At 36.6% G+C, this 144,179-nt stretch overlaps 1 long non-coding RNA gene across 1 annotated transcript; it reads left to right on the forward strand.

Moving 5' to 3' along the window:
* The first annotated feature begins 40,662 nt into the window (after window positions 1–40,662).
* LOC131504328 (uncharacterized) lies at window positions 40,663–95,916 on the forward strand. The gene is made up of 5 exons (XR_009257921.1): window positions 40,663–40,752; window positions 46,591–46,698; window positions 77,938–78,018; window positions 85,854–85,928; window positions 95,658–95,916. It is a non-coding gene; the product is annotated as an uncharacterized LOC131504328 (long non-coding RNA).
* Window positions 95,917–144,179: the final 48,263 nt, after the last annotated feature.

Genomic DNA, 144,179 nt, shown 5'->3' on the forward strand with positions numbered 1-144,179 from the left:
AATTACATCCAGAAGACAGATGAAATTTTTTAATTAGTTTGTTTGCATTATATGGGTAAAAGCTAAAGGTAAAACCAAATAGTATTAGGGCAGGGCTGAGTCTTTTCCGTTTACCGAAGAAAAAATAGTCTGTTTAGTCAATTTGCTAAATGCTTACTTTATGTCCAACTGGCAAATTACCTTAACAATTAGGTATTTTCTTACTAATGTAGAGGAGCATTCAGGCAAGAAGTTTCAAGTACAACATACCAATATAGCATTGTGCCATAGTTCTGTAAGGCAGCTGCCATACTGTATCAGGTGAGTCATTTAATCCCAGCAGACAGGAAAAAAATATACTGTGTCCAATCAAAGAGTGATAAATTTGTTCTTACAGTATCACTTTAACATTTTCAAGCCAAATAATATTGTGCAATCAAAGATACCAAATTGGCATAAACCATTCATTTACAGGAACTGAAATAGGAAACTAGAATTAGAGACTTGAAAAACAGAAACTTTATACTTAACAGCCTTAAATATGCCTTTTCCTTCTCTTTCTCTGCAACAAAAAAGCTTTACAACAGCATCCTACCTTAGTGGTATCAAAACAGAGGGCAAGGGGATGGGCAAGGGGGTGCTAATAGTTGCTTAAGCAATAAAAAAATTCACGATACTGTATTGTGGCTTAAAAAAATGACTGTCCATATTTATGCTGATGAAATGCTGAAAGGCCTAACTTTTGGATGTTTTTTAGACTATGAAGTTTTTCCATATTTTTAAATAAAAAATACGGGGAATCATCAAAATTGTGGAGTGTATTACAGTGCCCATTACGTACTTCCAGGATTTGATTTAGAGAAAAATTAAAGCCAAGTGGCTTTGATAAAACAGAAATTTAACTCAGAATGAATGGCCATTTTATGCTTTTTTTTTTTAATGATGAGCTTTTGAAAAGCTCTGTTTTAAAGGAGATATATTTTCTATTTAAATGTGCAAAAAAGATACTAGGAAAATGGCAAAGCTTTGGAAATAAGACAACAGAATCCCCATATATTGCCTTTGTTTTGTCATTTTGTTTGTAAGCCACTATTCATTTAGATTTAAAGGCTGAAATACTGCCCAATAATCTTTCAGCTTCAGATTCCTCCTCCTAATTGCTATACATATACTGACATCTATCTTTTACTGTAATTTAGCTATTTTCTTTTGTTCTTTGCTATCTTAAAAAAATTATCTTAAAATTATTTTTCTTTCTGTAGGCATAAAAAGTTTTCAGTTCCTGTACTATTCTGGAAAAAAATGAATCAAAATGATAGCCTAGATTAGAAATAATTATTTAAATTGCCTCAGTTTCAGGAAATTGAAAAAGACAAAGCATATTTTCATTTAATACTATCTCATTTTAAACAAGCTCCTTTAGGAATCTTGGCTACAACCTGCCTGACCAATGTCCACTAGATGACACTGTTGTATAAGCACAATGAGAGGCCATAGCTTCGACAATAACTAATTTATCATATATATATGTATATATATATATATATATACACACACACACACACACATATATATATATATATATATATATATATATATATATTTAGATATTGTCAGTGTCTCTTTTTCAAGATGAAGCTGGCTTAGCATTTTTAATTGGATGTGGCTGATAATTACAACTTCATATAATTTAGAGTAAAGCTACCTTCAAAGGTTAAAACGTAGGGAAAAAAGAAACATCTATTTCATAGCATGCATTTTTGCAATAAAATCTCTCAAAACCTGTATATTTCACAGTTAAAATAGACTATATTATGAATTGTAAATTGTGCCATTTTAAATCGAGTGACAATGATTGGACTGACAACGTTGGTTTTCAAGTAGTGTTTTGTCAGTAATCTCTCTTTCTCTCTCTCCCTTCCTTCGTGTCTTTTCAATTCTCTTTTTCTTCCCTTCTTGATTCTGGACTGGGAGCCATTCCAGTGCGGTGCCAAAGTCAGGGGAAGAATCAATAGTCTTAAGCTAACAGCCACTATGCCACATTGTTGCCAAGCCAGGAAACTTCAGCCTCAGGAAAAAAAACAAACAAACAAAAAAAAACAAAAAAAACCCCACAATCTTGATGCACTTGTGTAGACAGAGCCACTGAAGGAAACTGCCTGGAATTGTACACGTATTTCAGGACATAGAGGTTTTCCTGTAAAATCCACTCTTTGAAGATAAAATGTAGATGATCGAGATTTTCCCTGATATTAGGATTCCTTTGTAATAACTTATTCTTATAGTGATGCTCAAAATCAGTGTGACATTAAGTTTATTTTCTGTGGCTTTAATTTAATAAGAATGTTGAAGTAGAAAGCATCCATGCTCTCTACTCTACATCACATATACTAATCTCATGCTCTTTACCTGAAAATCTCAGAGGAGGGGCCAGGCCTAAAAGGAAATTACTCCAAGTCTTTTTTCACTTCTCCGATTCACTTCTCTTCTATGATTTCTTTCTTGCTTTTTTTCTCCTTCTGCTTACTCCAAAAGGAAAACTGTTCCCTCTAACCTTAACTGAAAACTATAATATTACAGATAGAGGGACTTTTATAAAACCAGCTCTTCCACCATAGGCACATTATATAATCACAGCCAGCCTCAGATTTGCCCCCACAAAATTCTGCATAGGTTATTGAGAAGACCAAATGAGATTATAATATTTGCGAACTACATGGCAAATTTTGACAGAGAGGAGGTGTGCTGACCTATAGAAAGCTTCCTTAAAAAACAAAGTGCTTTCAGGGGAAGTGGATGTTAAGGAAAGAATCCAATTCAGTGGTAGACTATAAAGTCATGTTGCTTTGGGGCGCCTGGGTGGCGCAGTCGGTTAAGCGTCCGACTTCAGCCAGGTCACGATCTCGTGGTCCATGAGTTCGAGCCCCGCGTCAGGCTCTGGGCTGATGGCTCGGAGCCTGGAGCCTGTTTCCGATTCTGTGTCTCCCTCTCTCTCTCTGCCCCTCCCCCATTCATGCTCTGTCTCTCTCTGTCCCAAAAATAAATAAAAAACGTTGGAAAAAAAAATTAAAAAAAATAAAATAAAATAAAGTCATGTTGCTTCAAGTCTAGATAGAAAGCAAGGATGTAGAGACAGGTGTGGAAGAAACTAGAAAGTATCATCAAGCTGGGGAGAAGAGGATCTGGAAATGGTGTTACAGGAAAACAGAACAAAGAAGGGGTAATACTATGACAAAAGGCATTACCATTTTTTGAGTACATGTTGGATACTAAGGCACATTTCTCATTTAATTCTCACAAAACTCTTATCAAGAGTTTTTATTAGCACCTAGTTTTTTCTAGTGGTGGAACAGAGGCTCATAGACTTCAAGTGTCAAGTCTAAGGTACTCTTGGCTCCTAAATGGTAAAGCCTGTGAAATTTCCAAAGTACCTTACACTGCCATCAGACCACCCCACTCTACCAACACTTTACAGAGAGAGCAGACGGGACTCCAATTTCCACCTTCCTGCAATCCCATACTGATAAATGTGGCATTCGGAAATTTTATATGAACATTCATAATGCATTTTCCTCCAGGAATAAGGCTTGTGATGCTGGGTAGTTATTCAACCTTTTAAATCAAAAGCTTATTTATTTTCAAATGTAGCTGATCTACATGTTCAGAACCTGTATTCTGTAGCAGCACAAGGCAGTCTATAGAAAATTATCCTTTATTAATTAAAATGAGAAATTTAAAAGTATACGACTCTTTAATACTTTTACTACTTTCTACCACTTTAACCACAATGGAGAGAATTCATGTCTCTAATCCTCACCCCATGGATAGATTTAAGATATGTGAAAGTGAAGGTGAGGGATGGACTTCTCAAAATATGTAGGGGATGCTGCAGTACCCATCACCACACACGGCTAATTGCAAGCCATTTGTTAGGTGGGTGACCTTGTGATGGAAAATGAAGGCACGTTTTGGCAGACATATATTCCATGAGACTCAGAAGTTCAATTAAATACACAGATACAATAAATTTAGTTCCCATAATAATGCAATGTCCCTTCTGAGATCTGAGATGTCCCGGCTTGGCCTTTCCCCCTTTCCTAGCCTGCATGAACATGTCTGAAATATGAACTCTGGATTTCTTACCATTGAATTACTGTAACACATTTAGCAAAAGGCAACATGAATTCAGTAGTTGTTTATAAAACTGAACATACTGTCCTCCTCTTCCCCACACATATATCTTGGTGCCAAATGTTAGATCTTAAATGTGTCCACCAGCTTAGTGTACAAGGCTTGGAGATAGGACAAGTATTTTCATTAAGACTTCCTCCATTCTGTGGCTCTTACAGCGATGCCCTGCCATATTCTTTCCTCTTATGATAGACCTGTGCAGTGGTGATGATTGCACCAGTGGCTTGGATTCATCATTTATTCTCAGTCCACTGTTCACTATCATTGCACATGAGAGGAAAGTTAATTGATACTTGCTAGTTAAATTTTTTTCTATCTCCAGCCAAATATCTTTGGTAATGCATCTCGTGCCTCCAGTTTCCAGCCTCCACTAACATTTTCCATTCATTCTGCTGTATCCTTCCTTCTGACATTACCTATAGTCTATGATCATTTACTTTTCTGATTAAAATTTTCACTTATCTCCCTATCTAGAAGGCCACAAGGCCCAACAAAATGTTGGGAATTTAAAATAATAAGGACAGCTATGTAATCCTAAAAGATGTGGCTCTGTTCCCACTTGCCTATTATTTTCTGACTAGGTTACCTAAAGACTTAAAAATTATAATTTAGTATATGTGACAGGATCTCTGGGCTGCTGAACGTAGAGGTGAGATGTTGTCCAGGACATAGAAAGGGTTTAACTACAGTTGCTCCATTGTAAATGTGGGCTTTTAACTACCTTCTGTATTGAACAAGGCATTTCCTAGGACTGGATTCCATGCTTTTGCCTTTGGTTAAGAAACAATGCCCTGTGTTTACAGAGAGACTTTTCTAGGGCCAATTATATCCTAGGACATTAAATAGGTTCTTCCATCTCTTTGTTCAGAATGACATTATTCCATGATCTTTGCAGTCAGAGAATTCAGATTTTACGTGAAAGAGAAATTATTTTCAGCAAAATGCTACCGATTTTAAAGCAGCACAAGTGTCCAAATGAGTAAGTAATCCTACTTAAATACAGAGAGATGAGCATGGACCGGTCTTTGCCTCCAGAACACATGGTGACGTGCTTTTTTAAAAAGTTAAAACATTTTAGAAACTAAAGCTTTATCTTGCTCTTTCATACACATATTGCTAATTTCTTGGTAATGTGTCTAATTTGAACAGGAAGGAAACGATTAAGTAGCTTTTTATCAATTATCAGAAGATGTATACGACTATAAATTGCTCTTATTAAACTAGCAAGACAAGGTCAAGTGTTGGCAGCTTGAACTCACAACCCAGAGACCAAGACACAAGTTGAGATCAAGAGTCAGATGCTCAACCAACTGAGCCACACAGGCAATCCTGGTGGTAGACCTTCTGGTCCAAAAGAAGTAACCCCTTGATATTTCCTAGTCCTTCCCTTAATAATTATTTCTAATTAATCCATTATATATTTTGCTTATTTTTCTGTTTTATTGTTTGTCTCTCTCATTAACATGTAACCTCCATGGGTGCAGAGATTTTACTTTATGTTGTTCATCAGTGTTATTTCCTGTAAAAATGTGCCAGGTACATAGTAGGTATACGATAAATATTTGTAACATGAAAGACTGGATGAGATGCTAAGATTCTTTTCTATTTCCAAGTTCTCAGAAACTATAAAAAAATGTAGTAATCCTATACATTAATAAAAAGGTTACTGATTTTATTAAATAACATGCAAATCTTACACAGAAAAGGAATCTTTAACTATCCTTGCTGGACTTCTTTGATTTAACTTTTGAGCATTTGGGCATCAACAGTGCCATTGCACTCTAGTTCCCAGATTTAAGGTATAAAGAAAAATATCAATTGCTAAAAAAAAAAAAAGAAGAAAAGAAAAGAAAACAAAAGAGCATTTACTTTGTTTCTTTCCTGACTATTCAGATTTCGTGTAAAAAGAAAATGGAGACCCTTTTGTCTACTCCACAAACATTTACTGAGCACTCACTCTCTGTCAGGCACTTGGTAAGCACTGGGAGGAAAATCTGTCCTGGAAGAATTCAGTTACACACGAGAGATACAGACACTATTAAGCCTCTTTATATGTTCTTTTCTCAGAGCTCAGAATGGAAATGACATGTGCATTTAGATGTAGTTGTGTTACGAAGCTCTGCTCCTTCAAAAGGCTTGCTAGCACATTGGTAGGCTGATGAAATAAGCGGTGGCTGAAATATCTTCACAGACTTTAACTGAGTACCTATAATATGCCAAACACTGCAAAGATTTAAGGGTATCTTCAAACTCTGGGAAAGGATGCAGACTTGTAAACAGATCATTATAACGGTGTACGGGCACCTATCCACAAGTTGCAGTGGAAGTGGGATGGAAACAGAGGTCCACTCTGATTCAGAGAGTGGGGTCAGGGACAGCATCCTAGTCAGGATCCTAACAAGAAACCACAGGCACCCTCAGATTGAATAATTATAGAAAAGGCTTTTTAAAGTAACTATTTACTGAAAGGTGAGTAACGGTAGGGAAACAAGATAGGGCAATATGCAAGAGGTCATTATACTCCCAGCCTTCATGGAGTAGGGGGAGACAGAAATTCCTGTGTCCTGGAATTGAAAGAGTTGATTGGAAAAAATCTGCTTAACAGGAGTTGTGGTCTTCAGTTCAGGGATGAAGCCAGCCCTCTCCAACCCCAGCAAGGAAGCTGAGGAGATTAAACCCTCACCTCACTCTCCTCCTTTCCTCTGATCTTCTGCTCGTACTCATACTGGCTGATCCCAAGCAGAAGGCAAAGAGCAAATGAGTCCATTGATGATGTCGATACAGGTTAGTTTTCTGAGCCAGAGATCAAAAAGGAGAAGAACCATGAGTCAATGTAGGGTGAACAAAAAATAGCCAGTGGAGAAGGTTTGGATCATAGGACACACTTGAGCTGGGGCTTGAAGGCTGACGAGGAGTTCACTAGCTAGATTAACTGGGTCACTCTGGAGAAGGAATGATGTTTGAAGAGTGTCTTACTGGTGGTGGTGTGGGGACGGGGGTCTATGAAGATTGGAACATGCAAACTTTCTGTTATTTGGGGAGGATATTCCTTGAATATACTTTTTACTGCCATGAGCTATAGCAAAGAAACTTAACAGAGTCAAAGAGGGTCTTCAAAATTTTGGAACTAAAACCTTTAACTAAAACTAAATACCAGCAGAAGCACTTCTCTGATCTTGAGATTTTAGGAGACTAGTTGAATACCTTTAGTCAGATCTAGGGTGGGGCTGATAGCTGGAAATAATGTTATTTTTATTGTATGATATGAAATCATGAAGTGATGGATGGACACTTAGACATGTGGTCAACAGAAGTCAACAATAGATAGTCAAAAAAACAAACACACAAAAGGCTTCCATCTCAAATTATTTCAGAATATGGTGGATTGTACCTCTCTTGACTGAGAAACTGTTTCTTCATTATACAATTAGCTTGATTCTTTTAGTTCTGATTCTTTTTTTTTAAATTTTTTTTTTCAACGTTTTTTATTTATTTTTGGGACAGAGAGAGACAGAGCATGAACGGGGGAGGTGCAGAGAGAGGGAGACACAGAATCGGAAACAGGCTCCAGGCTCCGAGCCATCAGCCCAGAGCCTGACGCGGGGCTCGAACTCACAGACCGCGAGATCGTGACCTGGCTGAAGTCGGACGCTTAACCGACTGCGCCACCCAGGCGCCCCTTTAGTTCTGATTCTTATGCATGTAGCATTACCATAAAGAGTGGATTTGTGAATATCGTACCCTAGCTTACTTTGGGCAACACAGTGATTTTCAAACTTTAAAAAAAATGAATTCTTACACAGAACTTCAATATATAAATGAGGTAAGAGTTAGAGTTCCCTAGCAGTTTAAATCTTCATTGTTCAGCAGAAAATATTTTATTACTTGTCCCAAATCCTGTAGCACTATCGTGGACCCTTGAGTTTCCTAGAGCAATAGTTGTAGAATCACTGACCTCAAGTTTAGGAAATTATATACAGAGGACGAACTGATGGTTGCCAGAGGGGTGGGGATGGGGGGATGGGCAAAATGGATTCAGGGGAGTGGAGGGTACAAGCTTCCAATTATGGACTGAATAAACCAAGGAGATGAACGTTAAAGCATATGGAATATAGTCAATGGTAATGTGAGAGCATTGTAAGGTAGCAGATGGTAGCTACAGTTGTGGTGAACATAGCACAACACAGAGAGTTGTTGACTCACTATGCTGTACACCCAAATCTAATGTAACATTGTGCATCAACTAGAGTTCAACAACAAAATTTTTCAAAGGAATACAAAGAATATGTAATTACAAGAAGTGATATGACATCCAGGGTTCAAATCTCAGTTTTGAATTAAATTTCCCTCTGGGAAAGCAGGGACACTTCTTGAGGGCAACAGAAATGTTTGTATTGACTTCCCTGCCGCCCTAGCCCCCAGAGGACTGATTCACAAGGTGACTCTGGGCAAGTCACTAAACCTCTTCCTGCTTTAGAATTCTTTTCTGTAAAATGGGGTTGTTAATGGTGACCACGTCCCTCCTTCATCACAGAGATGCTGTGAAGATTAATGAGGTGGTTGTTACTAAAGTCTTTAAAAGATCCTTTGAAGAAAGGCTGTAGATAAGACAAAAAAAACCCACAATATATTTTATTCGATCTTACCCAGTAAATGCTCTGAGAGAGTCCAGAAACAAATACCTAAAACTCTAAGTGGATAGTGTCAGTTCCAATTTACTTCTTTGCTTGGACTGAGGTGGTGCTATTAACACCAACCAGGGATATATACTACTGCTTCCCTGTGCCTGGATGTGCTAAAAGAAGCTGCAGAGATGAGAGCAATGAAGTTAGGAGGCATGTCTAGGCATCTGGGAACTAGTGAGATGAGGTGGAACAGGTGAAGTGGGGAGGGCAGAGGAAAAAAAAAACACTAGCAGGAGCTATCTGAGCACTGCTGGGAAGCAGAGCCATTGACGTATGTGTAAACCAAGAAGGAGCTGGTCACAATATACCAACAGGCTCTGGAAGAATGGCAGTGGTCCCACCCAGGGTGCTGTGAGGGAAGGAAGGCATCCTGATCCCATTTCACAGACGTTGAAACTAGCCAGGGAGGCTCTCTGACCCAGGTGCTTGCGTATCCTGAGCTTTAGCTATCTCACCTACACTGACCTTCATCAGTATGCACAGACAGGATTGTTTTCAGGAGAGGACAACACCATTGTGGCAGTCCCTGCTGATGCACCCTCTTCTTTCCACATCCCAGCCTCGAGGTTGGGTTTCCTTTACTTCCAGCCTGAAATATTTCAGTGGCGTTCTAAGTACAGCAGCCTTTGCCTCCCATGTCTTCCTTTCTTCAGCTTCAAACTGGTGCTGGAAAATCATCCTAAAGCAAATCTGACCTCACCTACCTCTGCTCAGAAGCATTTCATCATGCTTCAACATGCATGTCAGCCTTTTTGTGTGGTTTTCAAGGTCCTTCATTATCTGAACCCAACTTGCATCCAGCCCCGAATCTTACCACATCACTCCACTCTGAACAGCTGTTTCTTGGTACTTTCAGAATTCAATCCACATTCTTCTATTTCAATGCCTTCTCACCTACCAATGTAAATTGCCCTTTCATTTTGGATGTATAAGGAACCAGTGATTATCTTTCAAACCCTAATACAGCTGGCTTTCTAGAGATTCTTCTCAGATTTCCTGGCCCTCTTCTCCTTTAACCTCCCCCACCATACTGCTTCCATAGCAGTCTGTCACTATATTTTCATTTGGGACACTCACTTTGGGGTCCAAAGTCCTGAGTTCATGATTAGCCCTCATCTACTGTGACTTGGGACAAGTAAGTTAATTTTTTTGAGTCTCAATTTCTTAAACTGTATATGGAAATAAAATACTTTTAAATGAAATAAAGTATGTAAAAGCCCTCAGTACTGTCCCTGGCACAGAGGAGATACTCGACAAGCACTTACTGAGTACGTGAATGAATGAAGAAAGAAAATAAATTGATGGATTCTGTAATGATACAGCATTCTGACTGTTTTCTGGGAAAAATGGAATCCTTCATTCTTGCTTTTCAGATACAGAAGGAAAAAACATTCTAACAAGGTGTCTCTTACAAGATCAGTGCCAGTCTGCAAGTTGAATGACAGGCCTGTGAAACTTAGAAGTTGCACATAGGAGGAGCCACATGGTTTGAGTGTCCCTGTCCTCTCTCTCCTGTGATGATGCAACTTTCTATTTCTGTATAAAGTCTTTCAGGTTTGTTTACCTCAAGATCCAGTTTCCAGCATTATGTCTGCTTCATTGTTGTCCTTCTTTAAATTCCCTTTCACCAGACAAAGAGAAAAGTTTGGCTTTGAAGTCGCAGGAAGCCACGTTGTCAGTTACCGCCAGAACCCACGGAAGTACACGTGAAAGCAGGCATTAGAGGTGGTGGAGATCAGAGGGCATTTCAAAAGCTGCAGGAGCTATTCAGATTCTCTTCTTTAAAGGGGCTCTGATGCCAGAAGATGGTTGAGGGACTCTTCTGTGCTACTGGTTTGAAATGTATTTGTAGTTTAATCATAGAGAATCCTGATTTAAAATTCCCAGTTTTGGGGTGGGGAGGGGCAAATGTTTTCTGTGTTAGGGCTCTTAGATAGCAGCCCTTCCTGAGGGTCCATATGCCATACTGTTCCACCAGGTCTGCAATTCCTGGGGAGGATTTAGGAGGCAGGAGATAAAAGGAAAAGGAGAAGACGTTTGCTCTATGTATTTTTCTTGCTCCCAAGATAAAGTCATTGCCTCATTGTTGAACTTTGACACCAACATGTGCTGAAGGTCTGGCAGACATTAAGTAAATATTTGCAGATTGATCTGCTGATTTAAAGAAATGCTTCTTTACCGTGTGAGGCAGTGGTATTCTTTTTTCCACGTTACAAATTTAAAGAAAGAAATAAGGTTAGCTATGGGCAAAGCTGTACGAGAGTTTCTCTGACAACTGAGTTTGACAACTGAGAAAGAAAAGGAAGAGGAGAGGTGAATCTCCTGGTTTATGTTTCACTCTGTGCAAAGTGATAAAGTTGAGGCTGAGGCTTATTGAACTAAAACGTTAAGTTGTATGCACAGGAAAATTGAAGAAAGCGAAATGTGCAGTTGCCTCTCTCTAAAAGCCTTTTATGGGCAGGAAAAAAAAAATGTCCCTGTTGGTCTGTTTCCCTTTCCTCCTAGATGCAGAATTCCCTCCTGCTGCACCCCATGTGACTTTTTCATGTTGTTATTTCAATCATCATAAGTACTTTGCTAGAAGACAGTGATCACTGGGTTAAAAAATGAAAATTGGTATTAAATTTTATTACTTTTGGATGGAATACACTTGAGGAAATAATCCTATAGATCTTTCACACTTGAACTAAGTTTCTCAGTTGGAGAAACAACAACAACAAAACAACATTTTGTCCTTTATTTGCATCACTGTATTATATTCTCTTTTAGGAATTAGGGGGAATATGTCTTGCAGACATAAATCAAAACACACTGGGTTGAAGGGAAACAATGATACGATTCGACTCCAACTTCTTATGTAAACTTATACCATATGATAATGTAGTTGTACTGCATATTCAATTTTGATATGTAACCTTTGAAATAAATTGGAATATTCTTTCCGGATACTCTTGGCACACACCAAGTGATCATAAACAATAATTTCATAAAGGTCACTTGCTCAATAAGTAGTGCTCACGGCAAGAAGTGTTCAGGACTACTCAGATATTTTCCCCTTTCTCTGAGACTCTTAATTTATTCTTTTTTCCTTCTTTGAAGCTCCAAACAACACAAATCTTCTTGTACCATGTAGACTTACAGAATTTCTGGAATGATTACCGTTTTCCTCTTTTTCTTGCACTTCACTCTTTTTTTTTTTTAACTTAAATTGGCTGATAGAAAGTAGGCAAAGCAGTTTGGGGGTGGCGGGGGGGAGGAGGCTAAGTCATTCAGCCAAAAACTAATTGGCTATTTTAAATGAAATTATTATTTGGTTTCAATTTCTCTCTACTCAAATTAATTTATATGAATAGACATGGCTAAAATAAGTAGGCATAGATATACTTGTGATGTCTGCTTTTACACAATTTGTTCATTTACGAAATGTATTTCAGAAACCCTATGACAAACCCCAAAGAAGCTTAATATTTCTTTACCACTATAACTTCGGCTCCTCATACAAAAGCTAAAAATTGTATTTTGTTAAATCTGAGCTCCAATCATGTCAGTTGTGTCTTTTACCAATAAAACAGCCCCAATCAATATTATTCTACTTGCAGATAATAACTTTTCTTACTATATGCCAATTCCATCTGCTGCCAAATAATACAAGTGACTATAGCCCTTATAAGAAATGACCCAGAAAAGGATTTCCTTTCTTCAAACCTATCTAAAGATATTTACATGGGCCATACCCAGGATATTTGGTTCTTGTAAAGGAATCTAGAAGTTGTATGCAAAGGAGAGTCAAGACAGGTCACAGGAAACCTCCTATAGGGAGGATTTGTTTACACCCCATTAAAGCCCATTCATTTCAAGTCTCTTTACAAATTGTAATCAATAATGAGGATAGGACATTTTCAGGATGAAATTAGTAAAATAAAACTTTTCATTATTTTTTGTTCACCTTGTTCTAAGAAGAAGATTTGAAGCTTGAATAAGCTTAATTGTAATTCTAATTTACTGTAATGTGAATTTCTTCTTCTTCTTCTTCTTTTTAATCTGTACATTTAAAGACTGTCTCTTGGATGCTCTAGGGTCATTTAAGCAATGATTCTTATTCTCGCTCAATCTCTTAATCTCTCCCCTGTCTCTGTCTCTGTCTCTCTCTCTCTCTCTCTCTCTCTCAGAATATAAATTGAATACCATAGTTTTCAAATAAGAAGGAACTGATTTGATTCCTAGATAGAGTTATGATGAGAAGAATTATGGAGCTGGTGTCATTTGAAGTGGCCTTGAAGTAGAAGCAGATGGCAAGAGGTGCAGGCAGGGGGGTGTTGGGAAAGGTAGTGATGAAAGGCTTCTTTTTATCTTCTGTCAAACCTCACATCATTACAACATCTACAATTTACTACTGCTGATGCTGTTAGGTGGACTTCTGGAAAACTGTAGAATCTTAGGAGATGTTTCTTTAAGATCTCATCTTCTCTGATAATTAAAAATGGGCAGCTTATTATAGAGGAAACACTGACTTTAGCTAGAGCACACAGTGTTTAGAATTCTTAAAAAAACAGCACTGAATTTGGATAAATCCAACAAATGTTGCTAAAATGTGGACTTTACTGCCCACTGGATCTTTTTTCTCAGCCACTGATGTGACAGAACACAAATCTAACAGAGGCCCAGTTGGAGTTGACTTTGGGATGAAGGTGGCCTCTGGTAGGGAGAGACTGTTTTGGTTGTGGCTGTTTCCTACACACCTTCTTCCTTCGTTAATGAGTGGAAGTCAGAGAATTTAATATATGGTAAAATTTGTAGTTTATTTTTATGAACTCAAGGGTTCAGCTATTTCTTTCTCAGGATAATTTTAATTTGAAACTGACAAGTACAAACACCCACTCAAAACATAATAATCCAAGGTAATGCACTTTGATGTTCAATATTTAGATATAGGAATGCCTATCTTTGAGACATTATGGTGTTAATATATGGTAGGGCAGATGGACCAAATATAAATTCAGAACTGAACAAATTACAGGAGCTATGAATACATTTTACAGCATGTCTTCTATTTGTTCATTTTTTCAGCTGTTTCCCTCTTTATTATGCTACTTTAGTTGTCTAGCACCTATAGGAATGTATCTAGAAAATGTGACTTGAGTTTATAAATCCTGTAAGAATTTGCATTTATCTTTGTCAAGAGGATAACTGAAGGCAGTGAGGTTTCTGTGAAATATTCTAATTAATCCAACTCACCATATTTTTGTATTCTGAAAATCCCATCAACTAAAATTCAGTTCTCGTCTTAAGAAGGAGGAAAAGAGCAGAGGTGTCCCTGAGGAGGAAAAAAGGAGGAATTAAAATAAAAAAAAAGTGAATAGAACTAAATGAAGGAACCTGAACAGGAGATTTTTGCATAAACATCATTCATCTCCCTGCTTTCCTTCCAACAACCCTTGACCTCTACCCTCCTGGAGATCCAATCCCGCTGTCAGGAAACACTTTACTCTTCCAGAAAACCTAGAAACTTTTACCAACTTGTCTTAAACTCAGCCAGCTTGTTAGTCCGTGTCTGCGTTCTGGCTGCCTCATCTGCCATACACAGAAGCAGTCCCTAATGGCTGGAGAATGTGAGTTTTTCTTCCTGCAAAATATGCCTCACAGTACTGAGTAAAGCAAAAGAGGCCTGTTTTCTAAGACTCTGCACTTGAGAATGTGTTCGGACAATCTCTGCCCAGATGCCAGCGTGCAGATGCATATTTCAAACGTTCCTTTTCCTGATTAGCATGCAGCCAGAACACCTGTTTTGCTGCCTGGAGGAATCATATTCAAAATGAAGATACACCTGCACACTCAAATATTTTCATTGCGTTTATAAACAGAGCTCTGAGTATTGGGGTGAATATGCTCCTATCAGTCCAAAGGTGTGGGACTCTGCCCTCTGAAATGACCTCAGTCCCATTTTGTTGATGGGCCATTTTTTAAAAACTGCATTTGTAAGCAGATTTGAAGTGTTGGCACTTTCCACGGAGATTACTCTGTGTGTGTGTATGTGTGTGTGTGTGTGTGTGTGTGTAGAAGAGGTGACTATCCAAATCGAGGGGCAAATACCCCACTTTGGCAATAGGATAAGACAGATTCCACACATGATAGTTTTGAATGTTAAAAAGGACAGGCAGGCCATTGTCAAAATATACACTTTTCTTTGAGCATTTAAAAATATTTTAAATACAGATCTCTGAAAATTAAGCTTAAACTTATAACTATGAATATGAAATAATCATCTCTAAGAGAAAAGTAAAAAAAAGAGGGTAATTGCTTAAAATTACAAATGACTATTCAAAATACAATGACAACTATACTTTTTAAAACCATTATTCACAATGACTTTATTTTAAAGCGTTATATATAAATTTATAAGTGCACATAGGATGTGTTTTATGTACATGGATTAGGTAGCTGTTTAAGCACAACAGTGCCTACCGGAAAATTATTTTCCACAAGAGTAAAGTGTCGACGATTTGAGGTCCTATTAAAATCATCTTTGGGAATGCATCAAATCTATTTAACAATACAGTTATGGGGGAAACGAAAGCCTGACTATCTTGCAGTTTGATTTAAATGATAGAATTGGGTAGCATAATTCAGTATTTGTGATTGATAAGCTTCTAGGAACTGAGCTTTTGAACCTTTTCAAGTTCATCAAACACTGCGCTCATAGGCAATGCATAGATAAATTATAGTCTTCTAAATTCCTTAGAATTCAGAACAGTGGAATTGAACTCTATCAGTTGAGTAATAACTCTACACAAGCCAGATCCCAGTCATTCATAACTAAAGTAGTGACTCTATCAGCCCAGAATAAGAATGGAAACACTCAAATAAGACATTTGGGCTGCTACAAAGAACAAAAATATAGATTGGCCCTATATTATTTTTTTCTTAATCTGTCTAAATCAATTAGACATTTGAATTGTGGTATTGTATTTCCAGGAAGCGTCATTGCTTTCTATTATCCTCATGACAAAAATAAACAATTCCTTTTGAAATCATAGAGAAAAAATGCCTCCCACTGAGTTGATGCTGTGTGCTGTTATATGCAAGAACATATGTGTAATAAAAAATGAGAAATTATGGATCAAATAATGATGTTGGAGCCACTTACACAAACAATAGAGAGCATTTTGGAAGAGCTCCAAATATCATCACTATTGTTTAATTTCAGCTCCAGTTATGCATCTGCCTAGGCTAGTGTCAAAGATAATAATCTCACCAGATAGATATAAAATGCACAACTAAAATTACATGGCCCCATTATTCTGTTTACACATAGTACTCAACCACTCTTTTCCAGCTGACTGACCCAACAGAGCATTTGTCCATTGAGTTCCCTTGCAAATTTGGTGGGCTGATGCCCATTTCTTTGTCTATATTAGGTCATTTTGTACCAATGTAGGAATAAAGTAACTAAGAAGAGGCATGAATATGTTTGCTCTCTAATGAATCTGTTCTTTACATCTTGCTCTCTGCCTTTCACACACAATTATGGGCTTTTAAAGCAAGGGAGAGCCTTAGTGGAAGTCACAAAATGCCAATTAAAAGAAATGGACAGAAGCTGAGCGCCAAATCACTCATTCTGGGAAAAAGAGGAAGACAAAGAGAGCTATGCATTTTAGCCCTCTTCACTGAAATGTCTTCTGCCAGTCAACACATGATAGAACCCTCAACTAGAAGGAGATTTAGAAAGTTACTCAGTCCAGCACTCAGTATTTAATTCAAAACCACTTAACAGAGGAAGTTTTCATGTACAATATTAGTCAAGGAGAAAGAAAGAAAAAGAAGGAAAGAAACAAACAAGGAAAAAGAAACTAAAAACAAATGCTAACGAGAAATTTTCATTGTCCAATTTATACCTTAAAGTAAAGGTAATTTTGAAAACTATGATGTATCAGTGGAGAGAAATATCATATTCTTTTGTTAAGTCATGGACTGAAAAACAAAACTTTTGTCATTTATTTTCTTTGAATGCAAAGCATTGCCCTCTAAGTAAGCCTGAACAGGATCTGCCTCTCCATCACTGACAGTTAATAATTAAATCAAACATTATATTCAGCAATAGAACATATGCATCAGCTTCTTTCAAATTGCATTTCCTTCCTGTTAGGTCCATTAGTGTAAACCAGACTGCCTTTAGAAACCCCCTTATTGCTGCTGTCTTTCAGCACAGTTCCTGAAATGGATAATGTGGTACATATTATGGGCAATTACACAGAACTCCCCAGCGATAGGGTTTTAGAGTTACAGAATGAAACAGCTGGAACTACAGAGCTATAAGCTAATCATAAAAAAAAAGGAAATAGTTAAAAAAATAAATAATCCGGACAAAGAAAAAAAATGGAAAGCACAAGAGGCTCTATAAAATCATTGTTCTTAGAGAAACTGTCTGTACCTAGAAGGATCTCCAGAGTTCACACTGCAAAACTATCTAAATCTAACCATGTTATTTTAAAAAATACATTTCCCCATGTCTTCTACACTCATGGTGTTAAAAAGCACATAACAAACAGCTAGCCAATAGGAGGTATTGGAAACAATGACATTCTTCTCTCTAGCTTTATCAATGTTGTATTTCCATATTAGTCACATTGTGAGAAATCTAGTCTTCCTTTTCAATTTTATTTCCATGAAAACATATATGGTGCTAGAAGATGGGTTTTCTATTCACTAAATGAGCCACCCAGATAATATTTTCATCTTGTTATTTTATGCTTGGTTTGGGTGTATAGTGCCTATGCCACAGAGATAAGAAATTACATAATCTATCTCTCCACTTGGTTTGGGGATTGCAATTGGAGTGTTCTGCTTGAAAAATCAGACACAAACATTAGATATATACCTAAGGGAAAAGTTTCCTATTCAAAAAGGAAAATATATATTCTGATTTCTTCCTCACAGTTTTAGGAAAGAGAGTAATAATGGGTTTTGATGGCAAAAATGTTGCTTCGTTTGGTTGTAAGCAAAATGCAGTTTTAGCTTGTGCCAATGAAGTGTTTTTGAGAATTTTCAGTAAAATTACTTTATAACTTGAGAAATAATGGAACAATCTGCACAGTAACTACTGTGAAATGAAACAAAAGTGGGTGCAATTTCAAACTTTAAATATAGCCACAAAACTATTTTCAAATTTGTTGCTAAAGTATTCTACAAAAATCTGAAGATATTAAAGCAGAATATTTGTACAACTCTTGGAGAACTATTCTTTTTCTCTATAAAGAGATAGATTACATAGTCATAGCCAGATTTATGTGGCTACTTATATACTTTCATAAGGCTTCAGTAGCCAATATTTATTTCGGCAACAATAAAATGCAGCAGGAAGAAGCTGGACATAAAACATGCTATCCAGTTTGATATCCTTAACAGTCATTGTCTCCTATTTCCCTTAAGAGCAGTGATTCTTTGTTGTTGTTAGTTTTTTTTCCCCCTTTCCAGTAAAAGCTTTATTATGATAGAGTGGAAGGAGGGGAAACAGAGATGTTAACAAGACGAAATGTTAAAGTCAAAGGAAGACTATGTCTCCTCATTATAAAAAGTAATGTTCACTTTAACAGTAAAACCCTCATTTGTTTTTATTATCGGAGCTATATTGGTGACTGTACAATATAATAAGTGAATATGTTCTGAATACCCAAACCTATTTGTTATGTAACAAACAAAGTTCAGGAGATTTAATTGGAGGTTATGTTTTTGAATGTCCCTGTTTTTCATAAGGAGGGACACTGAACAGAGGGAGAAAAGACCTAATACAAATTGCATCTGGACGGGGGAGATGGATAACGAAACTAGTAACTGATACTTAAAGAAATTCCTCACATCTTTTTATTTCTATATGAATTTGCCCCAAAAGAAAATAAACTGTTACCTATTAATTTCTAACACAGGAAATTTCTAGAGCAACACCCCTCTTCTTCATATTAAAAATAACTATCTTTGTCTCCATATGGTTTGCATTTCTGTTTAGACAAAATAATAGTCCTTAGCATATACTCATGCCAGTTCCTGAACTAAGGACTTTGTGAGTATTAACTGATTTAATCTTCCTAACAACACTGTGGTGTAGGTACTATTATCTCCATTTTGCAGATGGAGAAAACAAACCAGAAGACTTACATAACTGGCCAGTGCCACTGCTTTATTAAACGGTGAAGCTGAGATTTGAACCCAGGCAGTTGGAGTCCAGAATTTGAGCTCTTACATATTAAAATATATTGCCTTTGAGGATAGGCATATTGCACAGCATTATGGTACATAAAGTATCAGGTCTCAGTTTGCTCAAGAATGATTCAATAGCAATGAATCATGCATCCATATTTGGAACATGCAAATCATGATTCTACCATATCATGGTGGTTACTATTGGTAAGCATATAAAATTGTCACATTTACCTTAGACCTAGTCAACAAAAAAAGACAGAGCCCATCCTGCTAATATCATACTACAACATTTAGTTTGTGGATCTATTAATTTAAAATACTTTGCTTCATTCTAATAGCTCTTCTTCAGATTCTTGGCTGGAAAGCATCTGGAAAAATACCCCCAAATAATCCAGTGAACACGAGGTATAAAAAAGTTGCCTCATTATAAAATAGCCTACCATGTATAATAAATTAAAATTTTTTGATGTTCATTATTTTTGACAGAGAGGCAGAGTGCAAGTGGGGGGGGGGGCAAAGAGAGAGAGACACACAATCTGAAGCAGGCTCTGGGTTCTGAGCTGTCAGTGCAGAGCCCCAGGCAGGGCTTGAACTCACAGACTGCTGGATCGTGACCCGAGCCAAAGTAGGATGTTTAACCAACTGAGCCACCCACGTGCCCCTCAAGTATAATAAATTAAATCCACATTCAGATCTCTTAAAATTTCTTATGTTTTGCTTCTTGTAAAAGAGTTAATTACATGCAGAAGTAGTGGGGTTTTTAAAAATGAAAACATCGAAAGAAAATACAGCAAAATATTTGTATGATTTTGAGTTGGGTAAGCTTCTTCTAAGGGAGCCAAAACTCAGAATTCATAAAGAACAGGATAAGTATTCTTGAATACCTAGCAGGTTTTAAATGTATGACAAAGATACTATGATTAAAAATACACCCAGGGGCACCTGCATGGCTCAGTGGGTTGAGCGTCTGACTTCAGCTCAGGTCATGATCTCACGGTCAGTGAGTTCGAGCCCCGCGTCGGGTTCTGTGCTGACAGCTCAGAGCCTGGAGCCTGCTTCGGATTCTGTGTCTCCCACTCTCTCTGCCCCTCCTCCACTCATTCTCTCTCTCTTTCTCTCTCTCAAGAAGTAAATAAAAATTAAAAAAAAAATACACCCAGATTATGGACTGGAAAAACATTTGCCACCCATATGTCACAGAAAGGGCTAATATATATTAGCAGATATAAGTTACTTATTACATTGGGATTTTATCTTAATGCATTATCTATATTATCATTTCTCAACTTACGTAGAGGTCAGTTGGGATCTTGTTAAAATGAAGATTGTATTTCAGCAGGGTTTGGTCCCAAGATTTTGCATTTCAAAGAAGCACCATATGATGCTGATGTTGCTGGTTTACACATCACACTTTGAGTAGCACTGATCTAGACTTTGCCCAGTTCATGTAACTACATAAATAACCTAACTAATTTCAAACAAAAATTTGAGGACAACTGTCAAATTTTTATTCACGGAAATTGTTTGGAATGATGTCATTTAAAAGGAATACATTTAAGCCTTGGATTAGAGAAAGGATTTCATATCCATATGACCCAAGAGTGAGGTGAGAACTATTTGTTTTCTTCATACCTTCTAAATCTAATTTTCAAAGGAAAAAAAAATAGAGGACACAACCCAATAGAAAATCGAGCAAGCGATAAAAGATAATTGACATGAAAGAAGTTAAAAGGACAATATATTTAAGAAAGCATTCTTCATCTTACTGTTAGTCATAAAATACAAATAAAAGAGTAAGAAAATACTTATATTTACTTATTATTTAGGCAAAAATTAAAAAGAGGGAAAATAAAATGTTTCTGTCTGTGGAGGATGTACTAGATCACAGCAGATCAACGTTCCTGTGATTAAAAAGAAAAACCTATACAAATCACATATAGCACATGAACAAATAGAGGCCCAGGGAAAGTAAGTTATCCAACATTAAGCGATATGTTGGGATAGCTGGGATATTCCCACACCTAGATCTTAATGTTACTATTGCAGTCTACTGACTCTCAACAATGTACTGATTATTTAAGGGATCTAAGTGATTTAATTTATTACTATGTGAGTGCTGCCTTATCCAATTTTTACAATAAGATTTAAATGGAATGCTTAAGGTCTAGGATTATAATGCAGACACTAAAATAAATTCAAAGAGCATTGACTTTCATGCACCTGCTCTAAACTTAAATACTGTGTATTTGATAGCAAAGCACATTGATAATAAGGTCACTGTAATTAAGAAAAAGAAAAGCTTCCACCATATATTTATAAAATCCCACCCCATAATTTATATGCTAGAAAAACTTAATTCCATTTAGATTAAAGGGTTAGTGACAAAAATTAAAGCATAAAATATTAGGATCAAATGTAGATATACTATATGACTTCAGGATGGTGAAGCCTGAAAGTAAAAGAAGAAAACAGAAAAGAATTAAGGATAGATAGATAACGTGAGAAAGAATGAAGGAAAAAATTTGTCTCAATCGTATTTCTCTGTTAAACACTTTAAGTATGTTCATTTGTAAATTGTATTTATTCTTCCAAAAATAGGCTGTTTTTGTCCTTGATGATTTTTCTCCATTAATTTGTGCATCATATTCTTATTAATTGATAAGAATATTTTGTATTAGTGACATTAACCTTTTGTCAAGTATATTGTAAATACCGTTTCTCCATTCTTCCTTTAATTTTGTTAATATTGTGGCATTATTTTAAAAAATATTCTGATAAAAAATATAAATAGGTCCTCTATCAAAGAAGAAATATAAATGTATAAATAACACAAGGGGAAAAGGTTCAACATGATTGCTAAGGAAAGAAAATTTTTAAATGAAATATTAAAGAGCAGAAATGATTGTTCCAAATAATAATAATGCACAATTCTAAAGCAAATTACAGGTTAACTTTTATAGACTTCCAGTTGAAATGTAAATTTCTGTAGTGTTTCTGGAAGTCGATTAGATAATTTGTAACAAGAGTATTAAAGAATTCAATCCTGTAAAACCTCTTCATTCAGGAAGAATGTTCAGGAAACTGTGTTAGCTCTAAGGCTTACAAATAAACATGACATAGTGTCTGCCTTTATTGAGTTTAGGATTCCACAGTAGAACAGAGCTAAGTGCTCAAGCAGATGTGGCAGCTGTTGCTGGCAGAATTGGAGTAATTCTCCTACAAAGACCCAACTATAAATTCTAGATGACATACAATCTAAATATATATAATAAAATAATATAAACACAGATAATAATATAAATATGACATAATATTATATAAATATAACAAATTTGGGTGGGAGGGAGGGCAGGGTGGGTGATGAGTATTGAGGAGGGCACCTTTTGGGATGAGCACTGGGTGTTGTATGGAAACCAATTTGACAGTAAATTTCATATATTAAAAAATAAATTAATTAATTAAAAAAAAATAAAAAAAAAAATAAAATAAAATAAATGTGGTTGCTACCCATGTGGAAAAAAAATTAAGTGATAGAAAAAATAAATAAATAAATAAATAAATATAACAAATTATATATACACTTATAAAGAAGATAGATTTTAAAATTTATTGCTACATACTTGCACATGGTACTTTAAATATATATATGTAGCATATATTTTTATAATACATATATTTAAGAATGAGAAATTATTATTAAAAATTCTAGATCTGAGAAAAAGTTGAACCTAGATAGATAAACAAACATTACAAGCCATGCTTTTTCTGAATATATTTGCCATCTGGACTAAAATTCTGTGAAACTGAGCTGGTAGTTTGTGTCTTTCCGTGAACTGGTCCATTTCATCTAAGTTGTTGAATTAATGTGTGCAGAGTTGTTCATTGTACCCTCTGATTATTCTTTCAATATCTGTGGGATCTATAATGACACCTCCTCTTTCATTCTTGATATTGATGATTTAGATCTTCTCTCATTTTTTTGAAGTATAAACTCTACAAGTTTATTGTTTCACTGATCTTTTAAACAAATACGTGTTTTCATTGATTTTTCTCTATTGTTTTTCTGTTTTCAATTTTATTGATTTCTGATCTTATTTTAATTTTGTTTGCTGTAGGTTTGTTTAGTTTTATTGAGGTGGAAGCTTAGATGACTGATTTAAACCTTTCTTCTTTAATAGAAGCATTTGGTACAAAAATTTCTTTCCAAGCACTGTTTTAACTATCCCCCACAGATTTTGATATGTTATGTTTTCATTTTTCTTTACATCCATCCTTTTGGACTGTTTTTTTTTTTTAATGACATGTACCCACTATGATCTTGTCATTCAGAATAGTTTACTGCCCTAAGAATCCTCTGTGCTCTACCTACTCATCCTTCCTCTTAACTTCTGGCAACCACTGATTTTTTTTTAAATATAATTTTCTTTTTTATTCAGTTTTTATTAAGGTTATGGTAGCTTCATAAAATGAAATTAGGAGTGGGGCACCTGGGTGGCTCAGTCGGTTAAGCATGCTTCTCTTGATAGGGGCTTGTGTCATAATCTTGCTATCATAAGGTCGAGCCCCATTTTGGGCTCTTTGCTGACAGCATGGAGCCTGTTCAGGATTCTCTCTCTCAAGCTCTCTCTGCCTCTCCCCTGCTCTCACTCTCCCAAAATAAACAAATAACCATTTAAAAAAATCAAATTAGGAACTTTCCTTCTTTTGTGCAGGTTTTTTGAATAATATTAGAATTCTTTATTCTTTAAAGGTGATGTAGAATTTAGCTGTGAGTCTATCTGATCCTACTATCTTATATAATGACTGACTTTTAATTACCTTTCCAATCTCTTCAATAGTTAATAGTAAATAACTGATTCAGTTTTTTATGTTTTTCCTTCATTAAATTTTAGGAATTTACATGTTACTAAGGAAACATCTATTTCATCTGGATTTTAAAATTTATTGTTATAAAGGAACATAATACTTTTTGTAATTCTTTTACTTCTTGTAAGCTATAATTACATTTCCTTTCTCCTTGATTATGCATATTATCACTTTAAAAAACACCAAATGCATAAGGACGTTACTTAAAATATTTTTTAATTGAGGTGTAATTCATATACAATTATATTAGTTTCAGGTGGACAACATAATGATTTTATATCTGTATATACTGCAAGATGATCACAAAATAAGCCAACATCCACCTTACATAGTAACAGATTATTTTTCTTTTGATGAGAACTTTCAAGATCTAGTCTCTTAGCAACTTTCAAATATGTAGTAGAGTATTATTAACTATAGTCTCCATACTATACATTATATCTCCATGACTAATTCATTTTACAACAAGAAGTTTGTACCTTTTGACCCCCTTTACCCATTTCTCCCATGCCCCAGCCCCACCTCCATCAATCTTTCCTCTATGTCTATGAACTTGCTTTTTTTTGTTTTCTGTTTTCTTGGGTTTTTTTTTTTCTGTTTTGTTTTAGATTCTACATATGAGTGAAATCATGGAGTATTTGTCTTTCTCTGTCTCATATATTTCACTTAGCATAATACCTTCAAGGTCCATCCATGTTGTTGCAAATGGTAAGATATCAGTTGTTTTTTCCTAATAAATAATACTCTTGTGTGTGTGTGTGTGTGTGTGTGTGTCACATTTTTTTTTATCCATTTATTCATTGATGGACATTTAGATTATTTCCATGTCTTGGCTATTTAAATAATTCTTCAGTGAACATGAGGGTGCACTTACCTTTTAAAAATAAGTGTTTTTGTTTTCTGATAAATACCTAGAAGTGAAATTGCTGGATTATATTATAGTTCTATGTTTAATTTTTTGAGAAAATTCCATTTAAAATCTTAGTTTTTATTAGGGGACCAAATTTTGGATTTACTTATTCCTTCTAGTGATTTTTTTCTTTTATTAATTTTAGCTTTTATTTTAATTTCTTGCATCTTCCACTTTTGGGTTATTTTGATTCTTTTTCTAATTTCTTAGAAAATTACCTTTAGAAATCAAGTTATTTTATTTATTTAAAACATGTTTTTTAGAGTAGTTTTAGGATCACAGCAAAATTGAGTAGAAATACAGACATTTCCCATATTCCCCCAAATATGTGTACTCTCCCCCACTATCAACATCCTGTGTCAGAGTGGTATATTTGTTACAATCAATGAACCTACACTGACAAATCATTATTACCCAAAGTCTACAGTCTACACTAGGGTTCATTCTATGGGATTTGAAAAAAGGTATAATGATACATAACCATTGGTATAGTATCATACATACATACATATATACAGAGTAGTTTCAGAGGTCTAAAGATCCTCTGTGCTCAGCTGATTCATCCCTCCCTCCCTCCACAGTTTATCCATTCACCTGTTGAAGGACATCTTGGTTACTTCTGAGCTGTGGCAATTATGAATAAAACTGCTATAAACATCTGTGTGTAGACGTGGGCATAAGTTTTCAGTTCCTTTGGGTAAATATCAAATAGTGTGCTTGCTGGATTGTATGGCAGGAATATGTTAAGTTTTGTAAGAAACTGTCAAACTTACTTTCAAAGTGGAAATGAATTTGCATTCACTTGTATTCCCACAACCAATGATTAGAGTTCCTGTTGTTCTACATCCTCACGGGCATTTAGTTTCATGTTTTGTATTTTGGCCATTCTAATAGGTGTGTAGTGGTATTTCATTATTGTTTTAACTTATAATTCCCTAATGACATATGATGCTGGGCATCTATCTTGTCATATGCTTATTTCAACATAGTTTGAAATTTCACTTGAAACTTCCTTTTTGAGCCATGGATTATTTTTTTTTAAATGTTTGTTTATTTATTTTGAGAGACAGAGAGATCAGGGGATGGGCAGAGAGAGAGGGAGAGAGAGAATCCCAAGCATGGGATTCAACTCACAAACATGAGATCACAGCCTGAGCCGAAATCAAGATTTGGATAATTAACCGACTGAGCCACCCAGGCTCCCCGACCCATGGATTATTTTGAAGTGTGTTGTCTATTTTCCAAATATATAGAAATTGGCTTAGTATTTTGTTTTGTTTTTGATATCTAGTTCAATTCCATTGTGGCCAGAGATCGTATTTTATATGGTCTTAATTTTATAATATTGTCATTGATTATACACCTGTACTTTATTCAAATTCTAGTGTTTAATCCTCAACAAAATTAAGACATGTATTAAATGTCTTTATAGAGACTCTACAAAGTGCTCTGTGGTTGGTATAAAGAGAAGAATAAGGGGCGCCTGGGTGGCGCAGTCGGTTAAGCGTCCGACTTCAGCCAGGTCACGATCTCGCGGTCCGTGAGTTCGAGCCCCGCGTCAGGCTCTGGGCTGACGGCTCAGAGCCTGGAGCCTGTTTCCGATTCTGTGTCTCCCTCTCTCTCTGCCCCTCCCCCGTTCATGCTCTGTCTCTCTCTGTCCCAAAAATAAATAAAAAACGTTGAAAAAAAAATTAAAAAAAAAAAAAAGAGAAGAATAAAACATAATCCCTTAACTAAAACCAAAGAAACAGATGTGTAAGAGCTACAAACATAGTAGTTTGTAAAGAATTTGAGGAAACAGAATTCAGAAAATAATAAATTCTACCACAGGAATTATAGGGAACTGGGAGTCTGAGATTTCATGGCAGAGAGAATAGGACTGCAGAGTGTTGAGCGTAGAGAGGAAGAAAAGGCCTGCCAGTACTTGACTTTAAATTCTCATTATCTTTTACCTCCTAGAAGTGTTAGGGGAGGTACAGAAGAGGGTTTCAGTATGGGATATAACAAGGACAGAAAGCTAATACAGGTTCAGATTATGATTATATTCCACACATTAATATATGCTTATATAATGTTCATATTAATATATGAGCAAGAAAGTATCAAAGGGGTTTCTTGGTGGGCATTATCTATCCTTCTCTGGTAATACTGCTCCCCAAGATAAAAATTTATGTGAGCCAAAGCAGATTGTTAAGGAAAAGAAGAGCCCATTTTGAAGAAGCTGTTCTGAGATGCCCGTCATGAACCCTTGTGGATATATCCAGTGTGTATAGAGAGCTCAAGTGAGGAGCTGAGTCTTAAGATATAAACTTGGGACTCACTAAGATGAAGTAACCTAGGGGAAGTGTGTAGAGTGAAAAGAGAAAAAGTGAAGGATATCATCTTGGGAAACACCATGGTTTAGTGGAGATGAGAGTGAAAGGAGCAAGAAGGAAACAGAAAAGAGGGATCAAAAAAGTGGGAGGAGAGCCAGTTACAAGCAGCGTCACTGAAGCCAAAGGAGTGAAATGTTAAAGAAAACAGGAACTGTCAGAAGGGTCAAATGCAATGGGGCAATCAAGCAGGATGAGGACTGCCAAAGTCCACCGACTTTGTCAATAGACTCTGTAAAAAAACCCAGACTGCAGCTGCTTGAAGTGTGAATAGGAAGTAAGCAAGTGGACACAGTGTCTATAGACACTTTGATCAAGAATCTTGGCTAAGACAACAAAAAAGGGAGATAGAGAGGGAGATAATATGCAAGCAGCCAGCTAAAAAATAAGGAGAAAGAAGTGCTGAAGAAGGAGCATCGTATTGTAGCATAGATAAAAACACATAAAGAGTGACTAGCTTTGACTAGGATCACACAAGCCTCTGACATCAGAATAAAGAAAGAAATCAGAACTTGTACATAAAGTTAAGTATTGTCTTTTTCAAAGCTGTCTCATCAGATAGTTATAAAATCATTACGATTTGGCTTAGTTGCTTCAAATGTCTTAGGAATGTCCCTCTCTTGAGTTCATCCTCAGAGACAGGTGGATTTACCACACACAGATGCACACACACATTTAAGTTTTCTTGTAAATATAGGTTATGATGTTTAGAAACTGAGAAAAACTATTTTGTACCATATGATGAAAAAGGCAAGATGATAGATAATCCTTTGGTATAAAACAGTGTTTTATTAAGTACACTTATTAACTGAAATGAAAATAAATTCCAAAAAGGGAGTACCCAAATGTTTGTTGATTAAAAAATACTGTAATAAGTGCATGACCTTTTGATCCAATATTTGTACATATTCATTTTACAAAAGTGTATAGAAATTTCGCTGCATGTCAGGCATTAACCTAGAGAGTAATCTGGGACTCAACAGACATGTTCTGATAAATTGATAATAAACTTGATTTTATAACAGTATATACTAACTTGGTATGACCACATATTCTCTCACTAAAATCAGTTAAAGGAAATACTTAGCTCAAATATTTAATTCTTCCAGCAAATGTATTTATATCAATTCTGAAGCATTTGGGCATGACTCTCACTGACTTAATTTGCAATTATATATACTAACAAAAGAATTTAGCTGAATAGAGAAAGTCCTAGAATTCGATAATGTACTGCTAAAGAAAGAATTCTGGGTTCACTGAACTCAACACAGCCTGTATATATCATTAGATGTTTGGAAACATTAACTACCCACATAGAAAAGGGGCTGCCATTAATATTCAGAGTAGATGGTCTCATTGCTTTGTTATGTCTATGACAATGCTTCACTCTACTATATGCTTCAACTTCTATATTGTGGTTTCTCCAAGTGTGGTCAGATGATGAATCTGTATTTTTCATAAATTATCCAGGTAATATTTATGTAGCATATAAGTTGAGAACCACTGCTAAGGTTTGAAATTGCTGAGCAAATGTTGTAAAAGAAAAAATAAAAGGCCAACTACTGTATCTCCCAAAGACCATACGTTTTGATTTTAAAGAGCTATGCCCAGGTGATCAGGTATGAAAGGGAGGCAGGCGGCAGGCAGCACAGTACCACCGAAAATATTGATTTCAGATGCATTAGACTTGAGTTGGACTTCTGTCCAATTCTTTCTGGCCTGTGTGTTCAAAAAGAATGATTTTATTTCTTTGATCCTCAGTTTTCTCCTCTGTAAAATGGTAGTCACACACACCCTTATAAATTTACTTAAAGGGATTAAATGGGACTAGAGGTACAAGTGAATATCCTCTCCATCTCTTTATTGTTCCTATAATCATTTTCCTACTGAGTCTCCATTCCAGAGGTGCAATCTTAAATGCCTTTAAGAACAGGTCCATGGGTAATAAATAATGAACTAAGTAGTCAGAGCAAGGGAATAGAAAATTACAGAAACTATGGTGAGATGCCGAATGTATACTCTGCCTAAAGACATTTTAATAAAAATCAAATAAGTCACTGTGGGCCAAAAAAAAGCCATCCATTCGTCAAATCAGACATATGACAATTTGAATCCCCTACCTTAAACTGATATATTCAGAACCCCACTTTTTTTTTCTTTATTTTATTTCTTTATTTTTGAGAAAGAGAGAGGTGGTGCACGTGCACACAAGGTGAGGAGGGGCAGAGTTTTCTTTCCCTTTTTTTCTCTTTCCTTAGGGAGGGGACCCTACCATAAGGAGGGGCAGAGAGAGAGAGAGAGAGAGAGAGAGAGAGAGAATCCTAAGCAGGCTATGAACTGTCAGCACAGAGACTGATGCAGGGCTCAATCTCATGAACCATGAGATCATGACTTGAGCTGAAACCGAGAGTCGGACGCTTGACCAACTGAGCCACCCAGGTGCCCCAGACACCAAACTGGTCACTTTGATGGTAATGACTGCTCTCAATCATCTTTATATTATACATCCTCAACTCCCTCATCTAAATAACTAAACTTTATTGAACTCAATAACCACAGATTTTATTCCTCTTCTCCTTGTTTCCTCTTAGGTATACTATAGAATAGGACTCAACAGGAGAACACTATTTCCTTTCTATATGATTTTTTTCGGGCTTTATTAAAGTATAATTGACAGAAAATGTATGTATATTTGATTCATAATGTAATGATTTGATACATGTATATGCTGTTAAATGATTACCATAATCAAGCTAATTAACACATCCATAATGGTTATCTTTTGTTTTTTTTTTTTTTAATTTTTTTTTCAACGTTTTTTATTTATTTTTGGGACAGAGAGAGACAGAGCATGAACGGGGGAGGTGCAGAGAGAGGGAGACACAGAATCAGAAACAGGCTCCAGGCTCCGAGCCATCAGCCCAGAGCCAGACGCGGGGCTCAAACCCGCGGACCGCGAGATCGTGACCTGGCTGAAGTCGGACGCTTAACCGACTGCGCCACCCAGGCGCCCCTATCTTTTGTGTGTGTGTGCTGAAAGCACTTAATATCTATATTCTTAGCTACTTTCTTGTATACAATTATTAACTGTAACCACCATGTTGTACATAAGATCTCCAGAACTTAGTCATCTTATAATTGAAACCCTGGATTTTATAGCCAGCTTCACAACTTAGCAGTTTTACAACCTACATTCAACTACTTATTTTCTCTGAGCTTAAATTTTCACACTTGCAAAACAGACATAATAATTCTTATAGTACTGTTACAAGGATTAAATTAAATAATGTGTATAAAACTCTGTACCACAAAAATTCTCATCGTTTATTTTTGAAGTTTTTCTTGGTATTTAGCTGATATATTTACTCTTTAGATTCAATCTTAACCAGGCCAGTTCTAACCAAGTTAGCAAATCCATAATCAATTTCCTTCCTTTAAAAAAAATAGTTTTTAAATCTTTACTTATTTTGAGAGAGAGACAGGGTGTGAGCAGGGGAGGGGCAGAGAGAGAGGGAGACAGAATCCGAAGCAGGCTCCAGGCCCTGAGCTGTCAGCACAGAGCCCGATGCAGGTCTCGAACTCACGAACCGTGAGATCATGACCTGGGCCGAAGTTGGATGCTCAACCGACTGAGCCACCCCGGCGCCCCTCAACTTCCTTTCTTAAATAAAAAACTAGATGGATTATTTACAGTGGCCAAGATGTGGAAGCAACCTAAGTGTCTACTGATAGAAGAATGGATAAGGAGGATGTGGTAGGTATATATATAATGGAATATTACTCAGCTGTAAAAAAAAATAATGAGGGCACCAAGTTGGCTCAGTTGATTAAGTGTCCGACTCTTGATCTTGGCTCAGGTCATGATCTCACAATTCGTCACATAGAGCCCTGTGTCGAGCTCTGTGCTGTTAGCACAGCCTGGGATTCTCTCTCCCTCACTCTCTCTGCCTCCCCGCCCCAATAAAAAATAAATTAGTTAAAAAAAAATAGTGAGATATTGCCATTTGTGACAACTATGGACCTAGGGAATATTATGCTAAGTAAAATAAGGCAGACAGACAATTACCATATGATTTACATATATGTATAAGCTAAAAAACAAAACAAATAAACAAATAAAACTTTTTCAAAAAGCAGAAACAGACTCTTAATACCAAAAAGCAAACTGATAGTTGTCAGATGGGCAAAATGGGTGAGAGAGAGTGGAAGGTACAGGCTTACAGCTGTAGAATGTATAAGTTACAGGGATGAAAGTTACAGCATGGAGAAAACAGACAGTGGTATTGTAATAGTATTGTATGGTGATAGACGGTAGCTGCATTTGTAGTGAGCATAGCACAACATATAGAGTTGTCAAATCACCATGTCCTACACCTGAAACTAATGTAACATTGTATATTTCAACAACAACAAAGAATCTTGGGTGGACTGGTGGTATTCAGTAATAGATCTGAGCATAATGGGTAATACTTTGGTACAGTTTCTTGGCATAGAGTTAGGGACAAGAGAAAGCACCCTCTAGGAATTCTGAGTCAGTGATGAAATAGGCTGGAGCTGAGTAACCAAATCTAAATTAAGGCAAAGCAAAGGAGAAAAATCAAAGGACAAAGCCAAATTCTGATTATCACAGAGTGGGTGTATGGAAAGTTAAGGCAGAGATAAATGCCAAAGCTAGAGAAATACTTTTGGATAACTAGGAACAGCTTTTTACAGGAATCTTGAGCTGAAGGTAGTGTTCACATGTTTAGGAAACTAGCCTGGAAGTAGGGTCAGACATACCTGTCTTGTAGCCTAACTGGTACTTAATTCAGGCCTAGTATCCAATTCTTCATGGCTTTACCCTACAGACTGGCCAGCCAGCCTGCATGGACGTCTACCTATTGTCTGCCTCTGCTCCCAGAGTGGAGCTGAGTAGAAGCTCAAGCTTCTGGGTGTCTATTGTTTTTTATCTGTATTTGCTTCTCTGGATTCCAGTTGACAACCCGGTTGAGTACCACAATGGATTTGTGTTTTAAGAAACCCTGACTTCTTTCCTTGACCCCAGGCTATTGTCCGGGCCCTTTGCATTGCTTCCAGTCTTATTTCTTTCAGTCTATACACACAGGTGTTAATTAAGATGCAAGTGTTAATTACTTATTTATATATTTCTGTTCCTCACTTGGGTAAGCAATCATCCTCAAGAGGATAGATTAACTCAGCCTAAACCACCTCAGGATATTTGGATTTCTTTTCTTTCTTTCTTTCTTTCTTTCTTTCTTTCTTTCTTTCTTTCTTTCTTTCTTTCTTTCTTTTCTTTCTTTTTCTTTCTCTATTTCCTTCTTTTTCTTCCTTCCCTTCCTTCCTTCCTCCCTCCTTCCCTCCCTCCTTTCTTTCTTTCTTTCTTTGTTTCTTTCTTTCTTTCGAGAGGGCAAGGGGCAGAGAGAGAGGGAGAGAGAGAATCCCAAGTAGGCTCCACACTGTTAGCACAGGGCCCTACATGGGGCTCAAACTCATGAACCATGTAATCAGGACCTGAGCTGAAATCAAGAGTTGGACGCTTAACTGACTGAGCCACCCAGGCACGCCAGGATATTTGGATTTCTAACTTGTAATATCTTTCCCATCCCCTCTGCCTGTCCCATAAATTACTTCCTTCCCCTTTCCCCTGAGTTACTGAGAATATTCCTATTAAAGGGGATTCAGTGAAAATTATGGAGGCCTCCTTTTGCCTTCTACTACTAATTCTCTAATTCTGGGCTACATTTGGATGTTGAGAATCCTTTCTGACTAAATTTTCAAATTAATGTTTCCTATATGTTATGAAACATGTCAATAAGATTACATATGGCTTAAACAAATATAATTTTCCTCCAAACCTATGCTAATTATACTACTCTGGCCCTTCCTCCCTGAATACAAGAAACAAATCCAATTTTAGAGGAATAGGAACAAATGTATACAGCAGCTAATGGATATTATTTATTGCTTGGGCAATACGAAAATTACACGGTGTTGCATACCACAATAATACAAATTATAGCTTATTAGACACTATGGAGGAGGGAAGATGTAGAGTTAGCACTCACTTTATAAGAATTTTATAAGAACTCAAGTTTCTAAACTTGATAAATTAGGGAGAAAGAATTTGGATTATAAAAGACTGACATGATTTTTGACAGAATTCGCTGGAGTTCTTTTTTTTTTTAATAAATTTTTTTAAAAATTTATTTATTTTTGAGACAGAGAGAGACAGAGCATGAACAGGGGAGGCGCAGAGAGAGAGGGAGACACAGAATCTGAAACAGGCTCCAGGCTCTGAGCTGTCAGCACAGAGCCCGACGCGGGGCTCGAACTCACGGACCGTGAGATCATGACCTGAGCCAAAGTCGGACGCTTAACTGACCAAGCCACCCAGGCTCCCCTCACTGGAGTTCTTTAACCCACCTAATGAATGTAAAATATGGAAATATGGATTTGATTTCCAAGTATCAATAAGTATCTTTTTCAGCAATACCACAATTGCAGAGAGAACATAAGCCACCTAAAACATTCTATAAACCATGAACAGAATTCCCTGAATATCAGATACACAATGAGAATTCAAACTTATCATTAAATTACATCAATTTCTTAGTCATATTGCATTTACTTTCAGAACAGAGACAACTATTTGATTTTTTTCTCTCCAATTGTCTTTTAGTTCTTTATAATAAGTGAAAATGCGCACACACACACACACACACAATTTTGTTTTATTTGCAGTCAGACTTATGACTATGTTTTAGCTAAAAGATTATCTCTTAGAGTAAAAAAAAACCAAAACAAAAATAGAAACATCTAGAGACATATCTTAAAGAAACAGAAATTATGATAGAGTAAATTTTAACTAGGTGTGTGTGTGTGTGTGTGTGTGTGTATAGTTAAATTCTGAATATAATATAATTAAATCACTTTTGCTATGGTTTTTGTTATTTACATAAACAAAAAAATCTGAAAAACAAGTTTTACCTCCATCTCCTTGTAAAAACAAAATACAGTTCAGAACTGCATCCTAATGCATTTATTAAAAGAATAAACTTTCGGGGCACCTGGGTGGCGCAGTCGGTTAAGCGTCCGACTTCAGCCAGGTCACGATCTCACGGTCCATGAGTTCGAGCCCCGCGTCAGGCTCTGGGCTGATGGCTCAGAGCCTGGAGCCTGTTTCCGATTCTGTGTCTCCCTCTCTCTCTGTCCCTCCCCCGTTCATGCTCTGTCTCTCTCTGTCCCAAAAATAAATAAACGTTGAAAAAAAAATTAAAAAAAAGAATAAACTTTCATAATTTGAAGAACATTGGTGGTAATACTGAAATGATCAAAATGTTAAGTCAAAATTGTGATTGATATAAGGGTCCCTGGGTGGCTCCATCAGTTAAGTGTCTGACTTCAGCTCAGGTCATGATCTTGCACTTCACAAGTTCGAGCCCCGCATCGGGCTCTGTGCTGACAGCTCAGAGCCTGGGGCCTGCTTCAGATTCTGTGTCTCCCTCTCTCTCTGCCCCTCCCCTGCTCATGCTCTGTCTCTCTCAAAAATAAACATTAAAAATTTTTTAAAAATTGTGACTGATATAAATTTGCCTTCAGTAAGTAAATCATCAACATTTTGTCTTCTCATTATTATATTCTTAATTTGTTATATAAGTATAGGAAAAGTATTTAGACAGAATTGTAAGAAGAGGCTTTATTTTAAGATTGATGCTGAAATGTGGATATATGCTTTGCAACAATAACACTGGAAATTTATTAGTATCAACATCTTTTTCCAACCTGTGAAGCAAGTTTGTGTATCATTTTCATGAAAAGATTTTTTTAAATGTTGATTCAGGAGAATGTTACTATTCATATCAAAATAAGCCTTCAATCAGTGACTGTAATTACAGTAAGTGTATTTTTGTATTATTTTTGTTGGTTTGAATGGTCTTCATTATATATATGGTTTGTGTACTAATTACTACAAATTTTCTATAGGCTTTGTTAGTTTGGGAGATGTTTGCTTTTAATTAAATAATCTTGTTTCATTCACCCAAGACCTGTACCTGAAGACCTAATATAATCTTATCATTATATAGGTAGTAAATAATCTTCACAGTTTGTTTTTAAAAGTCTGGCACTATTTGAGACACTTTATATAATTTTGGAGCCTCTCAGTCTTTTAGCTGTCCAGGGATCTATATAGTCAGATGAACGCAGGAATTCTTTACATACGTTGTGTCTAAGGACACCCTTTTTCCTATGCAAACCCAGGATTATGTTTCTTCACATTTGTGCAATTGATTTCTCATCAGTAGATCTCTGAGGGTGATGGTATTTTCATACCCATTATACAGATGATTAGCTGGGACTCAGAAGGGTTGAATGATTCACACAGCTAGCAAACTGCAGAGCGTGGGCTTGGATTTAGACCTTTCATGGTTAAGTTTAGTCTCTTTCTCCTTTACTCTGTGATGAATATCTAGTATTGACTACTCCATTGCCCCACTCAGAGATTTTGTTATGAGTCATAAATATGGATTTCTTTGTGCCTTATGTTACTTGGACAAATCAAGGTACTGAGTAAACCCATTCTGACAGGGCATGAATGGCAGAAAGCACACCTATTGCTAAACTCACTCATAAATATGTCTCAGCTTATATATGGATAAATATTTAACCAAATAAATTTCAAAATCATATTGCATTTTGAAAATGCTAGTTTTCTATTTAATTCAGTGAACATTTTTTATTTTTTTAATGTTTATGTATTTATTTTGAGAGAGAGCAGGTGTGAGCGGGGGAGGGGCAGACAGAGAGGGAGAGAGAGATCATCTTAGTCAGGCTCGATGCTATCAGCACAGAGCCCAATATGGGACTCACCCCATGAACTGTGACCTAAGCCAAAATCTAGAGTCAGATTAGTAAGTGACTGAGCTACCCAGGTACCCCAATTCAGTGAGCATTTATTGAGTACCTCCTGTGTGCTGGAGATACTAAAATGATTTCTCATAGAAGTCTTTTAAAAAATAACTCTACAGTATAAAGAACATATACGAATGGCCAATAAGCACATAAAAACATATTCAACATCATTATCTGTCAGAAAATTGTATATTAAAACCATGATGAGATACACTTCACACTTGCTGGAAATGTTAGAACTGACACTGGAAATATTGGTGAGATTATGGATGAACATGTACTCTAATACATCCAACAACTATGGAAAACTATTTGGCAGTTTCTTCGAAAATTAAACACACAACTACACTCTAAGGAAGAAATTCCATTTCTCGGTTTTTATCTAAGAGCAATAACATATGTTCACAAGAACATTTGGATAAGAATGTTTTTAAAAGTTCTCATCAGAAGAAAAAATTGTGTGGTGATGGCAGTTAACTAAACTTATGTGGTAATCATTTCACAATATAGACAAATATTAAATCATTATGCTGCACATCTGAAACGAATACAATATATGTTGATTATATATCAATAAAGAATAATATTTTAACAAATTTATTTATAATAAACCAAACCAGGAAACAAATGTCCATCAGTGGAAGCTATATTCATACACCAGAATACTACACAATAATAAAAAAGAAGGAAATACTGATAACACTCAGTAAGATTAATGAGCTTCACAAAACTGAAGAACTAAAGAAGCTAGACATGAAAGATTACATGTTGTATGATTTTAATATATGAAGGTCAGAACAGACAGGGATAGAAAACAGAATGGCGACTGCCTGCGGTAGGTGGGGGTGAAGTGACTAAAAAGGGACATGAAGAAACTTTCTGGGATGATGGAAGTGGCTATACAGTAGTCCCCCCTTATCCATGGTTTCGCTTTTTGCAGTTTCAGTTACCCACAGTCTGGAAACAGATGAGCCTCCTTCTGGTAAATCATCACAAGGTCAATAGTAGCCTAATGCTTCATCACAATGTCTACCTCATTCCCCTCACTTCACCTCATCTCATAGACATTTTATCATCTCGCATCATCACAGGAAGGATGAGTATTGTATAAAATTATTTTGAGAGAGAGAGACCACCTTCTCATAACTTTTATTACAGTATATTGTTATAATTGTTTTATTATTACTTACTGTTGCTAATATCTCACTGTACCTAATTTATAAATTAAACTTTATCATAAATAAGTATGCATTGAAAAAAAACAGTATGCACACGGTTCAGTATTATTTGCAGCTTCAGGCATCTACCTGATGTCTTGGAACATATCCCCTAGAGATAAGGGGTTAAGTACTGAATATTGACTTTTGCATTGACTATGTACATATACACACTTGACAAAACTTGTCAAATTGGTCACTTAAGATCTGCATGTTTGCTCTACGTAAATTGAACCTCAATTTTTTTTTTAAAGTAAATTTGTGGTAGATCTCTTGTAAAGACAAACAGAGAGGGAGGAAGGCAAACCACAAGAGACTCTTAAATACAGAAAACAAACTGAGGGTAGACAGGGGATGGGAGAGAAGGAAAATGGGTGATGGGCACTGAGGAGGGCAGCTGTTGGAATGAGCAATGGGTACTGTATATAAGCCAATTTGACAATAAATTACATTAAAAAAATCTCTTGTGAAGAAAACAATCTGTTTGTAAGCAACTTCCACCTTTTTTTGGTTATGTTAATAATTAATTTTAAAATTTAATGTTTTCTTAAAGTAAGGGATACCAAGCAGACAAGTCTGGTTGAGCCCTAATGGACACAGATTTTCAATCTATCCCTCTACACTCTAAAGTTCAAGCTCAGAATAGATTTTACTCATTCATCTACAAATGCATTCATACATTTATTTTGACAAATGAGAAATAACCTATGAGTGGAGACTGCCATTTTCCAGCAAATTGAAAATAACATGTGTTAAAGACTAGCATTTGCTTTAAGCTTTGATTTCTAACCACTCCTTCAGGATATTAAACTTATTTGCCAACTCTTTCCAGGCATGAAAAGTTTGAAAAGAACCCTAGGATTCTGTGTTTATGGAAGTGCCAGATTGTGACAAGTACACAGCTCCCAAGCACTACGCAACATACACCTCAATCATCCAGAGGGGCAAAGCGAGCTTCCTGTGTGGACCCCAGCACCCCCCTGTAGGTGACTTAAGAGGGCCTCAGCCACAGTGTTTGTGGAGAGGGCTGTGCTAGTTTCCAAGAATATTCAATCTGTGGCCTCTGTGCACAGCCTGCCAAAAGCACTGCGATTGGTTGTGCCAATTGTGTTGGTGTTTTATGGCTCTGTTTGTCTTTAATGATCTGTAGCTTCTCTCACCATGAAAGCTTCTGAATCTTGGCTCCTTCCCAACTGCTCTATTGATCTGAAATTTGGCCAGCAAGCAAAATCTTTTGTTTGTTTTTGGGATTATTTTTATTATCTGGCTCCAGACAGGGAGCACAGAATGGGGTGGAGACTTCACAGAAATGAGGACATCTACTCCTTTGGTAGCACTCCTGAGGGCCTAAGACCAGTCCTCTGGTGCTATAAAAGAACACTGTTCAAAGCTGTAAAGAGAATTCACATTTGCATTGTATTGATGGCAACAACAGCTTGTTAGGCCCCCATCTGTCAGAGCAGAAGGTATTCTGCAGTTCAGAGAGTCAGGGCTCTGGGGCACTTCTTTCCAGAGTGATCTACTGCAAAACAACAGACACCAGTTTAGAGAGGACGAGTTTACACATAGGTGGAGTAATAACTCCCTATATGTTATGATTTTAGGGCTGGGAACCAACCCAGATCCTGATTTATTTAAGCTCACTACAGTTTTAAATTCTGCTAAACCCGTGTTTCCAAAACTGGGTGCCCTCAGCACCCTACCAACTCTAAATGAGAAAAGCAAGTCTACAAAAATTTTTGTGGTCAGTTATTTTGGGGGAAAATCAACATATAATATTCATTTCTTAAAGATTTGTAAATCCTATTAACACACTAAAAACTGTGGAAAAAAAATCCCGAGAAAAAGACCTGTTTTTCTTTCTTTCAGCCAGCACTTCCAAAATTTCTTGATCATGGGGCCCCATTTAGAAGAGATTTTATACAATATATCTCAGATTGGAAGATAAGAACTTTCCATGGAAAACCTTTTAGAAGAGACATTGAATGAAACATACATTAAGGTATAAATGATGACTACAGGCCTTCCCTAGAGATAGATTTTGAGGGGACAGGAATGTATGGGTATATGTGTGTGTATTTACGTGTGTGCGTGTGTTTCCATGTATGTGCCAGTGTTAGAGTTAACTGTCCAAGAAATATGTTATCCTCCTCTTTAATTATAGAGTCATAGCTAGGAAGCAGCTTCACAGCTAAGGACGACATTTTCTAGCTTCCCCTACAGCTGGATATGGCCATATGATTAATATTTGCCAACTGGATATGAGCAGAATTGAGGTATATAACTTCTGGCTAAGGCTTCTACCACAGAATACAGATGACACCAAGTCCTCTAGGGCCACAGTGTATTAGTATGACTCGTAAATCAAATCTAGAGGACAACCATTTTGATAAACAGGAACAAAGATTTGCACTACTACACGAATGAGAAATGAACTCTTATATTGAGAAATATTTTAGGATCCATTTGTTATAGTGCTTCAGTCTAACCTCATTAATATTCTATTGGGAGAGGAGATGGTGAGCAATAACATTTGGGAAGATATTGGGAATGAATGAAGAGAATCATTAAGAGCATCACACACCTGAGGGACTTAAGCAGTAAGTATCTGCAGAGAAGAGAGCCAGGGTCTGATGGTCCTACATTTAATTTTGCTTTTCTCACTCTATGTAAGTAACTTAGAGCACCTGCACTGGAAATAAACAAACCCACTTTCAATATTTGGCTCAGCCACTTACTAGTATGTCTTTCTCCTTTGCCAAGTCTCAAGTTTCCACACAGTAAAAAAAATGGATAATGATTTGCAACTTACACAATTATTTTAAGAACTAAATGAGAAGACATATGCAGTACATATGTGTACTGCACACATATACACATGTGTATTTAGAAACATGCACACAAAGTGGTAGTCATTAATGCTAGTCACAAATATTTTATGTGTCTTCCTCCTGGGCACATATTATGATTTCATGTCCCTATGGCCTTGAAATCAGAAGCTGTCATGTGACCTTCTAGGCCAAAGTTTTACAAGCCAGTACACACTTTTCATGTTTCCCGTTTCCTACCTCAGCAATTAAAAAGTGCAGAGGTGAATTGATCCCCTTTCCCCTGGTACTTGGAAGAGAACAAGGACAACTGGAGAGCTGGGGACTCCAGAGTACCCTCATGAGCACACAGCATGAGTAAAAAATAAACCATTGTGGTGTAATGTGGCCTAATGTGGCCTTCACTGAATGGCTTAGATACTGGTTGCCAGCACTACAACTGTGCCATAACATGAACCTAAACCGTACTCAAATACTGTTTTTGCTTACCGTTCAGTTGACAGTCAGTAAGTAAACTATTATTGCAGGCTGGAAAGCTGGAGACCCATGTTATGAAGTCACAAACTATTTATTAAACCTGTTGCTGCAATGATTTAAAAGGTAAACAAGTACCTAATGAACTTGGGAGTTCTGGGAGAAGAGACTGGAAAAGCATGTCAGTGTATGTTAGAGTTAATCATGGTTGCATTTGACAAGGCATTACAAAAACAAGATAAGCACAACAAAGCATTGGCTGGCTTGCAAGCAAGAATGAAAGGGGTTAGAGGGAGCCTAGATGAGTATTTTCATAAGGTTAGAAAGATAAGTGCTTTTCAACCCTCATGGTAACAGATAAAACTGAGGAAGCTTTTGGGTAACAAACGCCTATTAAAATTAAGCCTTGTGAGGAGGATCAAATCAAGGATATGGTTCTCACACCCATGAATTAAATTAATCTCAAAGCAAAGACCCAATTACAATACTGGCAACTGGTAAATCCCTTTAATTGGAGAAAAAAACATTGATTAGAGAAAAGAGATTAAAAATCACTATGTGTTTAAACAGAGTGAGACACATGGTGTGGGGACATGGAGAAAGTAAAAAATACGGAGAAATAATAATAATTAGGTTAAAAAAACAGAACAATGGATGTGATCATTTGCATATACATCTACTGTTATAAATAAGGAGCATTTTTTTTTGAGGAATTCATACTATCAAAAAGACTATCAGGCTATATTAAAAGGGAATCTGACATATGATGACCACTGACTTTCCAACCTCCAAGCTATAATTTTCAACACTTATTTCAGAGGTGACCAAGAGGGTTAACAGAGAAGGCAAAGCATACAAGGCAGGGACAAAGGCCACTGAGAACACTGAGCATCACTCGGATATCCTGGCCTTTAAGTCTGATGTCTTGATTGGATGGAAGAGATATACTGAATTGAGTATCTGTACTCAGTGGTTATCACAAGGATTGCAGTAGTCATTACCACTGTTCACGATTTTTCTATTTCTCTTCCATTTAGACATACGGTAAGTTAAAATATTTCTGACCTCTTCGATCTGAGGGTGTCCACATGATTTGCTTTGGCAAATAAAATGGGAGTGAACACGACTACAGTGCCAACTCCCAGGGGAAACATAGAGAACTGGCTGATGACTTTGCCATATTTCTTTTTCCTACTTGGCAATAGTAGTAACACAGAGACGTAACCTCCCTCAGTTTGGGCCCTTACATGAGGATACCTTAGAAGCCTGCCATGGACATGAAGATTGACAAATAAACCACTGCAGTTTTGAGCCAGTAAGATTTTGGAGTTGTCTGTTACTGCAGCATAGTTATTCAATTTTGACAGAGAGAAATCAAAACCAGTTTTACAGGGATAGTTAATGTTATAGTAGGTTCAATCAGAAAAAGATGCAAAAATGATGTTTAGGAGCAGTGTTTCTTTAACCATGGATTGTGGCTTGTTTATTAGTGAGCTGTAAAATCAATTTGGTGGGTTTAGGGTGTAGCCTTTTCTAGAACAGAATAGAAAATATCATATAGTAAAGATTAAAGCATGATCTGTGTGTGTGTGTGTGTGTGTATAAAAGAGAAGCAGAGGTCGATATAAAGTATATTTCTTAGTGTGACTCGCCATTAAGTTTGAGAGTTACTGATAAAACCTAATTAATTGGAACACTTGAATGACTGAATTTAGATATGAAAGGCCATCCCCAAAGGGTTTGTGGTCTGTTAAAGTCAAAGTGCTCAGTTCTCAAACTTTTCCTGTTCAAACATTTGTTCACAGAATTCAATGAAGAGCTTATCAACTTTTTTATTGAGTTCAGATGAAATTGATAAAACAATATTGATAATATATGAAAAGCTATGTCAAATACCAGCTATAAGGAATAATAAAGATTAGTATATATTGTCCTGATTAAAACAAAACAAAACAAAACAACACAGGATAAAGTCGTTGACACCTATGAGCCAGTGAGTTTGGTATTGTGACAGAAAATATCATAAAATGATATATCTAAAAAGATTTAAAGAAGTGACAGCATGAATATTTTGATTAAGTTATGTCAGGTAAATATATTACTTATAATGGTATTTCTAGATATTGGCTCAGAGTTACATTAAAGACTACATCAGGATGTCAGAAACTCATTTGATAGAACTTCTTAAAATATATTTGAAAAAAATGAAGAAATTTGGGCTTGTAGTTGTACTATTGGGTAGATTCATCATTTCTGTAATGATGATTTATAAAGAGTATTGCTAATAAATTCACTAATTTGGAGGGAGATGCCTAAGGACATGTTAATGACCTCTGTCCTCACCTCTTTCCTACTCAAATATATGTTCACTGTCTTCAGTGAAGAGTTTATCTAATTTTTAGGTGACATAAAACTGAGATGGATTTTGAATAAAGTAGGTTAGAGGCTCAAGGTAAAGAATATCCCCCCAAAGGGTGGGGGCACTTGGGTGGCTCAGTCAGTTAAGCATATGACTTCAGTTTGGGTAATGATCTCATAGTTTGTGTGTTCGAGCCCAGCGTCGGGCTCTGTACTGACAACTCAGAGCCTGGAGACTGCTTCTGATTCTGTCTCCCTCTCTCCCTGCCTCTTCTCCATTCATGATCTGTCTCTTTCTGTCTCAAAAATAAATAAACCTTAAAAAAAAAAGAATGTCCCCAAAAGGGTAGAGTTATGAGTCAAACCTAAAAAAAATCTAATAAGGATAATTATAAACTTAAAAACTTAGAGTTCAAAGGCACAGATGAACCCAGAATAGACAAAATTATAGATACAAAGATATATTTCAAAGATAACATCAAATAGTAAGAGAAAACCCTTATATAGCACTTAGTGAAAAATACTTTTGTAACTAGTTTACTTATATTTACTCATCAAAACCATCCTATAATGTGTCATTTTTGTCCCCAGTTACTGATGGAAAAACTGAAGCACCTAAATTTAAAATAACTGACCAGTACCACAGAGCTGATAAACCACAGAGACTGGATAAGAAAATAAGTAGTCCGGCTCCAGAATATATTCTATCCATCTATTGGATTCAACAGTGTGGTAAAACCACTTAGACCATGTAATGTGCTTTTGGGTTGATCTTATTCTACAGATCCAAACCAAGGCAGAGGCTATGCAATGATTAGTCTCTGAAATATTGTTCTCAATTATGGCCCACACTCCTTAAGAGAACAGTGGCAAACAAGTATGTTCAGAGAAGGACTGGGACTAGATAGAGTGTGTAATCAGAGGAAATAATCAATAGTCAAAAGAACTGTTAACATACCAATGATACTGAATCTGAAAATGAGAAAATATGGGGACTATAATAGCTATCTTAAAAGAGTGGAATCTATGTCACATAGAAAAGAGATTTGTTTCATTGTGCATGAATATAAGAACAAAGCCTTGATAGAGTTAATGAATGGTAAATTGTGGTTCAATATGTAAGTAATAATTTCCTAATAATTATAGTTATTTATGTAATGATACATGAAGAGAATCCCTTGTGAAATATGTTTTTAATGGCAGAGATGTTTATTAAAGGATACATAATAAGATACCAAGGATGTTATAAAATTTTTACATACATAATTGAATTCAGACTATATGGCCTCAAATTTTTATGAGTCTACACTTCTATGAATTAAAAAAAAAAAAGAAGTTGGGGCGCCTGGGTGGCGCAGTCGGTTAAGCGTCCGACTTCAGCCAGGTCACGATCTCGCGGTCCGTGAGTTCGAGCCCCGCGTCAGGCTCTGGGCTGATGGCTCGGAGCCTGGAGCCTGTTTCCGATTCTGTGTCTCCCTCTCTCTCTGCCCCTCCCCCGTTCATGCTCTGTCTCTCTCTGTCCCAAAAATAAATAAAAAACGTTGAAAAAAAAAAAAAAAGAAGCAAAGTGGTGTCATTTTCCTTTAGCCAGAGACACACTGCATTTGACCTGAGTAGGGTTTATTGACTTGTTGCATTATTGACTCAATAAGACAGAGTTAGAAATGATTTGTTTTAGGATTTGTCTGAAGTTAGGTGATTTGGGGGAGGCTTTGAGGAACTGGGCTTTATCCTGCATCGGACGCTAAGAGGAAGCAGAGGCAATTCTATGATTAGGTATCTTAACACCTCTTATCTAGAAGGTGAGAAGAATGGAATGAAGCTAAAATTTTGATTGGTAGTAAAGCTGTAGACACTCATGTTAGCCAGGATAGGATATTTGGTGTATTTCTGTGGTGGGGATAATATTTTGTTTTGTCTGTGAATATACAAGATTAGACAATGGTCTTGTTTTTGTATTGATTTATTACAATCACAGAATGGTCTGATTCTGGTACTCTGTAAAACTGTTTATGTTGAACAGGAGAAGAGAAGCCTAACATGAATACTAGGACATTTCATCCCCAGCTGCCACACTGCCTGTGACAGCATGTCCTTCATGACTTGAACTCCTGCCTGAGAGGCCTACTTTGGTTCCAACTTCCATTGGGTAACTTTTCTCCAATAACATTCTCAAGAGCAGGGGCTATGCCTTATTTACCTGTATATGCCAAGAATAGAGCCTAAATACAGTAGGTGCACTATTATGATGATGATATTATACAGTATTTATTATTATGTACCTTAGAGTATATATGTTATAGAATATACATACACACTTTTTATTATATACTATTATATTATATTGTTACATTAAAATGTGGAAGTAATCTGAAGTCAGTGTTTGTATTCTGTAGCTTCCTTGACTGAATTAAGTAGAGCACTACTCCATTTAGGTGGAAGCAATGTGAATCTGAGAGGCTGAAATGGCTCTTTTTTGGTCGAATGATTTCCAAAAACTTTAGACATTATATAAGTCTATACAGATAAGTCTCTTGATGTCAAATTCAGATTATTTCACTGACACATATGCAAAACATGACTGAAAAAAGCATAGAAGGTATTGGGCTGTTTAAAATGCAAACCACACAATCAGATAGCAGCCCAGCAGGCATGTGAAAATCTGAAATTTTAACTATTCCCACTTCCTTTAATGAAAACCCTTAGATGGACTTTTCATATTGGTTGGTTGCTCTCTCATTTTTTAAATATATCAATGTCCCTATACAGAGTGAGGGCTGTGAATGAGGCTTCTTACGCTATGCTCAAAATTTACTATCCATTCATGGAAGCCCTTTTATGTTTGTTTGTTTGTTTGTTTTACTACTGTTCGTTTACTTGTTGACAATCTAGGAAAAAGTACATGAAAAGGACAGGAATTTTCAATATTCCTAAAGAGGAGAGTAGTTAGAAACATCAAGAATGATATTTGAAAGTCTTCATGGATTGCTTAGCTTATTTGTCTGGCTTCCCTACAGTTCTAGTTGGCTCAGCTGGTTAGTACCCAGTGCTAAGAAAACCAAGCTTGTGGCTTTGATCCACTTTGAACTAGAAAGATTTTTGGAGATTGTTGAGATTAAAAAACTATTCTACTTCCAAAGGCTATGAAAGGACAAATTCTAAACATGTGGTAGACACCAGTGTGAGTGAAAGAGAGGGTTCTCAATGCAAACCAATCATTATTTCTGAATACTGCACTCAGAGGTGGGCTGGTTAAAGGGTGTAGGGGGTATCAATGACCCTAGCTAGAGTTGTAGGAATAATAATAATAATAATAATAGTAGTAGTAGTAATAGAATGGGGCCACAGATTTCCTTACACTACAACCTAGAAGTATAGAAAAAAAATGCACCTTAATTTTAGGACTCATTAATTTGAATTTCTTCCTAAGCCCCAACATATTGGATATTGAAGGAGAAAAAAACCCCAAAATATTTGGTTATATCTGTTTTAAAATTTAGTCTGATCTAGAGAATTAAGATGTTCTTTTAGATAATGCTCAGTTTAACTTAGAAAAAAAAAAAGCCTTTGCTTCTCATGTTTCTATGTGTTCTGCCCTTCTACTAGCTCCTGTTCCAGAAGGCATCCAGGTTCCAAGTGGAGAATGTTGAGGCTCAGGCTACATGAGGCAGAGGAAGACTTCAAGGGCAGTATCACTGGATCTTCATGTCTCAGGTATGATGTCTCTCTGGTCTACCTGGTTGCTGATTATTTTATGGATACTAATAACAAAAGTCTGTCATTTCTGATGCTGTGATACCTCTTACCTCAGTTGGGTGCACTAATTCAGCCCTTCTGCAGCTCTTGGACCACCTGAATCTTTATGTCTCATCTCCCATTGAGCCCCCTAATCAGGTACAATAATCTCAGACTCTGCTTCAGGGTCATCTGGCCTCTTCCCAGGCTATACTCATTAACTTTCAACTCAGAAGAGGCAGTGGCATGGACTTCCAGCTGTATTACAAAGCTGTAATCATCAAGATAGTATGGTACTGGCACAAGAACAGATACTCAGATCAATGGAATAGAATAGAGAACCCAGAAATGGTCCCACAAACATATGGCCAACTAATCTTTGACAAAGCAGGAAAGAATATCCAATGGAATAAAGAGTCTCTTCAGCAAGTGGTGCGGGAAAACTGGACAGTGACATGCAGAAGAATGAACCTGGACCACTTTCTTACACCTTACACAAAAATAAACTCAAAATGGATGAAAGACCTAAATGTAAGACAGGAAGCCATCAAAATCTTCGAGGAGAAAGCAGGCAAAAACCTCTTTGATTTTGGCTGCAGCAACTTCCTACTCAACATGTCTCCAGAGGCAAAGGAAACAAAAGCAAAAATGAACTACTGGGACCTCATCAAAATAAAAAGCTTCTGCACAGCGAAGGAAACAATGAGCAAAACTAAAAGGCTGCCGATGGAATGGGAGAAGATATTTGCAAACGACATATCAGATAAAGGGTTAGTATCCAAAATCTAGAAATAACTTACCAGACTCAACACCCAAAAAACAAATAATCCAGTGAAGAAATGGGAAAAAGACATGAATAGACACTTCTCCAAAGAAGACATCCAGATGGCCAACCGACCCAAGAAAAAATGCTCAATGTCACTCATCATGAGGGAAATACAAAGCGAAACCACAATGAGATACCACCTCAGACCTGTCAGAATGACTAACATTAACAATGAAGGCAACAACAGATGTTGGAAAGGATGCAGAGAAAGAGGATCTCTTTTACACTGCTGGTGGGAATGCAAACTGGTGCGGCTACTCTGGAAAACAGTATGGAGGTTCCTCAAACAATTAAAAATAGAACTACCCTACGACCCAGCAATTGCACTACTAGGTATTTATCCAAGGGATACAGGTATGCTGTTTCGAAGGGGCACATGCACCCAATGTTTATAGCAGCACTATCAACAATAGCCACAGTATGGAAAGAGGCCAAATGTCCATCGATTGATGAATGGCTAAAGAAGATGTGGTATATATATATATACCATATATATATATATATATATGGTATATATATATATATATATGCCACTTATGTGTGTGTGTATATATATATCTATATCTATACCTATATATCTATATATCTATATATACACACCACTATGTGTGTGTATGTGTGTGTATATATATATCTATATATACACCACTATGTGTGTATATCTCTATCTCTATCTCTATCTATCTATATATATAGTGGCACACACACATATACACAAAATGGAGTATTACTCGGCAATTAAAAAAATTAAATCTTGCCATTTGCAACTACGTGGATGGAACTAGAGGGTATTATGCTAAGCTAAATTTGTCAGTCAGAGAAAGACAAATATCATATGACTTCACTCATATGAGGACTTTAAGATACAAAACAGATGAATATAGGGAAAGGAAGCAAAAATAATATATAAACAGGGAGGGGGACAAAACAGAAGAGACTCATAAATGTGGAGAATAAACTGAGGGTTACTGGAGGGGCTGTGGGAGGGGGGAGGGGCTAAATAGGTAAGGGGCACTAAGGAATCTACTCCTGAAATCTGTTGCACTATATGCAAACTAACTTGGATGTAAATTAAAAAAATAAATTAAATTAAAATAATAATAATAATAATAATAATAAAAGAAGAGGCAGTGATGACCTTCTAAGTCTTATCTATACTGAGTAGTCCATGTCAGCTCAAAAAAGCTGAGCAGGAAGTTGTTCTTCAGGCTTTGTACCAGATTTGTTTACATGTGTCTGTTCCTAAGCAGTTGGGCCTTCTCAGAGTCCCAACTGGGAGTGAAAGAAAACTACCCCCACCCGTAATTCCCACTATTTCTTCTTCTTATCACTTCCAAGGTCCCAAGTGAGTAGATTCTCTCTTACTTTTTTTCATATCTGTGACACGTTAAATTCAATATTCTGGATAACTGAGCATGTTATGTTAAATGAGAGTTGAAAAAATTTAGTAAGAAATCACTTCTATACAATTCCTGACTTCCACATCCATTTTTTCCCCATTGGGAAAAATAGAGTGATCTCAAAGGTGAGTAGTTTATGGAAAACATTGTCTGCAGAGAAGTTAAAATTAAATTCAAAATTTGTCTAACGTTTGCAAAATTACTATACTGGTTTTCTCACACCACCAATCATTTATTAATCACTTACTATATGCTCAGAACTGGCCCTTTGATGTAATTCTTATGACAACCTGGAGAGGTATTATTCTTCCTATTATGCAGATGATAAAACTGAGGCTCAGAGAAGTTATGTAATTTGTTCAAAGTCAAACAACTAACAAACAGAATTCTAAGACTGTCAGCAGGTCTGTCTGACACATAGGCTGAAACTTCTAACCATAAAGATACACTAATGATCATTATACTCTACTATTATTACATTTTTCAAAGGGTATATTATTTGTAGTATGTGATGAGTACACTTTTTATTTGAAATAGACACAACATAACATCTTTGCAGATGGTGGCCTAAAATTTGTAAATATGTTCAGCCATGCTAAAGCAGTAATGAGTGTATGGAGGAAGCCATCAGTGGTGTGGGAACATTTTCAGTACATCTGGGGCCCATCAGCATCAAATCATTTAACAGAGTGCAAACAATTTAACACCGAGAGCCTCTCAATTATCTACTTGCAAATAAATAAATGATAAAGTATAAATCTTTATCCTGTAAGCAAGTGAGTACACTTCTGGGTTGCCTTCTCCAATTTGGCATAATTAGTTGAAGAATGTTCAAAAATGCACATAAAATTTAACATTTATCTGTATGAAATATAAATTAGATAAATATGTCACAAACATGGATATCCTAAAAACACCGCATTACCAGTCCAGGAGAAATGTATTGTAGATGATACACCAGACTAGATTACTCACACTCTTGCTCTGTGAATGCTGACATCATGCATCTGACTCATATCTGGGGCCCTAATACTTTACACTTTTATGGACTTTCTAGTATCATGAAAAGTGCTCAGATTTGGAAGCCAGACAGATCTCATTTGGCTCTGCATTTGCTAACTGTGTGACTTTGGTATTTTATAAACATAAGTTCTGCCATCAAAACATGGGAATAGTAACACCTACCATTCTCACAAGGAAACTTATGAGAATAAAAGGAAGGAATACATGTAATATGACAGCATATAATACGTATTTATGTAATAGCAGTGGCTCCTGCTAATGTTATAATCATTACTATTTACTTCAGTGCCTTATTAGTACTATTTAAGTTGACTCACTCATTAGTCCTTTGACATAAAGACTATGGTGCCAAGAAATCTCAGGCCCATGAAATGACACTTCTTATACAAAGTCATAGGGATAATCTTTGTTACAGCTAGATCACAAATTCCAAACTCCAGTCAATACAGTTTTCAGTATACTATTTCTAATTCTTACACTTTATCTTGATATTCTCTTTCTTTTCTTATGCTTAATGTCATCCTGCAGCTACCCTTCTTTCCTTTCTCTATTCTACATGGTGAATACCTAGAAAAGTTCAGCTATAGACCTTTTATTACATGTAAACCACCATTCTGAAATATTTTTTCCTTTATTCTCCTGTAAAAAAAACCCTAGGATATTAAAATTTTCTTTTTTTTATTATTTGATCATTCTAGATTTCAAAATAATAAATGATTTAAAAGTTCTGGAAATATTGGTTAAATTTAAATAAAAGTTTTTCTTTTATAACAGTTTTAGATTTAAAAAATTGTTGTAAGAATACTATGGAGAGATCCCCTATACTCCATACTCAGTTTCCTGTTATTAATCCTTAAATTTGTATGCTATATTTATCACAATTAATATTGTATAATTTTCATTATTTCATTATTCGATACTGGTAAATTTTCATTAATTAAAGTCAATGCTTTATTCAGTTTCCTTGATCTTTCTCTTAACTCCTTTTTCTGTCCCAGAATCCCATCCAGGGCCACACATGACATTTAGTCATCATGTCTACTGATGTAACTTTTGGTTGTGATAGTTTCTTAGACATTCCTTGTTTTTGATGACTTTGACAGTTTTCAGGATTACCTGTTAGGTATTTTGGAGACTGTCTCTCAATTGTGATTTGTCTGATGTTTTTCTCATGATTAGACTGGGTAATGTGTTTTAGGGAAGAAGAACACAGAGGTGTTCACACAGAGGTGAAGTGCCATTCTTATCACATCATATCAAGGATACATACTATCAATTTGACTTATCACTGTTAATATTAATCTTGATTGCTTGGCCTAAGGTAGTGTTTGTCAGGTTTCTCCACTGCCAAGGCACTTTTTTTCCCTTTTCCACCCTGCCTTTTTTTGGAAGCAAGTGACAGTGTGAAGCACACACTTAAGGAGTGGAGAGTTATATTCTATTTTCTACAGGGCAGAGAATCTACATACATTATTTGGGACTCCTCTGTATGAGAGAGTTGTCTGTTTTCCCACTATTTATTAATTTATCTAACTTTTTATTTTTAGTGTATGGACACATAGATATTTATTTTATACTTTGGGATATAATCCAATACTATGTATTCAATTGTGTATTTTTAACACATAGACTCATGGGTATTTATTTTATACTTTGGGATATAATCTGATTTATTTATTTATTTATTTATTTATTTAACTCAACTTTTTCCTGCTTTGGCCATTGATAACTCTTTCATTGGCTCCTTTATCCCTTTGATATATCCTCACTGTTGTGAATTTATTTGTTCATTTGTTTTCAATACTTTCTGCCACTACCAGATGCACCAGATGAATTTTATATATTTCCTACACCAGCCTTAGAATCAACTATTTCTCCAAGAACCTTGATTCCTTTTCATGGAAATTAGGCATGGGCCTGGTTTTTTTTCAGCATAGCTGAAAAAAAACAAGGAGATATATTTGTTTATACATGTTAATGTATATGTTGTGTATATTTTATGTATAAGTGTTCATGTATATGGTGTAGAAACCATATACAGTAACAAATCTACAAACAGTTCTATATGTAACCATCTGTATCTACAGTAAGCTAAATATGAGTTCACACTGATGTTTACAACTCTAACCCATCACAGCATGAAATACCCACCTTGAAATAACACTGTTTCACTTCATGTGTAGTGTAGGTATCTTTTAACACGGTATACCCAATCTGTCCCCCCGTATCTTATAACATTGCTGTCATTCATTTACTTTATCCATATCCTATAGTTATCCAACATACTGTTATTATTATTAGTTTCAACTTTTTGCCAGTTAAGAATAAGAAAAATACTGTGCCCTCCTGCTGACTTATTAAAACCAGCAGGCACACCTGTCCCTGTACTCTACCTTACCTTACTAAGTTGGTAGGGGCACCCTGGCACTGCACTCTCCTGTTGTGTGTCTAAAATTATTGGCCAGTATGCCCTGGCCCTGTGTTCCCAATTTCCTTTGCTAAAGCTGGAGGACACATGCAAGCTTCCCTTGAGTCTTTGCTATGGTGGCCAGTGGGGTCTGTGTTTCTGGACCCACAGAACTAAAACAATCTGAGAGATATTTCTTAGCAGGCTATCACCCCCCAGAACACAGCACAGACAGCACACTGAAACATGACCCCAGTTTTACTGGGAATAAGGCCTATTTACTTGTCTTCCAGCTTCAGCCTGAGGGACAGGCTTCAAGTCTGACAAACACCTAGAAGCTATGGAGGAGTACTCAGAGAATATAGGCCAAGAGATGCCATCTTAGTTCTCTCCATTGTCTTCGCTACAGTTTGATAAGACTTCCCAGAAAGGAGCTTATACACTTGTCTAGAACCCCAATATTTGTAACTATCACCAGTGGGACATCTTCAGATCACTTGGTCTGGAGCCAGCAGGGTTCATAATGGAAATAAAATAGCACTGTACAGTTTTATTTACTTTAAAAACTACTGTTTAAGGATCTGGCTTCCAATCAGCCTGAAACTAGTTCCTGTCTAAGATCCCTCCCTTTGGATCACTGACAGGTCTTGGCACACACTCAACAACTTGGATCTATCAAGAATAAATCAGGCTGCTCAGGCAATAATAAAGGTTTGAGAGAAAAACCAAGAGCTAGGGCAAGGTGGAAGGAGAAGTTTCATCTCCTACAAAAGGCCACTCCATCAAGCCTAAAAGATGCAGCTGTTTTACCTAAAACATAGAAACAAACACCACAAGTTGAGCAAAATGAGGAAACAAAGAAATATTTTCCAACTGAAATAACAAAACAAAACCTCAAAAACAAAAAAAAGACCTTAATGGTATAGAGATAAGTAATCTACCTGATAAAGAGTAAACAGTAAGGGTGAGCTTCTTAGCTCACCAAACTCAGGAGAAGAATGGATGAACTCAGTGAGAACTTCAACAAAGACACAAAAATATTTTAAAATTTCTAAACAGGAGTCACAGAGCTAAAGAATACAACTGAAATGAAAAATACACTAGAGAGGTTCAACAGAAGACTTGATGAAGCAGAAGAAAAGATCAGTGACTAGAAGACAGGGCAGTGGAACTTATGCAAACAGAGCAGCAATAAGAAAAAAAGTAATTAAAAAAACTGAATATAGCTTACAGGACTTATGAGACAACATCTAGTGGATTAATACTTGCATTAGAGGAGGACCAGAAGAGAAAAGAGAGAAAAAAAGGCAGAAAAATTATTTGAAGATATAATGTCTGACAACTTTCCTAACCTTGGGAAGGAAACATATCCAGATCCAGGAAGTTCAGAAAGTTACAAAAAGGATGAACTCAAAGACAGCCACACCAAACACATTATAATTAAAATGCCAAAAGTTAAAAGATAAAGACAGAATCTTAAAAGTAGTGAGAAAACAAACAAACAAACAAACAAAAAACAAGAGAAACCCCATAAGACTATAAGTAGATTTTTCAGCAGAAACTTTGCAGGCCAGAATGAAGTAGCCATGACAGTCAAAGCCCTGAAAGAAAAACAAACAAACAAACAAACAAAAACAACAAGAATATTCTACCTGGCAAGATTATCATTCAGAATTGAAGGAGAGATTAAGAGTTTTTTTGAAAACAAACCTAAAGCTAATCACCACTAAACTGTCCTTACAAGAAATGTTAAAGGGAATTATTTGAGCTGAACAGAAAGGGCAATAATCAGTAACAAGAAAACATGAAATTAAAAATCTCACTGGCAAAGGTAAATATACAGTAAAGGTAGTGGAGTAATCACTTATAAAGCTAATATAAAAGTTAAAAACAAAAGTAGTAATAAGAACTACAGCTACAATAGTTAGTTAAGTGATATACAAAATAGATGTAAAATGTGACATTAAAAATATAAGATGTGGGGCAGGGGGGAGTAAAAATGTGGAGTTCTAGAATGCCATCAAACTTAACTTGCTAGCAACTTAAAATATACACATGGATACATTCATACATATATACATACGTATACATACCTATATATGCAAATACATATATACACATAAATAAGCTGTTATGTATAAGCCTCATGGCAACCATACACCCAAGATAATGAGAAAGGAGTCACAGAATAACACTAAAGAAAGCTATCAAATCTCAAGTGAAGAGAGCAAAAGAAAGGAACAGAGAAAAACTCTTAAAACAGCCAGAAAGCAATCAACAAAATGACAATAAGTACATACCTATCAAAAATTACTCTAAATGTAAATGGATTAAATTTTCCAATCAAAAGACATTAAGTGGCCTAGTCAATTAAAAAACCCACTCATCTATATGCTACCTACACAAAACGATGTAAGGACTCACAGACTGAAAGTGAAGTAATGGAAAAAAAGAAAGAGGTTTCATGCAAATAGAAATCGAAACAAAGTGAATTAGCTATACTTTAATCAGGCAAAATACACTTTAAAACAAAGACCATAATAAAAGACAACAATGGACATTACATAATGATAAAAAAAGTCAATCCAACAAGAAAGTAGAACATTTGTAAATATTTATGCACTCAACATAGAAGTACCTGAATATATTAGGCAAATATTAATAGACCTAAATTAAGAAATTGACAACAAAACTCATACATATCAGCAGATAGATCATTCAGATAGAAAATCAAAAAGGAAACATAAGTCTTAAACAACTCATTAGGTAAGGTGGACTTAAATACATACAAAGCATTCAATATTCAAATATCTCTCCCTCTCAAACCCTCCCAAAAACTAAAGGCAATGAAAAGCTTCCAAACTCATTTTACAAGTTCAGCATTATTTTGATACCAAAACCAGACAAAGACATGACAAAAAGAAAAAGAAAGAAAGAATGAAAGAAAGAAAGAAAGAAAGAAAGAAAGAAAGAAAGAAAGAAAGAAAATTACAGACCAATGTCCTTGAGGCACTTTGATGCAAAAATCCTCAAGAAAATATTAGCAAACCAAATTCAACAACACATTAAAAGGATCACAGATTATACAATGATCCAATGTGATTTATTCCAGGGATGCAAGGATGGTTCAACATCTACCAAGCAATAAACATGGTACACCATATGACTACATAAAGAATAAAATTCATACAATCATTTCAACAGATGCAGAGATAGCATTTGGCAAAATTTAACATCCATTTATGATAAAAATTCTCAATAGAATGGGTATAGAAAGAATTTGCCTCAACATATAAAGGTCATCTATGACAAGCTCACAGCTAACCTCATACTCAACAGCGAAAAGCTTAAAGTCCTTCCTCTAAGATTGGAATAAGACAAGGATGCCCAAGTTCGCCACTTTTATTCAACACAGTACTGTAAATCCTCACCAGAGCAAGTAGGCAACAAAAATAAATAAAAGGCATGCAATTGGAAAGGAAAAGTAAACTGTCACTATTTGTGGATGGAATGAGTTTATAAATAGAAAACTCTAAAGACTCCATCAAAAAAACTGTTACACTAATAAATGAATTCAATGAAATTGCAGGGTAGAAAATCAATATACAGAAGCTGTTGTTTGTCTATGCACTAAGGATGAACTATCAGAAAGAAAAATTAAGGAAACAATCTCATTTACAAAGGCATCAAAAAGAATAAAGTACCTATAAATAGAGGTGCCTGGGTGGCTTAGTCGGTTAAGTGTCTGACTCTTGATTTTGGCTCAGGTCATGGTCTCACGGTGGTGAGATCGAGCCATACATTGGGCCCCATGCTGGGCATGAATCCTGCTTAAGATTCTCTCTTCCCCTCCCCTTGCCCCTCCCCCACTCACTCATGTACTTGCTCTCTCTCTCAAAAAAAAAAAGAAAAAAGAAAAACCCTACAAATGAATTTTATCAAGGAGGTAAAAATCCTGTACATTGAAAACTATGGATATTGATAAAAAAATTGAAGACACAAATAAATATAAAGACATTACATGTTGATGGATTAAAAGTTAATATTGTGAAAATGTCCATACTACTCAAAGCCATCATCAGATTAATAAAATTCCTATCAAAATTCCAAAGGAATTTTTCACACAGAACAAACAATCCTAAAATTTATATGGAACCACAAAAATCAATCTTAAGAAAGAAGAAAAAAGGTAGGTGCATCATATTCTCTAATTTCAAACTATTTTGAGGAGCTATGGTAATAAAAATAGTATGGTAGTGGTATGATGACAGATATATAGATCAATGAAACAGAACAGAGAGCCCAGAAATATACCTATGCATATATGGTCAATTAATTTATGACAAATGAGGCAGAATATACAATAGTAAAGAACAGTGTCTTCAATAAATGGTGTTGGGAAAAGTGGACATGCAAGAGAATTAAATTAGACTAATACCTTCTATCACACACAAAACTCAAAATTGATTAAAGACTTGAATGTAATACTTGAAACCATAAAATTCCTAGAAGAAAATATAAGCAGTAAACTCCTAGACATCACTCTTGGCAATGACTTTTTGGACCTGACTCCAAAGGCAAAGGAAACAAACAAAAATAAACAAGTGAGACTTCATCAAACTAAAGAGCTTTTTCATAGTGAAGGAAACCATGAACAAAATGAAAAGGCAACCTAGGGAATGGGAGAAAATATTTACAAATTATGTATCTGATAAGGGGTTTATATATGAAATATATAAAGAACACACACAACTCAACCACCACCACCACCACAACAACAACCACCTAATTAAAAAATGCTCAGATATGGAGTGCCTGGGTGGCTCAGTTGACTAAGTGTCCAACTCTTGATATCGTCTCAGGTCACAGTACTGCAGTTGTGAGATCAAGTCCTGCATCAGGCTCTGCACTGAGCATGGAGCCTACTTGAAATTCTCTGTCTTCCTCTCTCTTTGTGTGTCTCTCTCTCTCAAAATAAATAAATATTTTAAAAATAACATAAGATAAAAAAATGGGCAGAGAATCTGAATAGACATTTTTCCAAAGAAGATATTCAGATGACCAACAGGCACATAAAAAGATGCTCAACATCAGTAATCATCATGGAAACATAAGTAAAAAATCATAATGAAACATTACCCCATATGTCAGAATGGCTATTACCAAAAAGACAAGAGATAACAAATTTTGGTGAGGATGTGGAGAAAAGGGAAGCCTCATACATTGTTGGAAGAAATGTAAATTGGTGCAGCCACTAGGGAAAACGTACAAAGATTGTGCAAAAAATTAAAAAGAGAACCACTGTATCATTCCACAATTCCGATTCTGGGTATCTATCTAAAGAAAACTAAAAAACTAATTCAAAAAGATATATACACCTCAGTGTTAACTGCAGTATTATTTACATTAGACAACATATGTAAATTACCTAAATGTCCAGAGATGGATAATAAATAAAGAAGAGGTTGTATATATACACTATGGAGTACTACTCGTTCATAAAAAAGAAGGAAATCTTGACCTTTATAACAATACTGATGAACATTAATGGTATGACGTTAAGTGAAATAAGTCCTACAGAGAAAGATAAATACCATATGATTTCACTTATATGTGGAATCTGAAAAAAGAAAACAAAAAATAAAACAAAAAAAAGCTCATGATCATAGATACACAGAATAGATCGGTGGATGCCAGAGAGAGGGAGGTTGAGGGATGGGTAAAATGCGTAAAGGGGGTTAAAAGGTACAAAATTTCAGGTATTAAATAAATAAGTACTGGGATATAATGTACAGCATTATGTAAAATGATTGTATTGCATATTTGAAAGTTGCTAATAGAGTAAATCTTAAAATTTCTCATCACAGACACAAAAAAATTATAATTTTGTGTAGAAATAGATGGTAAAACTAGACTTATTGTGATCATTTCACAGTATATGCAAATATAAAATCATTATGTTGTACAACTGAAAGTGGCATAATTTTATGTCAGTTATAACCTCAATAAAAAATAAAAGTAAGTAAATAAGCAAAAATTATAACAAAAAATAAATGTATAACTACTGCTAAAAAATAAAAATCATGGAAAGTTTTTTTTCTGAATGAAAATAAACAACTTTAATTATCCATAATAATTTGAAATGCTGGTTTTTATTATTAATGGGGATATCAAGAAAAGAAGGGTAAGAAAAATATTGTATTTTACCTTCATAGAATTTTTCTCTCATACTTTTCCTTTTTCAAAATATAAATCCATGTTTCTGACCTATATAATTTTTCTTCTGCCTAAAAAAATCTTTTAACTTTTCTTGTAAAGAAAATCTACTGGTAGTGAATTCTCTTAGGTTTTCTTTGTCTGAGAAAGTATTTCTCTTTCACTCATGAAGGATAATTTTGCTGGATGCTGAATTCTAGGTTGTTGAGATTTTTCTTCTTTCAACGCTTTACATACTTTATCCCATGTCTTATTTTATTCATGATTTCTGACAATAAGTCTTCTGTAATTCTTATCAATGTTTATCTTTTCGTGTTCCTTTTTTCTCTATCTTACAAGATGTGCTATTTTTCTTTTGTTTTCTGTAGTTTGAATGTGAAATACTTTGATGAACTTCTTTTTCTTTTTGGTATTTTCTATTTTGTATTCTTCAAGCTTCCTGTATCCGTGGTTTGGTGTCTGCCTTTAATTTTGAAAACTCATGATTACTTCAAACATTTCTTCTATTCTCTTTTCTCTTTCTTCTTCTTATATTCCAATTATGAATTACACCTTTTGTGTAATCATTCCACAATTCCTGAACATTTTGTTTCTCCTTCTTTTTTCCACTTTACATTTCTGTTTGGGAACTTTCTAGTAAACTGTTTTTAAGTTCACTGATTCTTACCTCAGCCACACTGAGTGTACTAATAAGCCTATAAAAGCCTTTTTTTTTCATTTCTCTTATGGCATTATTTTTTATTTCTAGCATTTCCTTTTGATTCTTTCTTAGATTTCCACTGCTATACTTACACTACCCATCAGTTCTTATATGTTATTTACTTTTCCTTTAAAGTCCTTACCATATGACTTAATTATTATTAATTATTTAAAATTCCCTATTTGATAATTCCAAAATCTGTGTCATACATGAATCTAGTCATAATTTTCGGTCACCATTTCAGATTGTGTTTTTTCTTTCTTTTAGGCATAACTGGTAGTTTGTTGTTGTTGCAAGATTCATAAGTTGAACTGCATAATAGGAATTGAAGAAAACAGGTTTCTAGTGTGAGGATTTATATCAGGCTAAAAGTTGGGTTTTAATGATTGCTATAAGTGTCAGAGGGCTCAAATTCCTATATTATCTTTGATTTTATCTCCCCTCTTAGCTTTTGGTTTCACTAAACACTCCCCATCTAAGAATCTTTTTCCTGCATCTCTTCCAAGAGTAATCCTCTGTTATTGTACTGGAGCCCTTTTAATAGGATAGTAAGGTGTGGAAGAGAGGAATAATCTTATGATTGATTAAATCTCAACCTTTTGTGTTTCTGGGCTGTGACCTTCACGGTGTTTCTACTTATATGGCTCTTCTCACCCTCTGAGGGGAGACATGAAAGCTCCAGGGAACTGAAGTGAGAGGGATGTTCTTCTCCCGTGGCTTTGTTATGGAGAAGGCTCTGGACATATTTGACAAGGATTGTTCCTTCCCTCCCTCTGATAGAGCCATAAAAGGGGGTCTTTCCTCAGATGTTCATTATGAGAATCTGGTATGGTAACTGGAGGTAAAGCCCATGAAAGTGAGAGATTCTTTAAAAGGACACTTGGAATGATTGTGAGTTATTTCTCCTCACTGCTATTCACTGTATACCACATTGCAACCTATTTTACTTCCCACTCTCTATCAGCACAAATAACATTGGGTGAACATTCTCATACACGTCCATTTCCATACTTGGTGAGAGTATCTCTGAAATACATCACCAGGAATGAGGTGTCTGGAGTAAAGAGCATATACATTCTTCCAGAAATGTTACTAAATACTGACATTTCCCCTTCCAGAAGGGCTGAAATAATTTACAACCACATTAGCTGTTTATAAGAGCTCTTTTTGTGCCACTTCCTTGTCATTATGTAGTACCACCTGAGTTACTAACTTTTGCCATCCTAGTGCATGTAAAATGATATTTGTTTGGTTTAATTTGCATTCCTCAGATGACTAATAAGTTTGACCACTTCTTCACATACCTATAAGTCATGTGGACTTTCTCTTCTAAAATGACTGCTCATTTTCGAAACCCTTTTTCCTTGTGTTTTCCTTTTCGTTGGTTAAAAAAAATACCTCCACAAATCATTGTATACTCTTCCCCTCAAGAAGTGTTGCTTACTTCTCCTCTTGAGTGTGGGCTGGACTTCTAAAGAATAGAATGTAGCAGAAGTAATGCTGTACCACTTGATGTGGCCCAAATTGTTACTACCTGTATTGGAATGATTATTCATATTACCGTCTTTCTGTAATGTCTTCATATGTAACAGAATGAGTGTCAGCCTTTTAAAAGTTAAATGAATAAACAAAACTAACTTTTAAAAGTAAACCTATTTGTCTTAATCTTCCATATTTTAAAATGTTGACTCTTCCAATAATACCAGCTTAAATGGAATTTTCAAAAATGGAAATGCCATTATTCTCCTACAATAAAATAGAAATTTGTGTAAAAGGTTCACATTCTTTTTATTCCCTAATATACACAATATCCAAGCAATATTTAGATACTACTTATAGCACTTTGACCTCTCTACCTATAGATAGGACCCTCCACTTTCCAAGCCTTAAATTGCATGAGCACATACGTCAAAATATGGCATATACCTATAGCCAAAATTCTTCAATAAATGTTCATACAACTGCTTCAGCAAACCGGAAAGAATTCCTGATTTTTTTCCTACAAATTTTCTTAGAGCAACTGAATGGCAAAATTTATTCACAAAAATTCTTAGTCTTAATATACTTAAGCATTAACCCATTACTATATTCTGTTAGAATTGAAAAATTTTTTAAAAAGTAGATATTTTAAGTATGAATGCTTTTACAACTGTATTCTTATGTCTATTTTTGTTTTGCTCAGAGAACAATCTAACTTGTCCATCTAACACAGGGAGATTTCCAGTAAAAGATTGTGATTACAATATTATAGTATCTTCTCTTGTAATTAGAAGAAAAAATATTACATGGTAGTAGTAACAGGATTATTGATCCCAGTTGGTAATTTTTCTTATAAATGGTATAGATAAGGGTTTATCGTGGATAATTTGGAGTATTAAAACACATAAGACTGTATCATTCAGGGTTTTTTTTTTTTTCAGTATATAATAGAACATAAAGTTAAAGTATTCAAGCTGCCTGAGATCAAGCCTCACCTGAAATGACTTATTTTGATACTTCCCAGTTAAGAGAACTAAACAATTCCCTGTTTTGGTTGAGTCAGTTTAAGATGGGTTTTATGTCACTGCAACTTCAAGTCTCCTAATTAAGGCATGATACAAAGCTCAAGTTAGGCTAAGATTTAAATGGTAGGCCCTCCAAATTACTTGGATTGTTTGTATAACTAACAGAATCTAAACTTCATTTGAAATACTTTGTGCTTCTAAACACATCCCAAATATCCTAAATAATCTCAAGTAGTAATAAGAAAGTGACCCATAGCCTGTGGCTGTCAAACGATAAGGTTAACTCATGGAGAGAAGCTAACATCATAGGAAGATCAGCACACACAGCTGTAAAGGAAAACTAAGTGAGGAAATTATTTCTCCAGAATTTTCTAAGGTAATGGAGATATTTTGCTCCACTTGATATAGAAAGGAGTATAGAACACTATAAACATTTTATTGCAATTCTTTGTATGATTGTTACTTAAAATGCAGTTCAAGAAATCTTTTCAGTAGCTGATAATGGTTTGAGATAAGATGTTCTTTGTAAAGCAATTTCCATTATTTTCCATCTACACCAATTTAATGTATTCAGTTGTTTAAAACAGCTATTTTTATATTCAGTTAAATGTAATATTACAGTTCATATCATTTTCTTTTCACAGGAAAGTGACTCCATGAATCTAAATCTAAAAATCTAAATCAGGAGAAAACAAATGTAGTATTTTCACATGAAAAAATTGTGGAATAATAAATCAGTTACGTGACTTAACTGGGTCAACTAATTGTTTCTGAAAATCAACCAATTATTTAATTAAATGGGTTGGCCAATTTAGTAAAAATAGTAACCCAGTTTGATTTATAGAAATCTTTCTCTTGTATGCCTTTTACTTATTTAGGACTCAGCCAGCTGACAGGTGACCTCACTCACAAGGCAGTGGACTGATCCTTTTATCATTTTACTCCCAGTTTTCCCAAGGGTTCCAATAGCATCTTGTGTTTATCCCTGTTATTGCTCTTATAATAACAAGAGTTATGTGTGGCAGGCACAGCTCTTGAAGTACGTTATTTCATTTAAACTTCAGCGAATCTATGAGACAATTTTGTTGCTGCTGGTGGTGTTTGTTTAACAAATGAAGATACTCAGCCTCAGCAAGTAAATTAATTTACCCTCAAAGTTAATTAATACATAACAAAGAGAAAGTATGATCAGTGACACAAGAGGAGAACTATGTACAGTGTTTGGTCTCAGACGTCAAAAGAAAAAGAAGTACAAGAAGGAAAGTATAGTGAAGAAAATCAAGGTAGGAGAAATAAGAGCTAAGGGCAATAATTATCATTGTATAGTTTTAGTGTGGTGTTGGTGGCAGAATCTAAATTGTGCTATAAAAAGGCAGTATGTAAAGAAGTAGTAAAGATTCAAATCTAGATCTAATTGATTTGAAAAGCTCATGGGTTTTTTCCTCTGTACTAGTAGTTCTCAAATATCAGTATGCAAAGGAAGCATCTAAAGATATTTCTGTGAATGCAGGTTCCTGTCCCAAACAGCAAATCTATAGATTGTTTTCAAATTCTTATTATTTAAAAAATTTTTAATTCCAGTATACTTAATATACTGAGGCCTTGCATTTTTAAGAAGTACCATACATGGGGTGCCTGGGTGGCTCAGTAGGTTAAGCATTCGACTTGAGCTTGGGTCATGATGTCACGACTTGTGGGTTCCAGCCCACATAGGGCTCTGTGCTGACAGCTCAGAGCTTGGAACCTGCTTCGGATTCTGTGTCTCCCTCTCTCTCTGCCCCTCCCTCACTCATGCTCTGTCTCTCTTTCTCTCTCTCTCTCAAAAATAAATAAACATTAAAAAAAAAGTACCATCCAGGTGATTCTGATGAAGTTGCCAATGGACCACACTTTTAGAAACACAGCACTATTATGCCAACTCTACCAGGGAGCTTCTTGAAGGCAAGGCCTTCATGGGTTTTCAGTAGTGAGCATAATGCTTGACTCACAGTAAGAATCTCATGTAGATTCACAGAGCTAAGCTGCACAGTGGTTTGGAACAAAAAATTGACTATAATTTGAAAATATTCATGTTACATGGACATGGCCATAATCTCCATAAACTCAAACACCCTGTTGTTTGTGTTTTGAATGTGCACACTTGGGGCACCTGGGTGGCTATTGATTAAGCATCTGACTCTTGATTTTGGCTCAGGTCATGATCTCACAGCTTGTGAGTTTGAGCCCTGCATCGGGCTCTGCTCTGACAGTGCGGAGCCTGATTGGGATTCTCTTTCCCTCTCTCTCTGTTCCTCCCCCACTTCTGTTCTCTCCTTCTCTCTCTCTCTCAAAATGAATACATAAAAACTTAATAAAAAACATGCACATCGATGCTAAACAGTGTCACTTTTTGCTGCCTAGTAAAATCCTGAAAAGAGATTTGGATCTTTGCCCTGTGAATGGTCTCCTTACTTATTTCAACCTATAACAATTTTCATCATCTTTTATAACAATTTATTTTACAGGGCTTTAATCTTCCTTAAAACAAACTGGTTTATCTCAATCTATTTTTTAACTCTCGTGATTTTTTTCTTATTCCAAAAATAATATATGCTTATTATTGAAATCTTCAAAATTTTAAATAAGCAATAAATATATCTCATTATTCCACAATAGATGATATATTCATATGCCTCCTTTCAGCCTTATAATTATTTACACATATTTACAAAAAAAGTATGATAAAATATATATCATTTTGTAACCTCCCTTTGAACTTCATTCTAAATCATTAATAATTTTTGTACTATTAATTTTCTTTAAAACCACACTTTAAATAGCCTCATAGCATATGTAATAATTTTTAATCATTTGTAGCATATTTTTGGACTTTCAGGCTAATTTTAATGGCTTCATATTACAAACAATGTTGGGGAAATTCTTATATTTATATTTTTGCTCACTTTTTTTTATTATTCCTCTAGTGTATATTCCTAAAAGTAGAATTACGAGCTCAAAATAGAAGTATATTCGGGAATTTTTAAGTTTGCCATCTAAATTGTTTTACAATTACATTCTTCAAGCAGTATATGAAAATATCTGTTTCTAGGACTCCCACTAACAATGGATTTTATTTCTTGAAAAAAAAAACTTGGGTCATTTTGATGGTGACAAATAATTTTAAGTAATGTTTTAATTACCAGGAAGCGGAATCATTTCTTGTTTTATTATTTGTTAACATTTATTTTACTGCCGAATGCCTCTTATAGCATTACTGAATGGAATTACTAATTTCCTAGCACTTTATGACAGACCAGAGGGATGACTTTCCCACCTTTGGTGTAAGATTCAACATTATTTTCTGATTTCATCATTGTTGAAGTGTTTCATCAAGCACTACTGATCCTCTGTTGTCAGGTCTGACCCTGAGTTATGGCGAGGATTAATGAGGTACAGAGGTAAATGAGATAAAGAAAGTAAAAGCTTGTCTCAGTAACAGATGGCTTAAAATTAGACTCTTTAGCAATTTGTACTACTAAGATTTTTATAAAATTCAGTATTATTGCACATACATATTTTATTTGCATTTTCCCTCTAAGCTTATTTAATTTCTTTTTTTAAAATTTTAAAAATACTTTTATTTATTTTTGAAGGAGAGAGAAACAGAGCATGAGCAGGGGAAGACCAGAGAGAGAGGGAGACACTGAATTCGAAGCAGGCTGCAGGCTCTGAGCTGTCAGCACACAGCCCTATGCGGGGCTCAAACTCATGAACTGTGAGACCATGACCTGAGCTGAAGTTGGTTGCTTAACTGGCTGAGACATGCAGGTGCCCCAAAGCTTATTTATATTTCTTAATATTTTCCCCTTACCATCATAAAAAATCCAAGACCAGATAGCTTCACTGATGAATTCTACCAAACATTCAAAAAAGACTTAATACCTATCCCTCTTAAACTCTTTCAAAAAACTGAAGAGGAAAGAAGGCTTCCAAACTCATTTTACAAGGCCAGCATTACCCTGATACTAGAACCAGACAAGGACACCACAAAAAAAATGAAATTATAAGCCAACATTCTTGATGTACACTGATGCAAAAATCCTCAACAAAATATTAACAAATCAATTCAACAATACATTAAAAAGATTGTACACTATGACCAACTGGGATTTATTCCAGGAATGCAAAGATAGTTCAACATCTGCACACCAATCAATGTGATACACCACATTAACAAGATGAAAGATGAAAATCAGATGGGGATCTCATAGATGCCCAAAAAGCACTTGAAAAAATTCAACATCCTTTCATGATAAAAAAAAATCTCAACAAAGTGAATATAGAGGGACTATATCTCAATATAATAAATGCCATAGTAATATCATACTGAATGGTAAAAAGCTGAAAGCTTCTCCTCTAAGATAAGGAAGAAGACAAGGATGCCTTCTCTTGCCACTTTTATTCAACATTTCACTGAAAGTCCTAGCCAGGGCAATTTGGCAAGAAAAGGAATAAAAGGCATCCAAATTGGAAAAGAAGTAAAATTGTCACTATTTGCAGATAACATTATACCACATATGGAAAACCCTGAATTCCACCACAAACCTGTTAAAACTAATAATAAATTCAATAAAGTTGCAGGGTATAAAATTAATATGCATAATGTGTTGCATTTCTATACACTAATAATGAACATCAGAAAGAAATAAAGAAAACAATCCCATTCACAATTGTATCATAGAGAATAAAAAAACCTAAGAATAAAATTAACTAAGGAGGTGAAAGACCTGCACACTGATATGGATGAAAAGAAATTAATGGGAAGAAAGTGAGGAAGACAAAAGTAAAAGGAAGGATATTATGTGCTCACAGACTGGAATAATTAATATTAAAATGTCCATAGTACCAAAAGAAACCTACAGATTCAATGTAATTCTTATCAAAATTCCAATGACATTTTTCACAGAAATAGAATAAATTCTAAAATTGGTATAGAACAAAAGATCCCAGATAGCCAAATAACCTTGACAAAAGAACAAAGCTGGAGGTATCATTCTCTCTTATTTTAAACTATAAAATGAAACTATAGTAAACAAGTAGTATGGTATTGACATAAAAACAGACAGATCAATGGAACAGAATAAAGAGCCCATTAATAAACCTATGTATATATGGTCAGTTAACAGACAACAAAGGAGACAAAAATACACAACAGGGAAATTACAGTCTCTTTAATAAAAGTCATTGGGAAAACTGGACAACTACATGCAAAAGAATGAAATTGGACCACTATATTACATCATATACAACCATTAACTCAAAACTGATTAAAGACTTTAGTTAAGGGGTGCCTGGTTGGCTCAGTCGGTTAAGTGTCCAACTTTGGTTTAGGTCATGATCTCACAGCTCGTGAGTTTCAATCTCTGTGTCGGGCTCTGTGGTGACAGCTCAGAGCCTGGAGCCTGCTTCAGATTCTGTGTCTCCCTCTCTCTTCCCCTCTCCCATTTGCTCTCTGTATCTCTCTCATAAATAAAATAAAAACATTAAAACAAAAAGACTTCCATTAAGACTGAAACCATAAAAATCCTAGAAGAAAACATAGGTATGTGTGAGCTCCTCGACATCAGTCTTAGTGATGATTTTTTTGGATCTGACTCCAAAGGCAAGTGAAATAAAAGCAAAAGTAAACAGCTGGGACTACATCAAACTAAAAAGCTTCTGCACAGCTTAGAAAACCATCAACAAAACAAAAAGGCAACCTACTGAATGAGATAAGATATTTGCAAATCATATACCTGATAAGTGGTTAATCCAAATATATAAAGAACACATACGACTCAATTACAAAAGAAACAAAAACAAAAACAACAATCAGTTATGAAAAACAGAGAATCTGAATAGACATTTTTCCAAAAAAGACATACAAATGGTGAATAAATTCATGAAAAGATGCTCAATGTCACTAATCATTAGGGAAATGCAAATCAAAACCACAGTGAGTTATCACCTTACACCTGTCAGAATGGCTTTAAGTATTGGCAAGGATATGGAGTAAAGAGAATCCTTATGCACTGTTGGTGGGAATGTAAGTTTGTGCAACTACTATAGAAAACAGCATGAAATTTCCTCAAATAGTCAAAAACAGAGCTACCATGGGGCACCTGGGTGGCTGAGTCAGTTGAGCAGCTGTCTTCGGCTCAGGTCATGATCTCATGGCTCATGAGTTCGAGCCCTGCATCAGGCTCACTGCTGTCAGAGTGAAGCCCACTCGCATCCTCTGTCCCCCTTTCTCTTTGCTCCTCCCCCACTCGTGCTCTCACTTGTTCTCTCTCTCAAAAATAAATAAAACATTAAAAAAAATAGAGCTCCCATAGGGGCTCCTGGATGGCTCAGTCAGTTGAGAGACTGACTCTTGATTTTCACTCAGGTCATGATCCCAGGATCATGGGATCAAGCCCTAGATCAGGCTCAGTGCTGAGTGTGGAGCCTATTAAGATCCTCTCTCTCTCAATCTCTCTCTCTCTCACTCCCTGTCCCCCTTATCCCTCTGCCCCTACCCCACTTGCTCTTTCTCTTAAAAAAAATTAAAATTAGAATTCCCATATAATCCAGCAATTCTACTACTGGATATCTATCCAAAGAAAATGAAAACACTAATTTGAAAAGATATACGTATCCCTATGTTCATGCATTATTTACAAGAGCCAAATATGGAAACAACCTAAGTGTCCATAGATGGGTGAATGGATAAAGAAGATGTGATATATATGTATATATCATATGTAGATGTATGGATATGTATATGTACACACATATATACACACATGGAATACTACTCAATCATTAAAAAGAAGGAAATCTTGCCATTTACAACATGGACATAACTTGATGGTATATACTAAGTGAAATAAGTCAGACAGAGAAAGATAAATACTATATTATTTCACTTATATGTGGAATCTAAAAAAGAAAACAAACAAACAAAACAAAACAAAAACCAGACTTACAGATACAGAGAACATATTGGTGACTTTTCACAGGGGAGGGGGATAAGGGAAGCAAAATGGGTGAAGGGAATTAAGAAGTACAAACTTCCAAAATTAGTCCTGGGGATATAATGTATAGCATGAGGAATACAGTCAGTTGTATACAGATATAGATATAGTCAATAGTATTGTATTAACTTTGTAAGGTAACAGATGTAGCCAGACTCATTGTGGTGCCCATTTTGCAATGTATACAGATGTTGAATTAGTACATTGTTTACCTAAGTCAAATACAACATTATATGTCAATTATACCTCAGTTAAAAAAGTTTAATTACCAATGCAGTGTTCTTTTTTTCATGGTAACTAAAATAGATTTTGTATTTCATATTGAGTCTGTTTTAGAGCAAACTGTATTTTTCCAGGAATTCTTACATTTCCTCTCATACAGTTATTTGTCAGGAAAAACATTTTCTTAATATTTTATCTCAATTTCAAGCCTATTATGCATTCTTTTCTTTTTATTATTGACTATGTCTGCCTTTTTTTATTTTTGACCATTCCTGCCAGAAATTTGTTTCATTAGTCTTTAGACACACTGTCAAATTTTTCCATTGTTGACCATCTATTACTTCTTTGTTTTTCATTTACATCAATTTCTGCTACTTATTAATTTTTCTTCTAGGCTAGTGATTTTTCCTTCTTTTTCTAACTTTTAAAGTGTGTGCTTAGCTTACTAATCCATTTTTTTTAAGTTTATTTATTTATTGTGTGTGAGAGAGAGAGAGAGAAAGAGAGCACATGTGTGCATGTGTATAAACGTGCTCTAGCAGGGATGGGTAGAGAGAGGGAGAGGGAATCCCAAGCAGGATCTGCACGGTCAGCATGGAGCCTGACGTGGGGCTTGAACCCACAAACCATGAGATCATGACCTGAGCTGAAACAGAGAATCGGATGCTTACCGGACTGAGCCACCCAGGCAATCCCAACTTTTTTCTAATAAGAGTATTTAAGGTTATAGTTTTCTTTTGGGTGTTGCTGCTGTGCACTGAAGTCCTTTGAAGTTCTTTTTAAGTTCTTTTTAATTAATAGTCTTAATTTTTTAGAGTGGTTTTAAGTTTTAAGCAGTTTTTTTTTGTTCTGTCATATTTCATTATAATATTTTTGAACATGTTTTTAATTTTGAAATGTATACTCTCTTTAGTTTTGTCTTTGTAATTTCTAACTTGATAGCATTTTGGTAAAAAAAACAAAGACAAAACCCAAAACGCTGATTTGTAGGATACCAATTCTTTTAAAGTTTGGAGGCTTATTTGCTGAATTTTGGTAATCATTCCTTATGTTTGAAAATAATGTATATTCAACATGTGAGTTCAGTGTCTAATATCTTTATATAAATAATTTCCATAAGGACTGGGATTTTATTTTTCTGTTGTAGTCCATGCTGCATGTATGTTAAACTGTGTCTAGTCCTTCACAGGCACTCAATGAATATTTGTTGAATGAACAAGTTCTAGATTAAGATTGTTAACTGTGTTGCTCAAATCTTCTAGACTTTAACATTTTTTTGAATTTATCAATTTCTCCTACTTCTGCCAATTTTTGCTTTATATATTTAAAAATAATACAGCTATATATCATTAGAATTGTTATATGCATCTGATAAACTCAAACTGTACCATTTAGTTATAGCTAGAAATGCTTTTTATCCTAGAGAAAAATGTGTATTATTAAAAATTACTATATCATCTTTAAAATATTGTTTTCCCAGTACCTTTTTTTAAATTTAAATTGTTATTTTTTCTTATGTTTTATGTGTGAATCTGAATCTTACAACCTCCAATTGGCTGAATGGCTTTTGAGGACATGCTTTTTAAATGGAACATTTAGTTTATTTATTTTAATCACTAATATAGATTTTTTCTATCATTTTCTTTGGGTTTTCTAGTTCATATTTTCTGTTTTTCCTCATATATGAAGGCCTTTTTAAAAAATATAAGTTCTTTAGTGGCAGACTGTTGGTTAAGATGAGAAAATCTATCTGAAACTGTCATTATTTCATTCAGTATAGCATTCATTGTAAGTTGAATATTGTTTTCTTTTAGAGTACTTTGAAGGTATTATTTCACTGTTTTCTACTTGTATTTCTAACTATTAGTTTATTATTGTTCCTTTTTACATAATTTGTCTTTTTGTCTGCTTATGTTTCTTTGTTAATCTATATTTTGACTAGTGTACAAATGAGTTGTTTTTGTTGTTGTTTTTTATTGTAGTTTGGGATTTCTTTGCTTCCTAAATGTGAAGATTGCTAACTATAATCAATTCTAGATTTGTTTTTCCAGCTACATGTCTCTCCCATTTGCTCTATTATCTCCTCTGGAAATCTGGTGCCTCATACCTTTCCTCATGTTTCTTATGCTTAATTTCATTTTACCTGTCACTTTGTCTCTCTAGCCACAATTTTGAGTAATTACTTCATATCTACCTTCTAGTTCACTAATTTACCCTTTCACAATATTCAATCTGTTCTTTAATCCTTCCTTTGAGTTTTTTTTAATGTTTATTTTTAAGAGAGAGAGTGACAAAGTGCAAGCGGGGAGGGGCAGAGAGAGAGGGAGACACAGAAATCTGAAGCAGACTCCAGGCTCTGAGCTGTCAGCACAGAGCCCGATGCGTAGCTCAAACCTACAAACTGAGATTACGTCCTGAAGTCGGATGCCTAACCAACTGAGCCACCCAAGCACCCCATAATCCTTCCTTTGAGTTTTTAATTTTAATTATGGTATTTTCCATTTGTAGAAGTTGTGTTTTTCCCCCCTCAAATTTACCTGGTCATTTTGATAGTCACTTGCAGCTAATTCATATTTTTTATTCATTCCTATTATTTTTTAAGCTTTTTTATTTGCATATAGTTGGCACACAATGTTATATTAGTTTTAGGTGTTAAATGATTTCTGTTTGCTTTTGCCAGATACCTTGAGATGCTATCAACCTTTGTTGACTTTTATAAAATTCTCAACCATGACTATTCGAGTTGCAAAATTAAAAAAAGATTCAAAATTTTAAACCACAAACAAGCCTACTAAAGGCTATGATTTCTCACGACAAACTTTTGCCCCTTTTCCTCTCAGAACCAAAGCTGAGAGCAATAGCCTCTCTTGATGTCTACCTCTGAGGAAAGATGCTCCCCCAACACCCCAAGTTTATCCCTTCTTGAAGTACAGCCTTTCCTGAGCCCTAGCTTTATTAGTGGGAGAGGTCTCTGATATGACCCGTGAACACTGTGATAGCCAGGGCTTTGTCTTTTGCTACCTGGCCATACACAGTAATTGAAACAGTGGTTTAGACTTCTCAAACTTTACTTCTCGAATTTAGTATGTACACAGGTCACTTAGGTATTTTGTTAAAAGACAAACTCTCAGTTACCAGGTCTGTGGTGGAGCCTGAGACCCTGCACGTCCAATGGTGATGCCAATACTGCTGGTCTGAGAAGCAGCATTGAATAGCAAGACTATGACTATTAAGGACTGCACACCCTGTACGTATTCAATGGCTTCATCAGTGGTTTACCTCCAGGGATTTCTCCTCCCAGTGTATTGCTGGCCACAGATGAATTCATTTAATTTATTACAATTTCATACATTCAATAAAAAGGACGTATTATATTCAGGGGTGCCTTGGTGGCTCAGTCAGCTCAGTGTCTGACTCTTGACTTCAGCTCAGGTCATGATCTCACAGTTTGTGGGTTCAAGCCCCACATCGGGCTCTGTGCTCACAGCACAGAGCCTGCTTGGGATCCCCAGGCTCCTTCTCCCTCTGCCCCTCTGCTCATGCTTTCTCTCTCTCTCAAAATAAATAAACCTTAAAAATAAATAAATAAAGGATGTGTTACAGTTTATCTAGCATGTTTATGTGTTTTGTAGTATGCAGGTTTTAGTCTACTATGTTGTAGGAAACAGAATTCTTCTCCAAATAAGGAAGAGAGTCTTAAAATCTGTGGCATTCATGCTTAAACTCATCCCATTAAGCATTTTTTTTGTGTGTGAACTATAAAGTACGTTGTACTGATAGAGATTTAGTCACACATCTTCATATGGAATAGATATTGGTCATTTTAAGTGACTTTTGGATTTGCTTTAATGACACATATGAAAAGAAAAAAAGAAGAAATGAAATGAAGATAGAATGAACTTTTAGATAATTTATGCAAATGACAGATGAAAAATAGATCTCATACAAACATGCTAGAAATCCATAGCTTGACTATTTCCTAAAGCAGGGTCTCATTAGAAGATATTTACTCTACTTTTGATCACTACATTTAAAATTTTTTTTAACATGTATTTATTTTTGAGAGACAGAGTGTGAGTGGGGGAGGGGCAGAGAGAGAGGGAGACACAGAACCCAAAGCAGACTCCAGGCTCTGAGAACTGTCAGCACAGAGCCCAATGCAGGGCTTGAACTCACAAACCAGGAGATCATGACCTGAGCCGAAGTTAGATGCTCAACCAACTGAGCCACCCAGGTACCCCTTGACCACTACATTTTAAAACATACTTTAAAACCCTCTCTCTCTCTCTCTCTCTCTCTATATATATATATATATATATATTTATGTATATATAGATATAGATACAGATACAGATATATGTATATATATGTGTATATATATATACATATACACTTTTGTATATGAATTGCAACCATTTGATATTTTTCATATAAATGTTTAGATTACTTAAAAATATTCATCCAAACTCACTCTGTATTATTTTATAGCTTTGATTAGGTATCTAATGATGCAGAATAATTGATTTCTGGTTGTTTCATGCCAGGCAGGTGAATTCGGCTAAAAACCTGCTCTCTAATTATTAAAGTCCCACTGCAATGACTATTTTTTAAAGTAATAAAAGGTTAGTACAAACTATGATTATTTTGTTTAACTGCCTTATAAAACAACCAACCTCTTAAAGGTTATCTTAATCAAAATCTTAAAAAGCTGCTCAAATCAACAGTGAAAACTTGACACATCGGGTGGCATTTGGATCTTCGAAGAGCTCAAGATCAGACAAATGAATGCTAAAGATTTGAATGTAGATATTATTTATAAAGTCACCTAAGATCATTTTTATTTAAAAAAATAAAACAGAATGTTCCTTATGCAAATTGTAAAGCACATTCTAAAGAAGCATAAGCCAACAATAGATTTTAAAAAAGAAAAAGAAGAAATAACCCATTCTTTCTCCACATGAAACAGCGCACCAGAAAAGAAACTCAAATGAGGATAGGTTGTTTCAAGTAAGGTATACAAATAAAATAAGCAAAGACATAAAGCACCATGAATTACTTGTATAGAAACATAAAGTGAATGAGAATTGTCCTTCCAGATATAGCGAAAGGAAATGATGAGATTAGCCAAAGGTAAAGTACGTACTGCTAATGAGAATAAAAACAGAGACATGAAATAAATAATACCTTTAATGGTTACTGTTCTGAGTTAAGAGAGACCATCTGATTCACTGAGAAATACACAGATTCTTTAAAAAGGGTCATTGGCAAAAGAAATGCCAGGGGAATGAGGAGACAACTTGAACACACACAAATTTCCAAATCCAGATGTCACAGATTATGAAAACTTCACGAGGAACTTGCAATCATTTTCACAGACTCCCTTAAAATTATTCTTAAGATATTCTTAAGAACAAGACATGTTTGAGAGGAATTAAAAAGCAAAAATAGAACATAAAATATAAAACTGACTTAAAAACTGAGTCAAGTAATCTTGGATACGGCTTAATGTAAGTCTGCTAAGAAAAAGTAAATATTATGAGGCTATACCTCATAAGTTAAGTTCTTAAGAGTAATAAGGATTGTATCTTTTCAATAGATTTAAAAAAGTTCTTGGTGATGGTTTCTCCCTGGGATAATAGTAAAGTTTAGGGATAGAACAGATGTCAGATCCTCCAACTCAGTGTTTTAATGTAAAACACAGGGACTGCTGAGTGAAATATGAAGATCATCTACTATTTTGTCCATCCTCTGTTTGTGTTCATATATGTGGCTCGGCTAAAGAAATGACACCTATGTCCCTTCCGAAAGAACACAGAATCAAGTCACGTTTCCCTCAGTCACTCTCTAATCAAAATGGCTAACACCGCTTTCTGTGATTTTTGGTGTTTTTGCTAAGAAGTGAAGGAGGTGGCGCTTCATCGCAAAAAATGAAGAGGCTGGAAATAATGTTTTAACAGACTTTTATACAGCTTACATTCTAAATATCTCATATAATAAAATTCAAAACAATAAGCTATTAATAACCCATGTTCACATAACCTTATAAATAAGGCAGTGTACTTTGAGAATCTTAAATCACTAATGTATTTTATGCCTGTGTTTTTTTCTTCTATATGAACAGGTCTGCACTAGTCTGCATTAATTAAATTTAAGTAGGATTTCTGAGCCTGGATCATCATTAAGTCTGTGGCCCTGATTTAAATCTGCAGTAAAACATTTCTCCATTAAGTCTTGTGCTTTGTGTCATATTTCATACACTAGTTGTCTCTTAATTAAATCCATGATGGTCCACCAACACAGACTATTAAAATAACTATACTTTGCTCTTGACATATTTATGAGACAGAGTCATAAGACTATAGACTGATACTTGAACTACTCACTAGAAATGCTAATAAGATTATGATGAAGGTAAGATTAGAACATTCCTCTTCTTTCTCTTCTCTTCTTTCTCGAGATTTATTTTTATAACTGCACACTTCTATTTCAGGTTCTGACTCTTTCCTCAGACCATCTGAAAGCTCTTTCATTGTGGAATAACTGCAAATTAATAGTCAATGGAAACCTTGTAAAGTGTTAATTTATATCACATGATGTTAATATAAACATTGAGATATAGTCTCCTCTGAGTTTTGCTCTATTCACAGCTGCAAGTAAATACATTAATCTAGACATGTTTGCCAAGCCTTTAGGTGTTCAGAGTGAAGAAAATTTACAAGGACTGAAAAGAGAAAATAACCCTGAGTGAGAAAGCAGTTAACTTTTAGATGGGGCGAAAGGAAGTCCACATATGTCAACCTCAGATATACTGAATTTTCAATCTGCTCTCCACAAAGAATGATGGTCTCTTCCTGGGTGAATTTCCAGAGAACTTAGCATATGGTGAAAGAGAGTTTCCAGTTTCTTTTGTTTGCTTTCAGTAGCTTGAGATAGGCTTTGGGTTTTGTTTCATTTTTCTTAGAAACATTTTTTGTTTGTTTGTTTGCCATGGAAGGGTAGGGCCTTTAAAGGGGGAGAAGTGTTCTTAAAAGGATCAGGAAGTTTCAAATGCCTGGAAGCTGTGTCAAAGCAGAGAATACAGACAGAAACAACAGGAGACTCTTCATCAGGTGATCTAACAGGAGCAGGCATTATCTAATACAAATACAGGGAAGAGTTCACAGTCTTTAAATCCATTTATTTGCTTCTTACTGGTATCAGTAAATGTTCTGCAGCTTTTAAAAATAATACCGTGCAATTCATCATTCAGCTCTGCTTTTTTAGCTGAAGTTTTTAAAAGTACTGCAACATGAGAGATAGACTTAAAATAAAAAATAGTTTTATTACAGCCTTGGTCTGCAGTGATCAATGCAAGTATAAAATAAATTCTAATGTCTTGTCAAGAATAGCAGCTACAGTCAGGCAGCTTCACTAAACACATTAAATCTAATAAAATCACTCTCACGTACTCCTGACACTAGTAGTAATTAAAATAACTTGTTTCAAAAAAATTGGTCCTATACATGAATACTTATTGGCAATTATTTCTTAGTTCTTCAAACCAAAGATAACATAATTTGATTCTCACACAATTTTCTTGTAAATGCGGTTCATATTGGGTTTTATATGCAGCTTAAGACTGTTAATTGCCATTTTGAGCCTCACAGTAAAATAGAGTTCAATATGTCGCTTTTCTCAAGCATAGAGAAATGTTTGAGAAATGCTTGTCTTAGTCTAATGAACTGTGAATAATTTACATCCCGAGTCCTATTTTTCAGTATAAGTGGTTCTGACTTTTCTTAAAGCTTGTAAAGCCTAATCAACTTGTTACATTCATCTGATTAAAGAAATCTATGGCAAAGTAGAAAGATGAATCCAGTGCTTCTGAAAGGCTGCTTTGGTTGTTTTGATTTCCTTAAGGCCACTTTTTCATTTGGATCTATTTTTCTTTTCCCTTTCTAGACCACGTATTATAAACTAAGGATTGTACTTTCCGTATTTGTGAGAAAATATTATCTGACTTAGAATATTTTCAAAACCCCCTACCTCCTGGCAGGCACACTCGATAACTTCCTGAATTTACAGAGACCTAGCTGTTCTGTCAGAAGGAAAAAGGAGCTGTTTCAGGGTGCGAACATTTTTCATTTCTGAAAGAATCACAATTATGAGATGTGATTCCGGCTCTTTCGGAGCACGTGTACTTAACAGAACTAGCCAAAGAGATCAAGACAGTGAATCTATATTCAACAACGACCCCTGAAAACAGCAGCTTTGTGTCACCGGCATGAGAGGGTGGTGCAGACATTTTATCTTGCCCAGGAGCTTGGAAAAGAAGTAAGCTAATTTAATATTTGCTATGTATTTGCTCAAGGATCATTTTTTTGCAAAGGCATCTTTTCAGAAGGACTTAGAAATATATTAGGGAATGTGTGAGTCCAAAGGAATTTTAGAGACAATTTGATTTTACTCATTTTGTGACAGAGGAAACTGAGATCCAGAGAAATTAAGTAACACATTTCTTCTTTCATAACCATGCAGCAGAATGATTGATAACAGAACAAAGGGAAATCAGGATGTCGATTATTTAAAACCAGGAATGTGAAAAGAAGATGTGGGAAATATCAGTGAAGGGAACTGCGAACAGTGTTCTTTCTGAGACCATTTTACGCTATTGCTGCCAATACAAGAGATCTCTGCTTGAAGCTACTTGCCTGCCAGCTATGTGATTTCCTTATCCTCAATGTGAATGTGAAAGGGCTTATATGTAGTAGAAAATGAAGGGGAGGGGAGAAAGAAAATACTTTATTTGCATTTCGAACCTGCTCAAATATTGAAAATCCATGAAGTTAAAAGGCAGAAGGGAGTCCCACTGTGTTTGCATATGTAATGCAATATATATTGTTCCAGGGCAAACCGTTAATTAGAATACGTCAGAAGAATCAGCAGACAAAGCTAGAATGTGGATATCAACCACCCAAAAAGGCCAAGGTATGGAAACTAAAACGGAGACACTGACAAGAAAGATGAGGGAATACTGGAGTCAAGTTTGGCAGTAACTGAGCAACCAGGAGAAGGTAGGCCAGGAGGCTAAAACAAGATAAGTGATGACTTACGTGTTGTAGCAAATCAGAATCTAGGTATAAATGAGCAAAATATATAATCAGGAGCTAGCAATCTTTTTCTGTAAATGGCTAGATGATAAATATTTGGGACTTTGAAGGTTATATAGTTATATCCTCCACTCTGTCAGCCATACACAATATATAAAATGGGCATAGCTGTGTTCTAATAAAATTTCATTTATAAAAAGAAGCACCAGGTAGATTTGGCCTACAGACTATAATTTATCTATGCTTGTTTTAGATAGAAAGGTGGGTCTAGATAGATAGATAGATAGATAGATAAGAGAGAGAGAGTTAGTGATGTAAATTCTTTTTCCTCTATAAGCAACACACCTACCTATTTCTGAGTTGTATCTAAATACACTCTAAGAATGATGGAGGAATATAGACTCCTATTAAAAATAAAGAACACATGTTTGCTCCAAATAAACTCCATACCATGGCCAGTAAAACGTTAAAAATATAAATCAGAACCTATGATTAAAACCCTTCCATGGTTTCCCATTACAAGCAGAATAAAACTCAAAGTTTAGGACCATGTCTAACTCTCAGATTTCACATTTTACCATTCTCTCCCTTATTCACTACACTTTAACCAAACTGGCCTTTTGATTTTTTTTTTTTTGAGCACTAAAATTGACACCAAAGTCACTTAACAAACTATCATCACTGCACGAAACCCACCTCTTCATATATTGGTACGATTAGCTTCATTTCAATATTCAGGTCATCAGAGACACCTTCCTTTTTTCCCTTCCTTCATAGCACACTCATTAGTGTTAGAATTTACTTTATTCATGCACTTGTTTATTTTCTATCTCCCTCACTAGAATAAAACTTCTATAAGGAAAATAAATATGTCTGTGATAGTCCTCACTACATTCTAGGACTCACAGAAGTGACTAACACATGGCAGATGTTCATTAAATATTTTTAAGTGAATGAATAAATGAATGAACCTTATGGAACTTTTCATACATCTTCTTTTGTGTTGCTCAGAACAGCCTTGCAAGGTATTGTATTACTGCCACATAATAAAACAAGCTCTCATAGAAGTTATATGATTTGTCCACATTTACTGAGCTATAAAATGACATAACTATAACTTTAAGTTCACTGTTTGTCTCTGAACCCAGTTTATTTAACATTTGTTATCTATCAAAAACTCTATTAACATTTTACAAATATTAGCTCTTTGTAAAGCCTCTGTACCATAAATACTACTATTATCATTTTATAGGTGGGAAAAGTGAGGTACAGGAGAGGTCATATAACTGCACAAAGTCTCAAGAAAAGCCAGTGGCACAGCTTGGATTCAAACCCAAGTATTAGGGCTCTAGAGTCCTTGTTCTTAACCAGTACCTCATGCTGTATTTATAAGACGTAACCTGTCCACCAGACTCTTGGATTTGAACAATCAGAAACATTATTTGCTTCCTCAAATTAGTGACTTAAAATAGCACCAACTTATTCTTTTACACTTCTGGAGATCAGCAATCTGGAATAAATCTTATGGGACTAAAATCAAGGGGTCAGCAAGACTAATTCTGTTTGGAATCCCCAGGATTGAATTAATTCCACTGTCTCTTCTAGCATCTAGAGGCCCAGTGTATCTCTTGGCTTGTGGTCCCTCCCTTTATCTTCATAATTGGTGGAAATTTCTGTTTTTGACACTGACCCTTCTACATCCCTCTTATAAGGACTTTCCTGATTGCATTAGGCCCACCTTGATAATCCAAGATAAACTGCTCTTTTTAATAAACTTAAATCACGTTAAGTGTCATTCACCTTCTGAGGTAACATTAATAGGTTCTGGAGATTCCATTGTGAAGATCTTTGGAAGACTACAGCAAATAACATCTATCCAATTGCTCAATATCAGGTATTTTAACCATTTAACCAAGTAGAAGTGGGATAAAAGTCAATCAGTAATATTGTCACTGCCCAAGTATCAGCTCAGTAATGTCTACCCCGACTGACTCCTTATTCTAAATTGCCATCCCTGTATCCATTACCTGCATCTCATTTTCAATCTGCTCTAATTTTTCCCACAGCACTGCCACCATTAACCACTATAAAATCTATTGTGTCTCTTCATCTAGAACATAAGCTCTGTGAAGGAATGAGTTTTGATGGATTTGTTCACAGATATACTCCATCCCTATGCCTTAAAAAGTATCTAGGACTTGGAGCACCTGGGTGGCTCAGTTGGTTGAGTGTCCAACTCTTGATTTCAGCTCAGGTCAAGCCCCTTCTGGGTTCAAGCCCCGTGTCCGGCTCTGGGCTGACTATGCAGAGCCTGCTTAGGATTTCCTCTCCCCCTCTCTCTGCCTCTCTCTCTAAATAAATAAATAAATAGATAAATAAACTTAAAAAATATCTAGTGCATAATAGGCACTCAATAACTGTTTGGTAAATAGCAAATCTACAAATAAACATCAGCACACAGATCAGTCTCTGAGACAGTAAGGTAAGATTGATAAAATAATAGCTTTGTTTCAATTAGTTTTTACTTGACTCTTTAAAAAATAATTTATGTGGATGCTTCCACTACAGTTGTATGGTCTTACTATTAAACCCTTTGTGAGGGCAAAAACAAGCAATCTAATGTTATAATAATACATTTAGGGGATAACATAATATCTGGAACATAACAGTCACTCAATAAAATTTTCTAAATAACTGAATAGATCACAGATTTGGGTACACAAAGAGTTAACTCATTTGCTATGTTCATAGTTAAAAATGAATCTTGGGGTGCTTGGGTGGCTCAGTCAGTTAAACATCTGGCTTCTGATTTCAGCTCAGGTCATGATCTCAGTTTATGGGTTCAAGCTCCACACTGAGCTCTGCACTGGCACTACAGAGCCTGCTTGGGATTTTCTCTCTCTCCCTCTCTCTCTGCCCCTCCCGTGCTCTCTCTTTCTCGAAATAAATAAAATAAACTTAAAAAAAATAAAAATGGGGGTGCCTGGTGGCTCAGTCGGTTAAGCAACCGACTACAGCTCAGGTCATGATCTCACGTTTCATGAGTTCAAGCCCCATGACGGGCTCTGTGCTGACAGCTCAGAGTATGGAGCCTGTTTCAATTTTGTGTCTCCCTCTCTCTCTCTGTCCCTCCCCTGCTTGCACTCTCTGTCTCTCTCAAAAATAAACATTAAAAAATCATTTAAAAAGTTATAAAAATGAGTCTTTTAGTATGCTAAAAAAAGATTATGCTTATTGATTATACCAGAATTCTAACAGTATATTTTAATACTGTCTTTAAATATATACATCCTCTATTGTTTTTAGTGCAAACTGTGTGTTATTGTATGTGTGTGAGAGAGAAAGACAGACAGAGAAGGAGTTGGAATATCACTATAATGAAATGGAATTGTTTTCATTAAAAAAATTCAAATAGATTTTAGTTCACTTTTTTTGGTACCACAACTTCTGAGTTATTTTGACAAAAGCAAATGGGAGTCTGGAGCCCATCTACTTAATGTCAGGACTTAGAACAATCAGTTACTTTGTTATAAGCAAATATAAAAAAGACTATACTGATTCCTTTGACCACATCATGATCAAGATGAAGCTTTAAGCTGATGGATCACTGAGATGAGAGTTAAGACTGGACTATATTGCTATGTGCAAATTATCTAAAAGTCTGAAATGAGGCAGATTTTATTTAGTCAAGATCATCTCAAGAATTTTTTTCTTTGTTTTTTAAGTTTATTTATTTTGAGAGAGAGAGAGAACATGAGAATGTGAGGAGGGGAGGAGCAGAGAAAGAGGGAGAGAGAGAATCCCAAGCAGGCTCCATGCTGTCAGTGCAGAGTGAGGTTCAACTCACAAAACCATGAGATCATGACCTGAGCCAAAATCCAGAATCATGCACTTAACCAACTGTACCACCTGGGCACCCATTTTTCTTTTACAGTTTCTAATTCAGTCAGCCATTTCCATATGAACAGATAGTAGAATTAATTTTGACCTATATCACTAGATCATCCTTATGACCTGAAGAACATAAACATTTGCACTATTGCTTGAATTTAACTTAAAAAAAAATTAAATGTTTATTTATTAATTTTAAGGGAGAGAGAGTGAGAAAGCAAGCAGGGGAGGGGCAGGGAGAAGGAGAGAGAATTCGAAGCAGGCTCTGTGCTCATAGCACAGAGCCCACAAGGAGCTCAAATTCACGGACCATGAGATCATGACCTGAGCCAAAATCAAGAGTCAGATGCTTAACTGACTGATCCACCCACACCCATGAACTGTGAGATCACAACCTGAGCCAAAATCAAGTGTCGGATACGTAACAGACTGAGCCACCCCCCCCACCCCCCTGTATTTAACTTTTAGAAGAGCGTTCTAGGCTGTATAGGATATAGTAGTTTGAGAGTTAACTCTTCCATCCTCCTCTAGAGTAGTTCACTTTTTGTCACTTGTGTGGGTGTCTATGAGTAACTCACATGATGCACTCCCTGCATTTGAGAGTTCTCCTTAGTCCTAACTGAAATACCTATTCAAATACATCTTGTTTTATTTTCTTTTGCTTTTAAAATGTTAGCTCTTTCTGTGGACAGTTCTTCTTCCATTTGAATTTACTAGATCACTTCATAGTTTAACTGTGGTACATAACTCTTTTGAAATTGTCCTTTAAAAAGCAAAGACCCTAACTTTCCAGAAAGCCTTTTATGATTAATGTGAAATGGCTATCTGCCGGTACAGGAGCCTCACAAGGCTCTCTGTCAGAGTGCCAAACCGTAGTTAGAAGTGCCCTGAACACTCCTGTGAATGCAGAATTGAAATTACCTTGCATTATCATTGCATTGACATGTCTTCATTTCAGATCAGATAAAGTGTCAATTCTATTTAAATAAACCTCACCCTCACAGAGGCTAGAACTGTCCTTCACTCCTCCATTCCTCCCCTATCTTTTTTTTTAATTGAAACCACCACAAAGCTGGAATTGTGAATGTTTTACTTGAATGTTTTAAAGTAAAAGTTGAGTTGGCAGTGATGTTAAAATTTATTGGCCCACTTCAGTAAAAAAACAAAATCTACAGATGGACTTATAATATTTCACTTTTATTCTTATTCTACATAGCTGGACTCCTGCTTAAGTAGGAGGTGTGGAAATTAATTATTTTCCTCCCATGTGTACCATCCTCTTGTGGCTTCTGTCACAGATCAGTACACTGTGGGGTTTTATAATCAGAATTCTGCCTCCAAGGATGCCTTGTTAAGTGAATAATATCACCAAATCTTACTTGGCGACTGGCTCATTTGAGTCATGTGACTGGCTGGCCCTCTCTTCAGTATTGAGGTAGGGTAAGGGCAGCCTCTCATTAGTTATATTTACAAGGTAGCAGAGTTCAAAATGCAGAAAGAGAACACAGAAATTTCAAGCCTAAGAGACCTGAAAGTACATGTAAATAGTCTCTTCATTTTCAATGAAGAAAATTACTCTGGAGAGTTGTAGAGCATTGTCTAGGATCCCATGGGTACTTTGAGGCAAGGCTTTCCAACTATACTGTGCTGTGTCACTGTCTTTACCCTATGAAACAGAATCCCCGCAGCAGCAGTAAAGTAGACCTACTATTAAGACACGTGTGTATGCATTAGATGTCATTTCAGAAATCTAACCACGTCACTCTATGTCTTAAAATCATTTTATGGCCTCCTCTCATTGCCTTCAGCGTAAAGTACAAAGCTGGACATTGATGTCCCTTTACAATCTGCCTCTTGACTTACGGTTTCCTGTGTTAAGACCACCTCACAGGCACCATTATTAGCATTTCACTAAATATACCATGTTCTAACTCATATCCCCCTTCTTGAAAATAAAACTTATTGCCTCTACCTGGAGTTCTCTTTAGTCAGAGATAACCAGCTAATGACACTGTCCTTCATTAACAGAGCATTACTCTCTTGGAAGCATTTCCTAAGCCTCTATAGGCCATTTAGGGCTGCTTCTCCATGCTTTTCCCATAATACCTATTTTATATCTCTCATAACACTCTACCATTTCTGGAATCCTCCATCGATATGAGCACCACAATCACAGAGACTTTAACTTTTTCATTTCTGTATTCCCAGTGCTCAGCATAGTGTCTGACCCTGGTAGGCATGCAATAGATGTTTGTTGAATGAACAGATGAAAATAAACATGTGTTTAATTGATGATCACACACCTCTCTCCTCCCCATTTTATCTTCATTTCCACCTCTGTGCTTATGGCCATCACTACTTAGAGTTCTACCATCTTTTTTTCTTTCAGGCAGATGAGCACGTTATTCCTAATAATAAAATAATTCCCAGCAACTCTTTAATTGCTTTCATTTTCAACCATAATTCCCAGAGGTACATAATAAAGACTAAGACCTTATGCAACACAAAGCAAAGTGTGGATTTGGCCACTTGACCATTAACTAAATCAGTGTAGATAACCAACTCGAATAATTTAATTTCTGCAGTAGAGGACATAAGTGACTTTATTTGACATCATACTTCATATTTATGTTTCATTAAGAAACATGAAATATGTGGAAATCATGTGGATACTCAGATAGCTCAGACTGAGCTCTCCTTCTGTTATGTTTTCATAGATCAAATCAATGAGATGTATGTTGAACCTTCACTTCAGTTTTTGTGGATTCATTGTCTAAATGGGTAGTCTTTTTCCTGCAGGCTCATCACTGGGAAGAAGATATAAAATATGCCTCAGAGGAAAGGAGTCTTGCTATGATACTGGGGAAAAATATAAAAAATAAATAAAACAAAGCAAGAATAAAAAACAACTGGATTTAGAACAGACTGACTAGCTCCAACCCAAATTATCATGTGACAAGTCGTGAAACCACAGATAATATTAAAACATTCTACTTGGCTAATCAGATGAAGTATGATAAAATTTTGTATATGTAATATCATGTTTTTAAAAGAGAATTAAATTTTAGGCTATTTTCTAAGTCCATTAATTTCTAGAATTAGAAAACTTCATTAATGGGAATATGGCAGACTTAAATAGAGTTCCCTACGTAAGTAGTTTTAAATGCATAGTTCTTTTTTAAATGGTCACATAAAAGTTCAATTTATAATAATATTTTGAGACAACTGGTTAATGTTGTTAAACTATTCAAATGTAGTGCTTTGTAATGATTCATTCCCAGAATGCCATACCCTGAATGACAAATGCTTAGAAAAATAAAATACAAAGAAAATTAAAAGGTAAACTATTATATAGACCTTTTTGTGAGAAATGTATTACAGATTGGTAAAGAAAACTAACGTTAGCGTAGTTAACATTAACGTAGTTAATGTTCTTGGCCAGTGAGAATAGACACAGGGGTGTATGTGTTTTGTGAATCTGCAGAACCAAAAGCAAACCATAGCACCAGGAAACACTAAAACAAATATATCACACAAAGTACTTGCATTTTTAAGACATATATTCTCTGTCAGTTTCTAAGATATCCATTTCTTTTTTTCTCGGTATCTATTATGATATATCTTGCAAACTGAGAAGATGGCAGTTTGAGAATACATGATGATTTCCTTCCATGTAGGAAACAAAGAGAGCCACCTACACAGGGTTTTCTGTAGACTGGGGACTGTAGCCAGTTATTCAAGAAAGCTCTTCTTCCTCCTTGAAGTAGTACTTAATGAACCGGGAAAATCAAGAAACTGGGTGTCTTAATGCTCTTTTCACAGGACCCTGGACGATAATCTCAAACTCTCCAGACTAATTTTCTTCCCAAGGCCTCGTAGAATGTTTCCCACCGAAAGGTAAGAAATTATTGAAGAACGAATAATATCTGATATTCAAGGTCAGAGACATTTACAAACTGTCCCCAAATTCAAGCATATTTTTCTACAGAACTTTTATAAATTCACTCTGCAGCTCACTAACAGAAAAGTGTGGAAAGAAGAGCATTCCCAGGCCGGGGTAGATATGGGGGGACATGTGGGGAGGAGAAGACATCATAGTCCATGATCTGCTAGGAGTAATGTTGTTGACTCTAAGAATGGCACCATATTATTTTGACTATCAAATGAGATAAAGTATAATATTCTTTGTAAACTATTACGATGCTACTAGCTTCATGTATTAAAATTATCAGTCATTGAGAGTGATCTTTGTAATTTTTGTTTCTTGCATTTTTCCTGCCACTATTCTTTTTTTAAAGCTTATTTATTTATTTTTGAGAGAGAGAGAGAGAGACCAAGCACACGAGCTGGGGAGGGACGGGGGCGGGGGGGTGGACACAGATGAAGCAGGCTCCAGTCTCCAAGCTGTCAGCACAGAGCCCAATGTGGGGCTCGAACCCACAAAACCACGAGATCACGACTTGAGTTGAAGTCGGACACTCAACCGACAGAGCCACCCAGATGCTCTCCTGCCACTATTCTTAAAATATATTTAGTTTCTCCAGGATGTCTTGTGAGTATAAAAATTTTACTGTTTCTTCCTTTAACTTTCTTCACAGAACCTAGAGAATGTTTATTCACTCAGCATTTCTTGGTGAATGATAAGTAGTTCAACAGGTGTTATGAAAATTCACTGATATTTGGAAGCTCTCTGACCCATGCTAATCACAGGCTTCCTAACTTTCTTTTATCAGATGCTTAGAGTAAACCGAATCTGATTGTTCAGTGAAAAATTTCATTCAATGAATCAATCAATGGCACAGTTTTTTTTTTTTTGTATGAAAAGAACACATTTACTGTTGTGACAAAGACTGCAGTTGTGAAGCATGCTAACATCACAGAAATTTCCACAGAATTTATTATTTTTTGTATTGTCATTATTATTTCAGGTATCATTCCAAGACATCACACTGTAATGAGCTATGGGGTTTGTGATGGATGACATCATTTCTTTATATTCTGATGGCTGGAATAGCCCAACTGTTCCCAATTCTGTGTCTGCACTCTTTCAGCTTTTAGAGAGGTGTCTTTTTCAGCTAGCAATAGCATAAGGCTCTGCCTCTGGAGTAACAACGATAGCATGTCAAGGATGGAAATAGGCTTCGTTGTACCTGTGGTTTGATGTAATGGTTGTTAGGCACGGATCCACAGAGAGAAATTTCACATAGCTCAGAGATATTCAACATCTGCCATAAGCCTTGACCCTATTCTACAACAGTGTCTATAAGCTATGGGGGGAACATGTTATTGAAGGATGTCTGATTCCAAGAACCATCACAGCTGTCACTGGGGTTTATTCTATCCACTGGCTGATATGCTTATCATAAAACCACAAACCTTGTATCGACTCATGTTCAGATCTTGACTGTTCCCATTATACAAGAAAGAGTTAGAAAATAAACACTTGTAGCAGTTTCAGCTTAATGCTTTTTGGAATTGTGTCGGCTAGACAGCAAATCAAATATTCCCCCTCCTTCCCCCTCCTTTTCTACTCTTCCATTAAAACAAACACATAAAAATCAAATAAAGCATCAGATCACAGATCTCTGTGGTCACACTGCTAATGCTTGGAACTTGAAAATTGGACCTGAGAAACAGATGTGGTTCAGCTAGTAGAGATATGTAAATCAGCACAAGCTCTGGGCTAAGAAGAAGAAGAACAACAAAAATCAGGTCAGGTCTGGAAGAAATCATGCTCTTTGAAAGTAAGAGTTTAAGCAACATTGTGTCTCACAGTCTCAAGTGCTATTCTATCGATATTTATGGCTATTAGGTACGCTAACATGAAGATGCAGAACATGAAAGCAGAGAGACAGAGAATAGAAATATTTTTCAACTTATCTACTGGGTTGTTCATCTTATCTGAGAAGTAGTTTTTGGTTTCTGGTACCCCCATGTCCGAATAGCCATCAGTAGTTCTTATATAATTACTGTGATCATTTCACTGCCTCAAAGGGCCAAGACTGAGATTCTTAGGAACATCACCTCTGTTTCTGTTTAACTAGCCAGAGCAATCCCCAGAACCATTCAGGGTTCTTTTTTCACCCTCTTTGATGTACACTTACCACAGTGTTATGTAATGGAATTAAATACAAAAAAGTATTTCATACCAGTGAGTTAGGTGGAAGTTGTTAGACAAGGCAATTAGTCTCTTGTGCCATTGCTTGCACCTGACTGCCAGTAGTTAGGGTGTCCTTCACCTCACTCACAGTGTCTACACATGAGAGAAATGATCTGGCTTTGAGACTGTTCCCTGATATTCTTCACTATAGTGCTCTTTGATATTTATACTCTTTATTGTACTACTCTAAGTCATCCTGGGTATATATTCCAGTTTTCTCGGCTTTCTGGGGCCTTGAAGCTGCTTTGGGATTGCCTTAGCTGTGACTACTCTCTTCACTACATGGATCCTGCACACGGTATAGACTTCACAGCGCGAAAGGAGAACACCTGAATTCCTGCAGCTCATTCTCCTCTCTATGCCAATAGCTTAGCATCGAGTGTTTTTTTGGTTGGTTGTTTTTTTTTTTGTTTGCTCTTTTGGCCAAGCAGGAAAACATTTTTGGCCTCCGAGGAGTCACAAAATAAACCGGAAACAAACAAACAAAAAGAACAGATCTCCATTTCTCTGGTCTTACTGTATCTTACCATAGAATCTACACTCATTACCAGTCACCACTGAGTTAGCACTGCCTTCTTTTATACCTAATGGTACATTTCTCTGGAAGTGTACCATCTTTGGAAGTACTGGTTGTCATATCTCCTGTCTTTCATACTCAAGATTCTCTAAAATGCTAAATAATCAGCATTAAAAATGTTATTTAAAAACATTTGCTGACTCCCCTTGCCACTGAGCAGGTACTCCTGCTTGTCCTAATGCTCCTGAGATCCCTGGAGCTCCTCTGTGAGATCGCTGTGTGTCCTAGCCTGACAAGTGACTCACAACAGAAACACTGTAGTGGTAAGGGCTCCCATATAAACAGCTTTGTTCCCAAACTCCAAGTTGGTCTATAAAAACAATGCTTTATTACTGTGGCTATAATAGCCATAGTTTCTTCTGCTTAACTCTTATTTACAACATACAAAAAAGTTCTCTTCTGGGTTTGAACTGCCCATGGATTCCCTGAATATCCCCACACAGATCACCATGGATCCACTGCTAATCATGAATGATCCTGATGCCATCTGTGCATGCTAGAGGCCCGGCTCATGTGGCAGAATTATACAGAGAACCATATTAAACTGTTTATTCTCATCTCCTACCACAAACTTACTGAATTAGGATGGTCACGGCAGTGCTAAGGGAAACAATTCTCAGATGAGAAAATTGTTAACATTTAAAAAAATCTTTTATTTAAAAAAAATTTTTTTTTACGTTTATTTATTTTTGAGACAGAGAGAGACAGAGCATGAACGGGGGAGGGTCACAGAGAGAGGGAGACACAGAATCTGAAACAGGCTCCAGGCTCTGAGCAGTCAGCACAGAGCCCGATGCGGGGCTCGAACTCACGGACCGCGAGATCGTGACCTGAGCCACCCAGGTGCCCCTAAGAAAATCTTTTAAACAAGACCTCTCCAGCCAGCCCAGCCTGAGTCTGCTGATATGCTGATATGAGGACCACCATTTAAACTGCACTTACCCTGTTTGAAAGACAAGGAACCTGTGTAGGACAAGATGTCAGTCCTTTGGTAAAGCCAAGGTAGCTTATTGCTGTGCTTCCTGTTCATTTTGTAGGACTTTACTTTGTCAAGAAAGGAGATTTTATATGTTTGCTAAGGATACAGTAGATGGTAATTACACCCATAAATTCATTTTGTGATGATTTTCCTGTTATTTCTCTGGTCACAGAAATTAGCAATTCGTTTTGTTTTCTAAGTATCAGAGGATCATTTATTCAGTATAAGTGATTATTTGCCAGGAGCTTACTCTATACCAGGCACTCTAAAGGTGTTCTACTTCTCCTGCTGAACACTGACTGATATATACATTGTCATGTATGATTGAGAATTAGTGATACAAGTAAATCCCAAAGCAAAAATAATTGGAATATTTGAATGAAATGTGAAGATGTTCTTGATATTATCAAATTAGCGAAGTACAAACATTTATTTTATAAAAATGAAAATAATACAATAAATCCTTCATTGTAACAGGTCTATTGCAGTTGTCTGACCCTACATATGCAGGGTGTGGTCCCCTAGAGAATTCTATAAAGGTTGAGAGCTCACTTCAAGAGGGAGAGACACCAGTAATACACAAAGGAACCAATCACAGTGACTATACAGGAAATGACCCCAGCAGGAAAAGAAAACGTTTGGCTTTATGTAGATACCAAGAATTCACCAATCTACACACTCAAGCCACTGAGCAGAAGAAGCCCTTGCCAGTCTGAGAAGAAATTCCTAAGCTTCCATGCAAAATACCACATGGTACCTGTGGATGTGATACAACATCTGGGAGGAGTAATATAGCATGGAAGCTTCACTGAGGCCTGGAGACGAAAAGTATTAAAAATGTACTCAGCAAAAAATATACTGGAGCATAAAATTATTCACCAGCAAAGGGGAAATGACATTCTCAGAGCCAGATTTCTAGTTGAAAGGATCCCAACAAAAGGAAACAGGTCAGTGGACCTGCTGGAATGGCAACACACCTGGGTAAAAGAATTACATGGCCCATACCTGTGGTTCCCAACCTTGCCTATGTACTCTGTCACTGAAGCATATTCATAAAATAGTCTGGTATGACTTTAAACCATAGTGCTTGCTTTTGTTTGTATAATCTTTGCAGCTACTTCTCCATTCTTTTGCTAAAATTTCAGCTTGATAGATTGTTTCTAATATGCTTTCTATTTATAATGGAAGTCAATCTCCTGTACTGGCAGAAGGAGCAGCTGACCAGGTCTGCATGTAGAGGAGAGATACTGTCCTTAGTTTCACTTCTTCTAAATGGAGATTCCAGCACAGTGACTAAAGATGAATTCCCTGACGGCATGGGCTCTATCAAGTTATTGGCTTGTCTTTTGGACTCTACAGTTCTACTCTTAATGGTGTGCCTGTGGCTGGTGTTCAACTCCAGCTCCCATCAGGCCCCTGGAAGAATGCTGAACACATAGGAGCATAGTGTGTTATTCAAATGTTCATTTGTAGAATGAACCAATGAAGAATCTTGGCAGCCTAGAAAGAATACTGAAAATTTTAGATGCTTCAGCCAATGTGAGCTATATGTAATGGTCTTAGCCAAATATATTTATCAAACACTTGGAACTCTGATTTAATACCCAAAATTCTATTGAGTTCCTGAGGTGCAACAAATTATAAATCAAGACACTTGGCATGTTTTCTTGGCTGAGTGGGCAAATATTTACCCAAAAAAGCCAGGAAATCACTGTCTTAGTTTTTTGATCCATGAAATGGGGATAATGTCAGCCTCATGTGGTTGTTGCTATGGTTGGCCAAGACACTCTATGTGAAAATGCTATTAAAAGTACTAACAGCTACATAAACATTAGAGTTGTTGTCTTATATTACAAATGCCAGATACTGAATTGATTATTTGCTTCTCTGTGTCTCCTACATTTTTACATGTGTAAATATATGGACAAATAAAAAATGAGGAGAAAAACTACTTAAACAGTATCCAGACCAAATATTTTTAGTATTCTTTACTATGCTTCTAAATATTTAATAGATTATTAGTAGATACAAACATAGAAGACACTATTTCACATTTGCATGTTAATGAAAAATCATGAATTATACATTATTTGCTGTGTGGAGTAGTGGAAACAGTATTCATTTTTTATGGCCATAAAAACTTAGATTGTCTCCTGAAACACACATTAAATCCCCTTCTGTAATAGTGCCAGAAAGATCTGCAAGCTTTTTAAAACCATCTCCAGCGAAATTAGATAGATTTGTTTGTGCCGCTTTGCAACACGTTAGTGTGAAAGTTCATTTTAAACAAAATAGTTTTAATAATGTCATTACTAATGTATATTTGGTCATCACTAAAAAATGGGGTTTTAATATGAATGCTTCATTTTAATAAACGACAGAGGAAGCAAGTTGCCCTGAGTCAGCAGGAAGTGGTTATACACCAGAGAACAGCCTGATTGTGTTAGATTCATCCAGAACACTGAACAGCGCAGAGACGGTCCAAGAAAAAACAACTGGCTTTATTCAAATGATTAGGCTTACTGCAGCTCAGTAGTGAGATTCACACATTCCCCTATTATTTCTTGACCTTGTGCCAAAAACTCCCACTTACAGTAATAATTAGAATTAGTGTTTCCAGTGCATGCCTCCATCTTCCTAACCAACAGAAAAAAAAAAATGTGGCGCTTACAAACTATGCGTTAATGAAAATTTTCTTTACTTTGTTTGATTAATACAGCTTCATTTTCCTAACTCTTTACCATTATGACAAGTGTATATATACCTTCAGTTGCTAAATCCTTACAAGTGGCATCACCAGTATTGCCAATCCTACAGTTTTGAAAGGAACCAGTGTTTCTTTCTGCCTCTCATTAAATTTTAAAGAAATTCCTTTCATTTTCCTGGCCGGAGCACATATGTAAAGCTGTCTTTGACTGCTGTCAATCTGGGCTGCGTGCATTTTTTCATCAGTAAATGGAAAACTGTAAACACTTCAAATACTGAATCGCAAATGCTGGGATTAGCAAATAGTACAAATTACTGTGCCTACATTTTAATGAGAGGCACAGTTTGTGAGAACGGTCTGGAAGGGCCAATCTTCACTGATGTCCATGACATGGTTCTGTCTACAGACCCATCTGAACTACTCACTAGGCTTCCCATTACGCTCAGTCTGCACTGTTACAATGGAGATGGCGAGAAGAGAGTCATGTCATATTTATGCATCTAGTGATTCTTGTAGCACTGTGGTTATTACCACTCACAGAAGCCTAACACATACATCCAAGGAGTTTACCCTTAGTTGGCAGGATCTAATGGGAAATCGAATAGAAATCAAAAGGTGTGAAAAACAAACAGGATAAAAATCATCAAAATTTAAAATATATAGTTAATAGAATAAATCTGATTGCTAAGCCAAGTGGGATCTGAATTCCTTGTAAGAAATACAGCTCAAGATTGGAATCCCAAAATCTAAACTGGACCCCACGGCTCCGACACTAACTAATTTTACTTGGCCTTGATGAGGCATCTAGCTGGAGGCACTTGCACATTCTGAACCTTAGTTTTCTTATTTCTCAAACTGGGAGAATAAAATCTCTACTTCCACCACCTCCACTTGTTTGTTGCCATGAACAAATGAACAGAGATGAGTCTTGTAAACTCTACATGGCTACATGTTGATGCTATTTTTGAGCTCATGGCAAGAGCCTGTATTGTAAATCCATGGTCTCATTCCCCTGCTTCCCATGGAGGCCCCCCCGTGGCTTCACAGAGCACTCTGTTCAGGGCCTTCAAGTCTTTCCACAACCTGGGCTCTGCTGCTCCCTCCACTATGATCCAGTATGTCATACTAGCCTGGGGATAGGCCAAGATCATTTCCACTTCAAGGCCTGTTACGCGCAAGACCCTCTGACTGGGATGCTCTTTTCCCAGGTCTTTCTGTGGCTGGCACCTCTTCCTTCCAAACCAGTGAATTTTACCTCTGCAGCTGGTCTTCTTCAGACACTCGCTAAGGTGTCCTGTCCCACAACATTCTCTGCCTATTGTCTTTTCACACTCTGAAATTGTCTGCCTCACTTATTTGTTTACCTGTTGTGAGTGCACATAGAACACAAGCTCCCTAAGAGCTTAGTGCTTATTAAATTGCCTGTCATGTTCACTACTTTAAAGTTGGCACCTAGAAAAATACCCAACCCCTAGCGGGGACTCAGTAATACTTGCCTGAATGATGGCTGTTGGCAGCTCACTGGGAGTGGCAGAGGGACAGAAGGGCTTAGCTGGTGTCTAAAGACCTTGACTACTTCCCTTTTGGTAAACTGTCCCAAATCTGTCCCCTGCCCTCCTACAACGGCTCCTAATCTTTCCCTATACCAGCTGTCCAGTGCCCTCTATCTTCTCTCCTAAGATTAAAAGTAGTAACAGTAATAATAAGTGAGCACTAACATGTAGCTAGTTATTTCACAATACATGATCACATTTAAATCTTCAGAACATTTTACTTTCGAGTGAACAGACTTAGAGAGATCCAATAATTTTTAAAGCTCTCACCCCCAGAGGCAGAGCTTATTCTCAAATGCATGTTGGTCGGACATCCATGCTCTCTCCTGCACCCCAGTGCTTTCTGTATAGCCAAGCTCTTGCAGACAGTGACTCACAGTCTCCCTTCAGCACACCTTGACTCCCCTTTTCTCTACACTGGCACCCCCTATCCTGGGTGATGAATTGACTGAATTACCAGAGACATGAATCAGGTAGATCATGCTCATGTTTTCCCATGAAGGTATGTATCTTATCACAAGCCTTCTGAATACAAAATAACTGACAAGGGAACACGCCAGATTGATGATGATAATAACAGCTTACATTTATGGAGCACACACTGAATGTTAGCCCCTTGAAGCTTCATGACAACTCTGTGAAATGGGTACTTTTTCTATTCTCATTTTTACAAATGAGGAAACGGAAGCATGATGGGGTTTCATTATTTGCCAACTCACATGGCTAGCAAGTGTTGGAGCTGGCATTTATAGTCACTACTGTGACTAGAAAGCCAGTGTGCTTAATCACTGTGTTAAACTAAGCCACTACGAGGGAGAGGCAAGGGCTAGTTGGCTTAGCCTATATATAAAACTCACATCTAACAGCAACTCATTTTTCCATGGAACATCTGGTCTGAGATGAGCTTTTAAATAAATCACCTTCCATTTCTGGCAATGTTACTTAGTGCTTTCATCTCTTGATTATATTTAATATTAGAATGATTTTTTAAAAAAGCAGAGTCTTGGCAAATAATCTATTTTTCATTTGGTACAGATGAGCCATCAAGCTAACAATATCATTAATCACATTAATATATCTACCACCATCACTTTCTCTAGAATTGTTTCTTTCTCTGTCAAGGAGAATCATAGGAAATAAAACAACTGTGCCATAAGAAATCATGCAAAGAATTCACTGTTTCTATTTCAAGTTTTTTTTTTTTTTTTGGCTGCTGTCGTTAAGATCTCAAATCATATATTCTAGATATACAATTTCTTTAAGCCACACTAGCTTAAATAAGGGAGGATTCTAAAAGGAAGTGGAAATAGTTATATAAAAACCCATAAGTACAGGCAGTTTTAATGAGAATTATTTCTTTTAAAATGAGACATTCTTTTAAGAAAGTCAACCAAAAGGAGAAAAAAAAATAGGACAGATAGAGACTTGTGGATCAGGCGTTTTAGTAATTAACCACCAAACTTCCAGATGATATGGAAGAAAGCAAATTATGTCTTGGAGAAATTACCCTCTGGAGAAAAAGGGGAAAAAAAAGATTTTGAGTTTGACAATACAACCTTGTAGCAACACCAGTTTCTTCTCCTGCTGGTTCAAGGAGTTCTAAGCACCCTTCTGTAAATCATCATCTCACATCTATTTATTATCTTCCAGCTCAGTGCACAATACTATCTGTTACACATGGATACCAGCAATAATACACGAGGGGCTCCCGCATAAGAGGCAGCAAGCTCTGTGCTCATCTGCGTTCTGAGTCTCATCCTGCAATGGAGTTTCTGCTCACGCCATAGCCACCACCATCAGCAATTAGAACAAAAGTATTATGTTTGTAATATTTGATCCTCTGTATTTTACCCATGCAATGTGATGTTTGTCATCTAGTGCCATATGAATAAAGTGTTTGACTGCCTTAGAGTAGCATAGGTTGAAGACTTTGTTTTCCTTTATTTTTTTACTTTATCTTATTTTATTTATTTATTTATTTATTTACTTATTTGCTGTTAGAGTGGGCAATTCCATAGGACTTTGGTAACCTATGTTACAAGATGCTTGTACACACAGTAGCACTGTTTCTCTTCAGTGGAGAGCTAAAATGCAATGAATCTCACATTGCCTCTACAATGCTACTAAAATGTTAGCTATTACCGCAGAAGAGGAAATCAGACTGTGTGGAACAAAAAATAACTCTAAATGTATGACGTGTTGCAGTGATTCTCAACATAGGCTATAAGAATCACCTGGAATGTTTTAAAAAAATACAGACACTCAGGTCCCTCATTCACGGGAGATGCTGATTCAGTTAGTCTGGGGCGGGGCCCAGACACTTGTCTTTTTTTTTTTTTTTTTTTTTTTTTTTGAAAGCTCCTCAGATAATTACCATTTGCAGGCAAGACTGAGAACAACTGTTATGGAAGAAAAGAAACTTCAGAGTCCAATTGTTGCTTTAATACTAGCACATGGTTAACTACTTATGAGACTGAACAAGTTTTTCAGTTCCTTTGTGGTTTCATCTATCATACAGACTTGTCATAATGACTAATTAAACTATGTAAGTGAAACTATCTTGACAAGCATAAAATGTTATAAAATATATATTTTAAGTCCCTGAAATCGAGGAATCCTGAGGTCTATTGTAGATTAAGACATGAGTTTTAGAGGCAGGAAATTTGTCTGCCATCAAGCGTATCCTTTTATATCTCTTCACCATATTTCCTTACCTGTAAAATGCAAACAGTTTATTCAACTTATCAAGCAGGAAAAAGAGAAAGATAAATGCTCCCATTTGATAAAAGTGTGAGGATTAAAAAGTAACATATTTAAGGTGCAATTTCAATGCATTCTATTTTGCTTTGGTTTTGTTCCCTTTCTTTCAAAATCTCTCTGAGGATCAAATGAGTTCATTTATGTGAAAGCACATTATAACTATAATTTATTATCGTTATGCTGTTATTATTATGTTGCTATTATGCCTCAATTTCTTCAACTGTAAAATAAGAGTACTGAACTAAATCATTCTAAAAATGTCCTCCAAGCACTAAATATCTGTGGTTCTTAAAAGGGGAGAATTGTACAACCTTTCTCTTCATTTGATTCTTGTTCAGTGTGTGAGTATGTATGTTTCGGACAGCATTAATGGAAAGAAGGTTCTTGGGTTGTCCTACCCTAGAATCATCACATTCTGTGACTTTATTCCTCTGGAATAACCTACAGGAGAATTCTGAAGAGTTTATAAGTAAAAATCTCTTTCCATTCCAGAAGCCTAAGTGCACCTTGACTTCTGCTGGTTTTAACTCACTGGGTGCTCAGATCACTTGGTTTCAAGCCAGAAGGCCAAAGGGCCAAGTCCACTGACTATATCTGCTCTACAGAGTAGCCCTGAAAGGCCCCTGTTGCTTTCCTGTGACTCACTTAGAAACAGAGCTGCCCACCTCCTCAAACAGATATTGTGTCCAAACTTCTGATGTTAGTTTGGGGGAGGGAAACACATTTCTGCATTTGGGTCAGCATTCAAGGGAAGTAACAGAAAAATGCTGCACTCTTTTAGTAGATGTATGTCTGTGTGGTCTCCTTGTTTATTTGTGTGAATCTTTAAGCAGTTCTCTGTGCTGGCTCATTTCCTTTATAATATAAATATGCTCAGGTTTCTCCAATCTTAAAACAAAGCAAAAGGAAATTGAAATTAAAAATCCTTCCTTCCACCTAATATAATTTTCTAGCTATCCCACTTTCTTCTTACTTTCATAACCAACACCCTTGAAGAGTTGTCAACACCTGCTGCTTATATTCCACCTCTTCCAATTCATTCCTAAATCTCCAGTAACCTGGCTTTGTCTCTAGTTTTGGCCAAGGTCAGCAATGACCTCCAAGGTGTTAATTTTAAAACGTCCATTCTTCTTTTATTTGAGTGCACTGACCACCACTGCATCTCTGATTCCACTGATGGCTCCTACTTCCCCCTCTCTGCCCTGTCCATAGTTTCCTTCAGGCTCTCTGCATCTCACATAGTTCTTAAATACTGGTTCCCCAGAAATCTGTGCCTTGACCCTTCTTCTGATCACCCTGCACACACTTTCTGGCTGGCCTCATCCAAATGCCTGGGAGCGGTTATCACTTTCCCACACCATTTAGATAGCAGCCTGAGGGAGGCAAATCCTTACATACCATTACCTCTGTAGGAAGTACAACCTCAGAGAAGCATGAATGAGCACAAAGGGTGAGGAGTAGGAATATAAGGAGATCGCTCCTTTGGTTTTGTGTAAAATACAGCTGATTTCACTATCTCACTGTTGGCTTCAAAAAGACCATATAAAATCCTAGCGTGTCAGAAGAGACTGAAGAGCAGGGAAGAAGAATTTGCCCACTAATTCCTTTCCCAGTTGACCAAAGTCTGCCCCGTGGGCACCAACACCTCCACAAAGAGTTGTGTCCTCCAGACCTTTTGGGTGTTGTCAGATCTATTAGTTTTCTATGGCTGTTGTAACAAATTACTAAAAACAGTGGCTTAAATACAAATCAGAGGATGCAGAGAACCACAGCCTTACCAATCCACACAGGTACACAGAATATGACTGCTCTTTACCCAAATCCTGAAAACTCCCAAATTGATACTTACCATTCAGCCCTTCTTCTGGGTCCAATTCAAACAGAGGTCTCATATGTTCTTTGTACTAAACATATGCAATGTTAAATTCAACATCTTTTCTAACTTTCTGCTCCCATGATCTATTCCTCCTACAGGATTTCATTTCATTAACCCAAGAACCACAAATCAGAAAGCAAACAGTCATCCCTGACTCCTCTCTCTGCCTCACTACCAACCTACTCTTGACACATCAAAGTCACCAGACTCCATCTTTTCTCTTCCATTCTCACCTCTCCTGCCTCATTTGGCTTTTATTTTCTGTTAACTCTTCTCCATTCTTTCACTTAACACTTTTTCCAATCAATGCTTCACGGACATCCAGATTTACCTTTTTTACATAAGGATCTGATCAAGTAAGGTCCATGTCCTTTTGCATACAGATTCCTCACTGCCTTCAGGATAAGACTGGAAGTCCCTAGCATAATAGTCAAGAAACTTCATGATCTGGACTTGACTTCCACTTGTCATACCTTACTCCATTCCTCCTTTTAAACTTCGAGTTTAGCCATGTTGAACTACCTGTACTTCCCCCAGTATGTCATGTTCTGTTATGCCATTCTTCCTCTGAACATGCTCTTTTCACTGCTTGGAATGTCCCCCTCCCCTCACTTCCTCTCCAGGGTTATACCTACTCATGCTGCAAGACTTGGATCATCTTTCCCATGAAACCTAAACTCACTCAGTCCCCTTCCTACAATGTAGACACATTATATCCTAACATTGCTCTTGCCACACACTCTATTATGGTGTTTCATCCTTTGGGATTTTACTTTCCTGCAGAATTGTGAATAATTTTGAGAACAGAGACACCATATTATGTACCTTTGATTCTCTGGTAGGTGGCATGTAGAACGTGTTTAATGAATGTTTGCCGAATGAATAAAACATCTGCGTGGTAACTTCAGTTTAATAAAATAAATTTTAATATTAGAGAGATTAAGTGGCTTAATACATTATCATCATCAACATCATATTATGAGAGACATCTAGGAAGAATTCTTTTGTAGGTAGAGGACTCTTGACTAGAGATTTCCTTTCCATCATTCTCTGCTACTGGTCTAGGACTTCCCCCTCCTAAGAGCTAAGAGTTACTACTGTGTTCCTACTGAGCTAAACCTGTTAATCCTCATACAACCTGATGTGATAGAACTATTTTATTTCCATGATACAGTGAGGACGCTATAGCACAGAGAAAGTAAGTAACTTCACCTGGATAATACTTGTAAGAGTCAGAGCTGGGATTTCATCAGAGACTCCCACCTACCAGAGCCTGCATACCACTCAACATACCATTCTTGCAGCCAGATGACTGGTTTAAGGCACAAGAAAATATGGACATCGGGAAACGTGGGTTCTCATTCCTGCTTATTTTTATCAACCTAGAGAACCCTGCCTTGTCACTGGGACTATTTCCCTACCTATGAAATGAAGAGTGGTGTTTGATTCTGATGTTCACTATGGTCCCTTCTGATTCCTATTTTGTTAATTCTATCGCATGTATCCAAATGAGCTTTAATAACTCAATGGGAAAGGGAATCGTTGCATTTTTGATGGCTAAATATCCATTTGCAAGAGGTGAAAAAAAGCCTTGTACCACAGAACTGACCAGTGAAGCGCAAGGCTGCCCACCACCTACTAAAACCCAAATGACCCTCTATATCAGTGTCTGTTAAGTGAATTCATCATCACTTCTTAAATCAGTTGATTATGGGAACAATTTATAAAATTACTTTTCATCCTTTGTTAGGCCCTCTTGGGTTTTTATCCTTTACTTCTTTTGCCAGTTAGATAAATAAAGTTACTTTCCAGAGCTGCTCAGGGACATCCTTCAGGTGTCTGACAGGCAGAGGGAAGCCACTTTGTAGCTCATTTCTCTGAAGGCAAGTCCCCCCTGCCCCCCGCCCCATTCCCCTCAGCTAAGGAAGATACTAAACACATTATATCTCAAGGGATGCATTCAGGGAAAAATATGACTCCAAGAGAAAGCAGCCTTTGTTACATAGTATGTTTCTTCTCAGTCACCATAGGTATGAGATCATGGTTGTAAATATTACCCAAGCAACCCCCAAAAGTAGGAATGAGTGAGTGTGTGTGCTTGTGTGTGTAAGGGAAAATTACATTTATGCAGAAGAGGGTACCCTTCCAATAGAAATCTCTTAAACTTGCAATTAAGTAAAGGTCAGGAGCCCTGGCTTCAAACCATGGCTTTAAGTTCAGGCTCTGCTCCTTACCAGGTACACAGCTTCCCATGTCTCATCTCTTGGAGTCTCTGCTTCATTATCTACAAAATGGGTAGGTGGACAAAGATAATCCCTTAAATTCCTTGTAGTTCTAACATTCTGTAATTCTGATTTTTTGCTAGAGTTCAGAATTTGAATTTTTCCTGCTATCCCAGATACTGCCACTAAGGTCTCTTTCATTAAGTCAATTTCATGCAGTTCACAATTTCATGCTTACTGAAAAACATATGAAAGAAGAAACACCCAACTTTTATTCTTCTCAATCGAATTTAAGGATGAGAAACTAGAGTGCAGATGGTTCCCCCTCGGTAAACTGCAGTGTGTCCACATTCCCCTGACTTGGAATCCTCTTCTCGTGGGTCAGAACCAGGCCAGTTCTGAAGGAAGTCAGTTGTATCCCTACATTTCATCTGAGTTATATTTGAATGAAAACATTGCAAAATAAAACTCAGAATTTTTTTTGCCAGAAGTCAACAAATTACTACAACTAAAAGACTGTTTGGGCTCTGAATCAACTTTATTTCTTGTCTTTTTGCTCTTTTGAAAATAAAAAGTCTTATTTCCAGCTCATAAAGTAGCATTAGTTCTTATTATTCCATACATTAGAAGTCAACTGGTAATTCATACAAATTAAATTAGTGATTTTGCATTTAATTTACTGATGACAAACTACAGAATTCAGCAGTTTTGCTCTGATAACCTTTAAAATGTATTAATTCCATCAGTGATTTACATAGGGCTTTATTTCCCACTGCTACAAGCCTCATTCTCCAAAGCAGAAATGCCCCATGGTTTTTCAATTTGTTACCTAATCAGCACAACATATTCCTCCTTTTCTTCCTTTTATATTGCCTCCTAAATTTGAGACTTCAATATTTGAAGAAATTGCACCAAGAAATCTCACATGGTTTTTCTATTTCTGTGAACCTTTAAGGGAATAAACAGAGAAAAATTATTCCATTGAACCAGGGGTGCTGCTTGCAAACACAGTGGTCTTAAGATGATTGCATTCAAATGAATTTTTTTTCAAATCATGGTACTTGGACATTACAAAAACTATTCCACAAATCCACCGAAAGCTCCTAATATCAATATATCAAAATCTCTGGGAACTATACCAATGGCAAATACTGGAGTTTTGAAAAGAAGTTGCCTAAGGTGATTCTAATGAGGCGTACTGTGTAAGAAAAGCTGCTCTCTCTACTCTCTAAATGCCCCTGTTCTGGCTCAGGAATGAGGAAGTATATTTTCTCCAGGCTTATCTTTCTTATTGTTATCTCCAGGCCAGAGGACCCCAGGTATAATGGGGGTGACTCCAGAGTTCAGAAAGCGGTGCTTTGCTTGTTAGAACTCCAGTTTCTTTAAACTATTATAACCACATACTTTTGAATCTACTTACAGCTATGGAAAAACAAACAAACAAACCCTCCTTCAAAATTTAAAATGGCTTTGGAAGTGTTTGTCTTAGCTTAAAGGCAGTGAAATCGCATCATAAATTGGAAGTGCAAACACACCATTTTCCCCAAACTCAATTCAACGGAAGTGTTTATCTCACAGAAGGAAAAGATGGCAAAGAGGATCTCAGAACTACCGAAGTACCCACCAGAGATTCCTGGCATTTCCTATAGGAGGTGTGGGACATTTGGCTGAACCAAGGGGGTTGACATGGGGCAAGAGAGTTTGGGAAGAAATGAAGGTACATTTAAAGCTTTATACTGAGAAAATGGAAAGAGGTTTGGCAAATGGAGTAGAAATATCCGTGTTCTAATATTCCTTGGAAGTTCAACAAAAAAGAACCTTGCTTGGAAACTCTTATTTGAGGATTGTAATGGGGAACTCTGGTTTCAATACCAAATGGAAAGACAAATGTGATGACAATATTAAGGAGATCTAGTAGTCTACAGGAATGAAATAATATTCGTATAAAATCATTGTATTTGAAGTCAACTTATACTGTTTTTTTTTTAATTTTGTTTGTTTATTTATTTATTTTGAGAGAGACAAAGATAGCATGAGTGGGGGAGGGGCAGAGAGAGAAGGAAAGAGAGAATCCCAAGCAGGCTCTGCCCTGTCAGCACAGACCCAACACTGGGCTTGAACTCACAAAATCATAACCTGAGCTGAAACCAAGAGTCTGTCGCTTAATCACCTGAGCCACCCAGGTGCTCCAGTCACCTTATTCTTTTGATTGCATTGTATTTGTTACATCTATATTTTGCCATGTTTGAGTTCTTCTAACACTGAATCTGTGATGTAAAAATATATGATGTCCTATGGATTTTTCATAACAAAATATGACATCATAATATAGCCTATAAAATATGACCTATATATTACTAAATTTATTTTTTTCATGTTACTTATAAAATGCACCTTCTTATGTAAATGTTTACATTTTCTTTGTAAACTGTTTTATAAACAACCCTGCACCTTTTCCTTAATGTTTATTTTAATTTCAAAGAGGCTCAGGTTCTATTCATTCGCTGATATTGTATGACATTTAAGCCAAACTTGGTCTACTAAACCTTTTTTTTTTTTTTTAGTAATTCACGTTTTCTGGTTTTGTTGCTATTCTGAAGGACTCTTAGAAACCATGCCTTTTCATTTTCCACTTTCCAAAGAAACTCTCTTGATTACTGTCCTTTCTTCATTTCTTCATTTTATATTTTGCACTCCCACATTTCTATTACAACTAAACAGACAAACAAAGATTGCAGTTTAGATTTCAGGCAACTAGAATCTCTATTTCGTGAGGGCAGTGACTTTGTCCTTAGTTCCTCAGTATCCTCATTGTTTCTCCAGTTTCTAGGACAGTGCCTGTCACAGAGTAGGCAGTCAAAAATATTTTTTAAGGACTAAATTATTAAAAGCACTCTTAGGGGGCGCTTGGGTGGCTCAGTCAGTTAAGCATCTGACTCTTGATTTTGAATCACATCATGATCTCACTGTTGTGAGATCAAGCCATGCTCAGTGTGGAGACTGCTTGGGACTCTCTCTCTCTCTCTCTCTCTCTCTATCTCTCGCTCTCTCTTTCTCTCTTTCCCCTTTTGCCCCTCCTCTGCGTGCACTCTCTCTCAAAAAAAATTTTTTTTTGAAGCACCCTTAGGATCAGTTGACCACAAGTCTTCCCAAGAAGACTCAGCAATAATGCCAGCCCAGATGGTCTGCACCAAGGTGAGCCTGGTGGGGTTTTGCCTAGCAGAGATGAGAGCAGTCTAATGAATCCTATTCCAAGTGGGAAGCTGGAGTTCAGAGTCAACATAAACTATCATTTTCCTAAGAGTGTGGATCAAGTGCCAGTTCTTAGCCTCTTCCTATATGTTCCATCCTGCTGTTATTAAATAGGCATGCCCCATTAATTTCTACGGCATGGCAATGTAAAAGCTGTATCTTATGATTTCACTGATCATAATGTGGATAAAGAGAAAAAAACTAAATAGCAAGATCACATTGTATTTTTGAACCACACAAATGAGTTTTAAAGCATTACTGAGAAAGCAAAAATTACCAGTGAAGTACGGTATTTGTTGAAGGAATTAGAGGTAAGCCACTAACACAGTCATTATTTAAAAATTGCACAGTAAGTTCTCAGCCCAGATAATCTGGATATTTATATCACTGAAAAAAACAATATGTATATGAATTGAACCACAGAACGTCATTTTAAAAATGTATATAAACCTCATGATAAATCTTTGAAATATTTGCTTTTAAAGTTACATCTTCTAATGCAATATCCAATTCCTTAACGCATATAAGGATATATGACACTGAAGTATTTGTATTTTATTGAAACGCTTTTGTGCAGTGTGTGTATGTGAAGAGCCCCTGGGATGTCTAACTTGGTACATTTTGGATATATTTCCATGTGGTCGTATTAGTTTATTACAGTAATTGATACCAAAGTTTAAATTTAACGTGTGGTAAAGAAACCTACTTCTTTATTAAGGAGATTGAGATCACAGTCTAGTACTTAAGGAACTTGACTCACAAATAAGAACCCTATGTAATTTTTCCTGTAGTCTTGGTATGTCACCTCTGCAGTTTATTTTAATGCCTAATCTTTTTGCTAAACAAATTCCAAAAGTTGAATCAAGGGAGTTCTGTGATGAGATTCTGGTTGACATCAATGCAACCAATTCTTGCCATAATAAAAAAAAAAAAAGTTTTATAAGACTTCAAAGACTAAATATACTCACTTTAATGGCTGTTTAAGATGTATCAGATTATTACCAGTGTGTTTATGATTGGGAGCAATGGGAACAAAAGTCCTCCTCTACTGGCAATTTGCAATACTCAAATCTCTAATGTCATACTGTTGACTTTTCTGTGATCGTAGTATACAACTGTGAGTGAAAAATCATAGATGTTGGAACAAGGCCATAGCCAAAAGAATAGTATAAGCCTATTCTGTACTATGTTTCAGGGCATTTAAAGTAACACAAAATAGACTTTAAAAGTGTGAGTTAAATGCTAATGTAAAAAAAAATCATAAAGTTTCACTCGGAGTTATGTTATAGACACAGAGCAAATGCTATTTCTCTGTATCAACAACTCCTTCTCATCCTTTAAGGCCCACTTGTTGCCCAGACCCATTTTCTTTTCTTTTTAATGTTGATTTATTTGAGAGACAGAGGGGGAGAGAGAGAGAGCGAGAATGCAAGAGTTGGGGTTGGGGCAGAGAGAAGGAGAGAGAGAATCCCTGTCAATGCAGAGCCCAACGTGGGATTTGAACCCACCAACAGTGCAGAGCCTGACATGGGGCTCGAACCCACAAATTGTGAGATTATGACCTGAGCCAGATGTGGGGCTCAAAACCATGAACCAAGAGATCATGACCTGAGCCAAAATCAAGAGTCAGATGCTTAATAGACTAAGCCACTCAGCCACCCTGACCTGGCCCATTTTCTAAAGCAGAGGACCTAAGAAGAGATAATTACTTCCTCTTTTGTGATGTCCCTATTCTTTGTATTTTTACTAATCATGGTCTTTATGCAGCTATTTATCTAATGTCTTTCTCTCCTTCTACATTGGCGATACTTAAAGTTTGGGATTAAGTCATTTATTAGTATTTGTGGTAACAGTTGCCTAACACATAGAAGACACACAGTGAATCTGAAGACACATAGTGAATCTGACTGACTTATTGAATATACCACAATTTTAGTTTTATCCTCAAAGCATTTTTTTTAATATGGGTTGATGCTATATTCCAGGGGTCAGAAAATTTTATCCATAAAAGGCTAGAGAGGAAATATTTTAGCATTTGTGGGCCATATTTAGCATTTCTGTTGCAACTATTCAATTCCCATTGTAGCACAAAAGCCATCATAGACAATACTTAAATGGATGAGCTTGGCTGTGCACCAATGAAACTTTATTTACAAAAACAAAAACTGGGCTAGATTTGGCCTGCAAGCTATAGTCCGTCAACCTCTGCTAATCCTTCTAATCTTTTGTCCTCATTTTTCCTTCTTCCTTCAGTGTGTTTCCCCATTGCTACAATGAGTTTCTGGCCTCATTCTCCCTTTCTTTTTCATCTGATAAATACTTTCATAACTTAAGATTCAGCTCGATCAGCCACTACTTCCTGAAATATTTCTTCACCTCTTTGAGAAGCGTTGCCTTTCTGTCCTTTGGACAACCATGGTGGTTCTGTTATATGATGGATTGTATTTGAGTAAATTTCCATCTCTGGTTTTAGACTGAATGCCTTTAGAACCAGATCTTACTCATTTGTATGTCTACATTACCTAGCACATGCCTAATACACAGTAAGTACTCAATAAATGTTTACTGAATTGTCAGAAATCATTGAGTGTTACCTGGGATACAAAATACAGGCTATAGAGACAGACTATAAAGCATGAATTTATCATTTCAAATAATATAATTTCACTTTTCTTATATTGCTATTTCCTCAAAATCAACAACTTGCTCATAATCTAATCAATCATGTCACGAAGTGCCAGCATTTCAGTATCTTCCATAGAAATCTCATTCTTTCATTAAAAAACATGCATTTGGGATAAAAGTGAATTCCAAGTCTGAGGGATAGCAATTAGCAAAATCAGTGTCTGGGGCACTGCCTGCATATAATTGGACTCGTGGACTATTGCCTGTAACAACTGCAATAACGATACCTAACATTTACAGTGTTCAAGCTGCTTTGTGCAAAATAATCCATTAGAGCAGGCTTAGTGATCCAACAGCACTACACCACACCTCCAAGTCAACTGTGAGTTGTTGCCCATGCTGCATTTTATTGCTCCCGGTGGAGTGCACTATTCAATATCCTACGTCCCACATCTGTGGCTCCATCTCTCAGAACAGAAAGGATATGCAGCACTTCCTTTCTTAGTCAGAAATATTATTTTCAGTCTAGTCAGAGCTACAAATTTTAGGACCTTTGACTCTGTGAGAAAGTGTTGAGCTTTTCTTTTCTATTAGTTGTTTCTTATATGCTGATGAGAAATTGTGATGTAATTCTGGCTGGGCCTTCACTATGGAAGTGAAATGGATTTTGAAAGCTCTGCTAAGTACTGGCAGCTTGGCACTGCTAAAAGATCTGGAAGGACCTTTCAAGTCTGATTTAAGCCAACACCCACCTCTGAACTCCTCAGACACAGCATTTATTTCTAGTTTTCACTACCACTTGCATTCAGGTGACTCAATCTATGTGTCTTGTTCTAATTACTCTCTGAGCACTAGGCTAAATTTGGACAATACCATAAAGAAACTAATGCATAGCCGATTTAATCTCTTCCCAAAGTCAGACTGCATCTTTAAGATGTTCCTGGGAAAAAAGCCAATTCTGTCTCTCAAATTACAGACTAACTCTGTCACTTGCTAGCTAGAAAACACCTCCTGTGTCCTGTGAGACTCCCCATTACTGTTAAAATGATCCCACCATCCTTCTAAGAGACAGTATGCTATTTGTTAAGAGTGGACTCTGGAGCCAGTTGGATTGGGTTGCGGTCGCTAGATAATACCTTGGATGTCTAATAAAATTTGAATTTCATATAAATTATCAGTAATTTTTAGTACAAGCATGTCCAAAATATTACAAAGAACATACTTCTACAAAGAAATTATTCAATGTTTATCTGAAATTCAAATTAAACTAAATGTCCTGTATTTTAATTTGTTAAATTTGGCAATCCTAGATTCTACTACCAACATCTAACCTTGGCAAGTTACTCAGCTCTTCTGTTAAAGGGGTATAATAACAGTGTCTTCCTAGTAGGGCTGTTCAGTGTAACATTAGAACTGGCATATGGTAAGTGTTAGTGAATTTTATTTTTCTGATCATCTAGAGCAGGGATCAGTGAACTTTTTTGTAATGGGCAAGACAGTAAATATTTTGGACTCTGCAGACCATATGATCTCTGCTGCAGCTGCCTGCTTGACTCTTCCATTGTAACCATACACAATCCCTAAACAAATGGGTATGGTCATGTTCCAATAAAAGTTTACTTACGAGAATAGTCAGTGGGCAGATTTGACCTGTAGCCTATAGTTTGCTTTGATCTAGATTAAAACCCTGTAGTAACTCTTCTACTACCCCATATTGTATCCACCACCTTTTTTATTACTGTCCTCATCCCCTTTCATGATAAATTTCCTATTTTAAAGAAACTTCTGATGGACCACTATCACTTACTACTTAATAATTCTAATACGATCTAATATTAATAGAATGTGACTCATTTTTAAAGCATTTCACATGGATATGTATAGTGATATTCTAATTATATACGTTATATAAATTTTCACAATAGCATTATAAAGTAGGTTAATAAAAATTTCTTGATTCTTATTTTTAATAGATTTTACTTTTATGCATTATCTTTCCCTTTCTTCCATGGTCCCTGCAAGTCTCCTATGTTGCAATTTACCTGGACAATTTTGCTATACACTGAACATTCCCCTGCCTTTTATCTTTATGGATTCTGCATGTTCTTCCTTTATGACGATATGCTCTCTATCCCCTATCTTCTTGTTGACAGATTGTATATTCACAGAATTAGTAGAAACAGAAAGATCAAGTTGTTAAAAATAAAAAAAAAAAAACACTCGAGGTTGTTTCTGCTCGTTTAATAATTGTGTGTGTGTGTGTGTGTGCGCACGTGTGTGCGTGTGTGTGTGTATTTCAACTGGTTTGTACCTTTCTCTTCATCTACTTTGAAGTCATATCACTTCTTTGTCCAATGCTTGGGAAATAACATTCCAATGTGACTAAGACCCAATTTGGCCTCATGTCTCTTGATTCCACTCTGATTGCTGTTGTCAATGAATGACTTGTGGCTCAGCACACTAATAGCTCTTCAACAAAGCAGGCTTAAAACCAGAAGCGGGCGGGGGGGTGGGTGGTTCTTTAAAGAAAAAAAATCATAACAGTTGAGAAATTAGAAGCCCTCTCTTATTATTGTATTGCTCTCCTTTCATCTTTAGCCTTCTGATGTTTTCTTTTCATTTCTTCCTTGATGCCCCAAATGAATTACCAGACATTTTAATGAGATGAGGCTAGGTCCAGCCCTGGCCAATAATTAACTCCTTCCCCTCTGTCAGATGGTTAGCATTTTATGGCATTTCTAGCCTCTGGGAGTTTAAGCATAAGGCCCAAGTATGAAAGTATATATCCCCTGCACAATTTCTAGGATAAGCTGCTTCTAAATCATCAGTGAAGAATTCTACTTAAGAGTCAACTTCAGATAGATTCCGGGGATGGGGAAACAGAAAGAGCAGGGAGATAGAGGCTCAAATACAAAGGTAATTTTTAGCCAGCCTGGAAGAAGTATGATGTGACTTAAAGAAAAGATGAGGCCTGGAAGAAGATTGCCACAACAATCACCACAAAGAGCGAGAGACATATAGTTCCAAAGTCTCAAGTGAGACAAGGATTGAAAACATTATCTATAATCCTCCTCATCAGAAAGTAAATTTCACAAAGTGGGATGTGGAGTAGATAAAGTTCAAACTTCTAATATAGAAATCTATTTTTCCTCCAGAAATATAGGTTAAGACTTTGACAAGTTTTGCCAAATGTGTGCATGTGTTCTATATCTCCACACCACTCAGAAAGCATTGATTACATGACATTTTGAAATGGTTCAATTAGGTAGCTCAAAATGTCTGCAACATAAATTATACAACAAATATTGCCCAGGGAGTCTCCATTTTGGTTTTAAAACCTTGCCTGTTATGTTCCTTTTCTGTCTTCAAATGGCTGCACTTTTCCATGGACAGCACATTACTCTTTGTCCTAAACACACTTTAATGAAATCTTCAGTGTTTCGCCATTACCTACAATTTTTAATAGTGGGGTCTCAGACTATTTCAGCAATAAGGAGTCCAATTGTCTTCATCTGCTCAAGGTAAGGTTTGGAAGGAGATAAGCCATCATATAATCAGGTCCTACTCCTCATCCACACCCTAAGACCTTTCTCTGTAAGGTGATAGCTGAGGAAGGCACCACAGAGCACAGAGACTGCTGGGCCAAAAGGGCTCAGAGCAATGAAACAAAAAGGAAGATTAACAGTTCTCAAAGTTGCCAAATCAAAGGTGCCTCTCCAGGTCACAAGCACTTCACTGGAAGGGCCACTCACTCCAGCACAAGAGTGGAGGCATGGTGTCCCTGATGGTGATTTGGCCCCTGTTCCCCTCGCTGCTGCTTTCCCTCCTCAGCCCAATGTGTTGTAACTTCATTGATTAATCCCCTGGCTTCCCTTTTCCTTTCTTACCAGAACTTTCATTTATTTGGCGAGGAATAGCTTCTTTCCAGAGGGTAGATTCCAGTGTGGGTGAAATCAGGTGTCCTGTCCAGTCATCTCTTCACCTAGAGGCAGCCACTTGACCCAAGCTCAGTCTATCAAATGATTCTGGCTTAGAATGTGAACATGAGTGCATGACACATGAAAGAAATCATGGCGGAGTCATTCACTCCGGCATCCCAGCAGCAGGCTTTGGGTGTACAGCTTTGCTATGAGACCATTTCCATATTTGCAGCTTCACAGCCACTGGAAACACTGCAGCACAGATTCACTCCCAAGCGTGGTATCTGGCTTTCTATAGATTCTGTGAGCTTCTAATATCCCTCAAGAATATTCCCTTTTGCTTAAGTTAGCCAGAATCAGTTTTTCCTGCTACAAGAGGAAAACCAACTGGCAGATCCAAGTTGGCTGCTGAAAACTGTTGAGAAGAATTTACCATACTCTCAGGGAAACTGTGTGTGTGTGCATGTGTGTCTATGTGTATGTGTATGTGATGAAGGGAAAAAATGGGTACAGTGGCACTTTCATCTGGTGACTGAAGAAACTAGCACACAGAGGTGAGACATTTTTTCATGCTCTTCTCTATTCAGGCTAGCAACCTCTATACATTTCTATGCTTCCCCATAAAATTATAAGGAAAAATTCATGGAAAAATGTGTTCTACTGTGTAAATATCTCTTCTCTCTTCAAACACTACCAGGAGTTGCTAGCAGGATATTCTTGGTTCTTAATATGGCATTCAGTAGTAGTAACTTGCAACCAAGTGGCAGCTTGTTGCCAGCCACTACGGCCAAGAAGGTGAAATCTTATCAGTGGTTATTGCTATTTCCATATTCACCCACATTTCAATACCCTCCTTCCTCGTGCCTGTCCTCCAATCATCTCCCCAGTGTTGGGAATGTTGGAGTTCCTTCTACTGAGAGTGTTCTCACCAAACCTCCACCTTTGCAGGTCAAAATTACTCTTCAAAGCTCCAAGCCCAAAACACAAAAGAAAATGAAATTCTGACCTTAAACACACTCTTGTAATTGCTTTCTCTATCTCTTCCTCCCTAAGTTTGACTCGAGAGGTCTACTCTAAATGACATTTTTTTTTTTCCTGGAAAAAAAGTGCTTAAGGAAGGAAAATATTTAGAAACTCTAAATTTCTTTCAACTGTACCACTAATTGCTGTGTAACTCTGAGTGATTCAATACTTCTAGAAAATGGAAGTGAAAATATTAAACAGAAATTAAAGTTCCCTGATGTGGCATTGAATTACAATTCAGAGAATACTTGGAAAACTCTTGCCTATCTTTGATTTAGAGTGGTAGATGGGAAGTGGGGAGGAGCTAACCATAAAAATCCATAAAAATCAAACAAATCTCTGCTCAGTTAGCATTAAAAGAACAGCTTATGAAACACATTTAATATAGTTTGTAGAAATATATAATAAATACATTATTCTTCAGGAAATTCCCAAGACAATATTGGCAAAATGGCTCACTGGGCCACATTTCAAAAGCTTCTGTAGCTACTGTAGCTATTTCAAGGAAGAAAGAACAATAGGCCACCCTTGCACTTCTAATCCCTAAATGCATCCCCATGTTGGAGTTTGATATGTGAGTTATTTTAATGCCATTCTGAATATTTTAACACAGAACATGCAGTTGTATTATGTTTACATGTTACATGTAATAACTCAATAATAATGACCTTAAATGTACAAATCAGTATAGACAAATTACATTTTTCTTAAAAGGGAATTTTGAGAAGTTTTTCCATCACATTTCCTACTGTTTTTTAAAACATGTTTGGAAGTGTTATGAATACCTAGACTCCAGGGGAGCGTCCAAACTTTAACCTGCATGAGTGGTGGTAGAAGGTGTAAGGAATGGGGAAGAAAAAAGTCACAGAACATGGATAGAGGTGACCACTAGATCACCCTTCCCTTGACCCCAGCTAGTGGCAGGAAACAAGTCACCGCATTAATGTAAAACTTGTTGCCTTGATAAGACAAAAGCACATTGTCTTACTGGAGCCTCAGTTAGTAACAATGATTACTATTTCGAAGTGACAAGAAGGAAAATTACACGAGAAAATATTTTCTATGATGTCCTCATACTGTGATCAGGGAATGAATGTTGAGCATCATTTACTCTCTTACTCAAACATTTTCACTTGAAAGTTCTTACAAATGAAACTTGCTCCATGTTTACAAATGGCAGAAGCAAAATAGGAACAACATTTTATCTGGTAGAAGCAAAAAAGGAACAGTACTTTATTCTTATTTTGGAAATTTTAATTTACACACACACACACACACACACACACACACACACACACATGCACTGCACCAAGGTTCTGGTAAGTGATAGACAGCAATCAGTAGTCTTTTTTTCATGCACTCCTCCTCCTTCTTTCCACTTCCATTTCTTGTTCTCTCCTTCCTCTGTGCTACTAAGACTTTAGCTGAGCACATTTCCCAAACTCCTTTTAAGTTAGCAGTGACCATGACCATGCCTTTTTTTCCCCTCTTCCTTCTTCTCTCTCTTACTATTTGATTCTGCTTCCACACCTGAATGTGGTATAATTAAGAATTAAGTATAAAATTAGGGGTATGAATAAAGAAGCAAGGGCTGCTTATACAAGATAAAATTGGAGTTCTTGGGGGAAAACAGCAGCCTCCTTATTTGTGTCTTGTGAGGATTACTGTGTATACAGTGAATTCCATACTTTTATACACAGCATGGTTCTTATATTATCTTTCCTGGGTAGTCTTAGTTGCCAAGTTAAATTGTAAATTAATTATGCTAGTAAACTACTACAAAGGCATCCTCTATATTTTTTTTTAAACATCTAGGTAATTGATTCTAAAAAGCACTTGCCAACCAGATACTTGATGGTTGATTGATGGCTGATTGATCCTATCAATGAACTTGGGAGAAAGGGTATTAGATGTATGGATGAACAAAGAAATTATAGAAGGTCAGAGTTCTAGAAGATTGTATTTTAGAAGAACAAGCTTTTTATTCAATCATTCATTCATTCATTCAATAAAGAGCTACTGAATTTATTATATTCCATTTAACATATTTGATCCTAGAGTAAGACAAGGATGAAGAAGCATTCCTTATCTGTATTAAGGAATTAGGTAAATTAAGGTAAATCCTGGATACTTAACCTTGGTGGTTGTATTAAAAGAGCTCCTGCTTTAGTCACTTTCTAAAGGCCCCAGGAGTAAGAAGCTGTCATGTATATTATCAGAGAAAATCACTAAAGGTGGACTGGGGACAGTCATCCATAGAAGAACCACTGGCCATCTTGAGAGTCACAATTGGGGATGGCACACAACTGCCTCCAGTTAAACCACAAAAGCTTCTGTAAGAGAAAGAGTTGGTATTAAACACCAGCCAAGTCCAGATAGTATGAAGTCATCTTAGAATAGCACTTCTCAAAAATGAAGTATTTTCCTGATAGCCATTCCACAACCATGATGAAGGAGAGAGCAGCTAGTGCAAAGGGCTGAGAAGAGAGAACAGGTGAGGAGGCCAACCATGCCCTTTTCCCAGAAGGCCTGCAGGTCAGCCAGTCCCAGGTGGGGGAGAAGGGGACTAGAGTTGAAGTGCTGATTAACACATCGGACTAGACATTTAAAATTACTGAATTGAGGGGCGCCTAAGTGGCTCAGTCAGTTAAGTGTCCAACTTAGGCCTGGATCACGATCTCGCGGTTCATGGGTTCGAGTGCCACCTTGGGGCTAGAACCTGGAGCCTGTTTCAGATTCTGTGTCTCCCTCTCTGTCTCTTCCCCTCCCCAACTTGCATTCTGCCTCTCTCTCTCTCTCTCTCTCGCAAAAATAAACAAACATTAAAAAAAAATAAAGTTACTGAATTGAGACTATACTTAAGGAGACTATATAGGACTTTTTATTACTTGGATATTAATGGAGAACTTATGAGATTGTCCAAGTTTCTATGACAAGGTGAGGACAAGGTGATTACTCCCTAGGAATCCTGCTTGTTCAGTATTTAGTGCATGAGCATACTGTTTCTTCCTAAGGGATGAGATTTTCTTCTTTCATAATTTGCTCTGTATACCCTCTCAATTGTACCCATACTATAGAAGCCATGACAATATTTTTCTCCACAATGAAAATTTCATTTTTACAGTGTATTGACTTACTTCAGGTGCTAATTATGAGGCTGCAAAAATTACAATCTCAAGTATACACAGTCCCAGAATTGCATAGGACCTGGCCCATGTGCTCAATCTTCTATCTATAGCATGTAAAACTGGCTTAGAAGTGTCTAATGAGGAAGCTCTTTGAGCAATTTCTTGTATGTCTCCTAAGAAACAACTTTGACTTCCTCCTAAATGCTCCTATTCAACTCCATGGGTTAGAATTCTTAAAAGAAGAAGGAGAAGAAGAAGGAAGAGGAGGAAGAAGAGGAGGAAGAGGATGAGCAGGAGGAGGACAAGGATGAAAAGGAGGAGGAAGAAGAGGAGGAGGAGCAGGAGGAGGAGGAGGAGGACGAGGAGGAGAAGGAGTGGCCAGAGCAGCAGCAGGATTTGTATCTCTAATTACCTTGATTTAATAAGCACTTAAAGAAGGAACATAATATATACATCTAGGATTGGTTACAGGTTTGGCTGCTCCACTGTGACCAAAATAACTGTGATTGAAGCAGAACAAAAGTCTGTTTCTTCCACTTAGCAGTCTGAGCTTCAATAGTCCAGGTCTGACTGATGGCTCACTCCACAGAATTGGGACTAATAAATTCCTTTTTCTCTTTCCTATGCCATCTTTAACACAGGGCTTCCCCCTTTTGATCTAAGAGAAGTGATGAAATTCTCTTGAATGAGAAGACAGACTCTTCTTTTTAAGTATGTGAATCAACAATTTTAAATATCATTTCTGTTCACATTCCATTGGCCAGAACCTTGTCACATGGCTACTGCTAATTTACAAGGAGTTTGGGAAATGTGCTCAGCTAAAGTCTTATTAGGACAGAGGAAAGGGAGAACAGATGGATAATAGGAGAACAACTAGCCATCTCCCATTTATATACAAAGACTTAAAAAAAACACCTCTATTACAAAATTTCATTTCCAAAGCATACCTGTCTTAGAATAGGTCCTCCAGAAAGTAAAGCCCAGGGCAAGGATTAAAGTGTAAATGCTTGAATCAGAAGGTCTTGACTAAGGGTGTTGAGGATGAAGCAAAAATGGTGAAATGAGGCAAGAAAAACCTGAAAGCAATGTGATTTGATGCAGCACGATGGCTCAACATGTATCATTTTTTCATTATGCAAGACTTCTCCAAAGAACTGACAAGGAGACACTGTATCTCAGTGCAGTGCACAATGGGAGGAAGCAAAGAAATACTATCTAATTGTTTCCTGCCCATTTCTCACTTTCCAATAGTCAAAGTTTAACCCACTGGGAGCTAATGCTCCTGAATTTCTAAATATTGTCATTTGGCCTCTTGAAAGGTGAGAGCCAACTTGGTGTGGTTAGTAATAAAAAAAAGATGGGAAAAGAGAGGCAGTTGAAGGATTCTAAGAAGGTGCACCTAAAACATCAAGACAAGAAATCTAATTTTCAGTGTTCATTCCTGATTCCCTTTTCGGCGGAAAGTTTCCATTTGAATTACAGTTTTCGCCTTTCTCCCAACTTTTTCACTTACTGATCTCCATGGAAAGAGACGTGATTTATCTGAGATGTAAATGTGGATGAAGGGACCGGGCAGTATGTGGCTTAGGCACATCCCCACATTTTTTGGTAATCTGCCTGTTTGTGGAAAGTTCTTTGTGCAGCTTGGTGCCACACAGGAGAGTTGGTGGTAGAGGCCCTGCCACTGAAGATGCTAGAAGGCCTTTGCTTGCCTCGTGCCAGCTCTGACTAGGGAAAGTGGCAGCCTCATTCTGAAGTTGAGTACTATGAGGTCTATCATTGCCTTGGAATTAAACTACATTCTCCAGTATCTGCTTTATCAGTAGGAAAATTGATAATTTTATTTCCACCTGCCTTCCTCTCTGTCTACTGCAGAACTTTTCCTGGATAAAAGAGAGTTGATTCATTAGCTCACTAAATATTCAACAGAGGGATGCCTGGGTGGCTTTGTTGGTTAAACAATTGACTCTTGATTTCAGCTGAGGTCATGATCTAGCAGTTCCTAAGATCGAGCCCCATGTCAGGCTCTGCACTGACAGCACGGAGCCTGCTTGGGATTCTCTCTACTCCTCCCCCGCTTGTTCTCTCTCTCTCTCTCTCTCAAAATAAATAAAAATAAAATGTTTTAAAAAATTCAACATAAAGTAAGAAACAACCATCATTTTCTCTATAGGCTCTTTGCTGCTATTTAAATAGAAAAAAATTACACGTGGTCCTTGTACTTTTATTATTACCATAGCTATAATTTATTGAGATCATAGAGTATTCCAGGCACTGTGTTAAGCACTGTGAACAATATTTCACATCATCCCTACAGCAGGCTTGAGAGTTTTACAGATAAGCAAGCTGAGACTTATTTCTAAAGACACACCGATTTACTCAACATATGTTTATTGCCTACCTACTATGTGCAGTACTGAATGAAAAACTAGGCAGGTTTTACCCTCATGTAATATAGGGTTTAACTGAAGACATATATTAATCAATTATTCATACAAAGAAACAAAAAACTGCTATAGCAATTAGTGGCATGCGTGAGAGACACAGTGTACAATATGCATAAGGAAAAATGAAAAAGCAATGACAAAACTGGGTTCTGAGCCATGCATGAGAAATAATTAGAGGAAGTGGTTGGTTGGGAGATGGGAGTGGCAGGAGAGGAGAGACTTCCAGATGCAGGTGTAGCATGTAGAAAGGCCCTTGTGGTAGAAGGAAGTATGGAGAATACAGAGGATCCTTTGAAATGGCCATTCTGGCTGGAATAAATGAGAGGAAAACTGGAGAAGCAAGGTCAGACTGTATAGGGGCCAGCTTCTGCTTTTAGGCTCATTAAAGCACTTTTGTTTTATTCTAAAAGGAATTCAAAGCCATTGAGTGGTTTACAAATGTGTTGTGATGCACTGATGCTTGTTCTGACTGTAATTTGGAGAGTAGATCAGAGTACAAGTCAGAATGCATGCTTTTTTATGAGTTAAGGAACTTTTGCCAGCACCCATGTGAGAAAAGCTGGTGACCGAAATGGAAAGATGTGTATAAATTAGAAAACTATGTAAAGGATAGAATGGATGCTATATGAGGCCTGAGGAAACCAAGGTGTCAGGTGACACTTGGGTGTGAGGACAGGGTAACTAGCCAAGGGTCAAGAAGTTGGTGTGCCTATTTACAAATCCAAACTCTTTCCATTAGAAGATAACCATAAGCATGTCTGCTTCAAAACAGTTTCACTTGAGAGAGATAATCCGGCAATCTGCTCCACCAGGTTTACAGGAGAGTTTCTTTCTCTCCTTCTTCTTTACAATATCTGGCTTTTAAAATCAGAACCATTTTCCTTTAAGAATTTTCCAAAATATGTGTTACTGAGACATAAAATCATGCGTTACTGAGACAGAAATCAATACAAAGTTGCTCTGAGATACAGTTAAAACCTTGTCAAAATCATATAATTACTCTGAATTTCAGATACATTCCTTCCTATGACAATTAAATGTTTTTTGATGGCCAGATATACTTCATGGACTTGGTAGACAGCACTACTTATTGTGACTATAGTGTTGAATATTTGGTGAAAGTTTTTCATGTTAACCAATGTTCTAGTGCCTCTGCAAGGTAAGAGAGAAAAGAAAGGTGTAGTTATCCAAAGGTTGTTTTTTATTTAGTGGATCCTATTTTTGCATCTTCTTTTCTCACACTGCAGATCTCTAGGACAGATATAACTTTACCAAAATACCTATTGTGCTTTGCAGCTGTGTGATACATGCTTTCCTAGTTATGGATTCACAAATACCATGTCTTAGCTTAGCTAACAAGGCTTTTTTTTTTCTTAAATGAGGCAGAATAGTTAAGTGAAAGCCCCTTAATTTGAGCATGAGCGTTTCATTCCAATTAAGCTTGAAGAATCAAAGAAAAGAGAGTTGATTTCATTTTTTTCTGAAGTGAAAAGTAGGCAGCACACTCAAAGATGAAAACAGTACAGTAGCATCTGCAAATCGCACATTTTTATTTAGAACTTAGGTCAAATGTGAAAAACTCTATAGGGTATAGTATGAAAAATGAAACTAATACAAAATATAGTAATGCATTAACAAGTCGATGGGAAAAACACCAGCCAATGCATGTGTTATTTGCCTTAAAATTACAAGTGTTCAAAAGCCATCAATGGCACCATTTCATGATTGGCAACAATGTGCTATGCATGGCTATGCAATACTGGAAAGTTGTGGACAATTACCATCACTTTTATTAATGTTTCTTCTGACCCTGTTAATAACGTCTCCATTTCTAGAAACAATTTTACTCTTTGAGAAGCATAGGCCTATAGCCAGTTAATCCGTGCTACCACCTGTATTGTTGGCTTAGTCCTATTGAGTTAATTACTACTGTGTCTAATTAGCCAAGGACATTAGTTAGGGTAGGCTAGGACATGCTGGAGAAATATATTTGCTCGGAGATCTCAGCCACTTTACAGAAAAAGCATATACGTCTCACTCATGCTAGATGTACAGCTCTGATTAGGGATGGGTGGACAGTGGGCCACTAAGGGACTCAGGCTGACACTGATACAACTGTCTGGTGATGCTGCTATCCCAAGTAGTTTCCAGCGCCTGCCTCTAAGTACCTCAGACTTACATCATTTCCACTGCCAGCCAGAACTCATCATCCAACTTCAAGCTAATTTCAAGGGATGCTGGGAAAAGCAGAGAGCACGTGGAATATTTAGTAAGCATTACTGTATTTGTTACACTACATTAGCCAGGTCTGTACAATATAAGATTGACCAGATGGCAAACTTTGATTGAATTTTTTTTTAAAAGAATTTGAGCATGACTTCACAAGAGGAATGTCATGAAGTTTCAGGATTAAAAAGAGATTCTGTCTAGGCTGAAGAGGGAACACAATGGCCATAGTTATTACAGGAGATTGATGTAAAGTAATAGAAGAAAATGAAGTAGTTAAAGAAAGAAAGAATATCAATCTGAGATCCCAGACCCATGGAAAAGGTAAATTAAATAAACTAATTAACAAAGATGGTCTTCTTGAAAGAATAAAGAAAAAATGAAAATTGAATACAACATCTTAGACCCTTAGTTTCCTCATGAGAAGTTTTGATGTCACATGATGAATCACTGGATAATTCTGAATAAAGGAATGATATCTTCAGGGAACCAAAGGCATTTCCAACTGCAGCCCCTTATTTGTTTTTAAGTTTATTTATTTATTTTGAGAGAGACACAGAGGGAGAGACAAAATCCCAAGCAGGCTCCATGCTCTCAGCACATAGAGCCCAATGTGGGGCTCAATCCCATGAACTGTGAGATCATGACCTGAGTTGAAATCAAGAATCAGACGCTTAACTGAATGAGCCACCCAGGTGTACCCCAACTATGGCATTTCTCAACCAAGTAAAGTCAAGATAATATTAAGGAAATACAATAACCTGGGAATTTGCTAAGGACTTGAAAATAGAGAAGAAGGTGTATATTAAACATAATTTTGGCAATTTAATGGTGTATATGTAGTTCAAAGAACAGGAATGAACTACAATGACCCTTAGTGGCACTTGGTGGTGTGAGAAAAAAAAGGAGGGAGAATGTGAATGTATAGAACATAGGAGAAAAAAGACTGTGAAAGAAAGAGCATTTGCTTCTTATATTTTTAAATTTGATAATAAAGATCTATATGTGAATGGTGCAAAACGTTTTCTCTATTTCACTTTTCATCACAATAATAGTGAACTAGCAATAATTTAAATTGATTGCAAAGCTCTATGGCAATTGCTTAACATACACTATATAGTTTTATATTTATAACATATTATGATCCAGCTTATGACAAGTTATGGCTTACAAATGACAAGTAACTGACCAAGATCAAAAGAGCTCATAAACTGGATTTGAGCCCAGGTTTATTAAAACCAGAGGTTGTCAATAAAACCTTTCCTTTCAAGGTTTTTCAACCTCTTTATTTTCCTTTCAACCTTTCAACCTCTCTATTTTCTATTTTTCTTTTATACCTATTTTCTTTTTCCAATTTTTTCCCATCTATATATGCCACATTCTGAAGTTCTGAAAGCACTTTCCTCTATAAAAAATAAAGGCTAAGTTATATTGCACAAATTAAATTTGAGGGAGATAAACTAGGAGGTAAATGTGCAGGTCCTAATTTTTCCTAACTCAAATCCTATTGTAAAGCTTATTGAGTTTGCTAAGGAAATGAAACAAAGACAAATAAAGAGAGCAACTACCTTCATATTCAACTTAGACATCAAACTGTGTCTTCACAATTGCTAAACAACTAGGTGAAAAGTCAGGGAAATACAAATCAAAACCACACTCAGATATCACCTCACACCAGTCAGAGTGGCCAAAAGGAACAAATCAGGAGACTATAGATGTTGGAGAGGATGTGGAGAAACAGGAACCCTCTTGCACTGTTGGTGGGAATGCAAACTGGTGCAGCCGCTCTGGAAAGCAGTGTGGAGGTTCCTCAGAAAATTAAAAATAGACCTACCCTATGACCCAGCAATAGCACTGCTAGGAATTTACCCAAGGGATACAGGAGTACTGATGCATAGGGGCACTTGTACCCCAATGTTTATAGCAGCACTCTCAACAATAGCCAGATTATGGAAAGAGCCTAAATGTCCATCAACTGATGAATGGAAAAAGAAATTGTGGTTTATATACACAATGGAGTACTATGTGGCAATGAGAAAGAATGAAATATGGTCCTTTGTAGCAACGTGGACGGAACTGGAGAGTGTGATGCTAAGTGAAATACGCCATACAGAGAAAGACAGATACCATATGTTTTCACTCTTATGTGGATCCTGAGAAACTTAATAGGAACCCATGGGGGAGGGGAAGTAAAAGGAAAAAAAAAGACAGGTTAGAGTGGGAGAGAGCCAAAGCATAAGAGACTCTTAAAAAATGAGAACAAACTGAGGGCTGATGGGGAATGGGAGGGGGGGGGAGAGTGGGTGATGGGTATTGAAGAGGGCATCTTTTGGGATGAGCACTGAGTGTTGTATGGAAACCAATTTGACAATAAATTTCATATAGTAAAAAAAAAAGAAAAAAACAACTAGGTGAAAAGAAAAATGGTAACTTACCAATTAAGTAGAAATGGCTAGAGCTGCACAATCTCTACACACGTTATCAATTCTGGGAAGCAGAAAGTAATTGATCATCTTGGGATTGTAATTGTAGAGAAATTACACAGTACTTGTCTTTTTTTATCCTAGTCTTGTCCAGGCTTTCATATTTTCAGGCATTTGACTTTTAAGTTTTCACCTCATAACTTAAGCTCTGTGGAATAATATTTCATTTCATTCTGTTGTTTATTATTGCAAAATATAATATTACCTAGAGTATTTCAACTGCCTGATTAATTTCCGCCTGAAGTCTCCTGGATATTACTTTAAAATTACAAAAAATGACTTACAGACTTCAATGAAACCCTTCCTGCCTCTCCCTAACCCAAACTCCTGCTTTTCCCTTCCTTCATTTATTAAACCTTAAAGTCAATAACAACCTTGACAAATATTATGGCATATGCAATGGACAAAATCTGATAAAAATGGCAGAAACATTGTCGTCAGTGCACTTCATGATACCTGGAACTACAGCAAGATGTTCGGAAACCCCAAAGAGTGAAAGCGATTTTACAAGTAGGTTACAATTTTTATTGACCTCCATCCTGAGTCCAATATCTTTGCTCTAAAGAGTGGAACTAGCCCTTATGAAAGAAAATCTCTTCATGTTAGAAATCCCAGCTGCCTTGTTTTCCCCAACTAAGTTATGTGTAAAACATAAAGAGAATTCTTAGATCTGCTGGGATATAGGGTTGCTAGGGTGACTGTTAAAGAAAGTGAGCCTGAGACTATCAGAGATCAATAAGAAAGGGAAGGCACTAGGGGCTAAAGTTAGAAATATTAAATCTTTGGACAAGACCTTTTTCTCTAAAGCTTAGAGATCTAATTGGTTTTCTTGGTTTTATCTCTCAGCAATGGTTACCTAACACACAGACACCTCTTTTCAGATCATACACTTGTTATCTCTCTCCGTTTTTTTTGTATTTCTTCAAGACAGACATGAGATGGGTAAAAATTCATAACCAGGAAAGAAGTGCTGTTTTTGGCGGTTATATTCCATATCTTCTGTTATCTCATCATTGGGTCAAAATTTATCTTCTTGGCTTTTATCTTTCCCATTGCCCCTTCAAGAAAAAGAAAAATGCCCCTATGCTTCAAACTAAAACCTCCTTACACTATACATCGACATCCCCAAGTACATAAATAATTATGAGCCGAAACTGAAAATATCCAAACACTATTGTAAAAGTGTATTTGTCACTCTATGCAGTGGTTCTATGTGGGAAGGAGGAAAAAGAGGAAAAGAAATGAGGAGAAGGCATTACCTGACTCTTAAAATCCCTGACTAGAAGTGACAGATACAAATTCCATTGATAAGAAGTCATCACTTGGCCAAACCTGGATACAAGAGGGGCTGGGAATTACAGTCCCTAGTTGGGCAGCTGCATTTCAGTAACAACTTTGTAGTGTACAGTCTATAATGTAGATTCTTCTATAGCATGAACAGGAAACCAGAGATTCTGGTGGATGGTTGGCTATCTACAATATTATTTAAATATACAAAAATTTCACCCTTCATAAAGCTTGTATCTAGTAGGGTATAAGCATAAAGTAAGGAATATCTATAGTAAATTCTATAGTAGAATTAAAAGAGATAAGTACATGGTAGAAAAGTAAGGTGGAGAAAAGGTATAGGAAATGTGGGAAGTGAAGTTCAACAGGATGGTCAGGAAGGGCTACTGAAAAGGTGCTAATTGAATAGACCTGATGGGGATTAGGGAGAGAACCATGTGCTATCAGGACAAGAGCACTTCATGTAATGGTGGAAGTGTAGCTTGTATCTACAAGAAGCAAAGAGGTCTTGTGTGGCTAGGGTGGGGTAAATAAGAAGGAGGTTCTAGGAGATAAGTTCATCAATAGAAAGAGGGTAGATCAGAAGGTCTTATACTTATATAAGGACTTTGGCTTTGACCCCAGGGTAAAAGTTCATTTGATGATTTTGAGCAAAAAAGTGGCATGCTCTGCCTTACATTTTAACAGAATCACTCTGGGTGCAGAGCTGAAAACAGACTAAAGCAAGACAAGGTAGACGCCTGTACAGTAGATAGGGGAGTATGAAAATAATCAGGCAGGCAGTAATGGTAGTATGGATCAAGTTTCCAGCATAAGCTGTGGTGAGGTGTGGCTGGATTCTGGCCATGTTTTAATAGAGCCAGAACAATTTTCTGAGCATTTAGATGTGGGCATGAAGTAAATACAAGAGTCAAAATGATTTTTGGTCTCAAGCAACTGAGAGACAAAGTTGCCACTGAGGAATGGAGGAAAGCGGTTTCAACCAGGTTTTAGGAGTGATATAAAAAGTTCTATTTGAACATGTTGAGATGTGTATTCATCATCAAAGTGGAGATGTAGGCTAACAAATTGGTTGTATAAATATGAAGTTCAGGGGAGAGCAATTGGAAAATTTGGGCATTTCCAAGTTCTACAAGATATTGACTTCCATGAGACTGGATGAAATCACCAACAGGCTGAGTGGTGAAGGAGGAGATCGAGGACTCAGCCAGGAAGTGCACCAATGCCAGGAAAGTGGAGCAAATGGCAGAATATGTATCTCATCTCATTGTGAATATCTGGAAAAGTGGACTTGGAATTACCAAAAGTTCCTGACATCATGACAACAGGCCCATCCTTGAGAAAAAATACTCAGAACAATTGCAGTTAAGAAAAGTAAGTGAATTATATGCATTATTTTGCAAAACCTGTAAATGTTAGAATACATACAATTAAGTATAGATACATAATTTCTTGGACTTCATTTTATTTAAGGAATTCAGAGTTCTGACGAATTATGACTTTCAATGAGTTACTATTGATCCATTTTTTATTTAGACCAACAGGGAGTTTCCCAATACTAGCTTACCACTAGGAAAATGGCAAATTTCCACAAGGTGGATACTACAGTACATTCATTTGCTATGATGCCATAATCTGAATGAAGAGGAGAACAGAAAGAGAACAGATTTTCCAGGCAGAGATATAAGTATAAAATCATTATCTATAAAATTTAGAGAATTCCAGTCTAAAGACTTCAATCCTCCATCACCTCTATCTAGTTCCAAAGCACTTTCATTGCCCCAGAAAAGAGACCTTGTACCCGTTAGCAGTCAGTCCCCTTAGCTCCTGGCAACCACCAATCTCCTCTCTGTCTCTATGGATTTGCCTGTTCTGGATGTTTCATATAAATGGGATTATATAATAAAAATATTAAAAAAACTTCAATCTTAAAGAATCCTATTAACTACTCATTTGACCAAATTCTATTTTCCTTTCCTAAATATCACATATTTTTCTGGCTTCCTTTATTATCTCCAATTAATGGAATTTTAAGTCACTAACACCCATGGGGAAAATGCTATGGACACTAAATCACAAAGAAGGATACTTAAATCACACCTGTGACACCTAAATCACAAAGAAGGATACTTAAATATTAAATATAAAGGATACTTAAAATATTATTATTATTATTATAGCTAATATTTACTACATAATGTTTTCTAATTAGTCATTTTTCTTAACACTTTCTATCTATTTAACATAATCTTTATAATAATTCCACAAGGAAGTATGATCTGCATTTTGCAGATGGAGAAACTGAGGCACAGAGGGGTTTAGTAATCTGCCTAATATCCCACTGCTAGTAAGAAATCAGGAGCTGGACCAGACAGTCTTGCTCCCAAGTCCCAGCTTTTATCCTCCATGATATGCTGCCTCTGAGACATCATTATCGTCAGGTTTTTCATTATTTCACTTACTGCCCATTTTTTAGTCCTATTCTTTGACTTAATCACTTCTACCTGTTAATTAAAACAAAGATTTTCTTGAAAGAGTTCTAGTATTTTTGTCATTCATTGTCACAACAGATGGGTCCATTGGCCATGATTCATTAACTTCATTCACGCATCCAATTAAAAGAAATACTGACTATCCAATTTGTGGCAGAAATTAAATTAGGTAATAGATTTCGTCAGTCAAAATAATAATGTAAAGGGGTGTTAGGCATGTAAATGTAACTGGAATTTAGTTTGACAAGTGATAAAGATCTAACACTGGATCCTTTGGGATCAAAAAGAGGGGGACAAGAATGAATTATTCCAATCCCAATCTTAGAACTAGGAGAAAGGTCCGTCATTTGATGAAGGAGGAAACATAAAGTATAGGCAAAGACAATGGAGTCAGCAAAGACATGGAATGATAAACAATTACAGTGAATTAGAAAAATCCCAAATAGCTCAGCTTTATTCATATTTTTAAAATCATTGAGTACCCACTAGGTGCCATACACCGTGCTAAATATTGGAGATTTAAACACTAAGACACAGTCCCCATCCTCATGAAATTTATAATCAAGTCATGGGTAACTCTTCAGAAGGGACATAGTGTCTTTTAGCATAAAGACATTTTCAGTTGTTCCTGTTTAATACTAGCTTCTTTTGAGTAGCAAAAATCAGTATATTTGAGGACGCAGTCCTTGTTTGGAAAGTATTCACATTTCCACTTAGTGGTCTTCCCAAGACATGAAGCAGACAAGGACTTATCTTGCAGGGACTCCGTGACAATGGCTATGGGGCTTTTATCTCATCCTAATGGCAAGAGGAGACTCTGAAGGAATTAAATCTGGGACTGACATGAGATGGAAATGTCTCATGCTTTATGTGTTTTAATGTGCTGCTTCTTTAGCCATAATGTCTCTCTTAAAAAGAATTTAAATTCTGCAAAATGGATATCAGAATCATAAAACAGTAAACCTCATATAGCAATTTACTATAAAACAGAAGCTTAGATATAAAATGAAGGGAGATAAAATAGGCACATAAGTTACCCTTAACATCTGTGCCGAATAAAGTTAAAATACTGGAATTTCAGATGCTGAGAATAACAATTGTGTTTGCTAGTCAGAGTCTGCTTTGGTCCATTTGAGAAAAGCATGTCAGTCATTCTTAATGGGCCCTGCAATACCCTAACCATGTCTTTGCCAAGACTCTCATATAATAGTTACATGATAAGCCCCACTGTGCTTCACAGTAAATCAGGGAGTTCTACAGCTAAGTTACACGATAAGCCTTGCTATATTGAACAGTAAATCATGGAATTCCTCAATAAAGTTACACACTAAAACTCCCTAGCTTATTTATTTATTTTTTTTCTTTATGGTATCATCTCCCAGTGGTGGATAAAGGTCACTGATATGGCTTCTGCTCACCTGCTTCCCATTATCCCTTTGGTGTACACATTTCTGGAAAATGCTTCAAGTCCCTCCTATCACATCTAGATAATGGTGAATTTTAAACTTGACAGAAACCCAAAGACCTCAGAACTGGAGTCCACACTGATGGCTTGGTGAGGATTGGAATGGGGTGTGTGGAAAAGGTGTGTGAAGTGAGAACTCTACAGAAGGAGCAAAACTATGAAGCCTTCACATACATTTGGTTCATGGGGAATCAATGAAATATAGGTAACAGTACCATCAGTAAACACTCTCTAATGATAATGTAATAATTAGAAATTATTACATTTTCTGGATGAGGCTGTATTTCCCTAAAGATATTACAAATATTATTTAATACATAACTGAAGATACCCAGCACTTTATCCAAGTGTAACAGGGTACTAATGGGGCCTGGGAAAAATAGTAACCATAGTCTGTCCCGTTCTCCCTCCACTACCCCAGGGTACAGAATGATCATAGATATAATGAACTACACAATTAGGTAGCAGGAAATGAACAGACCACATGATTTTATGGAGTAGTAAGGCCTTTTATCACGAGAGTATGTACACTTTGAGACAGATTTCCTTCTGTTTAGTTATACACAATTCACATGCACAAATATGGTAGCATAAAATAAATACAGAATACTGAGATATGAATATGGCAAACTAGTATACACTCAAACCTTACTCAGTCTCAAATATAATTATCAATTTAAAAAATTAGATATTATATCTAGCTTCTCAGAAAAGATTTGCAAGCAGAGTAATGCATTGCCTGCTCATATTACTAAAACTTCATTACTCTACAAAATAGCCTACAGTACATTTGTAAGTATACTATTATCATAAATAATTAAACCCAAACAATGCTGGTCAAAATAAATAACCAAGGTACATTTTGTACTTTAATAATCTTGTTTTGACTGTGGGTTTTTTGGAAAAATTTTTTTTGGTTTGTTTTGTTTGATTCTTATTTGCTCAAAGTGTTAATTCCCTCAAATTGGGAACCCACATTTTTTTCTCAGTTGTCAATTAAATTTAATAAGGACATATTGTGTAGACAAATGATCTTATGTAAAATACTGTTAGTGCAGCAGTACAAAGAAACTTAATAGGAATTTCAAGTTTGAAAAATTCAATGTTAAGCACATTTTTACCTAAAATGTAGGAGTGTATGTTTTTTTTCTCTATTCTTTATAAGTATGCCTCAAAAAACTTAGTCCACTTAAGTGAAGGTCTTAAGGCTTATATCTAAGCTTTAAAAAGCTTATACCGTATTTTTTTTCCCAGAAGGAACAAAAATAATAATGTGCTTAATTTCAACAATCCATATATAGTAAACACAGTAAGTAAGAGACATGCAAAAGGCAAAGATCCAGCATTAATATTATATGTCTCTCTGATTTTTGAGATGGATGGATGAATGGGCAAATAGATGCTCTTTGTTGACAAAAACAATCTACAAAAAGAAGTAAGTACCATTTGTTAGGCATCTAATGGGTCAAGATTTGAGCTATGTGTAATATATGTAATCTTTAACCTTCATAATTACACATCAGTCACATTTTTTGCACATGGTCAAACAAGTCCAGGGAAATTAATCTTTCTAGTCTCACATAGCTAATGAGAATCAGAGCCAGGATTTAAATTTACAAGTATCTAGGTACAAAGTCCATGTCTTTCTCCTATGCTACACTTTCCAGTAGATGTGAGAGAGTGGTCCCATGGTCTCCCTCTGAATAGGTCAGATCTCTTAAAGAAGGAGCAGGGCCTCCCATTAACTGTCTGGTCCAGAGAGCAGTGGGAAGACAAGTTCATTCACTTTCCTTTATTTGATGGGCTGGCTGCTACACATTATATCAAAAAGGAAGGATGAGTTGTTATTTGCTGCTCCTATCTGATAGTTTTCTTCCAACAAAGTGCTTATGGTACATGGTGAAAACAAACAAAAATAAACAAACAAAAATAAAATAGAAAAAAAAGGCAACACATCTTATGAAATTTCCTAATTTAAAGAAAGACTTTCTAATTAAAAAATATTTTTCTTACACATTTTTCTTTTTTCTTTCTTTTTTGTATGTGTTTAGAGTAGTTAGCTTATCTGTATTCAGATTCAGATTGTTTTCTTAACCATGTGGCTTTGGGTGAGAATATGGGAGGAAAGGTGAAATATGTAGAAATTGTTTCTTTAGTAATTCAAATTTCTATGTACTGAGTTGTTTACTCATCTACATTCAAAGCAGATTTTTCCTTGCATGCGCCACTAGTTCAAAAATAGCCATCATCAGGACACTCCTGAAACTGGCCTAGAATGCAATGGGGTGTTTTTGCAAGGCTCTTACCATCTCTGGAATTTGTAAAAGAAGGCTGGTAGATGTCTTTTTTATTTTAAATCTAATTATTTTCCTCATTGCAACCTCATAAACTTAGTAAAAGTTTCACAGCTTCTGATGATGTCTGGCTACCAAGGAGCCATCACACTGCTTCCAACTCTTAGCAATGTGATGAAAATCTCTTCTACCCAGACAGGTAACAAGAGGTGAAGAGAGGACTTGATCCTTGTCATCTCTAACTTTAGGAGTTAGATCCCACCAGCGGCATTTGGAGGTCTGTGCTTCAAAATGAGCAATATCTCAAAGGGTAGATTGCTTTGTTAAGTAAACTGAAGAATTTTCTCTGATATGCCAAGTAGTGTGTCCCTTGTATTGAAGAATGGGCACCTGCTGCTGTCAGAGGAAGGAAAAGAGGGGTCTGGGAATGTCAGAGCCCTTGCCCAAAGATCCTTACCTGTGGTGCAGAAGGCAGAAAGGGAAACTAGTTGGTGTTCACCCCCTTCTCAGGTGAGTGGAGTTACTGCTCTAATTGACTAGAGCGGGCAGACAAGCACCTTTTTGGCACTGTATGTGGACAATGCTGGATGAGTAAGAATAACCAGATTTCCTGGTGGATATGCATTCCCCAGAATGCTTTAGAAGCATATTTGCCAGAAAGGAAAGTGGAGAGATGGCAGAATCAGAGGGCAGATCTTAACATCTCTGTAAGAAAGTGGCTTACATGAATTCCATCTAGATGTGATTGGCCAAAGTAAGTCACATAGGCAAGGCTGATGTCAGTGGGTGGAGAACACAAAGCTTTTACGAGAGGGATAGCAAGTCATTGGAAGCCATAATACAATACAGCACATATTTTTATATATGTTTTATAATGGGATGGATGGGTGCCCCCTGTCTCCTTTCTTGATTGGGTAAGAACTTTTGGTATCTGAATCCTGATGGGCCTGTCAAGAGGCCCCTTGCTTTGGCTGATTTAATCCTGACCACTTTACGACAGCTCTTAGCTTCATAGGTAGAGAGCCTCAGCGCACTGATTTGTTATTGCCGCTTGGTGTCCTGTAAGTAGCAGAGTTGCATAGCTCCCAGCTCAGGCCAGTTGGGAAACGTGACTGCAAGCCTCTTCCAACAGATTGTCACTCGTAAGAGCCAAGCCCTTTCGTACCTTCTGGATGTGTGCTGCTGCCCAGCCCCAAAAGGCTCCTAGGAAACATGCAAAGAAAGCCATTGGTGTCTGCTGGATTCCAAAAGATATTTTCTCCACATCCTGGACTTACTGATTCGTGACTAAAACACCCAGTTGTGCTATTTACAGAAACTCCGGGTTCGGTCCTCTTTGACTTTGCGTCCAGATCCATGGCAGGTAGCACACTCTAACGCAGAGGTACTGCCACTTGACTGTGCATAAGAATCACCCTGGAGGCTTTTTAAAATGCAGACTCCCCAGATACTCTTATTCAGATGGTTTGGGACTGGGCCCAGGAATCTGCATTTAACAAGCTCTGCAGGCACCTGCCGCACTAAGGGAGTTTGCAACGGTCTTAACCGTCCTGAGGGACATCCACTGCAAAGACAGAAGCAAGAAAATAGCTGCCCAGTGCAGAAGGTGCTTGGGGAGATCGTGTCCCTGTCCTAAACGGACTGTGCTCAGGGGCTGGCTGTATGGTCATGAGACATCTTAAGCAAGGGATGCAACTACCGTCTCTCCTTCTTTCTGCCACACTTCTCAAGAGCAGCCACTAATGACTCATCACCAAATCCAGAGGCCTTTTCTGAGAGTTCAGACAGCTCCACTTCTGGCAGATGCTCCAGTTTTTAGCCCCTTCCTGACGGACTGGTATATAATCCTGATTCTACATGAATTCTCTATTTCCTTTGCCACTTCCGTTTCTGCTTCCCCCACTCCACACAGTCTAGAAATCCACAGGGATTTTTCTAGGTCAGCTTTTATAAAATTATAATAGATTTTGTCCTAACTGTAAAAGTAATATAACTTACTGTAGAGGATTTAGAAAATGTAGATAAGCAAAAATAATAAACAGCAGCCATAATACCACTACCCAAAGATAAGCTATGTGGTATTACCTCTCTTTATCTGCTTATATATGCATATATTTTTATTAAAAAATGAGATCACACCGCATACTGTGGTCCTGTAACTTGATTTCAGTATAGTGAACGTTTTTCTGTTATTTTCTTCTAAAACATCATTTTTAGTGGCTATGCTATATTCCACTGGATAGTCCATTTATTTAACCAATTCTCCATTGTGGGGCATTTAGTTTCCACTTGTTTTTAATTATAAACCATGCTTCAATGAAAAAAAAGAAGTATATTAGCCAGAAAGTTTTAAATATTAAAATTTTCCTTCCAAGCCTAACTAAGTTCTTGCACACAACTGTCATATTACCTGACTGGAAAAATTAGCTTTGTTATGCTACTTTCCTGCAGTAAAAATCTCTAATATCTGCTATGCACATGCTTCAGTCTGGCATTCAAAGCATTTCATTCTCAGGACCATCTACACACTGAGCTTTATATTCTACCTGTGCTACCCAAATTCATACACTATAATCATATTCATCTATTCACTGTTTCCTGAAAACCAGGTTGTTTTCACCTCCATGCCTTTCCTTATGCCATTTCCTCTCCTACTTTGTTCTTCACCCTCCCCTTTACTTCCTTCAAGGGTGCCAAGACTCCATAAAGCCTGTGAACTCACCATCTCGACACTGGTTTCTCCCACTTCAGAGTTTGTGTGGTATTTAATGTCTGAGACCCTCATTTGGTTCATGCCACTTGCTGCCTTTTATTGTTTATCTTTGTGTAGATAGTTATTTTCTTTACTAAGATTTTTGTAAGCATTTTTCTACTCAAGATGATCATTTTTCTTTTTTGTTGTTAATTCCCTTGCTTCCAGAACCTAGAATAGTCTCTTACATTTAACAGATGCTCAATAATACGCAGGAAGAAATTAATTTAAACATTTTTTTTTTAATTTTTTTTTCAACGTTTTTTATTTATTTTTGGGACAGAGAGAGACAGAGCATGAACGGGGAAGGGGCAGAGAGAGAGGGAGACACACAGAATTGGAAACAGGCTCCAGGCTCCGAGCCATCAGCCCAGAGCCTGACGCGGGGCTCAAACTCACAGACCGCGAGATCGTGACCTGGCTGAAGTCGGACGCTTAACCGACTGCGCCACCCAGGCGCCCCTAAACATTTTTAATAATGATTAAGCTCAGTTTTGACAACCATCTTTTTCATGTAGTTTCCAAAACAGCTCTGAGGAGTGTGTAATATTATCCTCACTTTCCTCATATGTAAAATTGAGGCTCAGAGAGATAAAGGGACATGCTAGTATTTACAAAATTCAAAGGACACTGTATCTGTCTTGTTCCCTTCTAGATTTCAAATGTCCAACACATTCCCTTGCACATAAATAATTTCTCTGCAGTAAGTTTGTAATAACGTTGGAGGTATAATTTACCTCTAAATCCCACAATCTATATCTATGATATCAAAGAGTTTATGGATTTGGCAAATTCTAAGATATTTGTTGTGAAGAAGTAACTTAAAGCTGTTTTGCTTCTCATGAAATTTGGAAGAATTAGCTCTAAACAACAGGGTTGTTCCAAGTTCCAAGGAACTTCCACAGGATATTATTAAGTGTTCTATTTCTTCTCTTTCTTTCACTCTTTCTTTGTTGTGTGTGTGGTTGGGTGTTCTGCAATCCAATGTGCTTGGGAAATGCTGGCTTAAACAGTCTCTTTACTATGACTTATATGTGCTAAGATAGATTATGAGGCCTATCCCTCTCCAGGGATGAACATAATAAGGAGCATTTCTCAACAGCATTTAGCCATAGAACCCTTTCTCTCACAACTCCAAAACAAGCTTTGAGAAACAGTCTTACGAGTAAAAAAAATATGTATGAGATATTTCTTATGGGATCCTAAAGGAAGTCTGGGTGTGTTGCAATCAATTCCTCAAATTAAGAATGCTGTCAAAAATGGGTTATCTCTAAGTGCTCTTTAGTTTATTGGAGGAATTGGGCAGTATGGCCTGGGTCTAGTACATGATAATGTTTCTACTCTCATATCTTGGAGCTTAATATTTTCTGTTTTATTATCAAGTTCTCTTCCATTTATTTGGGAATCTGATTCAAGTGAGACAGTTCAGATGTATGTTTACTGTGTGCAGTGAATATTTATTGTGTTTTTCCAACAATAGCCCCTTCCCCATTCTTCTGGAATCAGCATCCACTTTCTTTGGGAGACTGCCATTTCTCATCCCTGTGTGATTCTATAGGGCCTACCAAATACACGGCCATGGGCTGTGACACAGGCCTCGCAAATGAGAATTTACATTCACCTTGCCAGTAATTAGTCTAGTGGAGGGCATATAGTCCAAGCCAGGCTAATCAGAGTCCTTCCCAAAGCTCTCTCAATTTGGACCCGGAGAAGTCCTTCATGCTATATTCTAGAAGCTGGAAGGTTATGCCTCTTGAGCTACCAGTGACCACATGCTCTATATATCAACAATTGAAAAAAGATAGCTAACCATAGGAAAAACTAAAGCTGTTCAGAGACAAATAGTGATGAGACAAAAGGAGAGAACAGGAGAGAGCAAACACGAGAGAAGGAGCAAGCATGGGCGAGAGAGCAAAAGAAAAGAGCTGGACAATATTTTCCTGGATCCCTGCTTTTGGTCATGTCTGAAGCATGTTTCACCTTGGACTTCAGGGACATGACTCAATGAATCTTTTTTTCCCCCCCTTAACTAGCTTAAGTTAAGCTACTGGTGCTAACAGCAAAGACAAAGCTGGTCAATGTCAGGGTGGTTTTACATAGTGTGCCAAAAAAATGCATTCCCTTAATTTGGTAAGTATCTGCGTCCTTAGGGTCAGTGTGAATGACAAGATACTGTAAGTTTTTAAATTTATAAAATAGTACTATTAGGACAAGACCTTGAGAAAAAAATATAATCCGACTCCCTGATTTTGCAGGTGAAAAAACTTGAAGCATAGAAAGCTGAAGTGACTTGTCTAAAACTGTAACATCAGCTGAAGTACCACAACCAGGACTACAGTCAAGTCCATGTTCTTTTCCATTATAATGTATTTTCCAATTTTGTCCTTTTTTTTTTCCTTCCATAGTGAGAGTGAGTAGGTTATGGCACTGTGTATTGGGAGGCTGTTTATGTTCGTAGAGAGAATATTGAACTTAGAGTAGAAAGTGTGAGTTTGAATCCCAGGTCTGTCATTTCCTTAGGCAACTTACTTAACCTCACTGAACCCGAGTTCTCCTTACACAGAAAATGAGGCTAATAATATATATCCTGCATACTTTAAATGATGATTTTTGTAAAAGCACTTTGCAAACTCTACAACACTATTCAAAAGATATTCTAAAACTTATTCTCTGTCATCATAAATATGCTTTATTTTCTTATTTTGTAAAATGAGGTTTTTATAACTCATTTCAGGGGCAGTTACCCCTTTATCCACATAGGGTAATGACCTTATATTTTGTAGTAACTATTTCATCTTACTCTCACACTGAGAAATACAGCCAACCTAATAGCCATAGGGTATGCTTAATTCTGGATGTGCATTTCAGGATGGTGGTATAAACACATGCTACAATTGATAGGACCTATCCAATTTTTCTGATCCATATTCCTGAGGGCAGGGTCAAGTGACAAAATTTTGTTTTCTCAACAACTCTAGCACACTGATTGAGGCTTAATTTTTCTAAATAAAAAATCATTTTTACTGAAAACCTTTCTATTATAAAATCAGCATGATAATCCTCCTCTTAAGATTATCAGAGGGAGGATGGGGTACATGCCCTCAACCTAAAATCCCCTCGAAAAACTTTCAGTCATAGATCTCAAGTTGTATAATCCTAGAAATTTTTCAGGATATGTGTATGTGGAGAGGAAGCAAATTTATTATTATTTTTTAAACAAAGCCAGGATAGGATGGCTTGCTTTATTTATGTATTTATTTATTCATTTATTTATTAAAAAAATTTTTTTCTTTTTCAGGGAGAGAGCACAAGCAGGGGTGGGCAGAGAGAGAGGGGGACAGAAGATCTGAAGCAGGCTCTGCACTGAGAGCAGTGAGCCTGGTGTGGTTCTTGAACCCACAAACTGTGAAAACATGACCTGAGCCGAAGTTGGATACTTAACCAACTGAACCACTCTGGTGCCCCAGCAAATTTTATTATTGTTTCTGAAAGCAGTCGCCTTTTCTTTTTTTTTTTTTTTTTTTTTTTTTTTTTTATTTTTGGGACAGACAGAGACAGAGCATGAACGGGGGAGGGGCAGAGAGAGAGGGAGACACAGAATCGGAAACAGGCTCCAGGCTCCGAGCCATCAGCCCAGAGCCCGACGCGGGGCTCGAACTCACGGACCGCGAGATCGTGACCTGGCTGAAGTCGGACGCTTAACCGACTGCGCCACCCAGGCGCCCCAGCAGTCGCCTTTTCTACAGCAGATTATTCCTCTCTACACCAATAACATCAGAATTTACTTTGTGACTTTCTTTGACCAAAAAATTTTAAGCTGAAGTGACACATGACATTTTTAAGCAGAAGCTTTAAGAACCATCAAGCTTCTGCCCTCTTTCTTTTTCCTTCTGCCATGACACTAACAATACCTCAGACTGAAGATGCTCCTTCAGCCTGAAGTCCCAGAGTGAAGTGCCAAAGCCAACCCTCAATAAAGATGTAACATGACTGAGAAATATACCTATATTAATGTGAGCCTCTATATTTTGAGGTTTTTTGTTAATGAAGTATAACTTAGCCTAAGCTCACAGACACAGTCTGTGATGATACGTTAAGTACACTGAGCACTACCATACATCAGAGATATTTCCCTCTCAGTACAGATAGAGCAACTATAGCATGAGAAACTCAAACGAGAGGAAAATACAGAAACATACTCTAAGGAAAGTACACGTGTGTCAATGACTTATTGTTGGTCCTTTTCATACTTCAGTTTTTTTTTAAATAGATAAAATTCAAAGATTCTTAATGATGATCCTAAATATTTTACAACTTCCTGTCATGAAATAAAGCTATCCCAAGCCCTGCTAAATTGAACACTCAAATGCCAATCCATCGGCATTCTTTAAAGTGAAAAATAAATCATAATCACTCAGTGGCACTACTGACTTTTATTGTATTTTACCAGAAAGAGTAACTGAAATTGCCCTTGTGAATTCCCCCACCATAAATTCCTTCACTGGGCTGTCTTTCCTCCCTCCTGCAAGTATATTTGTCCAATGTCCTTTGGCCATCAAGAACTTCCTCCAAAGTTTCACTCATAACAGCATGCAGATTCTAATGGATCATAGATTTAAAATCCAATTTGAATAGTTATCAATTTCACATAGAAACCCTGGCAGTGCATTATTTAATCACACTATTATCTGTTCTTTGTCTCTCATTAAAAAGCAAAGGATGAACATGCTTTCCTTGCCCCCAGAAGAAAATTGATTTAAAACATAAAGTACAAAGTTTGCCTCAAATGCCCTTTAAATTAGTGTCTCCAAGAAAATCCTCAAATGGAAATCATGAGGAATATGTGGAACAATTTCCAATATAACCTATTTCTTAATCTGTGAAGCAATTTCCAATATAACCTAACTTATTTCTTAATCTTTATGTCCAGTGCCATAATATCAGCTCACCACAAACTATTCTTGGTTTATACAATTTAGGCACATTCCATTATGATTTGTTTATAGATTATATCAAGAAAAAAAGCATGGAATCATTAAAGATAAAGAAGCACCAACCCTCTGAGCTCTTTTGTTGTATTTATATCTTAAGAAATTGTGCCTTTAGTTGCGAATTAAAAATGAGTTGTCAGGTTCCTTAATAATTAATGTTGAAATGAACAACTGTTTCAAGTACAACACATTCTATTTAATGTTAAACAGCGTTATATTTACTGTAATTCTACCTTTCATCCTAATGTCAACTTCTAAATCTTTAATGCTTTAATCACACTTCTTTTTCTGATATCCCTTGTGAGTTCCTCAAACCAATGCCCACTCCTTTGTGAGAAGGTGGGCATTTTATGCTGCAAGGGTTAGTCAGCAGCAATTGTTAATTATTAAGGAAAACAAAATGCAGCTGCTGGAAAATTGTGTTTGTTCCCAGCAGAGCATGTTACCTTTAATCTCTACTGACACTGAGGCAAGCAAAGTCATAAAAGGGAGATAATGCATTTCAAGAACATGGCCCCACAGAAAATTAAAGAATTTCCTATAAAATTAATGAGCCTAATTACCAGATAATGTCTGCAGATGCCTTTCAGTAAGTTATCCGCCTTTCTGATAGAGAGCTGGAAAGAGGGGAAGCCAGGGGGTGAGGTCCCAAGGAGCAGCTTAGAGGCTGGTTGGGTGGAGCCAGGAGAAATGGAAAGAAAGTCAAATTTTGTACCTCAAAGCTTCTATTTCTCCTCAACTGATAAGAGGATGACGGGCTAATATTTGTTAAGAATGTGCCGTCTGCGAGGTAATGTACTAGGCGATGTGTATTACAGCTCAGTCACTGACCATGTTTGGGGCCTGGAGCCATTATTCACGTGGGTTATTTCAAGTTTAAGATATTTCATGTAAAGCACTTAGTACAATGCTTGCAACCAAAAAATCATGCATTAAATATTACCAAATAGTTATTTAATTGTCACTGCGATTCTGAGAATGAGATACTGTTATCTCCACTATCATTATCTCCCAATTCAAACAGCTAGTAATGCAAAGAACACAAAAATGTGAACTTGGGTCTCTCAGGCTACAAACATTGAACCAAAATTATGTCTTAGATGTGTAAAATGGACCATTTCCCCCTGAAACAGATGAATAATTAAATAAATATTTACTCCCCTCTTTAATGGGTAAATTTTGTTTCCAACTCAGGGTTTATAGAAATTCAAGTGGGAAAGATGGCTACATGGAAATTTCAAAAAGAAAGAGCCTCAATGAACAGACCCTCAAAGCAGCCTGAATTTCCATAATCTTAAATGTCTGCTTTGCACTGCTCAAAACCTACAGCCCCATTCAGGAGTCAAAAGCCACAATTACCATCCAAAAATGAATCCAGAGTAGTAAAACTACAATAAAGACAATTGTACAAAGCTTAAAAATGCTTTCAAAAGTTTTTAGAGTTAACTGAACTTCATAATGCTTCTAGGGAGGAGGGAATCACTGGGATAGACTCTTTGGCACCCAGGATTGATAAGAATTCTCAGAATAGTCCTAAGGTGAAACATCCCTAACCATTATTGGTTCATAAACCACTCTGATAATGAATCCTATGGATATTCTACTGAGGGGGAAAAAAAGCACATATGTGCTCAGGTTAAGAATCCAGTATGGATTTTGCTTTGACCCAGTGATTTCAGGAGTTTAAAGTCTAAGTTAGATTCTTTGAAACCTAAATCCAAGACAACTATAAGCCAGAGCAAGTATTTTTATACTATCCTCCACTCATGAGGCTTCCCTGAGGATTGGAGTTGACCCTGATGTGCTCAGTGGTCCACAGCTAGCTGCTGAGTGATCACTGGGTGGCTGGGGATACCAAGAGCACAGCATCTGCTCAGAATTGAATTGGCACTCACTGCCCTGTGATATCTGGCCCAGACTCATGGTCAGGACCCCTCAGAAGCTGTATCTTTTCATCCCTCCACATATTCTGGTCAGATAAATTACTGCTAATAGTATATCTTATATAAAATATATCTTAATGTGAATTTTTACTCCCATGAGATTAAGTAGATATGAAGGCATTTTCATAAATTATAAGGTACTATATGCAAGCTATAGTTAAAATTTCTTGAACTATTTTTAAGTTTATTTTATTTATTTTTGAGAGACAGAGAAAGCATGCATGAGTGGGGGAGGGGCAGAGAGAGAGAGGGAGAGAGAGAATACCAACAAGGCTCGACGCTGTTAGTGCAGAACTCAAGGTGAAGCCTGATCTGACAAACCTGAGTCAAAACCAGAAGTTGGTTGCTTAACCAGCTGAGCCACCCAGGCACCCCGTTGAACTTTTTATTTCAAGAGAAAGTGGACAAAAGACAAGGAAATTAACATTTTCCATTATTTCATGTAATACTATATACCAACCCTCAATAACAATTCCTGCTTTATATTTAGGGAAATACACATCATAAATATTTAAAAGTTTCTCCTTAATATCCTGAAAATGTTTATCACACTTCTCCATGATGCAAAGATTAAACAAATTGCTGAGGTATGAAACTCGAGCAGAATATTCCTTAATGAAGATATTCCTTACTGACTTTAGATTGATGTTGTGCCAATAAGAAAAAAACTTCATTCAGCAGCTGCACTTTCTCAGTTACAGAATAATATTCCATAATGATCAGAACCCGTGTAACAAAACAGGACAAATCTTAGTTGTTAAAATCATAATCTTCAGATTCAGACACACCTGGGTTCAAATTCCATTGCTACTTACTAAGTGTGTGACCTTGGAAAATTTACTTAATGTCTCAAAGCCCCATTTGCTTCATTAATAAGAAGGAAACCTCTTTCTCATGAGGCTGTCATGTAGATCAAATGAGAGATGCAGGTTAAGTGCTTAGCATAGGTCTGATACATAGTAAACCATCTGTGTATGTTATCATTTGTTCTGCCATTTATCATGTACATATTACATACCTCTTATGAATAATCCCTTCTTCAGTGTTTGTGGAAACTGACATTCCAGGAGGTGGAAGTAACCCATTATGATAAGCGACTCTGTCTTTCTTTACTTTTATCTCCTTTTTCTCAAGATTTATCCCTTGGCTTTATTTCCACCCATACTGTGCATTTTCTCCTTTCATTGCTCTAAACAGAAGAGGCTTCTTGCTCAGCATTAAGGGAAAGAGATAAATAAGGCCAAGCACCTTCCCTGATGACCTCAATGCTAGTGAGACAGAGCAGAAAACGTCATGATTATTTTACATGGTGGGCTATCAGGGCCCAGAGAAGGAGCAGAGAGATCACCCCCTTACCTGGCGTGGGTGAAGAACTACAGGAAGTCTGACATAAGAAGCAAAGTATCGTGTACAGATGTGGCTGCAGGTGAAGCTAGCAAGGTAGCCAGAGGACAAACATGAAAGCATAATGAACCTCAAGAAACTGGATTTCACTCTGAAGGAAATGAAGAATCAACAATGTGGGGAGGGAAGGATGGAAGAGAGAAGGAGGAGTGGAACTGATAATTTTCAAGGCATCACTGAGGTGGGGAGCACTACATGGAAGAGCAGATTTAGGGAAAGAGAATGACTTCAGTTTGGAACACTGATCCGGAGGTTTGTAAGGCTACTGAGAGGCATTTTCTTCTTTTTGTCCATCTGAAAGGGGAGTTTGAGGTATAGAGCCCATTATTTGTTTCCCAGGAGTGCCGTAACAAAGTACGACAAATTGGGTGGCTTAAAACAACAGAAATTTATTATCTCTCAGTTTTTGAAGCTAAAAGTATGAAATCAATGTGTTGGCAGGCCATCCTCCCCTCTGGAGCATGGGGATGGCTCTAGGGGATGAGTTCTTCTTTGCCTTTTCCTAGCTTCCATTGGTTGCCAGAAATCCTCAGCGGTCCTAGACTTGTAGATGCATCACTCCAATCTCTGCCTCCATCTTCATGTGGCACCTCTTCTCCTATGTCTTTGTGTCCAAATTTCCCTTTCCTTACAAAGTTACCAGTCATTGCATTAGAGCCCACCGTAATCTGGTATGACTTCATTAAATCTGCTTATATCCACAAAGACCCTATTTCCAAATAAGGTCACATTCAGAGGTTCAGATCGACATACATTTCAGGGGGACACTGTTTTACCCAACAAAACCTCCACATCCCATTTATGAGGGTGTCATCAGTAGCTGATGGGCTTTGAAGACTGAAGGCTACCAAGCAAAACCACCCTTGCAAGACTAGCACTTGGTAGTAGAGGTCACCAGAAACACAGAGACCAGAATGAGCAAGAGCCTGCCCAATAACTTAAGAAAACTTCAGCCTCTCCTGTTCATCCTCTTGCCTAAACCGAGCAGACCTTAAGGACTGAGATGTCCCAGAAGTCTACATAGACTGTTGGAGTAGGAGAGGAAAAGTAAGAGGGTTGACTGAAGCCACCCTCCTCACTTAGATGGTAGAGGAGAGAGTTTTGATTTAAATATAGTATTGAGGTTATAAATAGATTAGACTAAATTTTATTAATTGTCAGTGACTGAAAAGTTATGGAATCTTCTCAGATGTCCTTAGTGAGCAGAAAGTGAGATTAACATAATAAAGTAGAAGTCAATTATTAGAAAATAAAATTCACATCTATACCTAAAGTATGGATAGAAGGCTTCTCTGATTACAGGCACTCTGGAGGTGTCTAATTAGGCTGAGATGTCACAATGAAGTCATGGTCAAAGGCTGTAACAGAACTCATGGGAATAGAAGATACCTCTACAAGGCCATCTAGTATACCACGTCTGGGAAGCAGAACCTAAATGTAGCCACAGAGAGAATTTCACTCAGAATGAAAATAAGAAAGGTTGTTTTCAGGAAGCCAAAACAAGCCCCAGAGGACTTGTATTATACTGACCTCCTTTTCTACGTGTGCCTTTTTCTTGTCCTTTTACCATCTGCAAAAGAATTTAAGTTTTACACAGTAATATTCTCTATTCCTCTTCAAAGTGCTCTCTTTCTCCAATCCAGTCATGATAGTTTCTGGCAGAGACCATTTGTCCTTTTTTAAAAAAAAATATCAGTGTCATTTTTCAAATAGCTCCCTTATCCCTACCCTTCCTGCCACTGCCAGTCAAGCACATTCTCTGAAGACACTGTATGCAGAACAGGGTACTAAGAGCCAAACAGGGAGACTGAAAAGTGAAAAAGAATACTGGAGTTGATCAAAATGAGGAAACTTTGCTTAGGCATGGTTTCAATCCCTTCTGGTCATCTGAGTAGATATTCTAAGCATACTGTTTGAACTGGGGTTCACCATGAGCTACATTTTTAAAAGTCTGCTTTTCCAGTATTATCATGCCCAGCTAGAGTTACTTATTTCATTCCGGCTCAGTAGGAATCCACAGGCTGCATAAAAATACATTAAGAAATATTTATAAGATGGCAAACAGGACCAAATGTATGGGAAAGAATAATATTGTGCATTGCTCATTACAAACATGATTATTTTGTGTATGTAACGGATGTGTTGTTAAGGCACAGTGGGTTGTTTGAAGTTTACAAGTTTGTTATGGATTGATTTATTCATGAAATGCTTTGTTTCTATGACAACTTTATTGGTTTGCCTGTGGTCTAAATACATATAGGCATGGCAGGAATTCCACGGTACAAAACAAATTACACACTCCCCCCTGAATCACTTGCTGCCTTTAGGGAGTGTAGCAAAAGGATTTCCAACCAGGGCAGACATCACCATACACAGGGCCAGCATTAGAGAGATCACATAATAAAAGGGAAAAAGCTTTTAAAAAAGAACAACTTAAAAGTCTCCAACGGCCTCCAACTCTGTAATATAAGGAAAGATGGAAATGAGCAATGAAATGCCCAACATAAGAGAAATACAATCTACCCACAATGCATGAGGTTTTTATTTAAGAAAAAACACTGATCAAAGACCCATATTGCCTCTATAAATAATACCCCTTGAAGGATACCATTAATATTCACAACAGTTGTGTAACTACAAAAGAAGCTGAGAATTGTTGTTTAGAGAAAATCATAATGGGTTTTTGGAAGATAAAAGGAAAAGGTGGAAGAGAAGAAAGGGAAAGAAAAAGAAAGATATTTACTGCAGACCAAGGATAATCAAGGAAGGAATGACTCTTATCCAGTGAAACTTACGTCAGGGAAATCATGCCTGAGGAGACTTAGACATTTTGAAAGCTGGAAAAGAGAGAGTAGAATTGAAATAATGTTCCTCATATTACCCCAGAAATGCATTCCTATGTATATATCAGAGAAAAAAAATTAAAACTAGGAAGATTATTTAGAATAAAATTGTTACTCTTCATAAATTCAAAGAATACTATGTTACAAGAGGAAATGTATATAGTCCTATATATAGTAAAATAGTGTGAATTTTGATTAAAAATTTACATGAAGCAAGATGCATTTTCTCAAAATCATCACTTCATATTTTTGTGAAAGCTACTTTAAATTTTCTGCTCTTATTTTCATTTCCACAGATATTGTTTGGTGCTGGTAAATAAAGATTAACTTTGAGGTGTGTGACTGCCTAAACAATCCTCTCTTGGAATCAGTTCCTCTCCCCATTTGTCTCCTAAGGGGCTGTATTAGACAACCTTACATCCACCACTTGACTCTGCCATCATGGCTGCTACAGATTAAGTCAGATTTGAACAGCAGTCAGTGGTAAAAATTCAACCAATATGAGTGCCTTGATTTTTGTGGCAGCAAAACAATTCTGTATACATTTTACATATTACACAGGGCATAATAGTCTTTGTTTATTGTATCTGATAGTGTCTAAGCAATTTGGTAGATGAAACACCCTAGAAACCATCTCTTTCTAAAAATTAGAACATATGTATATTTATATTGTCATTTACACAAACTGTATTTGTGTGATTGAATCAGGAATGTTTACATACAATAATTGAACTTTCCA

This window comes from Neofelis nebulosa, chromosome 2 (assembly GCF_028018385.1).
Source record: "Neofelis nebulosa isolate mNeoNeb1 chromosome 2, mNeoNeb1.pri, whole genome shotgun sequence".
Taxonomy (NCBI): domain Eukaryota; kingdom Metazoa; phylum Chordata; class Mammalia; order Carnivora; family Felidae; genus Neofelis; species Neofelis nebulosa.